The sequence below is a fragment of the Panicum virgatum genome, chromosome 3K (assembly GCF_016808335.1).
Source record: "Panicum virgatum strain AP13 chromosome 3K, P.virgatum_v5, whole genome shotgun sequence".
Taxonomy (NCBI): Eukaryota; Viridiplantae; Streptophyta; class Magnoliopsida; order Poales; family Poaceae; genus Panicum; species Panicum virgatum.
This window is the reverse complement of record NC_053138.1, coordinates 60,745,844-60,889,497: the sequence shown is the minus strand read 5'-3', so window position 1 is coordinate 60,889,497 and position 143,654 is coordinate 60,745,844. Positions and strand designations below refer to the sequence as shown.

At 45.8% G+C, this 143,654-nt stretch overlaps 6 protein-coding genes and 2 long non-coding RNA genes across 12 annotated transcripts; 5 read left to right on the top strand and 3 right to left on the bottom strand.

Moving 5' to 3' along the window:
* Positions 1 to 44,081: 44,081 nt before the first annotated feature.
* LOC120700050 (CBL-interacting protein kinase 4-like) lies at positions 44,082 to 45,739 on the top strand. Its single transcript, XM_039984205.1, has one exon. The coding sequence runs from the start codon at positions 44,212 to 44,214 to the stop codon at positions 45,526 to 45,528; it is 1,317 nt and encodes a 438-aa protein (XP_039840139.1). The 5' UTR covers positions 44,082 to 44,211; the 3' UTR covers positions 45,529 to 45,739.
* A 14,158-nt stretch (positions 45,740 to 59,897) lies between these two features.
* On the bottom strand, positions 59,898 to 60,950 carry LOC120700049 (copper transporter 6-like). Its single transcript, XM_039984204.1, has one exon. The coding sequence runs from the start codon at positions 60,576 to 60,578 to the stop codon at positions 60,069 to 60,071; it is 510 nt and encodes a 169-aa protein (XP_039840138.1). The 5' UTR covers positions 60,579 to 60,950; the 3' UTR covers positions 59,898 to 60,068.
* A 10,184-nt stretch (positions 60,951 to 71,134) lies between these two features.
* LOC120700048 (protein RAFTIN 1A-like) lies at positions 71,135 to 72,509 on the top strand. The gene is made up of 2 exons (XM_039984203.1): positions 71,135 to 71,361; positions 71,462 to 72,509. Exons 1-2 carry the CDS (start codon positions 71,208 to 71,210, stop codon positions 72,229 to 72,231), a joined length of 924 nt encoding a protein of 307 aa, XP_039840137.1. The 5' UTR covers positions 71,135 to 71,207; the 3' UTR covers positions 72,232 to 72,509.
* Positions 72,510 to 80,185: 7,676 nt separating this feature from the next.
* Positions 80,186 to 81,670, top strand: LOC120700047 (BURP domain-containing protein 13-like). The gene is made up of 2 exons (XM_039984202.1): positions 80,186 to 80,394; positions 80,513 to 81,670. Exons 1-2 carry the CDS (start codon positions 80,235 to 80,237, stop codon positions 81,274 to 81,276), a joined length of 924 nt encoding a protein of 307 aa, XP_039840136.1. The 5' UTR covers positions 80,186 to 80,234; the 3' UTR covers positions 81,277 to 81,670.
* A 419-nt stretch (positions 81,671 to 82,089) lies between these two features.
* Positions 82,090 to 86,122, top strand: LOC120700046. 4 transcript variants are annotated; one of them, XR_005685768.1, is made up of 3 exons: positions 82,090 to 82,321; positions 83,728 to 84,990; positions 85,743 to 86,122. It is a non-coding gene; the product is annotated as an uncharacterized LOC120700046 (long non-coding RNA). The 4 variants fall into 4 exon arrangements; XR_005685766.1 differs by having other exon boundaries at positions 82,090 to 82,325; XR_005685767.1 differs by lacking the exon at positions 82,090 to 82,321 and having other exon boundaries at positions 83,346 to 84,390; positions 84,700 to 84,990.
* On the bottom strand, positions 85,421 to 95,133 carry LOC120700045 (light-inducible protein CPRF2-like). Of its 2 annotated transcripts, XM_039984200.1 has the most exons (7): positions 94,895 to 95,133; positions 92,312 to 92,399; positions 91,438 to 91,597; positions 90,975 to 91,050; positions 90,765 to 90,890; positions 89,707 to 89,716; positions 85,421 to 86,011 (listed from the first exon to the last, which is right to left on the bottom strand). In XM_039984200.1, exons 1-7 carry the CDS (start codon positions 95,048 to 95,050, stop codon positions 85,659 to 85,661), a joined length of 969 nt encoding a protein of 322 aa, XP_039840134.1. In that variant the 5' UTR covers positions 95,051 to 95,133; the 3' UTR covers positions 85,421 to 85,658. The 2 variants fall into 2 exon arrangements, 1 of the variants encoding a protein (XP_039840134.1); XR_005685764.1 differs by lacking the exons at positions 85,421 to 86,011; positions 89,707 to 89,716; positions 92,312 to 92,399 and adding an exon at positions 90,043 to 90,354 and having other exon boundaries at positions 94,895 to 95,129.
* Positions 95,134 to 97,340: 2,207 nt separating this feature from the next.
* On the top strand, positions 97,341 to 100,573 carry LOC120700044. The gene is made up of 4 exons (XR_005685763.1): positions 97,341 to 97,556; positions 97,966 to 98,012; positions 98,773 to 98,892; positions 99,510 to 100,573. It is a non-coding gene; the product is annotated as an uncharacterized LOC120700044 (long non-coding RNA).
* On the bottom strand, positions 100,362 to 101,983 carry LOC120700043 (auxin-responsive protein IAA31-like). Its single transcript, XM_039984199.1, has 3 exons — positions 101,525 to 101,983; positions 101,029 to 101,403; positions 100,362 to 100,925 (listed from the first exon to the last, which is right to left on the bottom strand). The coding sequence occupies exons 1-3, from the start codon at positions 101,749 to 101,751 to the stop codon at positions 100,844 to 100,846; spliced, it is 684 nt and encodes a 227-aa protein (XP_039840133.1). The 5' UTR covers positions 101,752 to 101,983; the 3' UTR covers positions 100,362 to 100,843.
* Between the last annotated feature and the right edge of the window lie 41,671 nt (positions 101,984 to 143,654).

Below are 143,654 nucleotides of genomic sequence, written 5' to 3'. Positions count from 1 at the left end.
CCGTGCCGCCCTTTCACTCTCTCCTCACCCTTCTCCTTATCCGCCCCCGGCCCGTTCCCGTTCCCCGCCTCAAACCCTAGCCCCCCCCTCCATTGCCGCGCCGCCCGAGCTCCCGTCGCCGCCGCGATTCGCTGTCTCCGGTGAGCATCGTCTCAATTCGTCGCGTAGGAAGCTTCCTCGCGTCGTCCTCCTCCGATTCCGGCGCTAATCCGGCCTTTTCTCCCTCCCTGCAGAGCCGGCGACGAGCGCCTCCGCCCGCCGCCGCCTCTGTTCGTCGCGCCGCCGGTCCGTCACCGCTCCTGGCCCGCATCACCGCCGGTGAGGCTCGCCTACTCCTCCTCTTCCCCATGCGCGCCGCCCCTGGTCTGCTCCGCCCTGCCTCGCCGCACCGGCTTGCGCACGCCGCGCCGCGCGACGTCGTGGCCGCGCCCACGCCGCGGTCAAGGCCGCAGCCTACCTTGACCCGGCCTGGGGTGGGTCGCTGGCCCGTGGGACCCACCTGTCGGCCTCTGGCTGACGGGTGTGGCCTGATCCGGGTGTACCTAGCGAATTAGCTAGGGTTCCTTTAGGTTTTATTTTCCTGCAAGCTTGCAAAATCCATAGAAAATCATGTATAGCTCCAAAAATTATGAAACTTATTTTGTTGGATTCCTCTAGCTGAGATCTACTTAGGAAAAATATTATTTTGCATGTTACTTTGCTGTATATTGATCTATAGTTTTATCTTGCAAAAGTGAGTTTATTACTTAGTTATTTGTGTGCTGCTTGAAAAATGTCAAACCAAATTTTGTTAGACTCCTTGTGAGGTGTAGTTTTCAGTGGTGCATCTTACTCTTGTGTTTCCTTGCTGTTGGTTAGGGTTTCATTTCGATTTCGTGCTTGCTGTCCAAAAGGTGGTTTAGTATAGAACTTTTTGCTGGAAAGTGATAAAATAGCAAAACCAGTTTTGTTAGCTTTGTGTTGCTGCTTAGTTTCCAAGATAATTTTCTTGGATTTGTTTAGTTTAGTTTGCATTCCTTTTCTGTTTTATTTTGCTTAGAGTAGCTGAAAACGGTTTTATTTATGGTTAATTCTAGGAAAATGTTTTTGCTGCAAAACCAATTTTCTTGAGTTCTTTGCTTTGTTCTCTACATGCTCAAATTGTTTCGTGATTTATGCATGTTGTTAAGATCATTCCTTAATTCTTGCATCGCATTCATGCATTTTAGTGACCGGACCGTCGGAGAGCGAACCCGGGGAACCCGTCGAGTCCGTTGAGCCGGAGCTTGGAGTCCCGTTCGTGGTCGAGCCGGAAGTTAACCCAGGCAAGCAGCTAAGCATTTTCCTTGCACCTATTTAATCTGATTTAGTTAGCTATATCACCGGGTAATGTTGGGTTATTTATAGTATGTATGTATTGCATTCTTATACCTAATTTCCTGCATTATCTTCCTTGAATTGTTAACCATGTCCTTGTCACTAGTTAGTCAGTAATAACATAATCTGACTAGATGCTTAGCCCGGCTTAGAGTACTTCTTTTGCTCACTAGACAGGAATAGTCTGGAAGATCACACTTACTGGTTACCCTTGATCGCACTGGTTTGGTTTAGTGGTATGAGTTTGGTAGTATCGAGATTCGAGCGGAATAGTAGGGCCTCGAGAATGAAGTCACATGGGCATAGTCCGCTTGGATCGATTAAGGACCGAGTTGATGCCATCGGCCTTGAGCACCTTTCCGTGCTACCACATATCCAATATAATGGAACGGATGAGCCAATTACCTTCTTTGACTTGATCATTGATGTGCAGTCCTAGCTACGTGGCTACAGGCTATGCAGAGAGGCTTAGTGTGTCCCCAGGTGGACTTATGTGTAGGAAAGTTTAGAGATGTCCCTGGTGGAACTAAGTCTCTACTCGTAAGCTAGGTGTGAGGTTCAATGATCGAGCCTTGTTGGGAACGGTTGACGTGAGTACCCCCTTGCCCGGCGTGATCGGTTGGGTGAGTCGCATGGTCCTCGCGTCGTGTGGGTAAAGTAGTACACCCTTGCAAGGTTAAATCAATTCGAATTGCCGCGCTCTCGGATATGAGCAAGCTCTTGGTTCGCCGAATTCCTCTTAGAGAGTTTCGGTATTGTTGGTTTTGGAATCATGTCTTGTTAATGATCTATTGTTTAGTATTTTACTCTCTTAATCAACTAAAATTGTTTGGGGTTGGGCAAGATTAATTAATTCTGCTAGGTGGTAGTGTAAAGAGCTCATGCTTATGCAATAATTACTTAACTTAAAGCTTTTCTTTGAGCCTTTGCATGATCCTTGTTTATTTAATCGCGTAAGTCTTGCGGAGTACCTTTTGTACTCAGGGTGCTTTCTAAACCTAGTTGCAGGTGAGCCAGAAGTGGTGTTCGGCCATTTCTACCCCGCTGATCCTAATGCGGGGGAAGAGTAGGCTGTTGCTGCTGTGGTGATGTCCTTGAGCAAGGCATCATCATCTTAAGTAGGTTTTATCGTAGCTGAGCTTCGGGAGAGCATGTATTTTCAGTAAGCTCTAAATCTCTGTTTAATATGACTCGCGTGAGCCCAAGGCTTGTAAAGTGAAGCTTTAAACCCACCTATGTTGAACTTGTAATATTAAGTCTCGAACTCTGGTTTTTATATAACTGCTCTTTGTGGATTGTTGGCTATGTATTCGATTGTATACGGTATGTGCATATGCTGATCCTGGGCGTATGTTGGAGCACATACCGGGACTACCGGATTTGGTATTATTTTGAATGAATGACGTGTCGGTTATTCGTGTCTCTAGATGTGGGATAACACGTGGCTCGCTCTACGGCAAGCACGTGTTAACTCTCATCTGGGTGATAATGACCGGCGGTTCATTTAAAATAGTATCAAATTGGGCGGTTCTCACACCCATCATCGCGAGCGCGAGGGCCGCATGTCGCCGCCAGACGCGAGGACAGGTCCGGCTGCAGCGGATCCATCCGGTGAGAAGCTACATATAAATTCGTGTGTTGTAAATGATTCGTGTTCTTGAATGATTCGTTTCGGGTGTGTTGTGAATTAGATGTTGTACTGTGAATCAAATCGAATTCATGTGTTGTGAATCAGTTGATGAATCAAATAATTGAACTCATGTGATGTGAATCCTTCGGTTGTATCTTGCTCTCGATTTGATTGCATCTCTATGGCGGTTTCAAGAAATGGCGCTCGAGACGAAGCTGCAGCCCTGCAGGCCCTGGCAGGGGCCAAGCGGCGGAACTAGGCCCAGATTTTTTTTATTCTGAAAAATTACATTCATCTCGGTTCAATAGCCGCCGGGACAAAAGACTAATCACATTAGTCCCGGACTGGCAGTCCCGGTTGGAAGACCGGGACTAAAGCCGGTTTCCAACCAGGACCAATGAAAAGTTCTGTAGTAGTGTGGGCCCGAGTCCGGCCGCGGCGACACCGCTGGCGAGCGGATATCTGTACACTCCTTGAGCGCCCGTCGCTGCACCGCGGGTTCAGATCACATACGACACGTATATCTCCCGGCGAGCATTCGGTCGGAGCAACGCCGGCAACAACGGCGAACTCTATCTGCAGGGTTCCGCATGCATGTCTGCGCCTCCCCGTCCGCCACGCGTTGTCATGCGTACCCTGCAGGCGAGATGACGGATATACCTACCAATCAGCTAATAGCTGTGTTCCCCATGGAGACAGTCAGACAGATCGATGAGTTCGTCTACCATGGCCGAGAGCGGCCCATGGAGACAGATCCAAAGTGATGGCCCAGGCAGAGATAGAATCCAAGGGACGCTGTCGTCTGCTCAGATAAAAAACCAGGCAGGAAGCGGCGGGCATTCAGAGAGCAACGCCTTGTGTCAGAACAGAGACCGACCACCGTCAGCATCAGCAGCTCCACTAGCAATGTACTGTACACGCAGCAAGAATTTACCAGGGAGGGGAAAATGAAAAGCTCTATCCGATCGAAGCAGTGGGTGTTCAGTTCCGTTAGAAATGGAACACGGTTCAACAACAGCGGCAGTCCTAAGGAAGGCAATGTGTGTTCGCTGTTTGGCTCCTCCAGCCAGCTAATAGTATTTTTCTCTTATACCGTTCCAGTATCAACTTCCAGTCATCAGCCAGCTAACAGTGTTTTTCTCTCACACTACTCCAGTACCAGCCACCAGCACCAGCACAGCGAGGATGAAAGGTTCAGAACAGTACAGCGCCTGGCAGGACACAGCAACCGGCGGCGCGCTGCAATCGCGGTGACGTGACGCCCCTTCCGCCGCGCACTTCACGAAGACGAAGCCATCGCTCGCCGCCGCCGTCCGCGAGTCCCGCCCTCCGCTCGGCCCAGGAGACGCCTCGCGCTTGAAGCCCACCGAATCCTGACCGCCCGGTAAAGGCCCAACGGTCCAGATGATCCCGACCCCCCGGACGGCAAATGAAACCCCGTCCAGGCCGCCCCGCTCCCGCCGGTTCGCCCGCCACGCTCGATCTCTTGCTGGTGGTGCTCTCGGCGTCGGGCCCGTCGTCCTGGCCGCGCTCGCGCCGTCCACCTCTGTCTGTCTCGCACGCGAGCTCTGGGGTCCGGCTCCGGCGTGGGTCACCCAGGCGTCCACGGAGGAGGCGCGAAACGTGGCGTTGGCGCCGAGGACGGTGTCGCCGCCGATGCTGAGCGCGACGTGGACGTCGCCGCGGCGACTGCGGCCGGGGTGAGGTGGGCCTCATCACAGTAGACGAGGAAGCGGCCGTCGGTGAGAAGCGGCGGCATAGTCGATGGCGAAGGCGAGGATGCAGTGGAAGTCCACGCCCGGGTGCACCGGCACGTCGGCGAACGTCACGTTCTGGCCCTCCGCGCCGATGTACTCCCGGAACAGTGGACGCCGCGCGGTGATCGCCGCCGCCGCGGCGGGGAGGAGCAGCAGGAGGAGGAGAAATGAGAAGAGGCAGGATGCGGCCATGGCGGTGGTGACCGTCGGATCGCGGGGAGCCATGGACGACGACGACGGAGCTCGATCGTTTGGCGCACGTATTAGTAGTAGCTAGGTGCGCGCATCGGTGAGCAGCTGGTGTTAGTGAGAGCGAGCTGTGTGACTGGATCTGACTGGGTCAGATGACTCTTATCGGAGTGAGTGCCGGGACCCAACTCAACCGGCGGCCGGCAACTCCGTGTCTGCAAGCATCGGCGGCGTACCTGGCACTGCCTCCACGACACGATGCGCGCTGACGGCATGGCCTGGATGCATGTGGTCCTCTGGAAACCTAGGCCCTGGCCTGGATGCATGACGGCATATACCAATCAGCTAGCTAGCTTAGCTGTGTTCGCCATGGTCCATGGATGTGGATGAGACGACGAGTCCCTCTAGGTTTTTTTTTTGTTTTTTTTTTAAGAATTGATAAGTTCCTCATATAGCCGAGCAGAGTTCGGAGTCCGAAATCCCTTGACGGGCCATGGAGAAGTCGGGTTCACGAAACCGGGCCTCCGCTCGGCCCAGGAAGCGCTTCAAGCACGCTGCCAAGCCAGCGAGGCCGAATCCTGACCGCCCGGGAAAGATCCAACGGCCGTTGGGACCTCGACCCCGGACGGTAAACCAGATACCGTCCAGGGCGCGGACGGCAAACGAAAGAAGACCTGGGCGCGTCCCGCCGGTTCGGCTGCGCGGCGGCGGCGCCGCGCTCGGCTCCCTGCCGCGCGCCCCCTGATGCCCGCCGTGTGCCTAGCTCTAGCGCCGTCCCCAGCGGCGGGGCCTCGTCGTCTTGGTCCCGCCCGCTCCGTCGCAGCATCTGCCCCGCACGCGATCGAGCTCTGGGTCCACTCCGGCCGCGGCGCCACACCGCCGGCGAGCGGATATCTGTACGATCCTTCAGCGGCCGTCGGTGTACCGCGGGTTCACATCACATATCTTCCGGCGAGCATTCGGAGTATCGGCGGAAAACTACGACCGGCGACCTGCAGGTGCAGGGTTCCGCCTGTCTGCGCCGCGGCGTCGCCTCTCCGCCCGCCCCGCGTTCCAGCTTCTCGATCGCGCCGGCGGTTACGGCGCCTCTCGCCGTGCCCCGGCTGTCCCTTGCCTACCCTACCTCCTAGCGACATGCCGATATCTTCTGCATACTATACAATGCACTCGGTCGTGCTGGCCAGTGGCTCGATCGTCCCGTGATGGCACAGACAGAGAGGGCGGCCCAGGTGACGCTGTCGTCTACTCGTCTGCTCAGATAAAAAACCAGGCAGGAAGCGGCGGGCATTCAGAGCAACGCCTTGCGTCGTCGGAACAGAGATCGACCACCGTCAGCATCAGCAGCTCCACTTGCAAAGTAGCAATGTACACGCAGCAGGCCAGGAATTTGCCGCTGTTGAACATCCGACCTAGAAAGGAACAGAGGGAGGGGAAAAGGAAATTGATCGAAGTTGTGGTCCGAAGTCCGAACCGATCGACGATCTAGTTCTGTTAGAATGGAACACACGAGAACTATGGTTCAGTTCAACCAGCAGGCATAAGGAATTCGAAGATTCAGAAGTCAGAACAGCGCCTGGCAGGACACAGCAACCGGCGGCGTGCTGACGCGACGCAGCCTCCTCCGCCTCGCGCTTCACGAAGCCATCGCTCGCCAGCGGCGGCGGCCGCGGCAGCCATTAGCTCACCGCCGGCGGTGGTGGACAGGCAGAGGAACCGCGCTGGTCTGGTGACCTGCGTGCCATCGTTGGGCCATGGTAATCCCTCGACGGGCCATGGAGAAGTCGGCGGCCTTACAAAACTGGGCCTCGCCTCGGCCCAGGAAACGCTTCACGCTTGAGATCTATATATCTTTCGAAAGATAAAATCTTATACAACTTCCACTTTATCGTAGCGCATGTAGGGTGCAGTGAGAAGTCGGATGGTTCCTTTTGAATTTGAGACTTGGCAAAATTTGGCACATAACATCGTTAAAAGATTGCTTTTGCTAGAAGCCATTATAAAAAGGACTTGGCTAAATTATGGCCGGCTGTAATTTAGCCTTCTGCTACGGCCGGTCTATTTTGGGAAACTCAAAACACAATGTAACCTTTTTTTCCCTTTTTAGCAACATACTAGAGCATCACAAGGATAAAATAGATGACATCAGCACATGCAAAATCAGCCTCAGATTTAAAAAGCTATAATTTTACGATCGAGCATCAAAATTAAAATCCAATTCCACCATTGCGTTGCCCCCATCAAAATGATCAAAACAAAATCCCACTTCAATATGTTTTGATGATATTTTTCTTATATAGTTCCAAAAGAACTTTTTTTGAAAGTTGAAAGCATATCATAACAAACTCCGAGGCAATTTAGAATAAATGTACAAGCAAATAAAACAGATTGACCTGAAGCAAATTAGAATAAATATACAAGCAAATAAAATACATTCACAATAATATTGAATGAACCAAGCTTATCGCCTGGTGAAAAAGTACAAGCTTGACATCTGTACACAAAATTAGACTACCCTAGTTGCTCAACCCTGGATCAAGGGCACAAAAAAACTTGCACACGCTGATCACTCAACAATGTTAGGATGAGAACCAAATCTAATTGTAGAAATCAGAGAGAGATATGAGCAGAGATGTGCCCCTGCCTTCATGTATGTAGCCATCCCGTGGTGCCAGTGGCCCGCAACTCCCATTCATGGTCTCGCTCGCGACGACACGACTAAGTTAAGCATCCTTTTCTAGCTTTGCTTTGCCAGAATCCACACCACTACCTTGAGTATAGACTAGAATCAACACAATCTACAGCAAGAGAAAAGAATGAACGGAAATCGTCAAGATCAATACAAATGTGCAGCTCCTTTCAGAGGCACTTGACCACAACCTATAGGAACCCACAAATATCCGCTACTTGAGAAGGCAAACATCAAGAAATCTACCAAACTCTAATGTAACTAGGTTGTGGCCCAAACATCCAAAAATAGTTCCGAGGAAGCAGTACCTCCAACAGATCCCAGTGTATGTGCTCTGGGGCTATTTACATAAGGCAACTAATTAAAAAATGAATTATGAGGTATTCCAACAAAATTACTTAATGAAGTGTACTGTTATGCCTAGTAGAATAATATTATTTCTTATTGAGAACCATTATTATTGCCTCTATGGAACAATTTTATTGGGAACCAACATTACTGCCTACATAGGACAATGTTATTGCCTAATTTCTCCTATATTATTGCCTAATTTAGAGCCAAGTTATTGTCGAATGAAAAAATGGAATGGAAAGATATTCATTGTTGTTCAATTGTTCTAAACAAATTCAAGATGCAGCAGTGTAAAAAGCTACTTGACAGGTCAAATGAGATGAACAAAAAGCAAATGAGCTAAAACTCATGTTATTGAATAAACTAAACAACTATTCAGTTCACAGGCCGAAAAGCAAGCAAGCCATGATTAAACAATGTAACCAGCAGTTGCATCACTATAGCTTGAAAATGACATCTGGAAGCCTTGCTGATTGCTTAGTTGCTTACTTGCCCAAGCTGATGTCAAAAACAAGAAAGTCATGATTAAACAATGTAACTAGCAGATGGCAAAATCGAATAAATAAGGCAGAGAGATGGATTCACCTTATTGTGCACAGACTTTAGGGCTCTCTAATTCCCACTGCCCTCTGCATCAAAAATATCATAAAACAATTCAAGCCCGCATCCTGTTCCTTCAAACTTTCACACATTTGAGAAAATAAAAATAAAAATTTCAGGGAATGCTTTAGATGTAAAAGAATTCAATTAAGTTGCCTAATGAAATGTATGAATTTGCCTTCTGCTAAAAGTGTTATTGCCTAATGACAGTAAAAATATGCTTTAGATGTTAGAATATTCAATGAAGTTGCCTAATGAAAATGCATGAATTTGCATGAACCTAAGAAGTGTTATTACCTAATTTAGAACCCATCACATGAAAAATGCATGAAGAATGCTAGAGGACAGATTTGTTTTCAGGACATACTGTGTTAGCTGATGTCATATGACCTTGTTGCTACCTCCGTACTCTTGGCATTGCAATTGATATGTGCTTTTTAGAAATAACTACATATTACAAAGATAATAGAGAGTTAATAATAGTGGGACTGAGGAGCTAAATCACAAGGATCAAGTAGAAGCTCCTACAAACTCAGTCCCCCCCAACCCTCATTTCCCTGAACGTGGATACCTGAGTAGCCAATAAAATGGCAAATAAATCTGCACATGTAGAGCCATTGTGTAAATTGACCTTGCATTGTGTATAGTACCGTAAAATCAGCCACAACACAAAAAGTACAAAGTGAACCACACATCATCTAACAATGTGCTAAAATAATTAACAAAATCAGTCTTGTTAGTGTTTTTTTGCAGTAATTTGTTTATCGGAAGTACTAGAATGTACAAGGGAGTAGCAACAAAATTCAGTAAGCTATATGCAGACAGCAAAAAATCTTCATCAATACAAAATTATGATTTAATTTCATTCATCAGCCTAATGTACACTACCTTCCCCCAATCCCCCCACTAACCACAATAGAATGTCGCCGAAGAAAAAATTTCTAGCTACAAAAATCACAGAGCACATGCTGAAAAAATAGGAGGGGATCAATTTGACTCACCTTGTGCACATTATCCTTTAGTAGGGATCCTTCCACTGTCAACAAAGCTCTGTGCATCGGAATCTGCCAACAAAACCACATCAAAAATGGGTCGAAGCCAAAAAAAACCCCAGTCAAAAATCCAAGTCGTAGCAAGAAAAAGGTGGTGTGACTGTGTGAGAGGGTGGGGGACACTCACCTGATTTAGAACCTGTGCTTTTCAACCCCACGAGGCCATGACTTGCTGATGTCTCTACACATAAAAGCTCCCAAATCAGAGGAGATGAGGGCGTCGGCTTGGCCCTCGCCCCGGCATCCGCCGAGAACGAGCCGAAGAGAGAACCGATGGGACGCGGGCGCGGGGCCGGAGTTGCCGAAGAGGTGGTCGTAGGACGGGGTCGATGTAGATCTGCCGGGGTTGCACCATGCGACGGCAGATTCGGCAACGGGGCGGGAGCTGGCACCAGCCATAAGCCTCACCTTGCCCTGCGGCACGCCGCACGCCGAAGTTGCACACCAGGAGGCCCTCGATTCCGTCCATGGCTCCAAGAAGCGGCGCCGGACATCCCCTCCTGGTGGCCTCGCCGGGCCGGCGACGAGTCGTCAGACGGGCGGAGAGAAGGGGGAGGGAGGAGCCCCGACGAGGAGGTGGGAGATCCATGGGGGAGCATCAACGCGCATCTGGCATGGAAGAGGGCAGACATGGAAGGGGGCAGGTGTGGAAGAATGGAGAGGCGCGGGTAGGGTGGAGTCAGGAATGCAGCGGAGTCGTGTGGACGCCAGCGAATATTTGTTGGATGTATAGGCGGCCATTCTAATTGATAAAAATACGGCATTTCGTAGAGAAGTCATTACCTTATAAAAATGTGTCTTTGCTGGAGGACACCGAAAAACTATACCCATTTGCTCACAGACATTGTAGGCACTATTCTATTCAATTTAATTGGAGAGTGATGAAAAATGACAGTGTTACCCTTGTTGACTTATCTCTCCTCTCCTGTTCTCCTGTTCTCCTCTCCCGTGGTTCAGGGACAACCGACGCGCCAGTCCGGCGGCGCCCCTCCCAGTGATTGAAGGTCCTGCACCCAAATCAAGGCCCAACCGACTGAATCGAGGTCTAACACGATCGAATCAGGGTCCCGTGCAGCCAGATTGAGTTTCGGTGCGGCATTGGATCTTCACCACCGCGTGCTACCCACCCGCGGCGAGCAAGCGAGCTTCGGCGGCCACCGGCGAACGAGAAACCACTGCAGGAGCGCCCCACAGCTGCGGCGGGTGCTCCATCGCGCGCTCCACTGACTGCCGGGGGGCGTGAGCCCGAGCTCCATCGCGCGCTCCACCGCCTTCCGCTCAGCCGCGCATGGGACCATCACCGGGCGCGTAGCGAGCTCTTGTAGCAGCTCCGCCCGTGTGACATCCCAGAATTTTAAAATGCTACGCAAGAAAAACTAAATATGATTTCATGCTTAATAAACAAGAAAAACTCAAATTATGTATTTCGTTTGGAAAATAATATATGTGTATGTATGAATAAGCATGTGTATGTATGTGTGTTTGTGTGTATATGAAGTTTTGCACATAAAATGACAGGTCAAATGAACCATAGTATTCGAGGTTTTAAACAATCTTTCAAATTTTAAACAAATATGCTTTGAAAATAATTTCTAAAATATAGCTCAAATGAATTTTTGTCCAAAACCAAAGTTGTAGGTTTTCAAAGGACGAACAACTTTCGTGTTTAAAGTTTTTCGAGTTGATACACAAAAATGGGAGAAAGATTGGAATTTCGAAGCGTATAGGACCTTTTCACACGCACTCAAGTTTTAATTTTTATTTTTCAAACGAAGCCTCAAATGAACTTTTTCCTAAAACGAAAGTTGTAGATCTCGAAATTTTGAGCAAGTTTGGTATTCAAAAGTTTTTCATTTGAGGCCTTGTAGAAGGAGAAAAATTGAGTTTACCGACTAGAGTTTTGAACTTTGCTTTAATTACGAAATTGCCCCACCACCGTCTCCCTTCTCTGTTTCACGTTCACGGCGTTGCCGTCTTGCCGCCGGCACGGCCACGCGCCGCGCCCTCGCCGCTTTCCCCGTCTCTGGTTCTCCCGAAGCCTCTCGGCCTCTCCACGCGGCGCCATCTCCCTGCGCGCACGCCGAGGACGGCCGTCGACGCGCCACAGCGACGAACACGCCGAGCCGTGCCGTGCGCCGCTTCGCAGCTCACCGCGAAACCTTTGCCCTACCCCTCCTCCGCCACAACTCAGCGCCCAGATAGCATCTCCCTCGCCCCGTGCATCTCCCAGGCCTGCCCACCGCCTCTCCCTGTACGCACAGAGGCGCCACCACACCATGGCCGCCGCCTCCACCTAGGCCGCCGCCGAGCCTCCTCCTGCGCCCCTCCCCTCCCCAAACCGACCCTTTAGCGAGCTTCCTCGACCTCCACTGGTCCTCCCAAGCCCAGCCAAGCCGCCTCCCACTCGCCGGAGTGCCGCAGCCGCGGCACAGGGCCGCCGCCGGCCGCCGCCGCCCGCGGACAGCCCGCTACGGGCCACCTCAGCCTCCATCGAGACCATCTACGGGTGCGGCTCGACCTCCTCTCCATTTCCCCCAACCTAGCCCCCACCGCCGGAGCCTCTCCTCGCCGGGAAAATCTGCGCCCTACCTCCTCTGTTCCTCACCCGACCAAGGACCCGCGCTGAGAAGAAACAGAAGTCCAGGGGGCCAGGCGCAAAAACGCCATGAACTCAAAACATCGAACTTTGAAAATACCTAGAAAATCGTAGAGAAATAATAAAAATACAAATCCAAATGTTTTGGAATCCTTGCAACAAGACCTACAACTTTTGTTACATCCACTTTTGCATTTGACCAATAGTTTTATCTCTATATTAAATATTAGTTTTATACACCTTTGTACTTATCTCAAGTTCTACTCACTATATTTATCTGATTTTTGGACAGTGTGTTACACCCTAGATGGATAGTTTACTGTAAAAATTTGAGGACATTTTGACAAATCTAGCTATAGGTTTCATTAGATCTTGGTTTATGCTTGTGTTAAATAGAATTAAATACCCAGGGTTCTATACTAGTTCTGTTGAGCTGTAATTTTTAAAACAGCCTTACCTTTGTTTATAGATACTATAGAAAAAGTTTGGGAATTTTTAGTAAGTTATAACTAGTCGTTTTGATTTATTCATGAATAAACTTTGTAAATCAAAAGCCCTAGTTTCTTTTATTAGAAAAATCTCATGTTTTTATTAGAGCTTGATTTTCAGTACATGAACATTCTTGTAAAATTTTAGCCATTGAAACTTAGTAGTTTGGTCTGAATAAATTGAACTTGGTCTATGTTACTATAACTTGATTTACTTTGGATGCCTTTTATAGCGCTTGTTTAAATCTGAAAAATATACAGTAGGCTCATCATGAGATCACCAACACTTAGTGAAGAATCCCTTATCTTTACTTGCATGTTTTGACATGTACCTTTTATCTTTATTTAATTAGTGTCTGTTGAAACACTTGCGTTATATGACTTAGCCAGATTCTAGGAAGCCACCCCACGTTGTTTTTATGAACTAAATTGCATCAAGTTACTACTCTATAAATGACTGCCCAGTAAGTAGGAAATGAAATAAGTGTTTTCTTGACTTAAGTTTTATGTGGACTAAACTTTATCGTGAAGAAAAAAATAATAACATTTACATTGTTGAGCAACTCGAAACTGTGCATTCATACATATGCATTGTCGCATTTCATTTAGGTACGATAGAAGAACCGCGTGAATGACGTGATATCGGAGACGAGCCGGAAGACGATGAATGGTGGACACGTCTAGAAGATGGACGGATGGATCCCGATGTGCACGACCGAAGGAAGATGTTCGCCAAGCGAGTTTTCTCTAACTAACACTGACCTAGTGTTATTTCCAGGCAAGCCCCGGAGCATGTCCTTCTATTTTGAATTATGCAACTTATTATTGTTCCTATCTACTTGTGCATTTAAGTTACAGGATTTGACTGAAACCTTAGTTGCATGATCCTAGGTACCGATGCTTGAACACTAGTATGTGTAGGTCGCTAGTTAGCTATGCTAATGGTTCGGTAGAAGTCGAGTGATTTCCGGTCACTCACGAGAAATTATAGGAATTGGTTGTTTACTACTTGCTACCACTATAAGGTCTACGGGCGGGGTCGTGATACTCTGGATGCCCCGTCTGTTTAGTGAAAAGTGATAAGGCCGCAGTGTGTGGTAGTGGTGGTTAAGCGTTTGAACGTACTAATCACATGCCGAGAATATGGTAATCGGTAAGCTTAAGTACTGGATTGAACCGCAGCCGGAATATACTCCCCACCGTCTTGAACTCGTTCACATCTAGCTAATGGCGAGTACAGAGTCGTCGTACTGCTGTACTTGAGGGCGGTGGGCCTGTTCCGTGAAGCGGGAATTGATGGGAAAAGTTGCACGTGTGACTCTGTGAGTATCCACGTGACGTGTGTTTAGGTCTGCCTGGCCAGGTTAACAAATCCGATTCGAATCGTCCGTTTCTAACCGGTTATTGAGACTGCTTAACCCTTCTGCTACATAGAGAAAGAAGTGAAAGATGATGATGATGAATATGGTTGATTGGATGATAAAAGATAATTATTTTCACCATGTATGCTATTGGATAGATGCTAACCTAGAATGGTTAATTGAACTAGAACCTGAAAGCTAAAATATGAAATTAAGGATCTACTCTTTATTGCTTTTCGGCAAACAAACCCCTCAAGCCAAAAGCCTTGCATGTATAGATAAAGAGCTAAGTATACTCTTCGTCGGGTAAGCCTTGCTGAGTATTAGTATACTCAGCCTTGCTTGTGGCTTTGTTTTTCAGGTGGTGCATCGGAGGTTACGGTTGACGTCATGTACGGGCTTCATCATGACGTCTGGTTTCGACGCTAGATTATCGTTCGTTTTTCGTCAAACTTGAACTCTATTATACCCTTATAAATTCAAACTCGGCTTGTAATAATAACTCAGTTTCATTCTCTGTACAGTAAAAATTGCGGAATGTTGTATTCTCTGAACTGCTTTGTTGATCCTGTTTTATGTGGTTTAATCGGGATATTACCCGACAGCACTGCCGGATTACTCCGTTTTAAGTGCGTGTTAACCCTGAATGTCGTTTTGATGATGTTTAGCGCACTTAAGCCGGATTAATTTAGGCGGGGCTGCCACAGCTGGTATCAGAGCTGCAAAGCATACTTCCGAGAGTGTGACAAACCTTAAAAACCGGTTTTCTTAAAACTTGATCACAAAAATCGCAATTGCAAATGCGTTGGTCCGTTAAGGATTGTGCATAGTTCGTAAAGCCCTAGGGGAAATTATGGGAGTTTTGCTAGGTGGCTATCTACTTATGGTTTAGTTATATCTGACTTCCAGCACTTTATATTTTTTTTGTCAAACCTTATTTTTGTGCACAATCAATCTTTAAATTCTGTAACGACGCACCTACGCTAAGGTAAGAAGGTAAGGATCCTCAGTCAGCTGAGAGAGTCTGACCTTCCTGTCGGTGATGCGAGCCGAACGCTGCCCTCAAGCAGTGGCTTACTTGAGGTGCTGCAAATATACCAACTATCGATTGACTATATTGGGAGTAAAGTATACTCAGTCAGCTGAGGGAGTCTGACCTTCGACGCTGTGCTCAACAGAACGCTACCTCAGTCGATTATATTGGGAGTAAAGAAACTCGTGAATACGCTACCTCAGTGGTGTATGTTAACGTTGGCCATATGGCGGAAATTGTATGGATGCCGTTTCTATAGTGAACGGTAATGTATGGGTGAATATGTGGGCAACTGCATATGCGTTACCCATGTGGCGTAGGACACATGGGGGCCGTTCGTGAGTGCTGGCACGAAGGGTCCAGTCGTAAATATTTATATATATTTATGTTGTTCATTTCCTGCAGATACGCTAACCCCGATTTCGATAGGTTAAGAACGAATAGAATTCGGCTAAATATATATAGGGAGAGACGTAAATTTGTGCCATACCACCGGCGCTAACCCCGTAAGTCCAAAGCTATTTGGCAGTTGTTTTGTTTTGTGAGGACGTATAGGACGTGCATGTATCATATCATATCATGTTTGATTTGAAAATTGGTTAATGGCAAACAATGTTATGTTTCTTATCAAATTTTCTTGTGTGGTTCCTGCTTGTTAACTCACCAAAACTTTCTAACATGCCATGGGTTAATAATATCAATTTAGGTGCCTATCTGTGATCTGCACTAGAAAATGAAATGTCTTTATGCATGAGCATCTTTCCATATCCATGCATTTAACCATCCCACAATAGCAATTTAGTATCATTGTTAGATCATGTGCATTTTGGTAAAGAGAAAAATAGACTAGCTGTTTATAAGCATTTCTGATCTCCTATTCTATCCTCCGTATCTAGATGCGATATCCTTGATTTTGTAATTATTTTCTTTGGGTCCATGAGCGACAAACTAAGGTGCCACGATACAACCAAGGACCTCGTGTATCTATCTATTTTGTTTTGGTGCATGTGGGCTTGTACTTGGACGGTCATCTGGTACCATGACAACCAGTACACCTCTGCTTGTGCTGAACAATGGAGGTTGCACGATTTTGTCATTGGCGGAGCGTTGGTATCTTTGATTTATGGGAACGAGACCCTACTGCATTGATCTTCACACCTCTATTCCACCTCCGCATTGCATCCTCATGAGAGCTCCAAGTTTTGTATGTGATCCATTTTGTTATCCTATATCAATTCTAATGTACCACTTCATCGGAATCTCGGGACGAGATTCTTTTTAAGGGGAGTAGGCTGTGACATCCCAGAATTTTAAAATGCTACGCAAGAAAAACTAAATATGATTTCATGCTTAATAAACAAGAAAAACTCAAATTATGTATTTCGTTTGGAAAATAATATATGTGTATGTATGAATAAGCATGTGTATGTATGTGTGTTTGTGTGTATATGAAGTTTTGCACATAAAATGACAGGTCAAATGAATCATAGTATTCGAGGTTTTAAACAATCTTTCAAATTTTAAACAAATATGCTTTGAAAATAATTTCTAAAATATAGCTCAAATGAATTTTTGTACAAAACCAAAGTTGTAGGTTTTCAAAGGACGAACAACTTTCATGTTTAAAGTTTTTCGAGTTGATACACAAAAATGGGAGAAAGATTGGAATTTCGAAGCGTATAGGACCTTTTCACACGCACTCAAATTTTAATTTTTATTTTTCAAAGGAAGCCTCAAATGAACTTTTTCCTAAAACGAAAGTTGTAGATCTAGAAATTTTGAGCAAGTTTGGTATTCAAAAGTTTTTCATTTGAGGCCTTGTAGAAGGAGAAAAATTGAGTTTACCGACTAGAGTTTTGAACTTTGCTTTAATTACGAAATTGCCCCACCACCGTCTCCCTTCTCTGTTTCACGTTCACGGCGTTGCCGTCTTGCCGCCGGCACGGCCACGCGCCGCGCCCTCGCCGCTTTCCCCGTCTCTGGTTCTCCCGAAGCCTCTCGGCCTCTCCACGCGGCGCCATCTCCCTGCGCGCACGCCGAGGACGGCCGTCGACGCGCCACAGCGACGAACACGCCGAGCCGTGCCGTGCGCCGCTTCGCAGCTCACCGCGAAACCTTTGCCCTACCCCTCCTCCGCCACAACTCAGCGCCCAGATAGCATCTCCCTCGCCCCGTGCATCTCCCAGGCCTGCCCACCGCCTCTCCCTGTACGCACAGAGGCGCCACCACACCATGGCCGCCGCCTCCACCTAGGCCGCCGCCGAGCCTCCTCCTGCGCCCCTCCCCTCCCCAAACCGACCCTTTAGCGAGCTTCCTCGACCTCCACTGGTCCTCCCAAGCCCAGCCAAGCCGCCTCCCACTCGCCGGAGTGCCGCAGCCGCGGCACAGGGCCGCCGCCGGCCGCCCGCGGACAGCCCGCTACGGGCCACCTCAGCCTCCATCGAGACCATCTACGGGTGCGGCTCGACCTCCTCTCCATTTCCCCCAACCTAGCCCCCACCGCCGGAGCCTCTCCTCGCCGGGAAAATCTGCGCCCTACCTCCTCTGTTCCTCACCCGACCAAGGACCCGCGCTGAGAAGAAACAGAAGTCCAGGGGGCCAGGCGCAAAAACGCCATGAACTCAAAACATCGAACTTTGAAAATACCTAGAAAATCGTAGAGAAATAATAAAAATACAAATCCAAATGTTTTGGAATCCTTGCAACAAGACCTACAACTTTTGTTACATCCACTTTTGCATTTGACCAATAGTTTTATCTCTATATTAAATATTAGTTTTATACACCTTTGTACTTATCTCAAGTTCTACTCACTATATTTATCTGATTTTTGGACAGTGTGCTACACCCTAGATGGATAGTTTACTGTAAAAATTTGAGGACATTTTGACAAATCTAGCTATAGGTTTCATTAGATCTTGGTTTATGCTTGTGTTAAATAGAATTAAATACCCAGGGTTCTATACTAGTTCTGTTGAGCTGTAATTTTTAAAACAGCCTTACCTTTGTTTATAGATACTATAGAAAAAGTTTGGGAATTTTTAGTAAGTTATAACTAGTCGTTTTGATTTATTCATGAATAAACTTTGTAAATCAAAAGCCCTAGTTTCTTTTATTAGAAAAATCTCATGTTTTTATTAGAGCTTGATTTTCAGTACATGAACATTCTTGTAAAATTTTAGCCATTGAAACTTAGTAGTTTGGTCTGAATAAATTGAACTTGGTCTATGTTACTATAACTTGATTTACTTTGGATGCCTTTTATAACGCTTGTTTAAATCTGAAAAATATACAGTAGGCTCATCATGAGATCGCCAACACTTAGTGAAGAATCCCTTATCTTTACTTGCATGTTTTGACATGTACCTTTTATCTTTATTTAATTAGTGTCTGTTGAAACACTTGCGTTATATGACTTAGCCAGATTCTAGGAAGCCACCCCACGTTGTTTTTATGAACTAAATTGCATCAAGTTACTACTCTATAAATGACTGCCCAGTAAGTAGGAAATGAAATAAGTGTTTTCTTGACTTAAGTTTTATGTGGACTAAACTTTATCGTGAAGAAAAAAATAATAACATTTACATTGTTGAGCAACTCGAAACTGTGCATTCATACATATGCATTGTCGCATTTCATTTAGGTACGATAGAAGAACCGCGTGAATGACGTGATATCGGAGACGAGCCGGAAGACGATGAATGGTGGACACGTCTAGAAGATGGACGGATGGATCCCGATGTGCACGACCGAAGGAAGATGTTCGCCAAGCGAGTTTATTCATCATGACGTCTGGTTTCGACGCTAGACTATCGTTTGTTTTTCGTCAAACTTGAACTCTATTATACCCTTATAAATTCAAACTCGGCTTGTAATAATAACTCAGTTTCATTCTCTGTACAGTAAAAATTGCGGAATGTTGTATTCTCTGAACTGCTTTGTTGATCCTGTTTTATGTGGTTTAATCGGGATATTACCCGACAGCACTGCCGGATTACTCCGTTTTAAGTGCGTGTTAACCCTGAATGTCGTTTTGATGATGTTTAGCACACTTAAGTCGGATTAATTTAGGCGGAGCTGCCACAGCCCGGCCGCCAGCCGCACATGTGACCGCCGGCGAGCTCCTCCACGCTTGTGCCGCGTGCGTTGGTTCGGCTGGAGATGGAAACGCCCGAGAGGATAAGGCAGCAAGGGCAATATTGTCATTTTGCGTCACTCTCCTAATTGAATTGAATAGATTAGTGCCTTCAGTGTCCGTGAGCAAATGGATCTGATTTTTAGGTGTCCTCCAGCAAAGACACGGTTTTTTAATGGCTTGTAGCAAAACCAAGGTTTTAACGATGTCCCGAGGCAAATTTTGCCTTGAGACTTTGATTTTAATTTTCTTTCAAACTGTAAGTGCATTTTAGATTCCGTTTGAACCACAATGTTATTTGGAATTTTTGCAACAGAACAAGATCCAATATGAATATATTTTGACTTCTTGAATATTTTTCGAAAATTCAACATTCAGATTATAACACTTCAACATTTTAAATGTGCATGTTCAATATTGTAGATATACTGCATCAATATTTCCATGTGAAATGTTGAAATAGTTCATTATAATTGTTGAACTAGGTTTTGATTCATGTTGACTGTAGTGACTTAAAATGTTGACTATACCAGTTTAATATTTTAGACATGCTAGGTCTTAAACATTTAAGAAAAAACTATGAATCATGGTCGCATATACTAGGAAAAAAAGCAAACAAAGTTTACCTGCCGCCAGCCAATCCTCCTGCCATCATGTCTGTTACTTTTTTTTAGTAGACCTGTTCATTGCTGTGCTGCATGCGTGTGTCGGTGTGTGTTATGGCTGCATGCTTGTAATGGGCCGTTGCGGTGCACGTGGGATGTAACAAGTCATTTGTGGGCTTTAAAGACATATCTCTTAACCATTTTCCGGAAGGAGTATAGGAACCCCCGCTTGAAGCCCCACAAGGGCGAATCCTGACCGCCCAGACAAGATCCAACGGTCCAGATGATCCCGACCCCGGACGGTAAATGAAATACTGTCCAGGGTGGACGGCAAATGGAACCCCGTCCAGGCCCGCCCCGGCCCCGCGACGCGTCCCCGGGGTCTGCCTAGTTTACGGTCGACCGTAGGAATGGGTTCCCTACGGTCGATCTCCCGACCGCCGTTTTGTTCTTTTTTTAGTAATTTCTTTTTTGTCGTTTTCTGATAAAAAAATAGAATAAGGGAATTTTGGGAGATAGAAAAAAATTAATGGAAAATTTGGAGAGATAGAAAAAAATTTGAAGAAAAATTTTAGGAGATAGAAAAATTGACGAGAAAAAATGAAAGAGAAAGTTTTACGAAATAAATTAAAAAAATTGAAGAGAAAAATTTTTACATTCAAAATAAAAAAGCTCAGCTAAAAAATTGTAAAAAAATTTTGAACCAAAAAATAAATAAATAAAAAAAAACTACCGGGAGCGCCGCCACCCGAGGGGCTCGCCGCCGGGGAGCGCGCTGCGGAGCCGCGGCGGAACTCCGCGCCGCCAGGGGCGAGCGCCCTGGGAGCGCGCGGCGGAGCTCCCCGCGACGCGACGCGCTGCCTCCGCCATGTCACGCTGCCTAGCTCCTCCGCTCCATCTCGCCGCGCCGCCGCAACCCCGCCCAGTCGCACCGCAGCACCGCCCAGCCAAGCCGCTCCGCCGCCGCAGCCCCGCCCAGCTGCTGCCTCCACTAGCTCGCCCAGCAGAGCCCGCCGTCGTTCCCCCGGGAGCTCCCCGTCGATGTGCGCTGCATCTCCAGAGGAACAGAGGGGAAAGAAGACCCAGGGAAAGAGGAAGGAGAAAAGGGATTGGGAAAAAGGAAAAGTCAAAAGGGGAGTAGGGGGCAGCAGCCTGTGGAACGGTGAGGGAGTGGATCGACCGTAAGTTTGGAAACTTACGGTTACCTGTAGATTCATAATTGGGGCCATGGTTTTAAATAGCCGGCTATAGCGGGCTGTAGCCTTTCTAGAGGACTCCCGCTACGCTATTTGTATTTGTGCTGTTATGGCAGCTATGGTCGCTAAATTGCACTATAGCTGCGCTAAATGACGTAGCTTTAGCGCCGCTATAGCCTTATCTTTAGCTCAGTGCTACTGTTCTGGTATTTTGGATAATTTAATATTTGATTATATGAATTTTATTGTATTGTCAACTTAAGTAATGTTCCGTAGCTCTAGAAATATAGTTATGTTTATGAAATTCACTACTTACTATGTTTTTGTGCATCTATTACTTGTATTTTTTATGGTTTAGTAGTAAACCGCTATTTAGCATATTTCGCTATAGTCTCCACTATAGCCTCGGGAAAAAAATACGCTGCTATTTACCCGAGCCCGCTATTTTAAACGATGATTGTGATTGGGGGCGTCGCCGTCGGTTCGCCCGCGCCGCCGCGCTCGGCGTTCCTGCAGCGCGCCGGCGATGCACCCGATCTCGCAGTTGCAGCGCGTGCATCTCGAGCTGGCGGTGCTCCCGGCGGCGGGGCCTCGTCGTCCTGCCCGCGCTCGCGCAGCCACCTCTGTCTGTCTCGCACGTACGCGAGCTCCGGGCCCGGGTCCGGCCGCGGCGAGCCGGCCGGCGACACCGCCGGCGCGCAGATATCTGCGCGCTCCTTCAGCGGCCGTCGGTGCACCACGACTTGAGATCACATACGGCGCGTACATCGCCCAGCGAGCAGCGGGCGTTCGGAGCAACGCCAACACGCCGGCCGGCCTTGCGGCAAGCAGCTAGCGACCGGGGCGACCTGCGGAGTCGTGCGTGCACGCGCCGCGGCGACGTCTCTGTCTGTATCCCCCGTACGTCCCGTCCGCCGCGGGCTCCAGCTTCGCGCCGCCGCCGGAGGAGACGGCGCCCCTCTCGCCGTGCCCCGGCTGTACCCTGTCTACCCCACCTCTCCTTCCTAGCTAGATCGTTCTTCATTCGTACCAGTGGCTTTGTCCTCGTCTCGGCAGTGCACGGCCTGCTGATTGGCAGCATAGAGCCCACAGATCACAGGCGACAGATACTGCCATTCCAGAGCTTCAGCCGGGAATTGAAGGACGAACATGCATGCCCCACTAGCAATGTACACGCACGCGGCAAGAATTTGCCGCTGGTTGAACATCCGACAGGAACAGAGGGGGAAAGATCCGAACGAAGCAGTGTGTGTGTCCAGCAATGGAGCAAATCGACCGACGATCCAGTTCTGTTGGAATGGAACACGGTTCAACCAGCAGCAGCCCTAAGGAGGTCAAAGAGATTCAGAACAGCGCCTGGCAGGCAGGACACACCAACCGTTGGCGTGCTGCATCGCGCCGACACGACCCCCCCTCCGCCGCGCGCTTCACGAAGACATCGCTCGCCGGCGGCGGCGGGCAGGCGGAGCCGCCGCGCCGGTCCGCGAATCCCTCGACGGGCCATGGAGAACTCTGGGCTTACAAAACCGGCCCTCCGCTCGGCCCAGGAGACGCGTTTCGCGCGCTTGAAGCCCACCGAATCCTGACCGCCCGGTAAAGATCCAACGGTCCAGATGATCCCGACCCCCCGGACGGTGAATGAAATACCGTCCAGGGGGACGGCAGATGAAACCCCCCGTCCAGGCCGCGCCGAGCTCGGCGTTCCTGCCGCGCGCCGGCCGTGCACCTGATCTCTTGCTGGTGGTGCTCTCGGCGGCGCGGCCCCGTCGTCCTGGCCGCGCTCGCGCCGTCCACCACTGTTCGCGGGCGAGCTCTGGGTCCGGCTCCGGCCGCGGCGACACCGCCGGCACGCAGATGACGGCGGGCTCCAGCTTCGCGCCGGCGCCCCTCTCGCCGTGCCCCGGCCTGCACCCTGCCTATTCTACCTTCGAGGGAGCTAGATGGTCTTCACATCAGTGGCTTTGTCCTCCGCGCCGATGTACTCCCGGAACAGCGGCCGCCGTCGCCGCGGCGGGGTGGAGCGGCAGCAGCAGGAGGAGGAGGAACGGGAAGAGGCAGGATGCGGCCATGGCGCCAGTGACCTTCGGAACGCGGGGAGCCATGGGCGACGACGACGGAGCTCGATCGGTTGGCGCACGTATTAGTAGTAGAGTAGTAGCTAGGTAGGTGCGCGCATTGGTGAGCAGCTGGTGTTGGTGCGAGCGAGCTGTGCGACCGGACCTGACCGGGTCAGATGACTCGCATCGGAGTGAGTGTGGGGAGGCTGCCGGCGACCCAACTCAACCGGCGGCCGGCAGCTGCGTGTCTGCACGCGTCGGCGCCGTACCTGCACGACGCAGCGCGTGCTGACGGCATGGCCTGGATGCATGTGGTGGCGAGATGGCGGATGTACCAATCAGCTAGTAGCTGTGCTGTGCTCCACATGGATCGGGAAAAACCAAAAAAAGAGGATCGAAGCAGCGTGTGCGTGTCCAGCAGCCGTGGTTCGACTCGAGTCGATCGATCGTTGGGCCGGACGAAATCGCTTGACGGGCCATGGACGAAACCGGGCCTCCGCTCGGCCCAGGAAAGCGAGGCCGAATCCTGACCGCCCGGGTAAGATCCAACGGTCGTTGGGACCTCGACCCCGGACGGTAAACCAGATGCCGTCCAGGGCGGACGGGAAATCAAACCCCGACCACCCCGGACGCTCGGCTCCCTGCCGCGCGCCGCGCACCTGATGCCCCACCGTGTGTCTCGTCCTAGTGCCGCTCCCAGCGGCCGGGCCTTGTCGTCCTGGCCCTGCCCGCTCCAGCGCATCTGCCTGGCACGCGATCGAGCGGTCTGGGAGTCTGGGTCCGGCCGCGGCGACACCGCCGGCGAGCGGATACCTGTACGCTCCTCCAGCGCCCGTCGGTGCACCGCGGGTTCAGATCACATATCTCCCGGCGAGCATTAGGAGCAACGCCGGCAAACTACGGCCGGCGACCTGTGCAGGGTTCCGCATGTCTGCGCCGCGGCGGCGGCGGCGCCTCTCCGTCCGCCACGCGTTCCAGTCCAGCTTCTAGACAGCGCCGGCGGGTTACGGCGCCTGTCGCCGTGCCCCGGCTTGTCCCTTGCCTACCCTACCTCCGAGCGAGACGCCGAGATCTTCTGCATACAATGCACGCGATCGTGCCGGCCAGTGGCTCGATCGATCGTCCTCGTCGGGTAGCACGCGCCGCGGCACTGTACCCGTCATCTGCCGCGTGCCCAGTCATACCCTGTAGGCGAGACGACGGATATACCAATCAGCTAGTTGCTGTGTTCCCCATGGAGACAGTCAGACAGATCGATGAGTTTCTCTACCATGGCCGAGAGCATAGTCCAAAGTCATGGCCCAGGCAGAGAGAGAGAGAGGGCGGGGCCCACCCGCCCAGGGGGCGCTGTCGTCTGCTCAGACCACCGCGAGGGGCGGACGGCAAATGAAACCCCGACCACCCCGAACCGGAGGGCTCCGCGGCGTGTTCCGCCGGTCCGCCGCGCGCCGGCCGTGCACCTGATGTCCGCCGCCGTGTACATCTCGTGCTGCGGGTGCTCCCGGCGGCGGGGCCTCGTGGCCTCTTCGTCGTGTCACATCTGTCTGCTGCCTCGCACGCGAGCTCTGGGTCCGGCCGCGGTGACACCGCCCTCCGCCGGCGCGCAGACATCTGTGGGCTCCATCAGCGGCCGTCGGTGTACGAAGCATATCGCCCAGCGAGCAGCGGCCGTTTCGGAGCGACACCGGCCTTGCGGCAAACAGCGGCATGTAGGCGCCGCGGCGACAGTTTCTGTCTCTCCGTCCGCGTCCGCCACGGGCTCCAGCAGCTTCGCGCCGCCGCCACTCGCCGTGCCCCGGCTGGACCCTGCCTACCCTACCTCCGAGCTAGATCGTCTTCACACCAGTGGCTTTGTCCTCGTCGGCACTTGCAGTGCAAACTACGCTCCAACATCGGCCGCAGGCCGCACGCTGCCGACGGCCGAGGCCCGAAGCCTGCTGATAGTGATTGGCAATCTAGCAAATAGTGCCCAGAGATCACAGGCGACGGATACTGCCACACACTGGCACAGTCTCCTGATAACCTGATTGGCAACAACTTAATCAACAGAGCCACTGACCAACATGCACACACTGTTTGTCCTTATTCTGCACATCAGCTAGATATATAACTACTTTTCAAAGGACAAGAGGTACGAGTTTCTTCACTTCACTGTACCAGTTTCAATCTGACCCCAATGCTGAAAACAAGCAGCAGCCTGTGATCTTTGCTGCAGGCCAATCACCATTCACCAACAGCCACACAAAAAGTTAAACCAGGCTTAGCTCCCAACCCAGCTTGCTAGACCCTGCATCGAAGACGATGCTCACCAGGTCAATACATACATACATACATACATACATACATACATACATACATACATACATACATACATGCACACATACATACCCTGGTCGCTGCTACCGAAAATCTATCATTGCCGTCGCCGTCGCTGTCGCCAGGCATCGCTCTGAAACGACAGAGACCGGGGATTCGTCCTGGAAATAAAAAGCCGTCGACAGCGAACCGAGATCTAATCCTGGATCCTCCCGTTCACGGCGGCCGATCGGTCGCTGCATACATCGCCATGACGGACAGGTTGAGTTGAGCACATCCAGCAGCTGGATTATTGTCGTCCGTTGGCGTTTCCTGCAATTCTGCTTGAGCTTCAGAGTTGAGATGCGATGCCTTCCCCGGCGCGCATGTTTCCACTTGCTGACAGCAACGTACCTGTAAACCAAGCTGAGCGTGTTAGCATGCGTCACATGAGATCTCTTGGAGATCATTTCATCTCACGCGCGTCGTCACTAGCTCTAGCTGTGCTAATCTTGCTGCGAGTGTGAGTTGACGAACAGAGTGTCTGTCTGTACTCTCTAGCCTGTCAGGTGTCACTGATGAAGGAGTTCCATTAAAAAAAAGTGTTAGTGACAAATGCAGGAGAAGCCATTATTACCAAAGAGTTTAGGCTATTAAGTGCGATGCTTCCGTCTTGAGAGTCACTATCGAAGACCTTGAATTTGCTTTGAATTTCGGGTCGGAGGAAGGATAGATGTCCACCATATCTCACCATTTGTTTTCACCAGTATTTGATGAGAATACAGAATAACAACACAGCATTCCTGTGTTCTGCTGGCCTATAGCTTCAGATTCTAAACCTGCAAATTTACCTAAACTTTTGCCAAACTAACATATCGCCAGCAATAATCAAGCCAACTGATGATGATAAAAAAAAACTCGGCCGGATGGGGAAAGACCGCCCCACCGGTATTAAGCTAAGAAGAAGCCTCTGCTTCCCCGACCGAAAAAATCTCCGAACCCTAGCCCCGCCCTGACACAGGAACCGTAACCCCTGGGAATTGCCTGGGCTATACACGGTCCTCAGGCTGACCTGGGCCGGCTCTTAACCAGTGCTTTGGTACACGGGACCGGCGAGAGGATTTTTTTAACCACAGCCTGAAATTCGCTCCCATAGGGATTCGAACTCAGGACATGTGGAGTGCCACTCGAGTGTCTTAACCGCTAGGCTAAACACCCTTTGGCCCAACTGATGATGATCGATGAGCGGCATTATACTTCGAACAGCAAGCGCACCTTCTTCAATCAGGACCACTTGCCCTAATATACTTTGGAAGGACAACTACAGGTGACCTGCACCCATAATAACCAAATTCTCTGTGACGGCAACCTGAAATAGTTTACCTGTTGGTGAGGTGAGTTGGGGCCTGGCTCTCTTGTTCTTCAGCCAAAGAAAATCCCAACTCCTCGCAGCCAGTGGCCTCTCAGGAATCAAAATCTCTTGTAGTGGCATCTGCGGGCCCACACCGAGTGTCACGCCGGGCCCACGCCCCAGAAACATGTGGACAGCGTTGGCTGGTCGGGAGGGTGGTGGGCCCACCAATCACAAGGCATGAAAGTTGACAGCACCAAGGTTTTGTTCTTGTCTCAGGGGTTGCTGAGAATTGAAGTGCTGCCAATGGGCAAACATGTGGAGGGGGAAATCTCAAGGATTCCACACTGATTTCACTGGATTAAGAAAAGAAGATCTGTATCTTTTTTTTTGTTTTCGAATTTTAAATAAAGGTAGGGAAACGAGTATTCGATTGTGCCGAATAAAGTTTCTGACCTCAGGATCCATGACTGAAAAGAGGAGCAAGACACAATATATGAAATTGACACATTTGGTGGCGATTTTAGTCTTGATTGAAAGCTAAGTCAATGTTGAGAAATTGACAATAGATTGCTGATATTTTCAGTCGCACACTTCCACTGGCTTCAAAGTAGGGGGAATCACAAAGTGTAGATTTCTCAAAACTGGATAGTGAGAGAAAATAGCAAATACCTAAATATAGAAAACGTGGGTTTTAAAGAAAAGTATCAAAATTAAGGAAAACTTTTTTTGCTACCAAAAACGGCATTCTTCAATATGAAATTCGTAATTTTGCACTTCTACTTCTTCTATTTGACACTTTCTGTCGCCGAAGCTAGAAGTGTAAATTTTTTATGCTAGAATGATGAGTAGATCATTCCTTTGGAGCAAAAAAGAAATCATTTCCCATTTCAAGGTTGAGAATTATGAATGTCTTTGGTAGAATATGTGGAACTATGATCCTACGAAACAAGAGAAATATCTCAAAAATACGTTAATACTATGGTAGTGATTGAGTACTATGACATTTGAACAAGTGGTCTAGAAACATACTATACCAGACTTTTGACGACCACTCTATTGTTTGTTACGTGATTTCCCTTTCAAAATCAGGAGCGCAAAAAAAAGGATGCCATGAACCTGAAATGGAAAAAAATCAACCTTTTTCTCTGTTATAGGGAGATAAATGTCTTAGCTATTAACTCAAATACCCTATTTATCAAGAAACAAACATATCAAAACATTTAGCATTTTTCAGTGTTTGTTCAGAATTTCATAACTATGATCTGGTTTCACTCTTTTGAGTATCAATCTAAGGTCATCCAATAGAATTTGACAACTTCAAGCGTTAATATAATTCCAAAAAAGAAATATTGTGTCAAAACTTCGTGTATATATATACCTCACCTTATTTTAGAAGGGTGAAGTGCATCTAGGCCGATAGATGTAATGGTAAGTTTCGGTGATTAATGACAACCGTATGCGACTAACGTATGTTTTGAAGGAAAAATTAGTGATTGAGTTAGTCCCATATGAAATGTGAAAAGAGACCCCTCAATTCGGAACAATCATGCGAGCCAAGGACTCAATTTCAAAGATTAAGGACCTTTCTAGTCTCAAGTGTCACAAGGAGATGAAGGACACTTGATTTAGATAGGGTTTATAGTTTTTAGTTCTTGACCGTACTATTAAGAGGGGTTCATGAGTTAGTAGCTTGATCAAACTTGAGTTGGCCTTAGAAATCTTGCACACACGCTCAAAAACAGCTCAAGATAGTCAATAGAAGTTAACACAACACTTGGAAGAAGAAACAATCGAAGTAACATTGAAATCCAAGCCAATTCAGCTAAAAACCAGGAAAAACAGCAGCACCGGTTGAACCGGTGCCCTAGCGTCGGAGCATCCGATGCTTGCCGGAAGGACCGATGCCCTGTCGGTCTATCTTCTCTGGATAAAGGCTGAAATCAAGTATAGCACCGGTTGAACCGACGGTCAGAAAAGTAAGCACCGGTGCAATGAAAGTTCTTTGTTCCAGAGAGCATGTTTTGGTGGATTTCAACTTCTCTTCAGCACCGGTTGAACCGACGCTTCGGAATCAAAGCACCGGTGCATTGAGCGTCCTATGTTCCAGAGAGCTTGTTTGGATTGATCAGTAAAACTCTTCAGCACCGGTTGAACCGACGCACCTACGGAGCATGCACCGGTGCATTGAAGCAAGCCTGGACACTGTGTCAGGACCCCAACGGCTACAATTTGGACACAGAGAGACCGGTTGAACCGACGCCCCAAAACTGACTCCCATCGGTTCTTCCGGTGCTCACGGTTTTTCTGCAGTGGACTTCCAACGGCTATGTAACCACTTCCACTCTATAAAAGGGCACCCCATGGCTCATTTCAGTCGCCTTTGACACCCTGAATACTTGAGGCCACCCTTGAGAAGAAGAGAAAGTGCTTTGAGCAAACAAGAGAAGATCTAGCATTTAGTTTGTGCTTCAACCTTGAAGAATCCATCCTTTGCAAGTGTAGCAAGTGTGCTTGAGCTAGGGCCAACTGAGTGTAGGTCAAGTGAAGGCTTAGGAGCTTGTTACTCTTGGTGTTTGACGGCACCTAGCCGGTCTTGGTGATCGGGAGGTTCTTGGTGAGCTCTTGGTGTTTGTGGGAGCCCCAAGACAAGAAGATTGTATACGGTGTGAAGCTCGCCGTTCCGGAGATGGAGAAAGAGCATTCTTAGTGATCACTTGCTTCTTGGTGGAGCAAGGGAGCTACACCCTTGTGTGGGTGCTCCAACGTGGATTAGGGGGGAGCGTCAACTCCTCGATACCACGGGAAAAAATCCGGTTGTCTCGTGTTCTTTACTTTTACTTCAAGCATTTAAATCCTTTTGTTACTTTTCTTGCTTGTAGTTTGACTAGGACAACTTGCTTGGTAGAGTGAGCTTTATCTTAGGATTTGATCTTGCTAGTGTGCATCCATCTAGGCAATATGATCATGATAGTGTGTTTACCTACCTAAGGACCCTTTGCTAGCGTGCTCTAGTAATTAGGTTTCGAATTTATAGATTGGGCAATACTAGTTTAGGTTAAGGACTTATTAGAAATTCGAAAAAGTCCCAATTCAACCCCCCCTTCTTGGGCCACGATCCTTTCAATTGGTATCAGAGCTAGGGCTCTATTTGTAGGCTTCAAATCCTAGAGTATGGCCGGGGGAAGTGGTGGTCCACCCAAGCTCGATGGGAGAAACTATGCTTATTGGAAAGCTCGCATGGCGGGTTACCTTGAGGCTATAAATCCCATCGCTTGGGCGGTCACGGAGAAACCTATTGTTGGTCCGTGGAATGAGGATCAAGTCAAATATGGTGCTAGAGCGAAGAATGCTTTATTTGATGCTCTTAGTGAGGAGATCTTTGCTCGTGTTCATAGCAAGAAGACCTCTCATGAAATTTGGGAAGCACTTGAAGCTATCTATGTTGGTTCTAAAAAGCTTCATGAAGAAAAATATCAAGTGCTTAAGGAAAAACTTAATGAATTCAAAATGCTTCCAAATGAGTTGGTTGAACAAATGTTTGCTCGGTTAAATGTGCTTATTGAAGACATTAATGCTCTTGAAATTTCTCCTTTGTCTAACAGTGACATCATACGGAAGATCCTACATTGTCTACACAAGCCCAAGTACAACATCGTCACCTCATTGCTCTATGAGAAGGATCTTGAAACGCTTGAAGTGAGTGATGTTGTTGGGAAGATTCGGTCTCATGAGATGTTCCTCTTGGGAGAAGTTGATCCACCGCAAGACAAGAGAGATCTTGCACTCAAAGCTAAGGGTGATCACAAGTCCAAGAAAAAGAACAAGTGCAAAGTTCCATCACCAAGCTCAAGCGAAGATGAAGCTAATGAAGATTCAAGTGATGAAGATGGTGATGTTGAGCTAGCACTTCTCATGAGAAAGACCTCCAAGATGATGTCAAGGTTGAACAAGAGAGGGTACAACTATGACCCTAAGAAAAACAAGTTTCGTACCCGGAAGAGCAAAGACAATGTCAAGAAAGTTTGTTACAATTGTGGCAAATATGGTCATCTCTCATATGATTGTCCGGAGCCTTCAAAGCTCAACAAGAAACAAGAAGATGGTGACAATCAATACAAGACTTCAAAGAAAAATCATGAGAAGAAGGACCACAAGAAGAAAGGGTCTTTCACAAGAAAAGAGAAGGTCAAGGCTTTCCTTGGAGAATGGATCACGGATGGTGAATCCTCAAATGATGACTCAAGTGATGAAGAATCAAATAAAAAGATTGTGGGGATTGCCATGCATAATGATGAAGATGATGGTGATGAGGCACCTCTACCTCCACCACCCATGTGTTTCATGGCAAGAGGTAACTCCAAGGTAAGTGATAATGATGACTCCTCTAGTGATGAAAGTGAACATTGCTTATCTCCTATTGAAGTGCAAAACATCCTAGAAGAGTACCAACAAGTAATCAAGAAGTACAAATCAAAATGTAAAGTTCTTGAAAATGAATATGCCAAGCTTAAGACCTCAAATAATGAGTTAATTGTTAGGCACAATGAGATAATAGAAACTCATGATACAAGCATTGTTCCTAGCAAACAACTTAGAGAGGAGCATGACAAGCTACTTGTTAAGCATGATGAATTAAATGTTAAATATGAGGAAGTAGTTGTGCTTAACAAGTCACTTACTTCATGCAACAAAAAGCTTAAGCTTGATTATGCTAATTTAAATATGAAGTATCAAGAACTTGACCTTGCCTTTGATGCTTTGGATGAAGAACTAAAAGAAACTCAAACAAAAGTCATCAAAGTCAATATAGCTACTTCTTGTGATGATCTTGTGAAGTTGCCTCACCCTACTACTTGTCATCATGCTTCTCCTTCTTGTTCAAAGACTAACCATGATAGGGAGAAACAACTTGAGGAAGAACTTGAAAGCATGAGCAAATGCATATTCAATGTGACAAGAGGAGAATACTTGCATAAAGAAATTCTCTTCCACAATGCAAGGCACTATGGGACAAATGGACTTGGATCATTTCCCAACCCTCCGGAAAATTGTCCCAAGTCGCCGGAGCTCATGGCATGTTTCAACAAGGAAGTTGGCTCTTATTGTCAACATTGTCAAGTCACCGGGCATCACCAAGGGAGTGTCCAATTCCTACATGTCCACCTCCTACCTTGGCCTCCTAATTACAAGTCTCAATTCAATGAAAATCATTTCTTGTTAAGCAAACTTAAAAGTGGCAAGGTTAAGGCAAAGTTTATTGGCACTCAAATTAAGGGAAAGCTACCACGCCAACTATGGGTTCCTAAAGCTTTAGTAACTCATGTCAAAGGACCCAAACTTGCATGGTTCCCAAACCTCAAAAGTGATTCACTTGTGTGTAGGTGAACTACAAGAGCCGGTGGCAAGCATTGGGTGCTTGATAGCGGATGTACACAACACATGACCGGCTATGTAAAGATGTTCACCTCACTAGATGAAGATGTGGGCGATTATGAACATGTCACCTTTGTGGACAACTCAAAAGGAAAAGTGGTAGGTTGGGGTAAGGGTAGCCATAACGCAAGGATCTCTCTATCTCTAATGTGTTGCTTGTTGAGTCGGTTAGTTTCAATTTGTTATCTATTGCTCAACTTTGTTGATTTAGGACTAAATATGCACCTTTAGTGATAGTGAGGTTGTAGTGACAAGCAAGGAGGACAAGAGCTTAATATTCAAAGGATTTCGACATGGTAACAGCTACCTTGTTGACTTCTCATCTAATGATGCAAGCTTGGCAACATGTCTCTTCTCCAAAAACTCCATGGGTTGGCTTTGGCATCGCCGCATTGCTCATATTGGCATGAGTCAACTCAAGAAGGCCTTCAAACGAGGTATGGTGGTTGGTATTAAAGATGTTACATTTGACAAAAACAAATTGTGTAGTGCTTGTCAAGCCGGGAAGCAATTTGCATCATCACATCCCATGAAAGCTTATTTGTCAACATCAAGAAGCTTGGAGCTACTACACCATGGATCTCTTTGGGCCAACCCCTACAAAAAGTCTTGGCGGTAATCTCTATTGTCTTGTAATGTTGATGATTATTCTAGATATACTTGGACTTTCTTTTTAGAGGACAAAAACAAGACTATGGGGATCTTCAAGATTTTTGTCAAGCAAGCTCAAAATGAATTTGAGTCAAGTGTTGTGAAGGTCCGGAGTGACAATGGCACGGAGTTTAGAAACACTCAAGTAGAAGAGCTTTGCAACGACTTGGGGATCAAACATGAGTTTTCATCAACATACACACACCCAACAAATGGAGTGGTGGAGAGGAAGAACAAGACGTTGATCACTCTTGCAAGAGCAATGTTGGATGACTATGGCATCTCACAAAGATTTTGGGGCGGAAGCCATCAACACCGCATGCCATGCGTCCAACCGAGTTTATCTTCACCGCTTCTTGGGAAAGACACCCTATGAGCTTCTCATTGGGAGGAAGCCCAACATCTCCTACTTCCGGGTGTTTGGTTGCAAGTGCTACATCTTCAAGAAAAGGAAGCACCTAGGCAAGTTTGAAAGTAGATGTGATGTTGGCTTTCTTATTGGTTATTCATCAAACTCCAAAGCATATCGAGTATTCAATAGTGCTACAAGCAAAATTGAAGAAACTTGTGATGTGGAGTTTGATGAGACTAATGGCTCCCAAGGGGAAGTTTTCTCTTGTGATGATGTAGGTGATGAACCACTTCGAAAAGTCATGAAGAACATCGCTATTGGGCAAGTCAAGCCAAAGGAGGAAGTAGAAGAGCTACAAGCCTCATCCACTCAAGTGGAAGTCACTTCCAAGGATGACTCAAAGGATGAAGACAAGTCTACATCATCACATCACCATGATGAGTCATCCGATGAAGAAGATGATGCCTCACCTCCTTTCCAAGATGCCCAAGATGAACAAGTGGTTGAAGAACAACTTCCATTTGATGACATGCACATCACAAGTGAACAAGTCCAAGCTCAAGATCAAGATGATGAATCACTAGAAGAATCAACGTCTCAAGCACAAGAGAGGCATACAAGAACTTCAAGGAATCATCCCATTGACTTGGTCATGGGTAACCCCTCTAGTGGAGTAAGAACTCGTAGACGTCAATATGCCTCTTTTTGTGAACATTACTCGTTTGTTTCTTGCCTGGAACCCACAAATATAGATGAAGCTCTTGAGGACCCGGATTGGGTGATGGCCATGCAAGAAGAGCTCAACAACTTCACCCGCAATGAAGTTTGGGTTCTTGAAGAACGTCCTCAAGACAAGAATATCATTGGTACTAAGTGGGTCTTCCGCAACAAACAAGATGAGCATGGTGTAGTGATTCGCAACAAGGCAAGACTTGTGGCAAGGGTTTTGCACAAGTTGAAGGGTTGGACTTTGGTGAAACTTTTGCCCCCGTTGCAAGACTTGAAGCCATTCGTATCCTTTTAGCGTACGCTTCACATCATAACATGAAACTCTTTCAAATGGATGTGAAGAGTGCGTTCTTAAATGGCTTGATTAATGAGTTGGTATTTGTTGAACAACCTCCCGGGTTTGAGGACCCTAGATATCCTAATCATGTTTATAGGTTGCACAAGGCGCTCTACGGGCTCAAGCAAGCGCCAAGGGCTTGGTATGAACGCCTTCGTGACTTCCTCATCAACAAGGGCTTCAAGATCGAGAGGGTGGATACAACTCTATTCACAAAAATCATCAATGAAGAGCTATTTGTATGTCAAATTTATGTTGATGATATCATTTTTGGTTCAACTAACCCCACTCTTTGCAAAGATTTTGGAGAAATAATGGCTAGGGAATTTGAGATGTCCATGATCGGTGAGCTCAATTTCTTCCTTGGGTTTCAAATCAAGCAATTGAAGGAAGGGACATTCATCCATCAAGAAAAGTATACAAAGGATATTCTCAAGAAATTCAAGATGGATGATTGCAAGCCGATCAAGACTCCAATGCCAACTAATGGACATCTTGACTTGGATGAGGGAGGTAAATCGGTTGACCAAACTCTCTATCGTTCTATGATTGGGTCACTTCTTTACCTAACCGCATCTAGGCCCGATATCATGTTTAGCGTATGCATGTGTGCCCGCTTTCAAGCTAATCCTAAGGAATCACACATTAGTGCCGTTAAGAGGATCCTTAGATATCTCAAGCATACGCCGAGCATAGGCTTGTGGTACCCCAAAGGCGCTAGTTTACACTTTTGGGATACTCGGATTCGGACTTTGCCGGATGCCGTGTGGATCGCAAGAGTACATCCGGTGGGTGCCACTTGCTAGGGCGTTCTTTAGTCTCATGGTCGTCAAAGAAACAAAATTCCGTGGCCTTGTCAACCGCGGAGGCGGAATATATTGCCGCCGGGGCTTGTTGTGCTCAAATCCTCTACTTGAAGCAAAGCCTCTTGGACTATGGTGTAGTATTAGATAGGATCCCGCTCCTTTGTGATAACGAGAGTGCCGTTAAAATTGCTAATAACCCGGTTCAACATTCTCGCACCAAGCACATAGATATTCGCCATCACTTTCTAAGAGATCATGTGGCAAGGAATGATATACTACTTTGTGGTGTTCGTTCCGAAGATCAATTGGCGGATATCTTCACCAAACCTCTAGATGAGAGCACCTTTTGTAGGTTGCGAAGTGAGCTTAACGTTTTAGATGCTTCTAACGTCATATAATTGCCTTGTCATATAGATGCATTTCATATGTACATGTGCTAGGAGCTTGTCTAACCTTGTCAAGATAGTGATGAACATGGGTCTTGCATGAGCCGGTGGTCTTGGTTTCGCTCATGGCATGAAGAATGGTTCATCATGAAGAAGCTTGACGAGGGTTTAAACTTGACAAGATAGTTTCAAATTTTGCAATGCATGTGCTTGTCATATAGAATGCATCCATGTTTAATTTCTCGCTTTGCATTGGCTTTGCATCACGTTAGTAGCATCACAAGGGAGCAAATCACCTTCGAGAAAGATATTCATGCGAAATATGATATATCATCTCCACAAGAGTGATAAGATCAATATTGTGCTTTCATGCCTATTGAGTCACGTCCTATCGAACTTAAAGTTTCAATCTCTAAGTTCATAGGCAAAGTGGCTCATACATTTGGTTTTTGAGTTTAAACCTCGCTTGGATCTTAATTTGCCTAAGTTTATATAAAAGCTTGCGAGCACTTAGTATGAGTGTTTGAGGGGTGAGGTTGTCTCTCGAAAATGGTCCAAATTGAGTGTTTAAGGCCTTGGTTTTGATAATTTGGATCAAAAGTAGAGTTTGTAGTTCAGCAGAAATCTTCCTTAACCACCGGTTCAACCGACGCCTGGTTTTTTCTCTGCATCGGTTCAACCGGTGCTTAAAGTCTTCGTGGCTCGGTTTCTGCATCGCCTCTGGAACAACCTCCGACCATTACACCGATGGCCACCGGTGCTTCCGATGGTTGGCGGATGAACCGACGCCTAAGCATCGGTTCAACCGGTGCTACTGCGTGGAGTAAATGGCCCTTGCATAGCCTCTGGACCTTACTCCTGCAGATGCACCGACGCCCGTCGGATGTTCCGGTTGCCTCAGTGGCGGATCTTCCGGTGCCCCTTCTGACCACGTTTCAATCTCGTCCAGATCCGGTCAATTTTACACCGGTGGATACACCGATGCCTTTTTACCGAACCATCGGACCTTCCGGTGCTTTAGGGTTGGCGGGCCCGCACGTCCTGTTTCTCTTAACCGTTCCGCGGGCCCCGCGAGTCAGTCTCACGCGCACCTCCCTTCTTCCTCGCGAACCGCCGCCCGTGCCCTCGCTCCGCCGCCACGCGCCCACTCGCCGCCGCTGCTCCACACGCTCCGCCCCTGCGCCACCGCACGCGCCTAGCTCCTCCTCGCCCGCGCCTCGCCCGCGCCTCGCCCGCTCCGCGCCTACGCCGCCTGCTTCACGCCCTCGCCGCGCCTGTGCACCTGCGCCGCCCGCACCGCGCGCCGCCGCCTCCCACGTGCAGCGCCGCCGCTTCGCAGCACCTCCTCACGCGCGTTCCTCTGCTCCTTTGCCCTACTCGAGCCGCAGCAAGGGCTCTGTCCCACTCCCTACACCCCTTGATCAGGCGCACTCAAGGTGCTCGAGGAATTGCCTCTTAAGTTTTTTTTTCTTCGATTTCTTCCCTGATTTGCAAGGGTATGACCTTTACATCCTGTAGCAAAGTGAAATTTCCTTTGTATATCATCCTTTGCACATGTGTTTACATTTATCATTCCCTTGATCACACACATAAGAATCTTGTCACCTATCTTTGCACATGCTCACATAGTTAAATCCTTTAGCATGTCATCGATATCAAGGCTGCTATCCACTATATTTCATGTCATAGGCTCAAATCAAAACTTTGTTTTGACTCTCTATGTCAGATGGCTGGTGATAAGAAGGGCAAGAGCAAGATGGTTGTGCAGAAAAAGAAGAAGCGCACCCGTGAGGACCGCGAGCGAGAGCAGGCCGAGGCAGTGGCAGATACAGCTGACAGGCAGGGCTCACTCAGGATCAGAGAGCCTCAGGCTCAGGGGGAGCCACAGCAGCAGTTACGTCGCTCAGGACGTACTCAGACGGCTCAGGCCACACCTGAGTCCCGCTCACGTCCACGGACTCGAGGTGGTGGCACACAGAGGGGAGCAGGTCATGCACCGCAGCAGCACACCATCAGTCAGACTCAGTCAGGAGGTCAGGACAGTGGTGAGGAGCTGCCCGAGGTTGAGTTGTTCGATCTCAGGGGTATTCCAGGACCTAGGGTCAAGAGATTGCGTTATGTGACCCCAGAGCAGTGGTTTCCCGAGCAGAGGGATGTCGGAGTTGATCGTCGTTTTTACACTCTGCTTCAGGAGTCTTTTTACCACACCTACTGCCAGTTGGACATCAAGATTAGTGAGCACAAGATGCTCCACTGGGTAGCTATGCGTGTAGCAGCAGGTGGGACTCCAGTGCTTCCTCTCTTTGAGAGATATGTTGGATTGCCTGCTCTACTCAGTGAGAGGTCCAGGTATATTCGAGAGTGGGTTCGAGTCTTCTACGCCACTCTGTTTATTGAGGAGGACCGGCAGTTTATAGACTTCATGTTCCAGGAGAGGCACTATCGTTTGACCCGAGCACGACTGGCTACCTTTCTAGGAGTTCAGATTGCCGAGGAGCCACACTTCATTCACTATCAGACCTATGGCAGCACGGTACCTCCTCGACGTCCTCATGAGTCTCACGTTCCATCTGACGAGGAGATCAGTGTTCTCTTCCAGCAGCCCTTCCTGCCTGGCACACCGAGGACTCCGGACAGGCTGACTCACGTGGCACACTCTGTTCACCTAGCTTTGAGGAAGAGTCTGTTGTTCCGGATTGGATACAACGAGGGGATTACAGCTCTGCAGCAGTGGCTCTTATTGTATATCATGACAGGACGAGATTTTGACCTCGTAGACTTCTTTATCTGCGAGCTTGAGGATGTGATTCTGGATGGGATGACAGTTCACCGTCGCCATCCATTTGCTCATTGGATCTGCTGGATTCTGGCTCAGCTAAGTCAGAATGAGCACATGGATGAGCTGGAGCACTCGAGGACACACTTCAGTTTTTACTCACCTGCTACTCCTCGAGACGGTCGTCGTGGCTCGAGGAGGACAGCGCCGAGCTCAGCGGGTTCTTGATGAGCGTGTCTTGGCTGAGGGCCGAATTGCAGACGATCCGACAGCAGCCGAGGACGCTTCACTAGCAGCAGCAGAGGCCCAGCTCCCACACTACCTAATCACAGACTCGGAGGACTCGGAGGATGACGAGGATTTCATTCCTACTGTTACCGTCCCTCGAGGAGCTCATGATGATGAGGCAGGATCCTCTGGTGCAGCACGAGCCCCTGCTCCTCCAGTCACCACTGCTCAGGTCACTCAGCCCGATGCACTTGCTGCCATTCTTACTCGGCTTTCAGACCAGCAGGACAGATTTGCTGCAGCTCAGCTGAGCATGCAGGCCGAGCAGGCTCGTCAGCAGGAGGCCCAGACACTTGTACTTGAGGGCATTCGGCAGCAGCAGGAGGCCATGAGGCTACAGCTACAGCAGCAGTCCCAGATACAGCAGCAGATGTTCACATTCTTCTCGGGATGCTTCGGTCAGCTGTATCGTCACACTGGACTACCTGAGCCTCAGCTCCCTACACCCCAGCAGCTCCAGTTTGACCCTACTGCTCCTGCTCCTCCTGTTGGCGGATTTGTGCAGACACCCTTATCATCTTTCCCGTTGTCACCATTTCTTCAGACCGGGTTGTTTGCCAGTCCTGTACCTACTGCTGCTCCGGCCCCTGCTCCACAGCCTAGTGTTTGGACTGCCGAGCAGCGTGCAGAATTTCATAGACAGCAGCAGATCTTACACCAGCTCCAGCACCCTTCGGCTCAGTCACTCACGTTCGAGTCACCTACACAGCCTGAGGTGCTCCGTCCGTCTGTCGTGTGCGTCACTCAGCCAGACCTGACTCCCGTCACGTCTGCTCCTCCGACGGACTCCACGATCGTCGCCGCGCCAGCTTCTACCGCTGCTCCAGCTACTTCTGCTGCTCCGACGTCTCCGGTCGCGCAGAAGTCCTCTTCGGTCGACGACGACTGGACAGACGACGACGCCGACGACTCCGCCGCTCAGTATTCCACCGGACCCAGCAAGAAGACTCCGCCTTCTCCAGCTCAGGATTAGATCGCCTTTCTTTTTGGTGCTTTGTTGCCAAAGGGGGAGATAGACAGGGGAGTAGAGATAGGGGGAGCTTGGTGGTTTGTGGCGTGTTTGGATCTTCATGGATTTTGTGTATGGACATGTTATTTGGATATTGTGTATGCTCTGTGTTGACATGTCCCTACATGTGCTTTTTTTTAGTAATGCATGCTTGTTTATCGCTTTCAATTTCTTATCTTGTGTATCTCTACTATTGTGTTGTCATCAATCACCAAAAAGGGGGAGATTGAAGTGCATCTAGGCCGATAGATGTAATGGTAAGTTTCGGTGATTAATGACAACCGTATGCGACTAACGTATGTTTTGAAGGAAAAATTAGTGATTGAGTTAGTCCCATATGAAATGTGAAAAGAGACCCCTCAATTCGGAACAATCATGCGAGCCAAGGACTCAATTTCAAAGATTAAGGACCTTTCTAGTCTCAAGTGTCACAAGGAGATGAAGGACACTTGATTTAGATAGGGTTTATAGTTTTTAGTTCTTGACCGTACTATTAAGAGGGGTTCATGAGTTAGTAGCTTGATCAAACTTGAGTTGGCCTTAGAAATCTTGCACACACGCTCAAAAACAGCTCAAGATAGTCAATAGAAGTTAACACAACACTTGGAAGAAGAAACAATCGAAGTAACATTGAAATCCAAGCCAATTCAGCTAAAAACCAGGAAAAACAGCAACACCGGTTGAACCGGTGCCCTAGCGTCGGAGCATCCGATGCTTGCCGGAAGGACCGATGCCCTGTCGGTCTATCTTCTCTGGATAAAGGCTGAAATCAAGTATAGCACCGGTTGAACCGACGGTCAGAAAAGTAAGCACCGGTGCAATGAAAGTTCTTTGTTCCAGAGAGCATGTTTTGGTGGATTTCAACTTCTCTTCAGCACCGGTTGAACCGACGCTTCGGAATCAAAGCACCGGTGCATTGAGCGTCCTATGTTCCAGAGAGCTTGTTTGGATTGATCAGTAAAACTCTTCAGCACCGGTTGAACCGACGCACCTACGGAGCATGCACCGGTGCATTGAAGCAAGCCTGGACACTGTGTCAGGACCCCAACGGCTACAATTTGGACACAGAGAGACCGGTTGAACCGACGCCCCAAAACTGACTCCCATCGGTTCTTCCGGTGCTCACGGTTTTTCTGCAGTGGACTTCCAACGGCTATGTAACCACTTCCACTCTATAAAAGGGCACCCCATGGCTCATTTCAGTCGCCTTTGACACCCTGAATACTTGAGGCCACCCTTGAGAAGAAGAGAAAGTGCTTTGAGCAAACAAGAGAAGATCTAGCATTTAGTTTGTGCTTCAACCTTGAAGAATCCATCCTTTGCAAGTGTAGCAAGTGTGCTTGAGCTAGGGCCAACTGAGTGTAGGTCAAGTGAAGGCTTAGGAGCTTGTTACTCTTGGTGTTTGACGGCACCTAGCCGGTCTTGGTGATCGGGAGGTTCTTGGTGAGCTCTTGGTGTTTGTGGGAGCCCCAAGACAAGAAGATTGTATACGGTGTGAAGCTCGCCGTTCCGGAGATGGAGAAAGAGCATTCTTAGTGATCACTTGCTTCTTGGTGGAGCAAGGGAGCTACACCCTTGTGTGGGTGCTCCAACGTGGATTAGGGGGGAGCGTCAACTCCTCGATACCACGGGAAAAAATCCGGTTGTCTCGTGTTCTTTACTTTTACTTCAAGCATTTAAATCCTTTTGTTACTTTTCTTGCTTGTAGTTTGACTAGGACAACTTGCTTGGTAGAGTGAGCTTTATCTTAGAATTTGATCTTGCTAGTGTGCATCCATCTAGGCAATATGATCATGATAGTGTGTTTACCTACCTAAGGACCCTTTGCTAGCGTGCTCTAGTAATTAGGTTTCGAATTTATAGATTGGGCAATACTAGTTTAGGTTAAGGACTTATTAGAAATTCGAAAAAGTCCCAATTCAACCCCCCCTTCTTGGGCCACGATCCTTTCAAAGGGCACAACACATGCTAGGTGATCAAACTGAGAAAGCCACCAGTGCAGAGATACCTCCACTGAGAACGCAACAAAATTTAATCATAGTTTTGCCCAAACTTTGATACGAGCCAATCAACACTCGAATACTTTACTTGCCATGCCAATCAAGCTCATAAACTATAACTGTTGAACGAGGCACTCCGCATCCATTGGTCAAAAACAAGCATTTGGTAGATGCCTTCCCTGAAAATATCTCATCTACTTTGGCACCAATCAACTTTCTCTTCCATACAGTTGACAACAACAAGACGTACGTGGCCGCTTATGACTAATGCTGTCAAAAGCATGGGTCCTAGCTAATGTCTGGAACTAAGGGCAGATCATGCAAAGGAGTTAGATCCAGATGTATACCTTCAATTCTACATGCTAGAGACAAGAGCAGTGTGTACCTATTATTCATACTGTTTATTACGGACATGTGGCGATTGGGAAATAATAAGTGCATTATTATAATCTCAGCTTTGTACTCTGATCTTATCCTTAAGATCTGGAGCATGCAACTCTAGATAGCTAAAAGTGTAATGGTAGTGATTGTACTTGGAGATATGAGAATGCTAGTGGCCATCGATCTTATCTAGTTCTGCATTAAAATTTATGTCCATATGTTATTTCATTGTAGAGTGGTCTATTAGCTCGTAAAATTTGGACATGTGTAAAGTTTAAAGCGAGGAGGTAATAGTGCTTTAGTCCTAGTTTAACTAGAACCTTTTTTATTAGTTTAATTGAAGTTGCAGATATGCCAACCTCTAGCATTCTTATTCAATGGATATATAATTCCTCTTCTAGATGTGCTATTGACTACAGTATTGTTAACACTCCTCCCGTGATGGAAGAGAAAGCAAGTGCCCCAAATAAGCTTGCCAAAATGGATGCTGCCAATGAGAGGATAGCAAGTATTTCCTAGTTCAATTTTTCTTTAGGAAAACAAAATGATGCAATGCTAGGTTGATAAACTAGAGCTATAAATGATAACGACCTTAAGACATGACCAACTTGACATGACCACCCAAATCTTTGGAGATGTTCTAACCAACTGCCGTGAAGATGTATGGCACCAAAAATTGCAATCTCATGAAAATCTATGAGATTGTTTTTTTCCCAATTATTGGGAATTGATGGAATGTTTAAGTGAGGAACTCTTGGCTTAGTATGATCGAGTTTATGAACTTGAGAAGGCCTAAAATAATCCAAGTCTGGGTCAAATCTGTAACCTAGTTAATTGGACTGATCACCATACGAGATTGTCACCGACTAGTGCTACAAAAAAAAATCAAAGATAAATGAAAGGGCAGGGACAACACCATGCGTTCCCCACTATAGGTGGACAACCTAGAGAAGAATCAAACCAGTAAAAAATTAGAAAACTTTTGTGTATATAAGGGTGGTACTACCACCATGTAGGTTTATTATACCATCATGGATGGCAAGAATCATCTAAACTTTTATTTTCATTTTTTTTTCGCAATTCCACATCATGTAGTTTTGTCCATACCAATTATTACAAAATAAAAATCTTGCAAATACTATGTTGCACAAATATTTATTAACAAAAAAGTATTAGTCAAGTAGTGCATTCAGACCGAGCCAATGTCTAAAGTGTCACTTATTTGTGAGTGGAGGGGATATTTAAGCCGGAGTATTTTTTTTTTAAGAAAGACAAGGCAATGTAATCCGTTGATATCTTTCTCTTTACTTTTAGGCAAAGGTGTGCTATGACACAAATAACTTCCTCTCAGCATACCAGCCTTGGAATATGTTTGCCTTTTGAAGGGCCAGCACCAGCTGGTAGCATGGCCTCCGAGAATCAGGGGCCAGCAGCTCTATGCCGACACCACTATGAGAGCTAAGTGCCCCCTCACCAAAGCCATGAATTCAAGATGAAATCTTTTTTTTTTGAAAGAAACTACGGCAATCCTGGGGTTGCCTGAACTTTATTAATTCTGAGACAGATAATTACAAATATTACATGTAGATTCAGAGAAAGCAGAGAACCAGAAGAGACAGGAGCGAAACAACCAGGCCTATATTACATTGGGAAAAAAATTACTCCATACTAGTAACTTCGCCTTATCAGAAGAGGAGGAGCATCGATTTGACCACAGGATCAAGATGAAATCTAGAAGCGTCTAATCGCAACATGTACACCGAAGAAATTTACCTTTACTTGAACAGCATATCTTAATACATTTCATACATGACCCTTCCCAAAGAGCGTGTGTGGTTGGTTTTGATAGTTATCCTTAATCAAATATAGAGAATTCATGATAAATCACCTAAGTGTGTGCGTATATCTAAGAGTATAGTAAAAGCTATGTATCTAGATTTATCAAAATGACCTACAATCGGAACAGAGGGACTAAATGTCAAAACATAAGTGAGCTTGTGCGTGTATTCCTTGGTGTGTGCAGTTCAAAACTAATCACAAAAACTCCTGCCCAATTGCCGACTTGGTTGGGATCGATCTCTAAAGCAACCCTCTCTTCCATGTGAACCCAAATACTAATTAACCATGGTTAACCATACCCAAGTTATCGATTTATAGCAAACAAAGGGGAAAAAAAAAGGCAAATTGCATAGCCAACTCATCACCCATACAAAAAGGGCACCAAATCAACAGCTTCACCTAATGCCGTCGCCGTACTCATAGCCGTAGCACCAAGCGGTGCGCCAACCTTGCGGTGCTCTTGCCTCGCTGTTGCTGTCGCCCATGGACGCCATGGACAGCAAGAGCAAGGGGAGCAAGAAGCAAGGCAAGAGCCTGCTCGGCAAGTACGAGCTGGGCCGCCTGCTGGGGCGCGGCACGTTCGCCAAGGTCTACCTCGCGCGCCCGGTCGCCGGCGGCGAGCCCGTGGCGGTGAAGGTGCTCGACAAGGCCGAGGTCATGGGCACGGCGGGCATGGCGCCGTGCGTGCTCCGCGAGGTGACCGCCATGCGCCGGCTGCGCCATCCCAACGTGCTCCGCCTCCACGAGGTGCTCGCCACGCGCGCCAGTATCTACCTCGTCATGGAGCTCGCGCCGGGCGGGGACCTGCACTCCAGGCTCGCCGCGTTCCCGCGGCGCCGCCTGCCCGAGCACGCGGCGCGCCGCGTGTTCGTGCAGCTCGTCGCCGCGCTCTCCTACTGCCACGCGCGCGGCGTCGCGCACCGCGACGTCAAGCCGCAGAACGTCCTCTTCGACGGCGACGGCAACCTCAAGGTCTCCGACTTCGGCCTCTCCGCGCTCCCCGACTCGCTCCGCGACGACGGCCGCCTCCACACCGCCTGCGGCACCCCGGCCTACGCGGCGCCCGAGGTGCTCCGACGCAAGGCCTACGACGGCGCCAAGGCCGACGCGTGGTCCTGCGGCGTCATCCTCTTCGTCCTCCTCGCCGGGCACCTCCCCTTCGACGACTCGAACATCGCCGACATGTGCCGGAAGGCGCACCGCCGGGAGTACGAGTTCCCGGAGTGGGTGTCGCAGCCGGCGCGCCGCCTGGTGAATCGCCTGCTCGACCCGAACCCGGCCACCCGCGTCGCCGTCGAGGCGCTGGTGACGCACCCGTGGTTCAAGCGCTCGCTCAGCGTCGACTCGCAGCTCGGCGGGCTGCTCCATGGCCAGCCGGAGCGCGCGCTAGCGTTCCAGGCGCCGGCGGCGAACGCCTTCGACATCATCTCCATGTCACCGGGGCTCAACCTGTCCGGCTTGTTCGACAAGAGGAACCGAGAGAAGAGGTTCATGACGACGGCGTCGCCGGAGCAGACGCTGGAGCAGCTCGGGCGCGCCGGCGGGAAGCTCGGGTACGTCGTGGTAGGGAAGAAAGGACTCGAGTGCCTGCCGCTAGGGGGCCTGTCAGGCTCAGGCCTGGCCGCGATGACAGTTGAGATGTCCGAGGTGGCACCGCCGCTGATGCTCGTCGAGCTGCGGCTCGAGATGGCCGACGGCGACGGCGACGGCGACGGCGACGGCAAAACGTTCGGGTGGGAGGAGCTGAGGCATGAGCTAGGAGATGTAGTTAGGGCTTGGCATAGCTGCGAAGATTTCTGACAAGACCAGAAGGCTGCTTGTAAATCACAATAAATTCTTTTTTGTTCTTTTGCAGCCTGGAGGACTGAAGGTGTGTATGTATAATATGTTAGTGTGGTTAGTTAATATTTGCTGCTTAGAATTATATATGGTGCAGTAGAAATGTTTGTTTTTCTTATGTATGTGGAGATATATGAGCAAAATGTTATATTTGTTGCAGTATTACCCTAAACGTTTAAATGGACTAAATGGTCACCTACCGTTTAGCTATTTATTTGGACTAAATAGCCATTTAAACGAACTAAATGATCATTAAACGAGATAAATGGCTGATTAAACGGACATGGTAAGCCATGTGTAGCGTGTACACGGCGTGTACATGGGCAAAACGGTTGTGTACGCAAACAATGATTTGTAGTGAATAGATACTATTTGGAAATTATGGCACACCTTAAAGATGTTGTAATGAAAAATTTGGAATCTCAGCACAAATGATCGGACAAAAGGAAATTAAATTCTAACGTCTCCATTTTAGAAAAATAACTTGTATCAACTATCTTTCGAACAAAAGCATCGGCGATGATTTGTTCTAAGAAAAAAATAGTGTTCACATGTCTGTAAACATTAGACAGCAGAACAAAATAGTGCTAATTATCCTCACATTTTGCAAGCTTATTTAATTTCCAGTATGTATGGCAAAATTACTCTCCCCTCTTTATATAGGATTCTGCATGTATGGCATATGATGAGCATGCCATACTTTTCCCCTTTTATTCGATCCTTCATGAATTTCCAGTCTCATATATAGATGCACACTGCCTTTCATGAACTTCTTATTTTGTTTTGTCGCTGATGTTTTTCGTTGTTCACTTAAATTGCTTTTCTCAACACCCAAAATAAAGAAAACGAGTACTAAACGATATTAAATTAGCCCATGCATGTTTGAAGATAAAAAACATGCTGTTTCAAGCTTCTCTCCGAACTTGGATTAGAAGCTACACCACAACAAGAGTGATTTGCGGAATGCTATATGTATACTTTCTCTTTGGGAAGTTATGATTTCCAAATTGGATGTCTTCATCAGTGGAAGGACACATTAAGCATTAAAGTTTTATGTTAAGAAGAGATTAAGATTATCATATATATGCTTGGTAGGTTTGATCATGCTGTGTCCCATTATCCCATACACGTAAAAAGCATTAAAGATCAAGCTCATCGTTGGTCATCTAGACTCTATTACTACCATTCCTTCTTTTTTTTTTCCTATTGAAAATTAATACAACGTTTTCTGTTGAACAAGGAGACAAGCTGCAGCCAGTTCCATAGCAGTACGAGTATCTGCCAGTAGAACTTCCATCCTCATGTCACTGCTACAGAAATGGTTTTTAGGGGCGGGTAAAATTATATTTGTAGGGGCGGATGCGATACCCGCCCCTGCTTCTCGCAGCTAAAAATACTATTTGCATGGGCGGGTAACACGCCCGTCCCCTGAAAATCCATTTCCAGGGGCGGGTTATGCTCTCACCCGCCCCTAGAAATCCATTTTCAGGGGTGGGGGAATAGATTTCTAAAGGCTGGCTAGGGGGTGACCCATCCCTAGAAATGGTTTTCCAGGGACGGCTTAGGGGGTGACCCGCCCTGGAATGGTTTTTCAGGAACGGGTTAGGGCATGATCCGCCCCTGGAAAGATCCAGCCCGTCAAAAAATTCACAATTTAAATTTGAATTTTTTGAATTTGTTTTCCGCTATTTTTAAAATTTTGGATTCCCGCCAATTTTGATCTATCATGCTAGTTCGCGATCGAATATCATAGTGACCGACATGAAATATGTTTCATAAATATAAATAGTCACACATACAAAATTTAATCATATGAAAAAATTCCGTACCCAAGGTACTAAATAGAACATATATATATATATATATATATATATATATATATATATATATATATATATATATATATATATATATATATATATATATATATATACTCTCACCATCATTATAGCACTATACGTATGTCCACATACTCATTTATCACTTTGAGTATGTTCATATACTCTATGTATGGTCACATACCCAACGCACATACCATCATACAAGGTCTAGTATGATCACATAATCCACATACATACTATTCATTCGACCAGATACGTCCTATATCATGAGATACACATGTGGGAGTAGCTACAAGCAAGTGTAGAAAGTAGTTTTTCTACACACACACACAGAGTATCATTGGAGTACATCATTAAAGTGGACATTGAATACATGTTTTTCCCTATTCCCTACGAACGCTACTAGAGGCGGCACGGTGCTCTTGATTCTCCCACTCATGAAGACCAACGTATATAGGGTCCATTACTAATTCATATGCATTGTGAAAAAAATTGCCCCTTACATTGATCGCTTGATGCATAATGAAACGGCATAAATCGGCAACTACGTTTAAAAGTTTTTGCTCGTGGAGTTGCGTCTGGTGCCTTCCCAGCCGAATCTGCAATTAATGAATCCACAAAAAAATTAAGTGTTAGTTAGAGGCAAAAAATAATATACATGTAAGCATCTAACCCTAATAAAGATTAGCCCCTTCCACGTTCGGGATCAGTAGTATATCTCCCGAGCACCCTCATGTGCTAGACATGTAGTACCCACAGTACACGGAACCATAAGGTTGCTTGTGGCACGAAAAATTTGTGCGTATAGTCATTTCTTTTGGTCTCTCGGGGGGATGGGCTCCTCCTCTGGCAACATAGTGCTCGTAAGCCCTGTTTCAAAAAAGAAAGAAATGGGAAGGTAATTTATATATGTATACTTTTGTGGAAAAATTAGCATGATGTACATTTGGTGGAAAAGAAATTCGCTCACAATTTGAGGATGAATACGAATTCTTTGTATTTACTCTATGGCCAATCCAAGGAGTCCAATACGAGGACTTTTCCACGCTTTGGCTGTAGTAGGAAAACAATCCAGTGACCTCTACAAAAAATATATATATGATTTTTAAGCATGGATCGGAGCAATTGTTTATTATAACAAATGATTGAAATTAGACTTACTTGATGCTAAATGGTGCAACTATGGAATTCATATCTTGCCATTGTAGCATCATAACCGCTATGTAGGCCGCAACTCTCTTCATGGCCTCTTTGTGAAATTCTCTTCGTCTCTCTTATTTCTCCTTGCGCGTTTTATACTCTTTTAGCACGTCATCGTCATCCTTCCACCAACTTGGCCCGGCGTGCCTAGCCTCACAAATAGCTAGAGGGTCAAGGTACCAGATCTTAGAATTTACAACCTCTGCATCATTTGTTTGCATCATGTAGAATACAATGTATGACAATTAACGGCCTGTTCAGATGGCTAAAATTGGCTGGGCTGGATTGGCTGGCTGGAGCCGCTAGTGAAGGCAGCTAGCGAGCTGGTTGCATCATCCAGCCAGCTGGTTGCAGCCCAGCCGAACGGAGCCTAATTATTTATGCATATATAGTACTATAGGGCATAATATACAAGATATATGGGCGTCACCCGTCCCTACAAATATTATTTTTTTCTGATAATGCTTTTCTAGGGGCAAGTCTGTTTCTACAGTAGTTCCGCTCCCTTTGTAGGAGCGGGTTAACTTTTGACCCGCCCCTAGAAAAAAAATAGGGACGTTCCTGCAAATCGTTTTGTAGTATTGTGTATCGGTCATAAGAGTCCATGCCATTTTGAAGAAATTGTAATCTGAATTGTTTGGCTTGATACTTGTTGCAAAATGCTATTCTGCTACATAAAACAATGTTAAAAAATTTAGGTGCATGAAGAAATAACTAAACTGTTTTTATGTGTTAGTGTGTACGATCGCCAGCGTGTTGGAAGGGCCAGGCACCACAATTAGCCGTGGAGAGCTTGGGATGTCTTGTAGGCTCCAGGTGAACAATGGTGATCTATAGAGATTGAAAAGCAAATGATAACCTTCACCTCGTATGGATGTATCATAATTAGTACCTACTTTCTCCCCCAGCATTGTGTTGTCCAAACTCCAAACATAAGCAGCTTGATGAATTATCCTCAAATTTTGCAACCACATCCGATTTGTTTTCCTCTAATTTCTCATTATACAGATTGTACCCTACTGGTCGCGTAAGGTTGCATAAGGATTCAAAACTAGATATAGAGATGCAGAATTATGGTTAATCAAAGCTTCTACTTCTCAACGGGGCTCATACCCAAGTGATGGTCAATCCATTATTTCCCCCTTCTCGTACATTTCCTGAATCCTTCATGACTTTCACAAAGCTATGCACCTCCTTTCATGCAGTCCTCATTTATCTTTTTGTTCCTTGTAATTTCTGTCTGTTGGCTGAAATTGCAGACAGAAGTAGCATTTTTGACACACACACACACACACACACACACACACACACACACACACACACACACACACACACAGTGACGCACAATATATCAAATTAAAAATAATAAGGAAAATTGTCTTGAATTGGACCATGGAGAATACAAAGTGCAATGAAACTATGCTCTTTTTATTGTCTCACACCATCTTCTCTCAGCTTGAATTTGAAGTTACAACTGATCATTACATCAGCACCATCACTTGAAAAAAGGTGTAACTACTTACTTTCAGGGAGAGTCCCAATTAAACAAATGTTATAGCTTAATCAAGCTGGATCCCATTCACAATAAAAAGCAGATATCAAAATCATTGTTGATCCCCTGAAACTTAACTACTACACACATTTCTTTTCAGCAAGCAGACAAGCTGCAGTCACAGTCACAGTGGTACGAGTATCTGTTGGTAGTATACAATTGCCATCCTCATCAACCAATCAGAAGAGTTCCATCCACAACATGAGCACACTATACGGTGACCTGTTTGGCTCACTTGTGCTTGATTGCAGTCTTGCAGCATGATGGCACAAAAAAGGATGTTCAAACTTCAGCCTCAGATCCATCTATTCAGGGCCTATGTCTGGTTCAGATTTTAACAGAGCACAGAAAATGCCTATGAATTATTATGTAGCAAAAGTTTTACTTCCTTTTCAAGAGTAAAGTGTGTAATTGTGTTCTGGTATTTTCTCTTGTTCCTTGATGAGTATTAATGGAAAAAAAAGTGAAGAAACACAAAGGGTTCCTTTCAACGGCAGAAGGCATCTTCTTCCAGCCAAGTAGACTTCCAGTTGAATGCTAAGCTGCAGCCTGGAGGATATGCTACCCTGAATAAAGTGTGAGAGGGAGGCTTGTGTTCATGGCAACAGTCCGTTGCAAGGGTGTAAGCTGGGTAACTGAAAGCTACATTCATAATAATATAGTACTCCTCTGAAGGTGACCATACATGTCAGTAGCATCAAGTTGTAATCAAGCGAGCATGGCTGCTAGTTATGCTTTGAGTGCTTACAATCGTTTGGACACAATTGATTCAAATAACTGACGCAGAGAATATTACAATAACAAAATGCTGTAATGCAATAAAAGGACTAGATTTCAGCTAATAATCGGTAACAAGAGCTGCTTAATTTACAACCGTGAATCTTAGTTTTGGACAGGCATTGAAAATTACAGGCCCTCTTCAAGCAGACCTTCAGCATACAAACCTTACAAGAGTGTGATAATCTCTCAAAGCCAAGGTAAGTTGCTGTCACTAATTCTCAGTGATCGCTGATGAAGGGAAGTAGTCATGTCATAATGAAGGAAATGTCCCCTAAATTCAACTTATTGAGCTTCGCCACTCACTGAATTTCTGCGCCTCGAAGGAGCAGTGGCTAGTTCCAAACTATGTATCTTGAACTAGCAATCATAGAATGAACAAATTGGTATAGACAAGGCAGGTAGCTTAGAAATTCAGCTCACCCAATTGGTTTGGTACACCGACGCATGAACTAAGTCTAAGTTTGTTATTATCTAAGTTAATCCATACATCGTAAAACGGTGAAAATGAAATCAGTATGACTAAGCCAGTTAGGCTATGAGAAGAGAAAAGCAGGACTCACGTATGACAAAGATCAGAACAATGTGCCCAAATTGCAAGAACGCAAAGTTTCAATCAGCTTGCGTAAAAGAAAGGATTTTGAATAAGTAGCTGCATGCATAGGAACCTCGTAGACATATCAACTAAGACTTGTGTCTATCAAAGCATTAGAAAACAAAAACAGTCACATGATTACCCTAAACATATCTGAAAGGGAAAAAAAATTCTATAGATATCGACTAGGATTTGCGCTTATTAAACATCACATTGTAGTGAAGAAAATTAATACAATCAGTCCTAGAATAATCCAAAACACGGTGTCCTCTCCTTTATCACTTCACCTAAACTTGCCTATCAGCTCCTCACTTCTCCTTGGAAGCATAGAAGAATAAGTTATCCCCCGGATGCTCCAACAAGTGCAAGAACAACATGTCATATTCACTAGCAGTTGCTCACATCACAATTACTTATCGTAGATTCTGTGCTTGCTGACTAGCAGCATAAGGAGCTGAAGGTTACTTACTCTGCAGGAGATTAAGAAGAAAACGTTGTAACCAATCATGCAATGATGCAGAGAAATGTTCCCCTGTATTCAACAGATCTGTATGAATTTTCTGCATTTTATGTCTTGTTGGGTGTGTACCATGTACGTGTGCATAACTGATTATTCTGTTCAAGGTTGGCTAGTTTAAACTGTAGGTACGATTTGAGTGGTGTGCATGTCTTGTGGGGTTTTCAACATATTCTTGGGGCTCTGTCAGGTCATTTAAACTGTAGGTACGATTTGAGTGGTGTGTACATGTGCATAACTGATTGCATATTGTGTTCAAGGTTGGCTAGTTTTCTTGTTGCAAACTTGCAATAATCCATTATAAATACAATTTATCCCTTCATCGAAAAAGGACAAATGCTGTACTCATTCAATAAAAATATTTAGTGTAATACAACTGTTTCACCATGCCATATGAAGTGGCGCATTCGACATGGACAAGATGAAGAATTTTTTTTAACAGAATAGTTGTTTTATGGTACCCTCTGGATTCAACAGATAAATTTAACTTACGCTTTCTAAAACGATCAGATGTTAGTGAAATCACATATTATTATGAAAAACTTCACTATTCAAAAAAATATTGAAAGACTTCGCCATTACTGAACTACTAGAAACTAACATCAATCAATTAAGTTCTCGAGGGAGTCCGTTCCCAGCCTGACAGATACGATAGCTGAACGAAGTCAGAGGGAGACCTGTGTTTGTAGCAATGTTTTAAATAGCCGGCTAAGGCATTTAGCGATCTATGTCTAAAAACAAGCTATAGCTGGCTATAACGGGCTATAGCGGCAGCTAAGAGCTAAGTTGTACAATAAAAAATCTTAGCTAAATCTCTCTCAAACAGATATAGCGGGAGATAGCGGAAGCTATAGCTGGAGATTTAAAACCTTGGTTTGTAGCAACCGTTGGTTTCAGTGGTGTAGGCCAGTAACCGACCTGTCAGTTGAGATCATTGTACACCATGAAGGTGACTCACTGAATTTCTGTATCTTGCATAGTGCATGAGCTGTTACTTTCAATACCTAGCCCAGAAATTCAGCTCATCTCCCAATTGGTTCAATACACCAGTGCTTGCTTTTTCTCTGAACTGAGTTGGCCGTTCAAAGTTCCAACCCCAGTGATCTGTAAAGTGGTGAAAGGGAAACCAGCAGCTGACTTAGATTGAATTGGAGTGAAAGGGTGGTACAAGAGCCCTTGTTTTTGTTGACACTAATTTGCGCCAACACACTCAAATGTGCTAGAACGCGCGTTGATCGTCGACACGATCTTCACCAACGGGCTCCCTGCGCACAGACCGGTCAGACCGGTTATGGCGACCGGTCAGACCGGTTCTACAGAGAACGCCGCGAAGACCTAAAACCTCGAGCTCGGGAGGGACCCCGTCGGAGCTCGTGGATCTAGGGTTGCTCTGAGGTCGGCAGGCCACTCAGAATGCCATCGAACGCCGTGGAGACGAGCGAAGAACAGCAGATGAGATTGGAAAAGTTAGGGTTTGGAGGAAAAAGTAAAGGATAAATGTGTGAATCGATTGGGATTACCCTCAATCGGCCGTGGCCCTTCATATACATAGGGCGGGGAGGTCTGTACTCGTTAGGAGTTGGAACTCTATTAAATCCCGTGTCAAAATATAACTCATAACTCGGACTGGGCGTTTCAGACCGGTCTCTGGACCGGTCTGACTGCTCTGGACCGGTCTGACCGGGGTGCAGGTCTTCCGGGAGGCATAACTCCCTCATCCGGACTCCGAATTAGACGTTCTATATATGTATTTCGATCATCTCGACGAGATCTACGCAATGGTGTAGTCCAATTTGCAATTTGACAAACTTGTCTAGACCGGTCTGACCGGTTCAAGGGAGAGGTCTGACCGGTCCTGCCCAGATTGTCCAGAAAACCTTCATCGTGCCAATTTTGAGTGTCAACAGTTTTGTGTATGAGAAACTTTGGATATTTTCACCTTGGATTTGTAGTGATGGGTTGTCCATCACCTGAATTTCGAGCAAAGTTTCAGAGTGTCTCTTTCAGTGTGCAGAGCAGCAGTTCCTAACATTGACCCCATCCTTGTATTTCATTTCTGGTTTCCATCTGCCTGTGATCTCTCTGGTCTGGTTGCAAGATGCATGTCGTAGATTTTCATCGTCTCCTCTGCCGCTTGCTGTCTGTCTCCATGAATGTTTATTCCTCGTCTGAAAGACTGAAACACTCATCGTTCTGCAGCGTAGCCGAAGCCAACTGATAAGACAAAGCTCTGCTTATTCCAATCTTGGTCCTCCATGCTCTTTGTACCTGCGCGGCACAGTGGTGCTGAGACATCCATGGTGGACGCCGCCGCCGCCGCCGCCATATCCTGCCTTCGTCTCCTCGGTTGGTTGCGGGGGTTCTTGGACGGCGGAAGAAAATCTCGGACGGCAAGCGGAGGTTGGACATGGAGTGGATGCGCTGTCCGAGATCAGATGTCTGTGGAGTGTGGACTCCTCGTGGATGGGTGGCCAGAGCCGCCATGGCCGCCAAGACGAGGTCGCGCTTCGGGTTCGCTTCTTTTTCCGGAACCCCCTGAAAGGCTGAAAATTTTAATGTACTCCTATTTCGGATCGCAATCTAAATATTATAGAAAACCCTCTAACAGTGTACTAATTATATTTCACTTAACCTCCTAATTTGGACCGCGATTAATAACCGCGACCCGATATTTTACATACAGCCCCCTATCATTTGCAGAGTAGTCCCCCTTGTGCAATTGCACCTTTCTTCCCCGTCGCTTCCGGCTCCGGCAACGGCCACTTCGTCGCCGGCAAGGCAAATGCAGGACCGTCCAGCTCTCCCCTCCAACTTCCCGTACCGGATCTCTCCTACCACGCCGTAACCCCTCCTACTTCGTCAGTTCGTCGTCGAGGACGGTCACCGCCTTGAATGAGAAAATTGTATATTTGGGACTCCAAACATTGCGCTTTGCAGTTCTGCCATTCCAAACATCGACTTCGTAAAAAACGGGACTCCAAACATTATGCACTTGATTATACTGCCATTTGGGTTGTATTCCCTCTCTTCTTTTTTTCTTTTCATGTATTTGGTAGGGTGAAATGTTCTTTTTGCCCATCTATAATTGCATGGGATTTGGACTGAGATCGGACGGAGAAGTTTTGCCGCCGTACATCTATTCGCCATCGCTACTGAGATCTCATCGCTACGGGCTGCTCGTTCGACCGCCGCATACTGCCCCACCACCGGCCGCCGCTGACCGCCGGCATCCTGCCCTTGACACACGCGCGCCATGGCCGCGCCTGCCGTGCCCGTGGGCGGCGGCGCTTTGGCCGCGGCCGCCATGGCCGAGGTCAGCGGTGATCTGGCCGCGGCCGGCATGGCCAAGGGCCACGGCGCTCGGCCCGTGCCCGCCATGCACGATACGCAGCTTGCCTGCTAGGGGCAGCGCCGGTCATCCTAGTGGCCTGCTACACGCCCACGGTAGCAGCAGCCGCCTGCCTGCCTGCTTACCGGGGCGGCGGCGCCCACGCCAGCGGCAACAGGGTGCCTGCCTGCCTGCCAGAGGCGGCGGCGGGTCAAGCAGCCAGCCTGCTGCCTGCTAGGCAGGGGCCGGCGGTAGTGCTTGCCCCGGCGATGGCGGCGGCGGCCGACTGTGCCCGTGAAAGCTCGGCTTCTAAATCTATGTAGAAGTGAGGAAGGCCAAAAGGGATAATTCACCCTACCAAATACATGAAAATAAAAAAGAAAAAAGGAAAAATACCCCAAATGGCAATATAATCAAATGCCTAATGTTTGGAGTCTCGTTTTTATGAAGCCAATGTTTGGAATAGCAAAACTGTGAAACGCAATGCTTGGAGTCCTAAATATACATTTTCTCGCCTTGAATCGGCGAGCCGGAGCTGTTGGGAGGAGCTTCTCTGTCTCCGTCGCGGAGCTCACGTAGGCGCCGGATCCGTGCCCATGGCTGCCGCTCGTGTTCCCTCTCGAGGAGGAAAGATGCAATCTTCGGAGCTGTGAACCCATCATCATCGGTGTCAGCTCATGCTGTACTTTTCGGTGTGCAGATTTGGTCTATTCCGAATCCATGGCTCCTGCTAAGTGCTAACAACATTGGAGGGCTGGAGACGGCAGTGACATCAGGACAGCCACATTTTCTGCTACGCGATCAACCGGAAGAATGGGACGCATACGTGTGCGAGTGCGACGACAACCGGAAAAATGTGCAAGAAAATCGGTCGATTCTGCTATGCGTGTATCTTTTGGTCTGACAACGATCCACATGGCAATCGGTCGATTCTGAACTCTGCAGTGCAGCAAAGGCTTCAAAGTATCACTGTTACAAGCAGACTATCATGACACTCATCTACAGATAAGATTCATGACCAATGTGGGCACACCACCAAGGTTGTGTGATATAGTAGAAAGGATTGTGAATCATTAGCTACAAGCACGTCCAAAAAATAAAATAAAAAATCATGGCCGTATCAGCCGGGATCTGTGCTTATCAAGCATTCAAGTGCCGTGGAGAAAGGAGCACAGACAGTCCTAGAAGGCCAGAACAATACAAGACACGGTGTCCTCTGATTTATATTTCTTCGACTAAACTAGCCTATCTGCTTGACCATCCTCCATTCCTCCTCATCATTTTACATCGGAAGCACAGAAGGAGAAACATTATCCGACCCCCCAGAGATGCTCCAGAAAGGTCAGCATCAACTTATCACACTCACAAAGGAACTGCTTGCTGAATTCGTTGCAGCAAGTTAGCTACAGCACTGAAGATTACACCGCAGGACAGAGCATGGGTGGGGAGCGGTAGGATCCAGGGATGTGCAGTTAAGCAATTCTAGCTTGTGACCACCAAATCAGCGATGCAAATGCTCCTCCTAAATCCTTCTTGGAATCTGAAAAATCTGTATATTGCGGTTTGGTTTCACAAACATACAATTTTTATGAACTGGGATGCAGGGAAAGATCAAGTATCTTGAGAGTTCAGACAAAAGAAACGTGAGAGCCTGTTTGTACTGCAGAAATTTCATGAGAAATGGTCCCATGAGTATGAAAGTTTTCTACTCTCCGAACAGGCCTGGTATTTTTTTGAGGCTTTGTCAGGTGATTTAATCTGGAGGTACGATTTGAGTGGTGTGCTTGTCTGGTGGGGTGTGCACGTGCATAACTGATTGCATATTCTAGGTCGTCTAGTTTTCTTGTTGCAAATTTGCAATAATTCCATCTACTGGAGAACATTATTACTTGGCTTTTGATACAGTCAGTAATGATAATTTTGCCTCACCATTCAAAAAAAAAAATAGTTTTGCCTCTGCGATTTGGCAAAACATGGCTCCTCAGAAATGTAAATTCTTCCTTTGGTTACTCCATAGACAACGTCTAAGTTCAAATGCTCGCCTACACCACTGCAACATGCGTCCTACTAGTCAATGTCCTTTTTGTCTTGATGATGAAGCAGGTAGACCAGAAATTCAGCTCATCTCCCCGTTCAAAGTTCCAACCCCAGTGATCTGTAAAGTGGTGAAAGGGAAATCAGCAGTTCACTTAGATTGAATTGTAGTGAAAGGGTGGCACAAGAAGTCAAGAACCCCATTTTAGTGCATGTTTGAGAAACTATGTGAGTTTTCACCTTGGATTTGTAGTGATGGGTTGCCCATAACCTGAATTTTGAGCAAGTTTCAGAGTCACTTGCAATGTGCAGAGAGCAGAGCAGCATTTCTCCACATTGACCCCATCCTTGCCGTATTCATTTTTGGTTTCCATCTGCCTGTGATCTCTTCTGTCCGGTTGCAAGAAAAGATAGATGGCCGTGATGCATGTCGTAGATTTCCATCGTCTTCTCTGCCGCTTGCTGTTTGTCTCACGAATGTTAATTCCTTGTCTGAAACTCTTTCTGCAGCGTAGCTAACTGATAAGACGCCGTAGGAATGTAGGATTGGTGAAAGAATTGTTGCAGCTAGCGAAACAAAGCTCTGATTATACCAATATTGATCCTCCCTGCTATTTGTAGCTGCGCGGCACAGCGGCGCCGAGACATCCATGGCCGCCGGCGCCGGCGCCATTTCCTGCCTTCGTCTTCTCGGTTAGTTGCCGGGGTTCCGGGATGGCGGAAGGAAATCTCAGGCCGGCAAGCGGAGGTTGGACATGGAGTGGGTGCTCCGTCCGAGATCAGATTCGTGTGGGCTCCAAGCCTTCCCGTGGATGGATTGCCAGAGCCGGCGAGCCGCCGTGGTCGCCAAGGTGAGGTCGGCGCTTCAGGTTCGCTTCTTTTCCAGGAACCCCCTGAAACGAGGAAAATTTTCATAAAGCTCCCCATTTTTTATCGCGATTAATATTTACACAAAACCCCTAACTGTAAATATCATATGTCAGTTAAACTTCTAATTTGAATCGCGATTAATAATCACAATCCGATATTTTATATTATATAAAGCTCCTATTATTTGCATAATAGTCCCCCTTGTGCAACTTCTCCTTTCTTCCCCGTCGCTTCCGGCACCGGCACCGGCACCCGCGGCTTCGTCGCTAGCAAATGCAGGTGCTCTCCCCTCCAACTCTCGGTACCGGATCCCTCCCACCACGCAGCACCCCCTACTTCATGAGCTCGTCGTCGAGGACGGTCACCGCCTTGAATCGGCGAACCGGGAGCTGCTCGAAGGCAGGGGGGCTAACTTTGCAAAAAAAAAAATAATCCCCCTCTTCTTTGCACCAAATATAATTAGGTAAGTAATTTTACAGCAAATTTAATATCTAATAGCTCACGTTGCACTTGCAATTAAAGTTCAGCAAATACATCAAGAGGTAACAACTACAAAGAAGCAAGAAGTAACGTTCTAAGAGTCTGTTTGGCATAGCTTCCTCACCGGTTTCACCATTGTCAAAGTGCAATTTTCAAAATGGTTTCATTATAGGGGCCATCAATAAGCCGTAAAATGGCTTTTCCTACACGACTGAAGCAAAAAATTATAGCCTCTGCGGCTACGGTGATCATAAACGATTGATGCTATTTTACCAAATGTTTTTTTTAAATAGCTTCAGCTTCAACTTCATAAAAAATCGCAGCTTGAGCTATTTTAATAGGAGCTACAGATTGAAGAAGGCCTCGGGGACGGGGTGCTGAAGAGTCGCGGAGGGCGATTCCAGTCGTGCCGCGTGCGGAGCCAGCGATGCCACCACGCGCTCGCGCCGTCGCCGTCATGGCTATCGGCTCGCCTTCGCTTGGTCTTCCACGCCGCCCCCCCCCCCCCCCCCCCCCCATGTTCTCTGTCTCCGTCGCAGAGCTCGGGTAGGTGCCGATTCTGTGCCCATGGCCACCGCTCGTGTTCCCTCTCGAGGAGGAACGATGCAATGCAATCTTCGGAGCTGTGGAGCCACCATCATCGGTGTCAGCTCATGCTGCACTTTTCTGTGTGCAGATTTGGTCCACTCTGAATCCATGGCGCCTGCCAACATCGGAGGGCTGGTAAACGGCAGTGGTTTCATGATTTCATCAGGACAGCCGCATTTGCAGTCGGTCGCGATTCTGAACTCTGCAGTGCAGCAAAGGCTTCTAAGTTTCACTCTTACCAGCAGAGAGTACCATGACACTACTCATCTATAGATAAGATTCAATTCATGGACCAGTGGGGGCACACCACCAAAGGTTGTGTGATATAGAAAGGATTGTGAATCAGTAGCTACAAGCATGTCCAAAATATATATGTAAAATAAGTCACAGCCGTATCAGCCGGGATTTGTGCTTACCAAGCATCACAGTGCCGGGAAGAAAGGAGCACGGTGTCCTCCCCTTTATATTATATCACTTCAACTAAACTAGCCGATCTGCTTGACCATCCTCCCTTCCTACCTCCTCACTTTTCGTCGGAAGCGTAGAAGAAAAAAAATATCATCATCATCATCTCCATACAGATTCTCCAATATTAAGACAAAATTCCGACCTCAAGTTTTTATTTTTTTCTTCAAATATATCACACACAGAGGAAAAGGACATGGATTCATTATTATCTACCAAAGAAAAAGACATTTCTTATTGATTTGCACCGTAATCTAGGCCTTGGCGGCGTCATCCCCGGGAGGGCCGAGGTCGCGGCCACGGCCACGGGCGCCACCGCCGGCCCCGGCTCCATGTCCAGGCTCCAGCTCCGCCGACGCCCTGGTGGCCCAGCTACGGGTGAGGAGGAAGCCGAGCGCGTGGCCGGCCACGGCGGCCAGGAGCACGCCGCCGTTGAACGACATGACGGCCAGCATCAGCAGGTAGGCCGCGCCCATCCGCGCCGCGTGGACCGCCGTCAGCAGCACCGCGGGGGCAAGGGCGCTGCCGCGGCGGCGGTGGGCGACGTAGGCGGACACCGCGTGGAGCGCCTCGGCGAGCGCGGCGAGGGCGAGCACGAAGAGGAGGCAGAGGAGGTATGACCCGAGGCCGCGCGCGCCGGGCCAGCCCGGGAACAGCACCACCGCGCGGTCGCCCCAGAACAGGGACGACATCGCCTGCACGGAAGCCGACTCTGACGCCGCGTGCCGGTCGCCGCGGGGTGGCGGTACTGTCGGCGGCGCCATCTCGATCGCCAGCGGTCCCTTCTTCTCTTCGCTGCTGGATCTTATTAGCTTAGGATCATAGGATGAGTTGGGTGGGGTGGCTAGCTAAGCTAAGCTAAGCCGTGGACATGGATGGCTCTTTGTCACTCTCAGTCTCAGTCTCAAGCTCAGCAGGGGAGCTAGGGAGGTTTCTCGGAAGCTTCTTCGTCCTCGGCTCGCTCTCCTCTGCTGCCGCCGGCCGGTCTCATTTTCCTCTGCAATTGCCAATTGGTATTCGGGTGGGAGTCAACGACGCGAAAGCCGCGGCCGGCACGGCCATTGGCCAGAGACCACCTGCTCCACAGGCAGTCCTCACGCACCCACCACGCCAGCTGTCTCTGGGCCTGCTGGGCTGCTGGTTGCTCGGAGTCGGAGCTGACACCGAAGGAAAAACTTTTTTTGCCCTTCCTTTTTATCTCATCATCAGAAGGAAAAAATTTAAAAGTATTCTCCACCAACGTCTGATTCAATTTACTTTTCTAACTATTTCAGTTGATCCAATTTACTTCTTAACAAAATTTGTTCTTTTTTTAATTTCTATTGGTACGAGGTTTTTTTCCACTGTACTGTGCATGCTTTGTACTGTCTTTTATCACCTCACAAAGTTTAAAATTAAAACTCAACTTATTATATCTGGAGAAATAAGAATAACAAATCTTGTTAGGGGGTAAACTGGACTGACTGACACTGCCGGAAAATGGAGCATTCGTCGCTGGCGTTAGTACCGACTAATGCATGCAATTAGTACCGATCTAAAGGAACAGTGCTCCGGGGAGCCATTTAGTACCGATTGAGAACACCAACCAGTACTAAAACAGTTGAGTCACATGTGTTGTGTAAGTGAGGTCGTAAAAAAGCTACGCACGAGGTGAGACGTCTCGGATTCGAATCCTAGGTTGCACAGAATATTTTTTAACCTTGCACATACCCTTTAGTCTCAGTTATTGGACCCGGGACCTTTAGTCCCGGACTCCTAATCCCGATTCGAAAACCGGGATTAGTTGGAGTTGTGGCCCGGGACTGAAGGCCCGTTCTGTACCAGTGGTACTTGGTACACTGGCTACGCCCGCACTCCTTTTTTTCCCGCAGAGAAATCCCCATGTGTGATCTTTTCTCCCCAAACAGAGTTTTCACCTTGGATTTGTACTGATGGGTTGTCCATAACCTGGTCTTAGAGCAAAGTTTCAGAGTGTCATTTGCAATATGCAGAGAGCAGAGCAGCATTTCTCCACATTGACCCCATGCTTGTCGTATTTCATTTCTGGTTCCCATCTGCCTGTGATCTCTCCGGTCTGGTTGAAAGAACATGGCCGTGATGCATGTCATATATTTCTATCGTCTTCTCTGCTGCCGTCGTGAATGCTAATTTCTTGTCTGAAACTGTCATCTTTCTGCAGCGTAGCCAACTGATAAGACGCCGTAGGATTGGCGAAAGAATAATCCAACTGTAGCGGCTGATTCGCATGTTGGATTATTCTCAGACGAACCATAGAAGAAACATTATCCGATCCCCCAGAGATGTTCCAAAAAGTGCAGCACCAACTCGTCACATTCACAAAGGAACAGCTTCGCACATCACCATGTCTGTGCTTGCTGAATTCTTAGCACCAAGTTAGCTACAGCCTGAAGACTGCACCGCAGGACAGAGGGCGGGGGATGTGCGGTTCATCAGCTTTAACTAGTGACCCAATCAATGATGCAGATTCTCCTCCTGAATTCTTTTCGGTTTGCTTTTACAAACTTATTACAATTAATGGTCTGGATGTCAGGGAAAGAGCAAGTGTCTAGAGAGTTCAGACAAAAGAAATGTGAGAGCCTGTTTGTAATGCAGAAATTTCTTGAGAAATGGTCACATGAGTATGAAAATATTCTACTCTCCAAACAGGCCTGATAATTGAGCCGCTAGGATGACAAGGGATTACCCAAAGCTGTTAACCGGGTTTCTGTCCTGTAAAACAACACTAGCTAACCTTCGGAGGTAAATTGCCTCGCTTTGAAAATAAAATCCCAAAAGGCCCAGCTTTCAAACATGTCCAGGCCCAGCTTTTAAATAAGCATTTATTTTTTTGCTAAAAGTGGAATTTAAAAATATTAAAATAAAAAAGTTCGGAAACTGAACGGCACAACACCACCCACAAGAGAGGCTGAACACAACTATTAAAGGGCTTGGCCCCGCAGCCCAGCAGAGCTCTTCGGACCTATAAGATCGAATCACAACTTTGAACGTACTTGAATTTTGTTGCTCCTGCAGACCTATAAGCGGAATTCCTAACGAACACTCGAGTAATTTTTGTTTTGCTTCGTCAGTCGGTTTTCTTTCTGTCCGTTGCATGCTTGTATGTGGCCAGCCACGCCAGCAGCCTTGCCGCGAGCTGGCTTTGCTGCCAGGCTGTAGTGCTACTGGCCTGCAAGCGATCGTGGGCTCCTAGCCTGACCGAGAAGGCCGAGTGCGACCGGCCCAGTCAGCTAGCTGCTGGTTTTACCGATATAAAATTTTCAGGTTTGTCTATCAGTGTGCATATGGCTGTTGCGGGCGATACAAATACAAATCAGTGTTTTTTTAAGACCAGCGGGTTAGTTTGATCTGGATATGATAAAATGATCCAAACACTGTGTGCGCCTAGTTTGTTTTGGTAAACTCATGAAGTTCCATTTTTATTGTATTGTGTTTTTATCTGCCCTTTGATATTCGAACTAGCATGTGTGTTCAGTGCTATTTCTCTCTTTTCTTCTCTTTGTTCACTTGTAGCATTATTGTTACCCGGCCGGTGAGTGGGCAGGCAAAATCTCATAGTGACGCCGATATTTCTGTGATAGTCAAAATACTAATTATTCTTTGGTTTTCACGGAGTGCAATCACTGTCATTCAATATCAAATAGTGGAACAATTTGTAATGTTTTGGAAATCTAAGATATGTTTGTTAAATAAAACAACTAAATGATGTTATAGTCACTCTAAGAAAATCTATTCAGTGCCAATCTCAAAAAAAAAATCTATTCAGTGCCACTTCAATCAAGTCGCTCCTTGTCGCCTCTACTTCATGGCATTTAGGAATTCCATAAATGTACATTTTTTTGACTTGTTCTATTGTAAAATACTTGTGTCGGATGTAATGGAATCTGTTTTTAATTTATTTTTTATGTATTGGTATTTTTTGGTATGATCAAATTAATGAAAGAATTTGTTTTGTTTTGTAGGTCCAAGGTATGTGTGAGGTGAAATGCATTGTTTAATGTTCCATGAATTTATTGTATTGTTAAGATCAGATTGTAGGTTATCTTTTTGTTGCCCTCAGATCAAATCATAATATGTTCTTGTAATATTAATCTTTTCTTGTAGTATATTTTCGTTAAAGAGTCTGCTTATCTTTTGGTTTTGGTTAACGTGGGGATCTAATTTTTATTTAGGTGATTATGTTGCTAGTTTTAGTTAATATTAGTTGTTTATGTTCTACACATGCTCGTATACACACATGCATACTCACCTCTACTAATACACTCACGTCCTTATGATCATCTCTGAGAGATTGAGTTGGAAGACTTTAAGATTAACAAAGTCATCGTAGGCACCTCACTATCGAGCACCACCTTTGCTATCAAGGAGCCTATCACCTACCACCAAAATAATAGATCCATTAATCCATGGACTGATTTATGGTAATGTGAGCAGTCGAGACGAGTCGAGGACTCGACTGGTGGGGTAGGTTCCAAGAGCAAAGGTTGGTTCCCATGTCCATATATTTTAACATGATTCTTTTCAGCTTTTAAATATTTTTAAAATTTGTATCATGTTTATATCATGGTCTTTTCTAATCTTTTGATAAAAATTCTTCTTATCTGTACATGATAGGTCTACTGTATGTGTATGGGTAGGTCTTTTTTTAGTGATTTGTAACCCAATTTTCAGCCGATTCCCACCCCATGGGCCAGTTGGCAAATTCGAGTGTTTTCAATCTAACCGTCACTCAGTTGTTTGAAAACTACCATTGCTACATGGCCTCATTCTATTGGCTTAAAAAATTGAGTGATGGCACTACGTTTACTCGGCTGATAAGTAGTCACTCATAATAAGAACCATCTTCTTCCAAAAACTCAGACATCTGACAGTTTTGACGGATACAATATGATGGTTGCCGTCAAGGCACCAGTCATTAGTATGTGCAGACATGTGCGAAGTGTAGATGGCGTACAAAAAATTGATACCACCTCCCGTCATTTAAACGATGTTTCAGATAAACGAAACTAACAGATTGGGAATGTTTGGAACATCCTATTTACTTGACGGGAGGTAGTAGTAGATAAGGAATGTAAGATAAGCAACACATCAACTTCAATTATGAATGGTGAACTGACCGTAGATCGGTCAGAACAACATGCTCATCCAAACGCTACCTTACCTTTAGTACTCAAGTCTAATTAAAACCTATTAATCTAACATGACAATTAAATGATATAATTACCATCCCTAATTATGAGGTATCTGATCCTTTGTGTTAAAATATATCTGGTATCTGTTCCTCCGAACTTATCTAACCAATTTTGTCCAGTACTTTTATTTTCTATTACCTTTATGACACCTAGATAAACTATGATATTACAAAGCCACTTTTTTTCAAACAAGTGACATATGATTCTCGTATTAAAAATATATCTGTAGTGTTAGATTCGTACCAATAACATATCTATGGTGTTAGGTTCGTGCTGAGTGTGTTGTGTTACATACGTGCCTACATCATTGTTGTGATTGTAAAAGAACTGGAATATTAATCGCATTCTTCGCACATTAGGAGACAGTGTGCTTTATTCTTATATTTTTGCCTAAGTGGGTGGTATATTGCAATTTCCTTTGTCAATCAAATTTTTATATTTCAATTTTGGATGTAGAAACTACATAAACTTGAGAACACCTCAAGATCACACAACATAAGAACATGATGTTATATGTGTGTATGCTTATTCTCCTTCAATTCAAATTAAAATTTGTATGGAATAGCCCATTCAGAGAAAAAGCGTGGTCTATAAACTAAGCGTTAGATCAGTTGGTCATGTTCCCCATGATGAAAGTTGTCTCCCCAGGTCCAAGCCTCCAACTCATACCATGTTTCGACAAAAAAGAAAGAGAAGAGGAAGTATATAGTATATAGTATATATAAACCGGACTGAAAATGGACAGTCCATGCAGTGTACTACTACTACGGTTATTGAGAGCAACTCTAACAAACTACTCCAGTACATAGTCAAGACAAACACACTAATTTGAGCGATCGCCTTACCACCGAAAGCGACATCTCAACCTCTCGAATTACCTCAACCCTAGATGATGCCCACAATGATTATTCATCGCGATGAGTTGTCTCCCAATAACCCGTGTGTGTGTGTGTATATATATATATATATTCTACATCCTAGGTGTAGAATAGGATTCTACACCCAACCAATCCAACAACAAACCAGCAAACCCACCGACCGATACCCCCACCCCCTCCGACCCGCCCCCACATGTCCAGCTTCTTCGTTCGCGAGCACGAGCCGAGAGCGGCGAGTGCGAGGCCTCCCCAGATCGGCGGCGCGCGGGGCCATTGGGAGCTGTGGCGCGCCGACCGCACAGGAAGGAGCGACAGCGCGGGCCCGCACGGGGAGCAGCGGCGTGGCATACGACGCCGGGAGCGCACGGCGCGGCCTTGCTGGGAGCTGCGGCGGGCGGCTTGGGCGGTGAGCTGTGTGGGGGAAGCCTGCACTGGGAGCGGCGGCGCGATCTCGCAGTCTGCGGGGAGTGGCCAAGGACCAGCAGATGCGCGGCAAGAGCAGAGAGGCCGTAGAGGCTAGCGAGCAGGCGGGGAGCGGCAGCAGCACGGCCTTTGGCCGTGGGTGCGTGGGGAGGTAGCCGCACGGAACGGCGGAGGAGCAGGCGGTAACCGGGAGATGGTCCCGCGGGAGCTGGCCATGGCCGCGGGAGGCGCTTGCGCATTCGAAGATCTTAGTTGCGCAGGCCCCAGCGGGTCGCCGTGCGTTCTGCGCATGTCCCCGCTGCTGTGTAGGCGGCGGCGCAACCCGCTCGAGCGGAGCAACGACCCCTGCAGGCTAGCTGTTCCATGGCGAGTAGATTGGGGGTTAAAAAATTACTGAACCTTCCACTATGATTTGAAAAAACTACTGAAGAATGTGGCGTTCTCATAAACTACTAAACTACTGAAATTAAAAGGAAACGTAAGTTGCTGGACTACTGAAAAGCATGTGTGTAGTACCTAGTTGTGCAAAAAGATTGGGCGCGGCCTGCTCAGGCAGGGAGCGTCGGGCGGCGAGTACACCATGCATGGAGCCGTGGAGGTGTAGTGTGGTGAGAAGATTGGGCATGCTTGGAGATGTACTGCATCGAGCAGATTCGAAAAAAATTACTGAACCTTCCTTTGGAATTTGAAAAATAATGAAGCACTTGGACTTCTTCTCTCATTAATTAAGCTACTCCTCCTCCTCCTTTCACAACTTATCTCTGTGTGTTTTGAGGTGATTGAATTTAGTAATTTATAAGGGATTTTAGTTTTCTTCTTAACCATCAATTTCAGTATCTGGCTCTTCGATGGTTCAGTAGTTTAGTAATCTAGTATTTACTCTGGATTTGCTGTATGAATTTGTTAAAGGAATTATTGGACGAGCATTACAATATCTACATGTGCTAGTGGAAGTCCTGAACCACAAAAAAAAAGAGAGGGGGAGCTGCTCCTAAATAACTGGATCTCTGTGTTATTGAACCCAAACGAGTGTAATAAAAATAATTATTGGTGAAAGTCTTGAATTACCCAAAAATATGAGAAAAATAACTGAATGCGCATAGAAAATACTGAATAATGGATCTCTGAATTACTGAATGGTGTGTTACTGGAAAAAATAATTCACCAAAAATATGAGAAACTACTGAAAAAAGTACATAATACTAAATAGCTACTTCTTTGGATTACTGAATCCAAGTAAAAAAAGTCTTCGGAAAAGGCATGAAGCATCTTTCTTTTCTCTTAGAACCCTCTCCGTTGTCAAGTTTAGTACTATCACTGTCGTATGTGTGAGACAATAAATCGGAAAAAGAGTGCCATGCCCACATGAACCTGCCACCGGTAAAACTCTAAAAAAGATCATTGAGAAAACACAGAGTGAGACATGCAGGATATTGAATTACTGGGTTACTGTTTTAACGAGAATAACTTAAATGCCACCTAGTACTACTGGATTACTGATAATTACTGGGTATTGAGGGATTACTGGTACTGGATTACTAGATACCTACCGCAAGCGAGGGTGGTAGGATGAACCCATATCCGAATTGGTGTGTAGTTCTTTCTCATCAAGCATCAATAATAAAAAAAATTCTAAGCTATTTACAAACCTAAAAATTACTGAATTTAAGATATACATAGGTACTGAATATTAGATCTCTAGAATACTGAATCCAAGACATACATAGAAATTGCTGGATGTGTACTACTAAAATACTGGGTTGCTGCTTTACTTAGAAACACATGTACTATACTACTACTGAAATAATATAGTACCGAGCTTAAAATAAAAATGAAAAAAGAACAATTGTGCTTGAAATAAAAAATTACTGAACCAAAAAATGCTAATAGAAGTACTCGACTAACTACTCAGTTCAGATCATCCAATACTCAGTAATAAAAAAAACCTAGACCAGACAACTAAACTTAAAGTCCTATCAAAACTACTAGCCTAAAAACTCATATAGTTAGGTAGTCTAGTATTTTGTTATTTGATCAAGTAGTTCACTAATGACTAGTTACTGAACTAATAGATTACATACTCGGTTCAGGTCACCATTGCTCAGAAAAAAAATACTGGTCTAACTACTAAACCTAACAAATTACTGATACTACTAGCCTAACTACTCAATTTAGAACATCAACATTTAGTAATTGCTGATAAAATGGTGTTGAGAATATTACTGAGCCAAAGAGAAAAAGCCAAGGTACTACTGATCTAACAAAAAAAAATTACTCATACTAGAAGCTAATAGAACTACTATACTAACTCATGTGATTGAGTTTCAGTAGTTTATAGCATGGTTTTTGGTTTTGTTCTTAGCCGTCGAGATCAGTATCTGGCTCTAGAAGGTTCAGTAATTAGACTATTCAAACTATGTTGAGTAGTTTCAGTAGTTTTCTTACTGATCGAGCTCTATTTAATCTCATGAGGTTCTGTAGTGAAATGTTTAGTAATGACTACTGAACTACTATACTAACTCAGCATCATATGTTCAGTAATGACTGGAATTTACTATGCTAGATGCTAACCCAACTACTGTAGTACTACTGAAAATAACATAGTGCTGAGCCTAAACTAAGCAATAAAAAATTTGTGCTTGCAGTAACAAATTACTGAATTGAAAACTGCTTACAGAACTACTGAAAAGGATGCTGAACTACCTAATGAACTACTGAAAAGGATGCTGAAACTGGAAGCTCTCATAAACTACTGAAACTAAAGCAAACATAAGTTACTAAACTACTGAAAAGGATGCATGATCAAATGCAATGGAGGATAGGAGATGCGCTTTGTCGATAAAAAAAGTGGAGCTATGCATTGTGAAAACGGACGCTCACCAAAAAATGTCAAACCTGCCAATGAGCCGTGAAGCAGGAGCATGCACCGCCTCAACTCCCCTGCTCAGGGAGCTCGAGCTGCGCACCCTCCCGGTCAGGCAGAAGTGCTCCCCCGCTGGGGGCGCCCAAGCCATCGCGGCTGCTGCGCAAGGGCCCGGCACGAGAAAGGGAGAGTCAACCCCGCAGCTGCTGCTCGAGGCCTCTGCGAGTGCCGCGCAAGGGCGCGGGCGGATGTGGGTGGGACTGCATGCGTGATACGCCCGGTGGCCACCGGTCACAGTCGGCATTCCACCGCTAGCGCCGCACCCGGCTGCTCGAGGATGCCAGCGAGCCGCCTCCGCGCCCCTCTCCTCGATGCCGCTGCATGGGTGGCGCAGGTCGGCCCTACAGCCTCCGCCGCTCGCTCGCGCGGCTAGGCTCGCCACGCCACGCTTCGCCGTCGCCGCCGGGGATTCGCGTTCCTGATTTGTGATTTGGGATCAGGATCAGGGTGTGGGTGCGGGGGGGGGGGGGGGGATATCTGGCGCAGGGTGGGTCAAGGTTGATGGGTCGAGTGGTTTTGGTGCGGGTCTCGGGCGCATAGACTGGGTTGGCTGGTCGGTTGGGTTCTAGGTGTAGAATGCTATTCTACACCTAGGGTGTAGATTAGCACATAGGTATATATATATATATATATATATATATATATATATATATATATATTGACTTTTTTTTGAATGGTCACCGGAGGGGAGAGCATCTCTACCTGAATTGTATTAAAAAAGTGTGGCAGACCACAGATCAAAGGCCTTATTTTTAGGGAAAATAAGACAAAACCCACATTGCTCGGTTAATTTGGAAAAATCGGGCTAAAACCTGAACAACCACCTAGCTAAACTAGGTCTAAATCAATTCCAAAGCCCAAGCACATGGGCAAATTTGTGGCATAACCACGAATAGAAAAATACGCACACCCTAGTATAAGGGTGGAAATGTGGCACAACCACGAATAGCAACAAAGCCATTGCCGGCCTTAGGAAGCTAGGGTAGTCGCTTGCGCCGTCTTCCGACGATGTACCGTACCGGGATAACTCACGGTCCGCTGCAAGCCAAGTCGTCTCACGAAGTCGTAGTTGCAAGCACCGTCCATTGACGCTGCCCTACGCCGCACTGACAGTTGCCAAGCAATGTCAGCCGTCGTGATTCGCTGCAAGCAGCTAGCCGACAATGACGAGACAACCCCTGGCCGCCAACTAGCCGCCAATGTCATAAGCTGAGTTGGGTCTCAAGCAGCGACGCCTCCAAGGAGGGGGACGACGCCGGTGGCTCGTCCAAAGCATGGATAGGGTTTTCACCCAAAGAACCTAGTGCAGTAGGGACTGGGCTCCAAGATGATGCCTCAAAGAGTGGGACAACGCCCTAGGACGCCGCTGCCATCAGCACCAGTAAGGTCGCCGGGCTTTCGCCCTGAGCATCCCACTCCCAAGCCTGCACATGCTCAGACCAGCAAGTTGGTGGAGACTGCGAGCTGACCTTGACGCCGACCGCCATGAGCCACGGGCGCAGCAGAGGTGAACGCTCCCGCGTGGTGTGTGTGTGTGGGGGGGGGGGAGCCACCGCCGCTGCACCGCGAAGACCGGCCCCGGGGGCGCCGGATCCGGCCTCCGGGACACCTGATGCGTAGCTCCGGCCGCCGCCGCCAAAACCTGACGCAGGCGCGTCGTTGACCGGGGGCAAAAAAAAATGAGGATATATATATTGATCACAGAAGAAAAAAAGTATACTAAGTGAGCTAATAAATGTTGTCGTAATTATTTCTTGAAATAATCTTACAAGGATAAACAAGAATAACCATCTTCAACCAGCGCAGATTGGAGAATATATAGAAGAGTATCACATGAGCATGCCTTTGTCTTGTGGAGCCACTTACTCAGAGGAACAGCAAGGGTTATTTATACCAGACCATCCGGAGCCAACAACCACGCAATCAGAGCATAGAGCAAGCTAAGAGCAATACCAAAGCATGGATCCATCAACGCTCCTTCTGATTATGGTGGTCGCCGGCGCCGGCGCGGTGCACGGCCACCCTGCCACCGACACTCCGGCGGCACAGTTCTGGGAGCAGGCCCTCCCGGGCACGACGATGCCAGAGGCCATTGCAGATCTTGTCAAGAAAGGTTTTGTACTCGTTCGAACTTAATTTGTCGACGTGTTCTGACAAGGACATGAAAAAAAAATTCCCCTGATTATTGGTTTGTCTTCATCCTGATCCTGAAGGCATTGAGCACTCGCCGCTCGTGGAGCACTACTCTGCACTCCCCAGTATCAGTGTATGCACACTCTTCAGCTCCGTTTGCAATCCACGGACGGTCGCCGAGACCGGCATCTTCTTCCACGAGGCACAGCTGCTGCCGGGCAGCGCCATGACGCTCTCCTTCCCGGCGGAGGCCGAGGCGGCGATCCTCCCCCACGACGTCGCCGGGAAGGTCCCCTTCGGGAGCCTCCGCGACGTCCTCAACACCTTCGACATCCCGGCCGGCTCCGACGAGGCCGCGCAGGTGAGGGACACCCTGCGCAGGTGCCAGGAGCCACCCGTCGCCGGCGAGGTCAAGGCCTGCGCCACGTCCCTGGAGAGCACCGTGCGGAGCGCCATGGGCATGCTCGGCACCTTGAACGAGCAGGGCGTGTGGGCGGCCACGTCGGCGCTCCCCCGCGGCGGCCTGCCGCGTCAGACCTACGTGGTTCGGGCGGTCACCGCGCTGGATGGCGACCGCTACGTGTCCTGCCACAGGGTGCCGTTCCCCTACGCCGTCTACCAGTGCCACGCCGCGGGGAACGGGTACAGAGCCTATGTGGTCTCGCTCAGCGGCCTCCGTGGCGGCCCGGCGGCTTCCATGCTGGCGTTCTGCCACGTCGACACCTCCAGCTGGAACCCGGCTCACCCGGCCTTCGAGGTGCTCAACACCCACCCCGGTGGCATGCCGGTGTGCCACTTCATGCCCTACGGCGACCTGGCGTTCGTCAAGAAGGCTGGAAGAGCCTATTAGCTCACTACATGCGCAATCTAAGCATTAATATCGACATGATCTTTGCTCACACCACACACTAATCAATTATATATTGAATAATGACGGTGCTAGAAGAACTAGCAATGGTGTGTGGTTCATAATGAAGTGTAACCGGCACTCGGCAAAGCGGCTGAATCCGGTAGTGCCTCTAGGTTTGTTTGGATGTTAAATGGTGCAAGTATCGGTGTGCATGTAAAGCCTCTAGATCGACTATGGAAATAAATTTGTGCAGTCAATGATTGCATTTTATACAAATACTAGCAAATATGCTCGTGCGTCGCAGCAAGAGGAAAAATAAATCCTTACATACCTCTTGTCCGACAAACATGGTGTAAACTCATATGATTACTTGATATATATGGTTCCCGTCATTTATTTTTAAATAAAATTCAAAATTTGTGTGCAAATGAGCAGGCTTATTTATTTTAGCTAAACACAAAAGCAAAGGCAAAACAGAATCCAAAGTTGTCACGATCAGGATTCTTAGTACTAGCATCTCTCTCTGAGTTAGATTGTAAGATCGCATCATAGAATTATAACTTGTGTAGACATTTCATTTCCTTAAGAAATATATTCCGTACTATTTTCCCTTTTCATATTATACTTTTAGTTGGTGAGCCAAATTCCGTGTCAATACACCAGCGGATTCTGGTCAATGGTAAAACGTCGATAATGTATATGGTTGGTTCTGCAAAAAGGTTGATAAATATTAGGTTTCCTATGCCCAACCAAAAAGGGGTGTTCATTCATTCATGACTCACATAGCAGTACAGGAATCAGAAGCCAATAAACACTAATAACGTTTTTTCTTAAGGCTAACTAGCAACAAATTAAATTAAAGAACCTAACTATATGAAAAAGGATCGATTTTACAACTTTGTGGGAATTTCCTTCTTTTTCTAACACTTCAGTGGTTGCTCCAGAAAATCCATGATGGCCTTCCAGCCACCTTGCATGGGTTGCATATAGTCCCAGTAGAAGAAATCCTCCAGGTTGGGGTACACCCTTAGAGTAGAGGAAGCAGCACAGCACGGCATGCACTTGCCCTCGAACTCTGCAAGCACCAAAATTTATTAATTATATTATAGGAGATTTAATTTAATTTAGATGCAGTATGGTCATGTATCAGAGTTGGTTTAATTAGCACAAGGACAAGCTGAACATGGAGTCAAGGTCTAGCACAAGGACATGCACCTTCGATGTTGCTCACCGTGTAGTTGCTCCTCCAGTTCCGAAACGGCTGGCAGCCAGTTGGGGCAATGAGTTCCCAGGCACCTTGTACGCATCACCCAGCTATTGTAGCCACTCCATACCATCAGGAATCTCATTGGTCACCTTCCCAATCGAGGCCATCATCTATTCCATGTGTTTCGTAGTTGTAGATGATGTAAATGCAACCGAGCAATGGAAACTATATATGTTAACATCGTAGAGCAATTGATCATATCAGTGGTGATGATATCGACTATAGATCGATCCATTGAAATCACAATATAATTTGTACTCACATCGATGGTGACTCCCTGGTCGTCGTAGTGGAGGCGCTTGCATAGTCGTGGCTGCTTGAGAAGGTGATGAGTGTTACCAAGTCCTCCAAGTTCCTTGACCATTCTTGCTAAATCGGTCAATCTGCCTGACGAGCGAAGCCGGCTCATCCTGAAACACCATGTAAGCATCGACTATGATTTTTTGGTAAAAAAATAGAGTTCATTTCACTACTACAGATCGGGCCATTTGTCCCGGTTCCAAAGGGCTATTTGTCCCGGTTTTGGAACCGGGACAAGGCCGCCGGGACAAAAGCGCTGGAGGCTTTTGTCCCGGGTGGTAGAACCGGGACAAAATGTCCCTCGCGCTAAAAAATATTTGCGCCCTGCGGGATTGGAACCCAAGACCTATTGCCTAGCGCATGGCTTCCTTGCCAACTCAACTAAGTAGTACATGTGACTCAGTAAAGAATAACTCCCTTTTGAACTATCACGTGGAGGGGCCTTTTGTCCGGGTTAGTAACACCAACCGGGACAAAAGGGTCCTTTTGTCCCGGTTGGTACCACCAACCGGGATAAAAGGGGTTGGACCTTTTGTCCCGGGTGGAGCCACCAACCGGGACAAAAGGGGGGCCTTTTGTCCGGGTTGGTGGCTCCACCCGGGACAAAAGGCCCATGTCCCCCCGCTGGCCCGGCTAGCCTTTGGACCCGGGACAAAAGCCACCTTTTGTCCCGGGCCCAAAGGTAACCGGGATAAATGACCTGGAACAAAGGCCTATTCTGTAGTAGTGTTTCTTTGTAACCACCAGGGGAAAAATCATATTATGGCAGCATATATATGGTTCAAGGATTGAGATTAAATGAGTATACAATAATTAGTACCTTTATATTCCTCTGGTTCTCCAGGTTCCAAAAGCAACCTGATGGGTTAATTATTCTCACATTTGACAAGCTCATTTGATTTATTTTCCTCCAGTTTCTCACTGTGACATTGTATAGACCCATGGCACAAGTGTTCAGTACCACAGCGACAAAAAACTACATATCATGGATATGAGGCTTTTACTTGAATCGGACAAAGTTATACTCCGCTCCTCCTTAAATGACAGTGCGGTGCTCCCGCAAGCTTTTCAAAAAAAAAAAGTTATACTCCTCTTTATATATGATTCCAAACTCATGTGGAACATATGATGGGCATGCCCTTTTTCCCCTTCTCATGCATTTTATTCGTTCCTTTATGGATTTTCATTATCTGTTAGAGCTACAGACAAGCTTTCATGCACTTCCCGTTTATTTTGTTGGCGGTGGTTTCCACTCATTTGAATTGCATTTCTCAACACATCCAAATTAGTCCATGTATGTATTAGTACCATGCTTTTCTAATCTACTCTCTAGGCTTGCATTGGATTAGAAGTCACAACTAATTACTACAGGGGCAACCGTACCACTACACAAGAGTGATTTGCAAAATGCTGCATCTATACTTTCTTTCTAGAACTTTAGGATTTTCAATTTGGGTGTCTTCATCAGTGGAAAGTACAAAGTGAGCTCAACTTTATTTTAAGAGATTATCAAGAGTTCAAGACAAATGTTTGAGGTTTAATCAAACTATCTCCCATGCAGCGAAAAAATCATTAGAGGCCAAGCTGATCATCTAGACTCTATTATCACTACTATTCTTTCTGTGCTCCTTTTTGAAAATTACAAAAAAAAGGTATGGTTTCTGTTGATCAATAAGACAAGCAGCCCCTGGCACAGCAGTATATATATGACTTTATGACTATCTCTGCTGGTACAACTGACATCCTCGTGTATCAGTCAGAAGATGAAGGAATTATGAAGTTAGCCTTCGATCACTTGTGGTTGCAAGATGCTATTCCGCTAGATAAAGCAATACACGTTCAGGCTTCATGTGCCTGAAATCATTCAATACGTATTGTATCGACATGGTGATCTTTGTTCATACCACACACTATACACAAGTATGCATGGCCTCGTGTGCTCAAAGGTGGCGTCTATTATATTGAATAATGAAGGTGCTAGAGCCTAGAACTAGCAATGGTGTGTGGTTCAGATAAAGGGCCTCTAGATTTGTTTGGATCTTAAGTGGTGCAAGTAATGGTGCATGGGAGCTCTTATATACTATACATGTTGCTAGTGCCTCTAGTAGCTTACTTGGTTAGATGGCTCCATTAGCATTACTAAGGTCCTGGGTTCGACTCATGGTTGGAGTCAATTTATCAGGCTGAGGTTAAAAAAATACCGCTCCCTGGCCAAAGAAGCCAGGGTTCCGAGTTTTTTTTTTCTTTTTGGCCGGGAAGCCGAAGCCGCTTCCTCTTAATGAAAAACGGCGGGGCCATCATACTCCCACCAGTCGAGTTTTTTTTTGAATCTTCTGTTATTGTTGTGGCCTACCACCAAACGTATAGTACCTTGTTTGGAAACATGTTCAATAAACTACTCCCTCCATTCACTTTTGATAGCTATATTTCAAACTCAAATAATATTCGTAAATGAGAGCTATATTTGCTATTGGCATGAGCTAAAGCAATAAATAGCACTAGTAACGAGTAATTTCCAGTTAAAGCATTGGAGGACCAACAAAAGAGAATGGAGGGAGTATATATTTGCTATTGGCATGAGCTAAAGCAATAAATAGCTATATTTGCTATTGGCATGAGCTATCTTTTGTGTTGCATTTATTATATGATAAGTAAGATTATTTTCCTTGATTATTGTGTCAAGGTGAAATATAACTATTAAAAGTGAATGGAGGGAGTATATATTATGACCCTTAGCTTGAATGTACAAACAGCTAATGACTCAAATTCTGCCATGCATGTCAACCCCGGCGGATTCCCTTCAATAGTGAAACATCAATAACATGCATATATGGTCTGTTCGGTGACAAATTGAGAAATATTAGGTTTTCTATGTACACAAATAGCGCGAATCCATTTGGTAACTAGAGTAACATCAATAACGAATCCATTTGGTAACTAGAGTAACCACCACACGTAACTAGAGTAACATCAATAACGAATCCATTTGGTAACTAGAGTAACCACCATACTAAATGGGGTGTTCATTTATTCATGTGCCTCGCATATAGAGTACAGGAAGCAGAAGCCAAAGCTTAAGAAGAACCTAACAACTATTTTGCTTAAGACTAACAATAATAAATTAAAGGACCTAACTATATGAAAAAGGATCGATCTCATGTAGAAGTTTGTGAGCATTTCAAGAATTCATTTCTTTTTCTAACACGTCGTGCAAGGTAAAAGCACCAAAGTGCTAATAGGGTCTCTAATGAACAGTAAGATTCTTATGAGAAGATTTATTTATTTTTCTAACACAACTAGTATAAATAAATTAAATAAAACATGAGTTAGTGTAACCATACCAATAAAAATGTGATCTGACGGATCAGGTGACTTCAACCATACCAATAAAAAGGTGAGGTTTGACTGAATTGGAAAACAAGAGAAAATCTGATCAATGTTGTGTCAAGAGGAATGCAAATTTGGAGGCCTTTTTCTAGGCCTTATTGGCTTAATTACAATGCTCCGGGCTGAAAAAAAAAGAATTAATGGGCTGGGCTGGAGTATAGTACACTTTAACACGAAATTTCTGTGGGCCTAACTACTGATCGAATATATATGCATGTTCCATTTTTTCAGATGATGAAAGAATGCGTGTTCTATTCAAGCTAAGCATATATATATATATCAGACGTCGCATATATGACGTTAGCAGTCGTTCGATGGCAGACGTTCATCACGTATCAAAAGAAAGAGAAATAAACAATCGTGGCTTCATCTCTGCAACTAGAATGGATGTGAGGGCTTGGCTGGTGGGAGGTCAGTGTTCCATTGTCCCTTTCAAATCACTTTCTTATGGTTTCAAATTTGGATGCACAAATTACTTTAGTGTTTGCAAGATGGACATCTCTATGACAGCAACATTTGTCGCGCAGCCTGGACGGCCGGCCGGGCCTTGCATGTACTGTCTTTTACGTGTCTTATCTGCTAGTATATGATAGCTAGTAAGCATTCCACTAGCCTTTTTAAGTTATGATGACGTACGATGTAGCTAGATTCCATTTACCACATAGCCATAGCCATAAGAGCTAGGTTTATTGCAAGTATACATAACAAAGGTTCAACCGATACGATTTTAATCGCATTCTGTTTGGAGAGAACGTAGGAAGATGCACATTTAGCACCACAAACTATCTGATTATGTTACGTGAAATCTAAATTACCATTTTTAAGTTATGAAGCAAAAGTATTATATTGATGTGGAGCTTAAATGTGGCTCCAAATTTTAGTTTAATTTTTTGCTCAACTCTTCTATTTTGAAATTTTCTCCATAATTTTATTTCAAAATTTTATGTCCGATTTTTTCTGATGCTTCCTCAATTTTTTATTTTCTGATTTTTACAAATTTTGGCATATGAGTTTCATTTTTCTACAAAACTTTTATACAGATATTTGGTAATTGAACGTAATTATACAAGTAAATTTATTATGATTTTTTGGGTGTATATGTTTTGTATATAATTTTATATTTAAAAATTATATAATTTTAATTTAGCTTAAAGAACTATGATTTGGACTTCATGTGATACGATTAGCAAGTTTAAGGATATGAATGTGCATTTTGAAAATTTGGGGACTTTGATGACACTACGAGTCAAGTTTGAGGACTAATGGTGTATTTTACTCATAACAATTAATCTACGTCCTTCCACTACTACAATACATCTCTTTGATCCTACACATTTGTCCTAGCCGCCTTTAGGCCCGGGACTGATGAAAAAACTTCAGTCCTGGGTCCAGGGTCCTTTTATGTATGTATGTATGTATGTATGTATGTATGTATGTATGTATGTATGTATGTATGTATATATATATATGTGTGTGTGTATATATATATAGGGAGAGAGAGAGAGAGATCTATTTATATAATATACTAGAACAATGCGCGGCGCTGCCGCCCAAAAGTGGCCCTCCTTTTTATTTGTTGTTGTATTATTAAATATTTAATATATTTATAACAAAATTTGTGACAATCTAAATGTTAGGAATGTGTATTAACATTTAGTAGGCAATGTAGTGTGCAATATTTATTAAAAAGAAAGGTATAATGTATGCCTCTATTTTATCATTATAAGAGCTGAATGTTTTAGTTGTCTGTGTGTAATTGACTTATTGTTCGTGGTGGATGGCTTATCTCGGCTTCCGACATGTGGGAGGAAAAAGTTAAAAATATACTATTAGATTAGATATATTTATTGTCATATCATACTTTGCTCTTGATTGATCACGATCCGTCCATTTAGTTGTGAGTTAATTGAAAAGAAATTGTCGTTTCAGTCAGTGTACTTCAATCCATTTTATTCTCCACAGCCTCGCTCATAGGTTCATGCTGTAGAAATAGAGTTGATTAGTTGTTGTGGGTTCCATGGCTGGAATACTTATGGCCTTCATCGTCGTGTCATGGCTGTGTGAGTTTGCGTGTGTGGATCTGCATGTTATGGTGCCTTTTATGCATCCTAACTTTAAAGTTGACACGATTTTTATGCATGCTAACTTTAAAGTTGACATGATTTTATGCACATTTTATTTTTTTGGTAAGGACAGAATTGACATTGCTTAGATTTAATACTTTTATAGGATACCTCTTATCCAACAAAAGCTAATTCATTTTTTCCTATTTTTCTACATTTTTGTTTGCATTTTACAATATGCCAGAATGAACTTATAATTTCATGATAGGTACATGGGTTTTCTGAAAAGTTGCGTGAGAGAGGCTGGTGGATAGCGGTCATATTTTAACAAAGTTCGGGGGGTTTTATTAAAACTTTCCTGTGAGAGAGGCCGGTGGATGCTGGGTCATATTTCGATGAAGTCTAGGGGGTTTTATGAAACAATTTCTAAGAGAGGTCTTTGGATGGCGGGTTGATTTCCATGAAGTCCAGGGAGTCTTTTGCAAAATAGCCAGATCTCTAGTAGACGATCTCTACCATTCGCGCGTGATCTGACGGCTGTTGTTTTTTTGACTGATGTGGATGCTGTCCCTAGCCACGAGCGCGACCAGATTTCAGTCCTTAAAAGATTTGTCCATACCATTTTCCATATATATATATAAATTCACAAATATGTGAATTCCTACAAATATGGAAAATATTAAGTATAAATATTATACAAGCGAATATCTCTCTATCCATATACAAAACAATTCCAATATAAACTCAGCTTGAATTCTAATATAAACTCAGCTTGATCCAATGTATATACTTGATCCAAGTATAGTGATGTCGCCCTATTTAAAAGAAATATGAAATGAGGCCGGAAATATAGGAACATGTGACATTGGCGTCTATTGTATCGTGGGGCCACTTGCTCGGAGCAACATCAAAAGGCTATATATACCAGCCAGTCGGAGCCAACAACCAAGCAATCAGAGCTTCCTTTCTTCTCACCCTCAAGAAGCATGCATCCATCCGCGCTCCTTATGATCCTGGTGGTCGCCGGCGCCGCCGCCGGCGCGGTGCACGGCCACCCTGCAGCTATGACTCCGGCGGCACAGTTCTGGCAGCAGGCCCTCCCCGGCACGACGATGCCAGCGGCCATTGCAGATCTTGTCCAGCAAGGTACGGTATTCTGATGTACCTAGCTAATTTAGTTTCCACTTAATTAAGCGGCGTACATGCATGGAAAAAGCTAAGTTTACCAGATCATTAGTACTGATGATTTGTATATATCCTGAAGGCATCGATCACTCGCCGCTTGTGAAGCACTACGCTGCACAGCAGCCCGGTATCAGTCCATGCCTACTCTTCAACTCCGTTTGTGATCCGCGGATGGTCGCGGAGACGGGCATCTTCTTCCACGAGGCGCAGCTGCGTCCGGGCAGCGCCATGACGCTCTCCCTCCCGGCAGAGGTCGAGTCCGCAATCCTCCCCCGCGACGTCGCCGGGAAGGTCCCCTTCGGAAACCTAGCAGACGTGCTCGCCGCCTTCAGCATCCCGGCGGGCTCCGCCGAGGCCGCCCAGGTGAGGGACACCCTGAGCAGGTGCCAGGAGCCACCCGTCGCCGGCGAGGTCAAGGCCTGCGCCACGTCCCTGGAGGGCACCGTGCGGAGCGCCATGGGCATGCTTGGGAGCCCCAGCCAGGGCGTGTGGGCGGCCACGTCGACGCTCCCCCGCGGCGGCCTGCCGCGCCAGCCGTACGCCGTCGAGGCGGTCACCCCGCTCGCCGGCAGCCGCTACGTGTCCTGCCACAGGGTGCCGTTCCCGTACGCCGTCTACCAGTGTCACGCAAGGATAGGATACAGAGCCTACGTGGCGTCGCTTAGGGGCCTCGGCGGTGGCCCGGCGGCTTCCATGCTGGCGTTCTGCCACGTCGACACCTCCAGCTGGAACCCGGCTCACCCGGCCTTTGGGATCCTCAACACTCGCCCGGGTGGAAGCCCAGTGTGCCACTTCATGCCGTATGGGGATCTGGCGTTCGTTAACAAGGCTGACAAAGCCTAGCTAGTATCCATATTCCATAATCATCGCTATCAAGTACAATGGACATCGATCTCTTGTTCTCTCGCGCTTTAATTGGGGTATCAGCATGCATGGCCTTTGTTCTTACGCTATACCAAGCAATATGCATGTGCAATAATCTAGGTGGCCTAGCTTTGTATTATTATTAAATAATAAGGGTGCCAATATATATACTAGCAATGGTTGTGGTCCATGTATGTATTAATTAGCTAGGCCTCAAGGTTTAATTTGTATGGATCTCGAGTGTGTGTTGCAATTATTGGGGGTGCACAACAAATATGTCGGTAGTGGCTATAAACGTTTGTATCTTGTGTTATGTTGTGGGCTCGTGGCCTAGTAGCGCCAAGGCTATTAATTGTATCGTATTTGCCAACAACTCTGTTCTGCTGGTGGAATCAGTCGAAATTAACCGGCTTTTCCAGCTTATTCTCTCACACAGAACACTATTGAATCAGTCAAAATCAACCGGCTTTTCCACCTGAGTGAACATATTCCAACCGCTATTAGTGCCGCTATAGCTAGCCCGTTATTTTCTACTGCAATGGTCAAAGCGGTAGCTCCGCAAAGCCACCACTCTAGTTTAATTCATACGATTTTGGACACCTGCTCTTGAATGGTTTTACGTCTATGGATAAATTATGGAAGCACCATGTTTTATTTTTTCGAAACTCCAACGTAGGTTTTTTTAGTGAATTTTTACTGTTTTCAATATTTTACCTATTTTCATCAGAGATGCAGATGCAGCCAAGTATATAGCCCTCTGTTTCTATTCCTAAAAAATGTGGTAGAAAAGAAACCGTGAAAGGAACGTCGGCACAGGCAGCAGCCGCTGCGGTAACCAAACTCTGCATCCGCCACGATTTTGCGAGAGTGAGACGCGACCTGAGCACATCACCTGCAACTCCCTCCCGAACTAGCCATCAATGTCAGCTTGGCCCTTAACGCGCCCGCGTACTCCGGCAGCCGGCTCGACGCGGCGGCGGCACAACCTGGACTCCTCCGGCAGCCGGCTAGCAACGGGAAGAAGGTAGGTGAGTCTCACCTCTATCGTCTGCCTAGCCTTAGCTCCGCCGTCTCATTCTAATGTCTGAACCCCTACCTAGTTCGCTCGCGACAGGACGGTGCTCGGTTCGCCTGGCACCTGTTCGACGAAATGCTTCTTCAGCTGTCCGCTGACACATATTGCTACAAGCCTACAATACGAGCCTTAGACTCTACTACTACTCAGCATTATGTGCCATCTTCTGACTAGGATAGCTTTTAATGCATCAATCAGACCAACCGGGAGGAAGACAATCCTGTTCCCCGGTTCCTGACTTCCTGTCGTAATGTTGCTGCGAAGAGCAGGTTCACTTAGAGCAAGTACAATAACGGGCGTATAGCCGGATGTGCTCTGATTTGTCAGACGAAAAGGATGAGAGAGAGGGTCGGTAGTCGCTGGGTTTGGCGCCTGGCGCTTGGACCTGCCACAGCCTGCTTTCATCCCGCAGAGTCTCTCTGTACTGAGGGAAGATCAGCTGCTGTGAATAAATAAAGAACTAGGAGAGAGAAATTGGTTACTGTTCTAGCTTGGCTTAACGACAAGCTTTATTGGGCTTGCTCTTACAAGAATCAGACTCGCAGAGTGAACCAGAACCAGATTTGCAGAGTGAACGAGAACCAGACTTGCAGAGATAATCAGCCTTAAACAGATAATAAATGAGCCAACTCAGCCCAGGACAAGAAACAGATAGGAAATTGTTCAGATTCCTGCAACTACTAGAGTTTTCATCCGGAGACAAAAGGCAAGTCATAACATGTACTCTGTCTTTTTAGAAATAAGTAAAATGCTTTAAAATAAGAAGAGGAACTTTTAACGTCAACAGAGGAACAATTTCTCACATAATAATTTTTTTCTTAATATAATGATGCGCAGTTCTCCTATGTATTTCAAGAAAAAATTTATCACATAATAACATTTGGTTAGTAATGGGTGTCTTCTATTGCTATCTCATCTCAACTCTTTTGTGTCCACTGAAGAGAATCAACATGTTATACAGCAGAGAGCTACATTTGCTTCATAGTATAAAATGCTTTCGTACCAAATTCAATAGAAGAGGTATTCTTAGTCATCCTCTGTGCACTGCCTGTATAAGCCTAGCTTAGACTCAACTTCCAAAAATTGCCAGGCTTGCATAAATTGTTTATTAATTAATTGCCTTCAAGGCTGTGTACAAACTATAGCACATTTCTCATCCAGATACATGGTCTCTATAAATTACATTACCTACAAAACTTATCTTGCTAGAGCATTACTAGGACCCCACCACAGAGCAATCTCTTTGCAAATATAACGTGTTACTTCACATTAAGGTCGTTACCCAGAGCTTCAGGATCTGACATTATTGATGCAGTCCCAAAATGTATTGAATCTCCATGTATCCTCTTCTGCAGATTCTCGAAAGTAGCCACCACACTGGCATCCATGTCCCAGCTCACAGGAACTGCTGGCCCGGCTTGATCTGGTCATCTTGGAGTGACACCCTGGAGAAAATGTTGCGTGCTCTCTTCAATTTGGAGAGCAGCGCTGATCAAGTCCATGTAATCCTGCGCTGTCTTTCTCTTCAAGGTTGCCATAGTTAAAGATGGGGGCATTGTTAGGTTGCATGCAGGTTCAGTTTAGCATGCTCTGGACGAGGGGGGTGGCGCATGTCGCCACGGAGCATGCCTTTAGATCCGCCTGGACGCCTATCTCCCGGCATGTCATCCTGGCATCCTGTCCCCGGCCCGGCGGCTACACGAGGCAGCGAAGGCACACCCACCTTCCAGCGGCAGCTGCTGGTGGGGTCAGAAGATGAGAGTCTCGCCTGCCTGTCGCGTCCCGTAGCCCTTGCCATTTGTCGTTAAGTTGTTCTCAACTTGTGCTATTTTGTACACAGGTACCGATTATTGCTTCAGATTAGAAGCACACTTGCAGAGCGACTCAGAAGCAGATGTGCAGAGTCAAGCAGAACAAGACCTGAGCGAATCAGAACGCGACTTGCAGAGAGAACCAGATTTGTAGAGCAAATCAGGTTGATCGAAAGAAACCATATATGAACCAAGTCAGCCCAGTAGGTAAGCAAAATGTTCCGATCCCTGGAACTACTAAAGATTTCAGCCGAGACTAAGGCAACTCGCAATGCATACTCTGTTTCCTCAGTCTCTTCTTATCTCGCTTCATAAAGGCCATTCACAGTCCTTTCTGTTTCCTTTGAGGCATGTTCTGTATTATAAATTTGACTTGACACGCTCTAAAGAGTAAAGAAGGGAACAAGTCAATAGCTCAGTGAATGAAAACTCTGGTCAATTGCCTTCTTATTTATTTCGTTCTCTCCATAAGCATTCTAGACAGAATATGTGACTGTCAAAATATGTATGTTTCAGGCGTGAGGAATGAGATGGATGATGATGAACTGGCTTCTCCGTGTGTTGCTTCCATTTGGACTGACAGTATTAGTATTACCAAGTTAGAGTTGTAATAGGCTGCCTCGCTGAAACAGTTTATGCCAATCATCGACACAGTTATGTGACGCATATGCTTATCTGCCTGATGGATTCTTGAAGACTGGGAATACTATACATGAACCTGTCCGTTCCCAGGACAAGAAGCACAAATCCAAGAATTTCAGTGTTGCATCACTTGATTCCGGCAGCTGTTAAACACTTCATCTCAGGGTAAGTCAAATAATGCAGTCCTTTTCAGTGTTTTCTTTGAGCACTTACGAAGATTTAACTGCCAGTTGTGTAACCTACAATCTATGAGATCCAGTAAAGGGTCAAGCTATCCCATTCTGAGCACAGCGGTGAAGTTAGAAAAATAAATCATATTCACACAAAGATACTGTGCAAATTCATTAAGATCTTGTGCATTTCTGTGGTGACTGTGCCTTGCCATGGACCTAAAGTGATTCATGGTCTGAAGAAAAGTTTTCTTGCTCGTTACACATAGGAACAATTTCACAAATCATGTCTTTTTATAATCATGCACATCAATAACTACAGTTTCAACCGTTTGATGTCTATATATATATATATATATATATATATATATATATATATATATATATGTTACATAGCAAAGAGAGATAGGAAAACAAGCTTCATATTGATGTTAACACAATTCTAAAGAAGTTGTTCATGTCTTTTCTTATATCAATAAGGCTAAGAAGTGCAGAGTCAGACGTTTCAGTCTTAAGCACAGATTATTTACCTTCAAGATAGTGTACAAATCACAGTATAGATCTCACCCAGATATGGGTGCTACAAGTTCCATACCACAAAAAATTTAGCGCGCTAGAGCATTACAACTCTGCTCATCATAGAGCTTATCTTTATAAATCACGTTACCCATTGGCAAGAGCTTCAGGGTCTGAGAATGTTGATGCAGTCTCAGAATGTATTGAATCTCTATGGATCCTCTTCTGCAGGTCCTCCAAGCTAGCAACACGTTGCAGAGAATCCGGCTTGGTGCCCATCTCCCGTCTGGTCAGAAGAATTGCTGCATTTGGGTGGTCAAGCTTGATCGGATCGCTTTGAAGGGGCGCCTGAAGAAAATGTTCCATGCTATCTTCAATGGCGACAGAAGCAGAACCCGCATCGGATGGATATGAAGTCAAGCGCATGCTGCTTGCTGTCTTGTCACATTTGGTGGATAACAGAAGGGTTGTTCCCGTTAGTCTCCTGACAGCTTCCTCAGCTATGTTGTAAGGATGACCGGGGTGTCCGACCCTAGAGGGAGAGGGAGTGAATAGGGTCGCTAATCGCTTTCTATCCTAGGGCTCAATCTATTTGCATGAGATAAACCTAACACGTTCTACACATGCTAGTTATGACTAAAGTTTATCTATGCTACTCTCTACTTACCTCTAAAAGACTTGCAACCTATAGCCAATCCTAATCAAACTAACTAGGAAAGCAAAAACATGCAAGATAGAATAAATGCGGAAACATAATACGGTAAGTAAAGAGATAAGGGAGAGAATATGCAAACTCCCGTAAAGACACCAAGACACGATTTAACGTGGTTCGGTTAGGACACCAAGTCTCTCCCTACGTCCACGTCCACTTGTCCAACAAGAACAAGTGTGATGCCGAGTTTCTTCGCTTGATCACCGTCTTGCGCTCGCCACTAAGGCTTCCGGCAAGCAAAGGCTAAGTGGCGCCAAGTCACCAAGACAAGGCCACCGCCACCGTCTCTCTCGAAGCGACACCAACGGCACCATCTTCACTATCGGAGCTTCTCACCAAGAGAGGTCTCCTTCCCCGCACAAAGTGTTGTTGCCTCTCCACACCAAGTCGGAGGATCACACGACGAGTACACGGTTGCTTGCCGCAGCAAGACTTTGCTCAAGGGAGCTCTCGCAAGAACTAATCCCTATACAAGTGCACAAAGCACTCTCTCAAAACTTCTCACAAACTAGATATGACACTAAGCATTGCTAGGATGGTTGGAGATGTTAGTTTGCTTGGGCAACACTTCCTTCAACTTTTCTGGCGTCCAACCATGTGCAGCAACCGGCCTTGGGGGTATGTATAGCCCACACACCCCAAAAGAGCCGTTGGGGAAAGGCTGACAAAATTCCTTAACGCCGGTTAAACCGACGCTCCATTTTTGTCATCACCGGTTCAACCGGTGAATGCTATTTCCCAGCAACTAACCGTTACTGCTCCAACGGCTACTTGATCAATTGCACCGACGCTCTTGAATTCATCGTCGGTTTAACCGGTGAGTGCAAGTTCAGAAACCCCCCGAAAAATGGAGTCTCTGGACAACTGCACCAACGCAATTTACCGGTGTATCATCGGTTCAACCGATGTATGCATTTTCCTTGGTCTTCTTCTGCCCTTGCACCGACGTATTGTCTTCAGGCATCGTCGGTTCAACTGACGCTAAACCTTAGCCTCAGCTTCTGGGTCCATTGCACCAACGCCATCATTCTTCCCATCGTCGGTTCATCCGGTGCACTCTTCTGACTGAGTCTTCTCTGAACTCATTGCACCGGTGTATGTAATTTGCCTCATGTCGGTTTAACCGGTGAGTGCAAATTACATCTGTCTTGGTTCTTTCGACCTGATTTCTTCGGGGTTTAGTATCTTTTCATCCCTTGGACCTATAAGCCTAATAATGATCATCTTAACACATATATTAGTCTAAGTGTTGTGTGTGTCATCAATCGCCAAAACATTATATTGAAATATGGCATGAGAGGCTATTTTCGCTATAATCTCCCACTTTTTGGTGATTGATGACAACACAATCAAAGCAAGCAAGATGAATTGCAAGATACCAATTTGAAAAGTTAGAAACTACTTAGCTTGCTCGGATAACATTTCAATGCTCATTTTAAAAGCTACTGGCATTTGATTAGTCCATAGGACGAAGTACTTCCGGCTTGATAGTAATTGTGAAACAATGGCTTGTGGCCAACGTAAGACAATTGTGTGGTTTGAACCATATAAGCAATGAAAATTTTGTACCTTAGTCCATAGGATCATCAAATTACACTTCTCCCCCACATTGACTAGGTACCTCCCCCTATCACCATGCATCCTTTTGCATTGCATTTTCCATCCCTCCCCCTTGCTAATGGCATCATTTACTCCAAACTATTTGCTTGCTTTTAGGGTACATTTCTCCTCCTTTGTCATCAAATATCTAAAAGCTTCATAACCACTAGCAACAAGGAGCATTAGTAGCAAAAGAAATTTACTAGTGATAGAGTGTTATACCCACTAAATTTGACATATCTCCATTTGTTTGAACAAGCTCCCCTTTTTCAAAGCTTGTGGCACCTCCTATCTTGACACCAATTGTGATGCCAATTGTGATTTGTAGGGGTAGTGTTCAAAAGAAATTTGAACTCATGGAGATAGCTCTAGGTGACTACAACAAATAGCACTTGTAAAGCATATTAGTCACACAAACATAAGTTATAGAGTTAGCTCCCCTTAAATGTGTGCATTAGTGTTTGAATCACTTTAAACAAATGTATGCACTTGTAATTCACATAATGGGGATTTAACTTTATAACTTATTAATCATAGCACCATAAGCAAGCAATTGATATCAAAAACATTTTTACTACGAATATGAGAAATATCAAATTGCAAGATATGCTATGAAAGACATATGCCATGTGAGAGAATCAATTAAGCTCATGTAGGTTACAACAAGATATGAATAAGACATGGATAACCTACCATGTGAAATTTCTAGGAAGGCATATCAAATGAAAGATACCAATAGTAAAGATAAGATCATGCAATCCTAGAGAGGCATTGAGCTACAATGATACATGAAGGATATCATTCTATACTCATGGGCAATGATTTGATTGATGACTTGGTTGGGTGTAAACTTGACCAAGTCTCTCTCGAAGCGTCCCCAACGATACCGTCTTCACTATCGGAGCTTCTCACCAAGAGGGGTCTCCTTCCCCGCACAAAGTGTCGTTGCCTCTCCACACCAAGTCGGAGGGTCACACGACGAGTACACGGTTGCTTGCCGCAGCAAGACTTTGCTCAAGGGAGCTCTCACAAGAACTAATCCCTATACAAGTGCACAAAGCACTCTCTCAAAGCTTCTCACAAGCTAGATATGACACTAAGATTTGCTAGGATGGTTGGAGATGTTAGTTTGCTTGGGCAACACTTCCTTCAACTTTTCTAGCGTCCAACCATATGCAGCAACCGGACTTGGAGGGTATATATAGCCCACGCACCCCAAAAGAGCCGTTGGGAAAGGCTGACAAAATTCTTTAACGCCGGTTAAACCGACGCTCCATTTTTTCATCACCGGTTCAACCGGGGAATGCTATTTCCCAGCAACTAGCCGTTACTACTCCAACAGCTACTTGACCAATTGCACCGACGCTCTTGAATTCATCGTCGGTTTAACCGGTGAGTGCAAGTTCAGAAACCCCGGAAAAATGGAGTCTCTGGACAACTACACCGACACAATTTACCGGTGTATCATCGGTTCAACCGATGTATGCATTTTCCTTGGTCTTCTTCTGCCGTTGCACTGACGTATTGTCTTCAGACATCGTCGGTCCAACCGACGCTAAACCCTAGCATAAGCTTCTGGGTCCATTGCACCGACGCCATCATTCTTCCCATCGTCGGTTCATCCGGTGCACTCTGCTGACTGAGTCCTCTCTGAACTCATTGCACCGGTGTATGTAATTTGCCTCACGTCGGTTTAACCGGTGAGTGCAAATTACCTTTGTCTTGGTTCTTTTGACCTGATTTCTTCGGGGTTTAGTATCTTTTCATCTCTTGGACAAGCCTGATAATGATCATCTTAACACATATATTAGTCCAAGTGTTGTGTGTGTCATCAATCGCCAAAACATTATATTGAAATATGGCATGAGAGGCCATTTTCGCTACATATGTTCACCTGAAAACAATACTTTGTTAAAGAAATAAATTACGAGGATATGGAACCAGTTATGTCCATGTCTACAGCCTCTGGGTAGGGGAATATAAAGGCAGTTGTGGCTAACTTTTATTTCAGTGTTTTGTGTACTATGCTTATTAATAAATGTAAAGTTCCAGAGAAAATAAGCATAAATGTAAAAGGGATAGCAGTATAAGTTTGTAAAGACATCGTTCGAGAAAATAAGTTTGCAAAGACATGTTTTTTTAATATATGATGGTGTGCAGATTTGTTAAATTAGCAGATTTTTGTGAAGACCTTTGTTCTGTGAAACATGATTGGAACAGTTATAGTATAAGCCCAGTTTGCAGTTACTGTCTGAATATGTTAAAATCCTTAAACATGAACATTTAATTCAAAAATGCCTTTACTCACGATACAATAATACAGAGTTGTACATATACTCACACACAAGCATTATCAAATGTTTGTATGGTAGTATCCTGTTTGGACTTCTCATGTGCGGTATTGATATTCTCAAGAGATAGAACAGCCCTTCCACATGGGCAACACCACAGGTTTAATGGGACACACACTTGGAGCATTGGAACATGGAATGGCACTTTTAATATTTTGTTTCATTTTACAACGCCTCACACCTGTAATAGAACACTGTTATTCTTAAAAATAAAATTAATAGAAGAAAAAAATATCTTAAAAAAACTGCAACAGGAAAAAAAAGGAAAAAATATTTTATTCTCATATGTAGAAAGGAAAATAGAAAAATGTGCTGCAATTTTTTGCTGCAGTAAGAAATCACCATGGATGAAAACTGAACTTTACATGTTATCTAAAACAAGTATGGTAAAATTTCATATTACTTTTTCTGCGCCTTTTGGCCATACAAAGAAATGTAAACATTGATATAGTCTCTATGCAGAGCATAGTACAAATAGCTACAACTAATGCTCCCTATGGAAACATTAGTATAATAATATGAAAACTGATGCGGTTAAAAGCTTACAGCAAACAACAGATAAAATGTGTGATGGAGTTTAGATAAACGAACCTTTCTCCTCATAGTCTCAACATCAACCGTAAGATTTCTATTGTCAAGGGTCGCATCCTTGTATTTCTGAGTCATATCAGCCAGGCGCTTTAGCAAAGATGCATTCTCAGATGTTAACTTGGAAACCTAGAGAATTATGTAGTAATTAGCATCATTATGTTCACTTCAGTTGGAGATTAACTTGGGCATTCATCTGTCACGATTTGAAACCTGTGATTCAAGATCAGTCAGGTGCGCTTGCTTCCTCTTTCTTGATTGCCTAGCTGATTCCCGATTTGACAGCATTCTGATCACAACATTAAATTTAACTGAGTTAGATGGTGTGTTAAGCTTCCGACATACATACATACTAGATTTCATGTAGAAACAAGGTAATGGCAAGAGACATGGGATTCCTGGATCTGGTTGCTTTGAACTGCATCACTAACTTATCTAGGAATATAGGTGTTAATTTTGGTAGTAAAGTAATTTATAAAGTTTTTTTGTGGGTATGGACAATTGAACAGAGCTTGATGTGATTGGATCGTTCCTGCCTTCAAAGGCAATAAATGGTAAAGGAAGTGAATGGGAAAACTGAAGTATGTTGCCTTCTAACAAGGTAAATCGATCTCACACTCACAAGGTCAATATATTCTCCTCAAGTTAACTCATGTAATGCAACGATTTATGTTACCTCCTCATCTTCTTTGTATTGGCAGGGTCAGTATTCTCCTCAAGATCGCCATCATCATCTGATTGTTCCTTTGATGTACCATTGTTAGCTGGATTTCCTCGAAAATCCTCATGGTCTATGATATTTGAGTTTATAACTAGGGTTGCCCCATCTCCATCATCTGTGTGTGGAATTAAAGAAAGCAAAAGATGACAGTAAAAATATGTAAAACACAATGGTGGTTGATGGTTCGAATGTTGCAAAAGGGCCTGTATGCTTTCCAAACCACACATGCAGCATATCTGCACACTGCCAGAATGCAAATTGGAGCCAACAGAGTTGCATGCCCAGCGCAACTCACTAACAGAGTTGATGTCAGTGTTCAGTATAAATGAAGCAGATCAGGCTATTCATGTCTCAACATATATGACCTCACCAACATTACTCATAGTTTAAGAAGATTTCTCCAGAATAATTAATGGAACACCATATGGACATCAACCAGTCACGAAGCTAATCCCTATTCTACTGAAACTGCTGGTGAGACCAGATCTTCTATGTGTAATTATCACAGAAGACTATAGTCGCTAGCGGATGGTTCAGCAGTACTTGAAGCAAAACTGAGAATCGAAATTACTGGGACAACTGAAATTTGGTATGTAATAATGTTCTATTGGATTGTTCAACTGGGTGAATGTGAGTTGAGAATTGAGAATGAGATTTGACTTCTAACACACTTTAGCATTAGGCCTCATGCCAGACCACATCTCGTCAACCTAAGGCTCTACTGCCTTCGAAATCTTCCTGCCAGGCACTTTAGGCATAAACATTTTGCCCAAGTTGCTTGATAGACTGATTCACTGACACGTATGTAACTGTGAAAGGTCATAAATACCATCGAAGGAAGCTTGAGAAATCAATTGTGAAGTGTCTGAAGCTTGTGAGTTGGGGTAGCCCAACGAAGATTCTTGTGATTTAGCTTCCTGAAATGGACTTACATAAACATCACAGCAACAAAGGGGCAAGGGGCTGGGTGCAGCCAGTACACGAGGTTTCTGTCGCTGTTAAGCTCTGGAAAGCCACTAGTACTGCACATCCTTACCCACATAGTAAGGGAAAACAATTATACATAGCTTGCAGTTTTGCACAACCATTGGTTGCAAGGTTCAATATTAAAGGGGTTCCAAGGCTATCCTTTCAATATATATTACCAAAATGCAAAGTAAACGTGCCATCTGTGCGCGAGATTGAGGATCACAGAAAAAGGCATGCATGATGTTCTTTTACAATATATGTACAAATAAAAGTGGATACTTTGTGGGTGGGGGGGGGGGGTAACCACTCAACTAGTTTGTGATACTAATTACTGAATAGCTAACTCAAGAAAATCAATGTAAAAATTCATTTTCATATAACATATAATGTTTCCTATCGCTTTCAGCGGGAAAAAACAACAACAACAAGAACAACAACATAGCCTTTTTTCCCAAGCAAGTTGGGGTAGGCTAGAGATGAAACCCGAAAGAAATAAGTTCAAGGTTCAGGCACATTGATAGCTAGTCTCCAAACGCTCCTATCCAAAGCTATCTCTTTAGAGATATTCCAATCCTTAAGGTCTCTCTTAACCGACTCATCCCATGTCAGTTTAGGTCTACCTCTACCCCTCTTTACATTATCGACCCGCTCAAGAACCCCATTACACACCGGCACCTCAGGAGGCTTTCGTTGGACATGTCCAAACCATCTCAGCCGATGCTGGGTAAGTTTCTCCTCAATTGGTGCCACCCCGACCCTATCCCGAATAACTTCGTTCCGGACTCTATCCCTCCTTGTGTGCCCGCAAAACCACCACAACATCCGCATCTCTGCTACACTCAGTTGCTGGACATGTCGCCTTTTTGTAGGCCAACATTCCGCACCGTATAACATCGCCGGACGAATTGCTGTCCTATAGAATTTGCCTTTTAGCTTTTGTGGCACCCTCTTATCACAAAGGACCCAGTTGGTTAGCCACTCCGGCGGCACCCCTCAGGTCCTGAGTTCGACTCCTTGTGGGAGCGAATTTCAGGCTAAGGGTAAAAAAATCCTCTCACTGGCCCCGTGTGCCAAAGCACTGGTTGTGAGACGGCCCAGGTCAGCCTGAGGACCCTTACATGGCCCAGGCGTAGTTCCCAGGGGTTACGTCTCCCAGTGTCAGGGCGGGACCAGGGTTCGGGGATTTTCTCGGTCGGGGAAGCCAAGACTTCTTCTTAAGCTAATACCGGTGGGGCGGTCTTTCCCCGCCCGGCCGAGTTTTAGAAGCTTACCGCCATTTCAACCAGCCAGCTAAAATTCTATGCCTAACATCTTCATCAATGTCGACATCCTTTTGTAGCACTGATCCTAAATACCGAAAAGTATCCTTCTGGACCACCACTTGCCCATCTAGACTAACGTCTCCCCCTTCATGTCTAGTCGCGCTGAAATCGCACATCATGTACTCGGTCTTGGTCCTACTAAGTCTGAACCCTTTCGACTCTAACGTGTGTCTCCACAGCTCTAACTTCCTATTAACCCCTGCCCTACTCTCGTCAACTAGCACCACATCATCAGCAAAGAACATACACCAAGGGATCTCACATTGTATATCCCTTGTAACCTCATCCATCACTAAAGCAAATAATAAGGGCTCAATGCTGACCCTTGGTGTAGGCCTATGTTAATAGGAAAGTCAGTGGTGTTGCCATCACATGTCCGGACAAACGTCGTCGCATTCCAAAGCCTGATTGTGCTTCTCCTCAGCCGGGAAAAGAAACAAAGAAGATATACTCTTTCAAAAAAATCTAAAAAGAAACCAAAGGAAAAGATCCTATCAGGTGTCCGACACATCAGGCTCATTCAATCATTTGTGGTCAATGACTCTCCACCAGAATATCCCAACGCTGTGTATGTAGAGAGTCCAAGACATCCTCCCTCCTCACATTCCACATAGACCAAATCAGTAATCCTACATGTCAGTGTCACCACTACAAGACTCCCTCGATTACCTTAGGATCAGATCAGAAAGTAATATGTGATACAGTTTCCATGTAAAGTGGCAGCGTTTGCATTTCAGCGTTGCACAGTACTACTATGACAATGGCAGTAATCCGATCTTGGTCAGATTATTCATCACAAGCCATAACCCATAAGAGAAATGGACATGCACAGTGCGGTGTCTTCCTCTGTTTCTCATAGACAGGGGATTTTTTTTTATACCAACCAAGTTAAGATCTTTTTCAAGTCCTCAAATGAAGCAACCGACTTTTTTTCCTTTATCAGATTTCCCCAAAAGTAAAATTTACAATAAAATTTCTATCCCTGAAACGGAGCCACGGAAGGGTAGAACTTGCAAACTCTACCCGAGTGGCTCCAAATCAATCTACAGACGAAATTGGAACACCAAAGACACAAGCAGAGGATCGAAGGGAGCTGATCTTTGACGGAGGAGAAACCGTACCATGGATTTGGCGACGGCGGCGCAGTACAGGTCGAGCCTCCTCTTGAGCACCGCCGCGTACGCGCCGGGGTCGCGGCCGTCTCCACCGCAGCTAACCTCCACCACGTCGTCGTCGGCAGCGGCAGCGGCAGCGGCGCCGGCGCCGGCGCCCGCCATGCTTGGAGGAAAGTCGCTTTCTTTCTCGCTCCTCGTACTCGGTGAGAAGGGGAGGATGGGAGCTGGGAGCAACCTGAGCAATGTTGGAAACGGATGGGGGCGAGTTTATACCGGCAGCGGTGATGGGGGCCTTTTCCGGAAATGCCCTTTGGTTTTGTTTCTCATTTTGCAAGTGGGTTAAATAAAATGCAAGTAGTGTGTCTTATGTTCTGATGATTAGGCGACCGAGTTGCAAATTGTGGAATTTTGGGTTGCAAGCCTGGAAGATTGCTCTGCTGCAAGTGCAAAGTTTTGCCTAATAAATTGGTAAAGATAGTTGCATACGTCTAGATTCAACAGCTTGGCCTCAAAAACTATAACCTTTTTCTTTTGATGTGAAAGCACTAGCAACGTGGCTTAGTACTTGGTAAATTCCGACTCTTGAAATTTAAAGAGTATAGAAGCAGGGATACTGACAATGTTTCGATGAACCATCTTATTTCAATCAATCTTAGACTAAAACCAGAGACTTACATAACTTTATACATACAGTTCGAAGACGAAATTTCCAAAATTTCACCTACAAATGTTTAGGCTCATCCCCTTTTCAGAACCACACAAGCAAATGGACGCTCCAAAGTCTCTTCACCTAAAAAAAGGTCCCTTTTACCAGTCCAGCAAACAAGGTGTCCCTGTCCCTGTCATCAGTTTCCTTCACTTCATTCTCCATGTAGCGTAATTGGACTGGACAAAAAATCAGCCCCCCAACTTGCAAACCAAGTGGCCGGCGGATCGCACCCACTGGGCTGGGCCCGCGGGGCAGGGGCGTTTCGGTCCACGAAATGTGGATTTTTTTTTGGGCGGGCCCGCCGTATCTTTCTCTTGGCCAGGATGTGTTTAGTTCGCGAAAAAGTTGATGTACCACATTTTGATTTTATTTAGTAACTATTATTTAATCATGGAGTAATTAGTCTCAAAAGATTTGTCTCGTCATTTACAATCAAACTGTGCAATTAGTTATATTTTTTAATTATATTTAATATTTCATACATGTATCGTAAAATTCGATGTAATGTGCGTCAGTGAAAAATTTTAGAAACATTTCGCGGAACTAAACACAGCCCAGGAGGCCTGCCAAGTCATCAAGCAGCAGGCGCTGTAGGAAAAAAAATAGTGGTCGGATTTGGCCCCGGGAGTGCTGATATTTTCGTGGACACATCGGCCGTCCCTATCCGCTATCAAAAATCACAAGTGTCCTTGCCGTTGTGGTCGGGTTCATTCATCTGCTTCTGCTCTGGCCTTGCCGTCGTGCCATTTGTCCTTGGAGTTTCTGTGATGCCGATTCCTCGACCAGCTAAGGTTAGGTTTAGGGTTATCAGGAATCCTAGATTCTACTTGCTAGTGGTGTGGCTCTTGTGGATGACTGTCAAAATCGCCTCGCCAATAGCGCTGCGTGCGGGCAAGACCTCAAGAACGATTGTAATCCCTTAAACAGTTAAACGAATCAATAAAGCTCTCTTTTACCTGAAAAAAAAATCACCTCGCCAGTAGCCGATGCTTGGTGTGGGTCGACCATCGGCGTCGGTGGATTTGGAGAGGTGGTGATTAGTCCTCTGACAGTCGAAACATAATATGTGATGATGATATTTTCAATCATATGGCAATCCAGTCTCTAATGTTGATGTAGATTTATAGGGAAGCGATTCCTCTGCAGTTGAGTCTATGACGTGTGAGCCTCAGTCCACGCGTCAATGACCAGAACCAACTGCAGGGAAGACCCCTTTGATTTATAGGTTGGCATGTATGAATGTGTAGGTAAAAAAAATGCTTTTAAGTAATTTGGCTTGTTTGGATTGTTTATATAAGAAAAAAAATCCATAAGAAACATGGAGGAGGGGACGAAACGTCCCCACTTGAATACGGTCAATTCTAAACTCTATAATTTTGCGAAAGGGTGCGAATATTTTAAAATTTAACGGCGTTGTGCTTTCAGTGGTGGGCGATATTCCCGTCAATAGCGAGGGGCCTGTGGTGATTTTGTCAATCTCGAAAATTTGTTGGCTCAGGCTTAGTCTTCGAAGATGCTCATAGAGAACATCTGTGGTGACTTTGGAAAAAAAAACTCTATACTTGCAAATGTTACTAGGTTATGATAATCTACAAAACCTAAGAATCAATATTTAAATGAACATGTTGAACGCTCCACGACGCCGGGAAGGCAAACCCGTCGGCCTCAAACCAAAGCAGGCCAGGAAAGAAAAGGCCGAGTTCTCACTCGTGCACTGGGCCAAGACGAACCCAAAATCTGAGAGGCCCACCTGGCTTCCAAGCCCACTCCGCCGCCCCCGCCGCCGCGTCCTCCTCCAATCCTCCCTCTCGTCGACGGCGCCGGCGCCCTCGACCTCGCCTCAGCCGCCGCCACGGCTCCACCAACTCCGCGTCTTTGCTCCTGCCGCCCGCGACCTCGGCGGGATGCGAGTAGCTGCTCGTTCCGTGCGCGCTGGAGATCCACTGCACTGCACCGCCGGTACGCACGCACGTGATCGCTCGCTCCGATTGTATTCCCCGGCGCCGCTGTCCCCGGGTTTCGAATTTTTGCCGCGATCTTGTTGCTTTTATTCAGCCTGTTGCATGTACCATATCCAAGTGTGAGCTTGTGCTGTATGATCCTGGTAGATAAGTTTCGAATTATGGTGCTCGGTTACCACAACTGATGCGCTTAGATTGAGCGAATGCGTGGTTATAACACAGTTTTTAACCAGTTCTCAGAATGCCATTGATCGAATCCATGGAGGGGGGAAATTGGTAGTTACTGTAGGTTACGTTAAGCATGTTCAGTGATGGAAAATTTTATGATTTTTTTTCCATGCCTTACCTGTTTCATTCAGTTGGTCTCTTTGGGTTAATAATATCCATGCCTTTCACTTCATTCGCAGATTCGGATGTTCTGAACTGGAGGAATCCCAGCAGTACCGTCTAAATGGTTAGGCCCATCACAAATTGAGGCACGCGTTAAAACTACGGTTGCCACAAATTTCTTGCCTTTTTCATGGATGGTCAATACTGCATGCCTTTTGGATGGTGGCCAAACTGGCCTGCACTCTGTCTTGCACATATATAGCTCTTGAGATATTATTGACTCGCTAGCCCGAAATAGCCTGTCGAAACAATGGTTGTGCTGTCTGTGTTGTTTGGCTGGTCATATGATTTTGGCGTCGCAGCAAAGTCTAGTTGGTCATAAACTGATTTGTTCATGACAAAAATTGGTAGAGTTTGGCACATCTATGCTGTTCGACATTATATCATACTATTGCTATGACAGTGGCTATGTATCAAAGAGCTCTTCAAGTAAACCACTTTACGTCAAAATCATAATGAATTGGTGCTGTTTATTTTTATGGAACATCATAGAGATCTTCTTGCAGTGCTAGTTTTCAGTTTTGTGGCCGTGTTCCTGTCTTCCCAATTCCCATATGTAGCTCGGTCATGCCTTACAAAGTAGATTTTACTCTTGTACAAGTACAGTATATGCTATTATGTCGACATTAGCAGTTGGCATGTGGAGTTATGTGCGAATTAGTCGTCCTGCAGAAAAAAGAAATGAGCACAGTGCCTTTTTTCCCCCTAATTTACATGTGTGCAGTTCAATAACTGAAGATTAGCAGTTGACCCTTTTTTATCAATGCAGACACCCACAAATTTTAAATTGCTTCTTGATATATCTATCAATTCCGTGTGGCCAGGTTATTCTGGTATATGAGCCGTCACCACAGAGAGTTTCAGTTGTTTAGACAGAGCGTTTCACACTGAACCGAAGAAAGAGCCAGGAGATGGTGACGCTGATCAACCTTGTGCTCAAAACAGTATGTATTCCTTCTTCTTCTCAAGTCCATTTTTCGTAACATTATTTGCTTAAATATGCTTGCATTCTAGATCATCCCTTCTGTTCTCCTAAAATAATTCCTCCTGCATGGAGGGGCTTGACCTCTAAACTGCACAGATGTGTCAAGGCAGGGGTGATTTCTGAAAAGTGTTACCCATTTCTAGTTAACACCTTGACATCACAGGCCCAGGATCTGTTTTGTGTTGTTTAGCCTGATCTCATGATAGAATCAATTAGAATGATAGAAAACGCACACGAAGACTAACTAACAAAGATGTTGGGTAGACTATACTACTTCAAGATGGCTGCAAATCTGAACTTTCTTAGTCTTGAGCAGAAGTTTCATGGTCAGTTCAGGCTCATCAGAGCCTTCCATGCATCTCCAGTCAGCAAGTCGCCCAACACATATCCTATTCGTCGCAATTAACCAGCAACACCACACAAACAGAGGAGCCTCTCGCATCAACCAGTCAAGCCAAGCCAAGCCAGCCTGTTCTTGCGCGCACACCCTATCCCTGAAGCACAATGAATGCACTAGCACCCAGCTCTGGTTGGACCTAACAGAAGACTGACGCCAATCATGCAACCGCATTGCAGGGAAACGCGAAGGAAGAAATCTGCAGTAGACAGGGACCCTGCATCTCTCCATTCATTTCGCGGGTGCTGCTCCGTCCTCGCAACCACATGGGGCCCTCCCTTGGAGCCTTGATCTCCAGGCGCTATGCTCTCCAGTGGCCGGGCCGGCCAGCCCGGCGAGCCGCCGGCCACGGCGTCCCGGGAGATAAGGCAAGCTAGGCGTGAACGCCATGGAGCTGGAACGCCTCGGATGCCATCTCGTCTGGCCTTGGCCGCAATCCTCGCGCTCATGTGCGCCACATGTACGCTGTCGGCGAGGCCATGGACAGCCGCATGTTACCGCGGAAATCTGAATGGATGGGCGCGGCAAGTGTGCGAGTGCGAGGGCAAGCGCCCCAGATTCAGCTCGCTCGCCAGAGCAGGGCTTTCTGTTGGAGCCTTGACCGGCCAGCTCTGGCTGTGCCGGCCAACTTGGTAGCTTGGTTGCCACTTGACAGGGGCCAAGTGGAATGGAATGGTGAAGCAAGATTGGGCTGCATCTTGTGCCCATCCTTGGCAATCTTCGGAGCACATGTTCTCAATGGGGTGCCAGCTGAAGAGGAACAAGTGTGTTTGTGTTGTTGCATGAATTTTTGTTCTCTCTTTTAGCAAAGATTCTTAGTACAGGGGTTAACTTTGTGGTGGAGATTGGAGGAGAAAAACTCCATGTCCTTGAAAGGGCTAGTGGATTTGTTGATGCAAGAAGGATTAGTGGATGGAACTGAATCTGTCAACTGATGAATTCGTGGATCCAATGCCTTTTGAGAGTGAGCTGATGAACTGAACCTTTGTGTGCCCCTTGCATTCCGCAACCAAAGGATTGATGTTCTTGCGTTGCACAAACAAAAGGAGATATATGGATAGATAAAACTCATCAGAGGGGAAAACAACCCTGTTTCCCCCTCCTGCACTTACAGAAGAAACCAAGCACTGATAGATAAAACTTGAAAGTGATCTTTGGCTTTGTACAAACACACATGGAGATGTCAACTCGAATCTCCACTCCTTTTGTGTTGCTAACACCTAGCAGTAGCAGTAAAAAAAAAGAGAGAAAAATGGAAACAAAGTGACCACACATCCACGCATGCATGCACTTTGATGCACAAAGCTGTCTCTCCTTGCAAGCTTGACTCACTCCTCTTCCCTCGACCTTGCAATTGCATGCTTTGCCTTTGTCTTGTCTCCATGTTGTGTCGAAGATCGAGTCGAGTCAGACAAGGGGAGATGGTGAAAACATGTCCATGCCTTGGAGACTCCAAGCAGCCCAAAAGAACAAAAGAATCTGCTCGTGCACAAGACATGCAAATCCTGCAACCTCAGTTGTTCTTCACTGAGCCCAGGCCTCTGGCTTCAGACCCCTTCATGATCCTCAACCTCTTGCAGGTGCTGATGAACATGCTGCAGAGACGACAGAAAAGGAGGCAAACATTCATGAGACTCTATTATTCAGACATCTCTGAATTGAATGGAGAAGAAATTAATGGTTTGGTGGAGCACTTACTCGAAGGGGACGTCGCCGACGAGCATGAGGTCGCCGTCCTTGTCCTCGTAGGTGACGGCGAAGTCGGAGGGGTTCACGGCCGCCGGCGCGTCAGCGCCGCCGGAGAAGCAGAGGAACATGGCCTCCAGGGCCTCCCTGAGCTCGCGGTAGCCCTTGTACATCTTGAGGTCGACCTTCCTCAGGTAGGGGGCCCCGTCCATGCTCACCTTGACGAACATCGCCGCGTTGGCGTTGCCACCGGCGGCGACAGGGGCCGGGGCCGGGGCCTTCTCCTCCGGCGGCGCCGCCGGCTTGCTCTTGGCGGCGCTGCTGCTGGACTGCTGGAAGCAGCTCTTCCTGTAGGACCTCACCGGCGGCCACCCCACCACCTGAGCCCTGCACGGCGAGACGATAAGTCCAAGGCACGTTAGAACTTAGAATACTGCCAGCCCTGTTGCGTTGGAGGAGGAGGAGGAGAAGAAGAAGAAGCCATGTGTGGTGAATCAGAATCACTTACTTGGCGGCCGGCGGCGCGGTCTTGGCTGCCTCCTCGGCGCCGGCGGTGTTCCCGTCGCGCTTCTTGCCCCGGGGCGTGGACGGCGGCGTCGGCAGCGCCGCGGCGGCCGGCGCCGTCTCTAGCTCGGTGCCCGGCAGGCCGAGCCTCAGCTCGGTCGCCTTGAGGCAGCGGTCAACGTCGTCGGCCACGTAGCTCGCTGCGGCGGCGGCGGCGGCGGCGACCTCCATCTCCTCCTCCGATCCTCCTCGACCGTAAATTAATCTCTCGCCGGCCAGCCCTCCTCCGATCCAAGAAGACGAGTTGGTGACGAAAACTACTATCTCTAGCTAGCTCGAGATTAACGAGTCGAAGCTGTGCTGCGCGATGAGAGCTTGTGTGTGTGCGCGTGGTGCCGTGGTGTGAGCGAGGAAGCTTTATAGAGGAGAGGAGAGGAGAGGCCATGGCCGCCGGGGCGTGTGGGCGTGCCATGACATCGCTGGATGATGATGGGTCGCACGGGCAGGGGGCTTCGATCGCGCACACGTACGTGCCAGAGGCCACACACACATGTGTGTGTGTGTAGCGCGTACAAACTGCTGGGGTGGTTGCGAGGCAGGGTGCAGCCGTGGGCGCGCTGCCGGGCCGACCCGCGACAGCCCGGGCCGACCCATCCCCGCCACCACAGATTCGCCGGGTCACGGGTCTGGTCTGGATCTCCCTCCCATGCGCAACCAGCAACACGTCCCATCCATCCATCATCCACCGTGTACCAATACGTGCTACTACCACTACTACAAAAACAGTCATTTGTCCCGGTTCCATATGGCCATTTGTTCCGGTTTTGGAACCGGGATTCGGCCGCCGGGACAAAAGCGCTGGAGGCTTTTGTCCCGGGTGGTAGAACCGGGACAAAATGTCCCTCGCGCTAAAAAATATTTGCACCCTGCGGGATTGGAACCCAAGACCTATTGCCTAGCACATGGCTTCCTTGCCAACTCAACTAAGTAGTACATGTGACTCAGTAAAGAATAACTCTCTTTTGAACTATCACGTGGAGGGGCCTTTTGTCCGGGTTGGTAACACCAACCGGGACAAAAGGGTCCTTTTGTCCCGGTTGGTACCACCAACCGGGATAAAAGGGTCACCCTTTTGTCCGGGTTGGTGTTACCAACCGGGATAAAAGGGGTTGGACCTTTTGTCCCGGGTGGAGCCACCAACCGGGACAAAAGGGGGGCCTTTTGTCCGGGTTGGTGGCTCCACCCGGGACAAAAGGCATCTGTCCCCCCGTTGGCCCGGCTAGCCTTTGGACCCGGGACAAAAGCCACCTTTTGTCCCGGGCCCAAAGGTAACCGGGATAAATGACTTGGAACAAAGGCCTATTCTGTAGTAGTGTACCGGGTTAGCGGGTGTGCGCTGGCTCTGCATCATTGTCAGGACCCGATCCAATAAGCTCGCTTGAAGCCAGTGGCACGGCAGTGAAGCTTGTTCACCCAATTCAGGTCTCCAGTTCATCTTTTTTTTTTTTGAAACAGAAAAGTCTTTAGTTCATCAGTTGCAAACCAAAATTTGGATGTCATTGAGCTAGTGGTGGTAGAAGCTAAGGACGGACCATAGAGTCCGGTCGCAGACGGGTGCGGGCCGTACCGAGGATGGCTCGCGCGGCACCCATACCCGGATTCATGGGCTACAATGAAGGACGATTATTGACAATGGCACTAACAAAAAAATTAGGAACCAAATCAAATTGAGCAAGGTGTGCCGTTGCCATGATTAGGATGCATGCTATCATGAGAGATCTCGGGGGAGCATCTTTTGGCGCATACAATACTGCCCTGTCCCTCCTCCCCCTCCTGCCATCGCCCAATAATAAGATATATATGCATAGGAACAATGTAACATGGAGTGTGTGTATGCATGCTCACACTTGCCTATCGTAATTTTTTTTCTCTCCTCTCTCTCAGCTCTCATCTCATGAACCATCATCTCCATCTATCCCTCCACTACGCCCTGCTCCTCCTTTCTTGAGCCTTGCTTCTTTTGGTTGGCCGCGGGCCCCCGGGCGCGGGCCTAGTGGGTGGGGGGCTTTGTTTAATTAGCCCAGAACCTGCCTGGCGAAAGCATCGTTAAGCGGTTAACGATGCTTTTTATTTCTTTGGAAACTGTTCCGAAAGGATTGTTAATTTCACAAGCTGATAGTGCTGTTCCTTTAGGCTTTAGCAGCTAACCACCAAATTATAAAGTTCTCCCCCCCCCCCCCTCTCTCTTTGGCGGGAGCAAGATGGTCCCCTCTTTGGGTAAACTATGCTTTAGTCTGGTGATGGGATATCATACGGTGGTCCAGACCCAGAAAACTCTGGAAATATTGTCTGCTTTTGATAGTTTATTGTTCACCTTTGGTTCAGACTGGACCAATTAAGCTCGTTTCATTAACATTTCATCTGCGCAATTCAAATGCATTATATTTCAGAATAATAAGTTTAGATAGTGTACAGTCTTCTGCGCCTTTTTTTTAAAAAAAAAACTGACTTCGATCTAGTTGTTAGATTATGTGCATTGAACTGGGGTTTCTTTCTACCCTAGCAAAAAATTGGATTCCTGCCCACAACACATGCATGATCAACAACTGCACCGAAATTTCGATCATGTATTGTCCATTTGACTATCGCGATCGAGATACCCGGTGTTCCTGCAACCTCCTACACCGGCGAGCTAGAATAATAGTAGTGCTCCAGCAAAGAATCTTTTGGGTCGAATTCGCGGCGAAAAACGGGCGCGCCGGTGCCTGATTCTTTCTCTGAAACCAAACGCACTAGCTACTTGTAGTTGTAAGTAGGTTTATTTGATCGAGCTCCTGCCTGTTGCCTGCCCCAGACGTACGCCAAAAGGTATCCGATCAGTATAATGCAAGTACCGGCCATGTCGCCCACTGATCGATCATGAAGCTTCTTGGATTCCGGAATGGAGCTTGTTTCATGCATTGGTTATTTGGTTTAGAGAGAGAGAGAGAGAGAGAGAGAGAGAGAGAGAGAGAGAGAGAGAGAAAGAGAGAGAGAGAGAGATGCATAGAACATATGATGATGCTTAGCCTGTTGATTATTATTAGCAGTGCCGGTTAAGTACAGTGGATTGGGGTTTTAAAATGGCCCCGGAATCTTTTTGATCGGGCTTTGAGGCGGGGAATTAGGGGCGGTGGCAGCATGTTTGACTGTTTGCTGCCCGCTGCATGCTCGCTTGACCTACTACCTGATGCGCACACACACAAATGGGTTGCATGATCAGCTGCACCGACTAAATGCTGCAAAGCCTCATTAGGAAATCCCCCGTTCATGTACTGGTGTCTCGCTCCCTGCATGTACTTGGCCAATTAGTTTTTTCGCCACGGTCCGGTTTGCTCTGATTTGGCCGGGGAGATGGATGCCTTGTGTTGCAACAACCACCTACACATGTATCCGGGGCCTGCATGCATGGATGATGGGTGCATGGATTATCGTCGCATTTGCTCATATTTTAGTAGCATGTGTAGTACTTCTATTAGTAGCAAATTTCGTAGTGATGGACGGTGAGATCAGACCTTAGCTTGTCAGTAGCACTGATGACCATTTCGTGGTTGATCGGTAGCTAGAACTAGAACGACGTGTATACTTTTTTTTTTCATCCCCAATGCAACTAGCTAGCTACTAGCAGCTGCTGCTGCCCACTGTTTCTCTCTTCAGATCCGGTTGGCTAGCTAGGTATGCGTGTATGTTAAGCCATGCGCATGTATAAGCGCGCACATGTTACGTTCATGCACTGGCCAGCTGCCTATACAAATCAAAGCTAGCTGCTGATTTAGTAAACTAAACTACTTCCTCTAAACGGAAATATAATAAGTTCATCAAGGTCTTCTGTCATCCCAGGTCAAACGCTTTTATCTTTGACTGTAGGCGTCTAAACTTTTATATAATTGGAACCACGAGATTGGCATTAATATATAATTACTAGATCGATCACCATATAATAAAATATTTCCACAATATGTGACTCTTTTGCCTTTGAGACTATATATTCTTACAGTTACTAGCATAATGTCATTGCGTTGCTATAGATACGGGTAATATAACAGACCTACATAATACCACCAACTTTGGCCGGTAAAATGACATGTTGAGTAAGATCATCATGCCAGTTACTCTGTTCGCTGTGCTGTGGCTGGTGGCTGGTGGCTGGTGCTGATTTGTTGTGAGAGAAAAATACTGTTGACTGGCTGGTGACTGGTGGCTGGTGCTGGATTGGTGTGAGAGAAAAACACGATTGGCTGGTTGTGGTGAACAGAATGAATATTATATGTTGTAAGTGAAGAAAGATAAGTTTCCCAGATTAATTGGTAGTAACCCAAAAATATGCATGGCACTGGATGCATGGTAAGGCAGACTCTGGACCATCCAGTGAGTGGGCACGCCCGGCGGTGAACACGCATGCAGCGGCTTGAAAGGTACTACACGACCGGATTGATGGACGATGATCCATGCCAGCCCACACTGTGCTGCCTGACGGCCAGGACGAAGCATTGACGACGATCCAATCCGATCCGAACCGAACGACAGGTGAGGATGGGCGTCCATCGACCCGTGGCATTGCGTTATACGTGCAACGTACAAACGACGACGCACGGGACCGTCTGATCCACACATGATGCATCCTCGTCGTCTATTCATCATCATCGACGACGGAGACAGACATGGAAAAGTGTGCGTGCGTGATGATCTTTCTCCGTTACAAATTGTAGGCCGCTCGCTCGTTATAATTAAATTGGACAGTAGTACAGTGTAGTAGGGAAAGTGAGACTTCGTAAGATCAATCTCAGTAGAAGTGAAGCCAATTCCCACCCTCCACTCTTCCCTCTCCCTCCCTTTCCCCTTGCTACAGTTGAGAGAGGCGAGTGAGAGGGCGAGCGTCCCCGCCGGCGGAGCCGGCGGTCTCTCCCGCCTCCGATGGCCCCCGGGGCGTCGTGAGGTGGCGGAGACCGTCGGCCTCTTGCCGGCTGGTGGTGGGGTAGGCAGTAGTCTAGGTCCTAGGGTTTCTAGGGTTTCGTTTCCGGCGTCGAAGTCGAGGCGGTGGCGGCGGCGCCAAGGAATAATGTCCTCCCGAGTTCTTCCCCGTCTCAATGGTGCTCCGCTCCGGCGCCGTCGACGAGCGCATGGAGGAGGGGTTCCCAGCGTGGATCCTGTACAGGAGTCCGCGGCCGGCGGCTCGTCGGCTGGTGAGTCCGCTGGCATTTTGCTCGATGGATCCAGGGCAAGCTGTGGGTTTTGTGGAGGTTGGGTGGCCGGATCGGGCTCGGCTTCACCTCGGCGGCGGCGGTCGTCGATGGCGAGCGCGGATCCGAGAGTTGCAGAGGTCGGGGCGTGTCCCCGGTCGATGGGCTACAGCCGACGGCGACTTCTGCTGCGACTCCTTCAAAAGCCAGGGTGCGATGGGGCCTCGGCAGCTCACGGTGAAGATCGGCTTCTTCCTCGACGGCGATAGCTGGCGACGACGAGGTCGGCGGCAGGGGTTTCACGAAGGTTCCAGGGGCTTCTTTGCAATTTCTCTTTTGGTTAGGGTCCTTTGTGAAGTTTGGCTGTATCAGCTTCCTCTGTATCCTCTACGTACGTCTGTATGCGTACGAGTACTTGTATGTTTTCCTTATCTAAGAATACAGATACGTATTATCAAAAAAAAAATCTCAGTAGAAGTGTTATGAGGGAGTCATGGACATTAAATTTGCTAACATATACTAATAATACGAGGAGAGAGAAGAGGAGAGTGTCATGAAATGTGAGAAGAGGGTCATCACCATGATACTTCATTGGTACGGGTTTTAAGATTCCAGTCTAGATAACTGTGTTGATGACATTCCCATTGAGATTGGCCTAAGAATATATTGTAGTAGCTATATAGCCAGCTACTCGTCGTACATATCATCAGGTAGCTGCAGTGGATCATCAGTGCAGCTAGCTATAGCTATTGCTGTCGCGCGTGCACGCGTCCACGTCGTGCAAAGAAGGTTTTACGGTATAGTACGTACCTGTCGATGTGGACGGAGTGCCGGACTCCTGTTACCAGCTAGCTAGCTATAGCAAAGCTTGGCGTCAGTGTCAGTGCGCACGATTGCACGTAAGCGTCGCAATTAAATGAGAATTAAAGGCAGGCGCGGCAGTAGCTAGCTAGCTACTAGCTCGACCTAGTTACTACTACATCAGAGACGTACGTTGATCGAGCGAGCAAGCGTGTGCACGTACGACTGCACGGAGACCTCGACGTCTCAGGAAGACTGGAAGCACACAAGAAGATTAGCATGACCCGTGTGTAGCCCGTGCAATGGTGGCATGAATAATTGATGCACAAAACATATTATAGCGACACGTTATTTATCTTTCGATAGATTTAGTTTGTCGGTAAAAAATCTCCCGGATATATGATGCAATATTACGTCGTTGCAGCCTAATTAAGGGGAGAGAAAAATATATTGACAGTGAAATAAAAGTTTTCAAGTAAAGAAAATAAATGTTATTAAAAACTCAGGGGTGTGGCGGGCAAGGGCAGAGAGGAATAATATATACTCATTCTGTTTCAAATTTAAGGTCATTTTGACAAATTTAGATGCATAATTTTTTACCATGTGTCTACGCAAAATGTTTACCAAAATGACTTACAAAAGCTATGTATGTAGATTTGTTAAAACGACCTACAATTTGTATGGGGGGAGTTTATGCTAGTTCCAAGTGGACAAAACAAAGTGTTTAGATTTTTCTTATGAATTTTTTAATGACAAGAGATTGAATCTAGGGGTTTTTTTGACAGTGAAATAAAATTTTTCAAGTAGAGAAAATAAATGTTTTTAAAAACTCGGGGGTGTGGCGGACAAGGGGTAGAGAGGAATAATATATACTCCCTCTATTCCATTGTTTTGGAAAATTTAAATGCATAATTTTTACCATGTATATATCTACACACAATGTTTACCAAAATGAATTGCAAAAGCTATGTATGTAGATTTGTTAAAGTGATCTACAATTTGTATAGGAGGGAGTAGATGCTAGTTCCAGGTAGACAAAACAAAGTCTTTAGATCTTTTAATTTTTTTATGAATTTTATTATTATAAGGGATTGAATCTAGGGGGATTTTTTTTCAAAATCTCTCTCACTGGAGTGGCCAGGATTCGGAGGATTATCTCGACCGGGAAACCTGTTGCTTCCTCTTAATAACACTAGAAACTGGGGCGCACCGTTGGTGCGCCAGTTTGAGCTGGTCCAGTGGATGCCGTGTGATAGTATTAGCGCAAGCTATGTTTTGCAAATATAAAAGGCTATGTAACTATTGGAAACTATCTGGGAACGACTTGATTTTTAACTTTTTTTGTATTGTATGAAACTTTGAATATTATTTTGGGTATCGAAATATTTTTTTGTGGTGAAAGAAGGGATAAGATAGTTTATTAGGGAGGGCAGAGCATAATTAGTCTGATACTTAATGTATTTGCGAAAACATGTTGCGATTAGTAGAGGTGTCATTTTTTTAGGAAGTAGTGGTTATATTTAAATATGATGCGTTATTATGGAGGTAGCATGAAAAGCCATAGAAGAATGATGATCAAATTGTACGTATAGTGTTGCTATTGTAGTCTGTATCCCGCGTTGTAGTACGGTAGTTGATGTGGATTTTAGTTCATGCATGTAGTTGTTGTGTACAGGCAAATGTATAATTTTTTTTAAAGCAATGTAGTTAAGTTGAATCCACTGTTCCATTATTTTCGCATAGATATCATGCTCTGCAGCCTGCTGTTGCAGTTGGTATGATTTGAGCATTCAATTGTCGTGACGTTAATATTTAAGTACTATAATATTTTGGGTATCGAAATGGAGGTATGACATTTGTTGCTGTATTTATTATGGTGAAAGAAAGGGTAAAATAATTTATTACATAGGGTGGTGGCGTGGAGCACAATTAGTCGGATATTTAATATAGTTTGTGAAATCATGTGATAATTAATAGATGTGATGTTTTTAAAAAAGTTGTAGATATATTAAAATATATCACGTTATTGTGGAGATTGCATGAGGAACCGTCAGAAACGGTAGTACAATATTTTTTTAACAAAATAATATGTTCTGTTAAATCGATTATGGAAATAATTGTGGTGAAAGAAGGGTTAGATAATTTATTAAGGAGGTTGGAGCACAATTAGTCGTGTACTTAATGTATTTGCGAAATTATATTGCAATTAGTAGCGCATTTTTTTATAAGAGAGCGGTGGTTGTACTAAATATGACATGTTATTATGGAGGTAGCATGAGAAGCTATAGAAGAATGATGATACGATATTATATTTTTAGTAAATTAAAATGTTATGTTAAACGAATTATGAAAATGCTTTGAATTTTAAAAACTTTGCTATACAGTGAAGTTGTAGATTTTGAATTTTTAGGCAATTTTTGTATTGATCACTTTTTATTTAAAGATATTTTGGTGTCAAAGTTATAGGTGCAACGGGTCACATGTAAATGTTTGTTTAAATGAATTGCGAAAGCCAAATTATATTGCAATTAGTAGCACATTTTTTTAATAAGAGAGCGGTGGTTGTACTAAATATGATATGTTATTATGGAGGTAGCATGAGAAGCTATAGAAGAATGGTGATACGATATTATATTTTTAGTAAATTAAAATGTTATGTTAAATAAATTATGAAAATGCTTTGAATTTAAAAAACTTTGCTATACAATGAAGTTGTAGATTTTGAATTTTTAGTCAACTTTTGTATTGATCACTTTTTATTTAAAGATATTTTGGTGTCAAAATTATAGGTGCAACGGGTCGCATGTAAATGTTTGTTTAAATGAATTGCGAAAGTATTTTGAATTTTAAAATTTGCTCTATAATGAAGTTGTAGTTTTTGAATTTTTGATTAAATTTTATGTTAAGCAACTTTTGATTCCAACACGTTTTGGTGTTTAAATTGTACGTATAATATTGGTCGTGTGGAAGTAATGGATGAAACGAGTTGTGGTTTGATTCAATTAAAATCTGAGGGTTCTTTCGAAAAAAACCTGAGAGAGAATAAGGACGGCGGGTTGATTTTATGAAAACTTAAGGTTTTATTTGCAAATTTCCTTCAACCAGCACTGTTGGACTGTGGGTTGATTTCTAGAAAAGCTGAGGGATTTTTTGCAAAATTTTCTGAGAGAGGAACTTGGACCGCGGATTGATTTCTCTTAAGTTAGAGGGTTTTTTTGCAAAATGACCAGAAGAAGCACGATCTGAGCCGTCCACCCGGCCGATCCGACGGCCGGGAACGGCCGGCGACGTGGCCTGCTTCCCTGGCCTCGGAATTGGCCAGGATTCGGTGCAACGGGGCGCATGTAAATGTTTGTTTAAATGAATTGCGAAAGTATTTTGAATTTTAAAATTTACTCTATAATGAAGTTGTAGTTTTTAAATTTTTTATTAAATTTTATGTGGAGCAACTTTTGATTCCAACATGTTTTGGTGTTTAAATTGTACGTATAATGTTGCTCGTGTGGAAGTAATGGATGAAACAGGTTGTGGTTTGATTTAATTAAAATCTGAGGGTTTTTTTGAAAAAAAAACTTGAGAGAGGATAAGGACGGCGGGTTGATTTTATGAAAACTTAAGGTTTTATTTACAAATTTTCTTCAACTAGCACTGTTGGACTGTGGGTTGATTTCGAGAAAAGCTGAGGACTTTTTTGTAAAATTTTCTGAGAGAGGAACTTGGACCGCGAGTTGATTTCTCTTAAGTTCGAGGGTTTTTTTTGCAAAATAACCAGAAGAAGCACGATCTGAGCCGTCCACCCGGCCAATCTGACGGCCGGGAACGGCCGGCAATGTGGCCTGCTTCGCTGGGCTCGGAATTGGCCAGGATTCGTAAGGAGAGATTCGGTGGAGCCATCATAACAACCCCCCCCCCCCACCGGGTTGAGAGTTTCACAGGAAGAAAGAGGTAATAGATTGTATTAGCAAAAAAAATGTACTAGAATAGATTTCAGTCATGAACCTTTTATCAAGTAATTAAATTAAACAGATAATCCCAAAACACTAGACTAGCAAATGCCTAACATTTGAGTAAGATTTTGAAGAATGCTCGTGGGTATATCATGCTGCATTTCGTGTGGAGTCAGCTAAGCTCTCGGCCAGCTAGGCTCAGGCACGTGCGGAGGATGTACACGTGGCGGCCATTCTCGCCGCACGCGTGGATGCATGTGAAAGTGCCCACGCGCACGAGGATTCATATGATGCATGCGTGCGCGGTTTACAGTCGTGTCTGGTGCGTGGTCCGTGCAGGTGCAGGTGCAGCGAACCTCTCCCTACATCCTCCTGCTGCGTGCATGCATATGCGTGCACACGATGCAATCGCAATCGATGGGTGGATGTGATCGATCTGATCTCCGTGTCTATTTGCCGTGGCGCGGGGTGGCACACGGATTATTCAAACCGCCACCTAAACAAATTCAAAGAAGCTGGCCGGTCGGGGACACGGTTCGTGGCACCTGGCCAGGAGATACGTGTGTACGTACTGCATCCGTACGTGAGGCCCGGCCGGCCGTACCCTAGCACTGATAGATGATGGAGTGTGAATTATACGTACGGGTGCGTGTACCGGCACGTACTGCAGGCAGCCAGCGTGCGTGCTCGGACTAGTTAGTGCAGGGTGGTGCAGCTCCAAGCCACGTACGTACGATGTATACGACTCACTCTGCTGCGTGCAAATTGAAATTCGCTTGTGCGTCAAATACCGTCAAAGAAATAGCAGATAGTACCGTCACGAGTAGGGTTGTAGAGAAATTAAAATTGCATGTTCGTTACCTGACAGAAATATTTTCTCTGATGGGATTTGCCTAGAGGGCGATTCAAAGGAAAATTAAGACGACCCTTCGTGTTGAAAAAAAAAGGAACAATCGAGAATCGTTGTCCTGTAGGCCCTACTCGACAGGCAAATCTCTCACTTCCCCATAAGTGTTTTGAATTAATGTACCCTTGATGATAGTAAATTATTGATAGATAAATGATGAACATACCGATAGAAAAATGAGTTGCTCCTGCCGGTAAGAGCCAACATGTTTTTCATTTTCTCTCTAAGATACTAGCTTTCAGCGTGACTAATTAATATTGTATTTTGCAGTAATCGAATTGCAAAGAAACATGCAGGCTCAAATATAACACAGTATATATGGTTCACATCACTAGCATATAGGTTCAGCTAGATTGCAAATCAACAAGATAAGGACCATATACTGGTCATTGCCTTGTTAATCTATCGCCACACCAACTAACTAATCAGATTTGAACCCCTTCTTGGAGGTTCCTCCTTTTGCTCCTATTTCGGCGATGAGCGAGAAAAAAAACAGATACTCCTTCCATCGTAAATAGTCATTTTGGTTTTTCTAGGTGTATAATTTTTATTATGCATCTAGATATATCATGTCTAAATGCATAACAAAATCTATATATCAGGAAAAGTCAAAACGACTGATAATTTAGGATAGAGGGAGTACTAAAGATGCATTGCGATTGTAGGATCCACATCCAGTTGGACTATCCATTGACTGAAAATTTTGTAAATTCAGGCGCTACATAGATAGCATCACCCATATGTACACATTGAGAATTTCGAATAAGGCTTTGATGACAGTTTTAATCCTAGCTACAAGATCCATGTTTGAATTACAGGTATGTCCACTGCCTTACAGTCCCCCCCCCCCCCCCACCCCCCACCCGCGCTCTTTCGGTTGTTCCCCTTCTTTCCGTACAATAGTAGCTATTGACTCCCATGACATTGCAAATTAATCTTGTGGAGTTGCATTGCCGACCGGCCATATCAAGAACCAGAGACATGGGAGGCAACAAGTGGCAGCATCAGCATGTGCAGGGCTGGTTCTAGAAACATGATGGGGGCATGCACTTCATGGGCTGTCAGAGCAAACCCATGCCATGCCATGCATCGCCAGCTCGGACCGATCGACCGGTCGTTCTCATGCATAGCGGAGGTCAGCGGCGGAGACACGCCGGAGCTTCGCTGACACGGAAGCAGCATGCTGGCCGTACGTCGGTACGTGACAGGTGCATGAACGAGTCCGTCCTCAGGGACGACGACGCTGGCTTACTTCTTCAACCTCTCGACCGCCATTTTCTTCCATGGTCCCCAATCGCTAGTTCTCACTGTTCTCAACTTCTGATCACTGCTCGAATCCTGATTCTGCCATTGGCATATGCATGCATCCACGCATGGGCCATGGATTGTTGTTTGTTGGCCGTAATTATATTGATGCGTGCATGCTGTTGACTAATGATGGGTATTGTTCCCTCTGTTGTTCAAAATGTAGGTCGTTTTGATAAATCTAGATGCATAGCTTTTGTTATTATTATGCACTTAGATATACGTTGTGTCTAGATATATATATATATAGCAAAAATTATGTACCTACAATTTAAAACGGAGGAAGTAGTAGTGTAGTGTATTTCGTGCTCCTCCCTCCCTCGACACTCTCTCCATGCTTGTAGCCAAGACCCAAGAAATGCAAATCCAATTGCCACGGTGTTTCTTCAACCTCCGGCATGTTTTCTTGACCTCGCTCGCGTCGTTCCTCTGGGGCAACGAGCTTCAAGCACTCTGGCCTTCTTCCTCCATATGGCAGGCAGTGGCGGATGCAGAACATGATCGAAAGGAGGGGGGCTGATCTCTTGTTCCACTATCTCTCCATTTTTTTTTCTTTCTTCCACCTCTTCTTCTCCCTCACCCTCCCCATATTTCCATTGATGCACTAGCAGTAGGGGGTGGAGCCCCAGCCCCCCTTTGGATCCGCCCTGATGGCAGGGAGCTCAACGGAAAAACGATGCCTCGCCTTCCTAATATAAGTCGTCTCCACCGTCAAAATATAAATCCAACATACCATAACCTCAAAACCCTAAATCTCAACCACCGCCACAAGTGCCTCGATGACGACGCCACGTCGCTTATCATCAGTTATTACCGAAATAGGGCAGTTAATTTTTAAAATATATCTAGAAAAATACAACCAACTATATGTAGGGTCGAGATGACGGACTAGAGGGGGGGTGAATAGTCCTTTCTAAAACTAATTGCGCCGGCTAACCGAAACTTATGCGGAACTGAAACTATTCGCTTAGCCAAGACTTCACCCCTCTAACTATGACTCTAAGGCACCTCCAAAAAGAACCTACACAAAGCAAATGGAGTGCCAAGCTAGTAAGAGCTCTCCTAACAAATCTAATGCCAAGTCATACAAGCCTAAGCACTAGTACTTCACAAATCGGGGGAGCTCCTACACAATTCTAATGAGCAAAAGCACAAAGCCAAACCTAAGCTCACTAGATACTCAAGGACAAGGATACACAATCCAAATCCAAGAGCTCAACTTGCTTAGCTACACAATCTAAGCAAGAGCAACTAATTAAGCTACACAAGCTAACTAGTTACACTAGGATCTCTACTTCTAGCTACACAAGCAAGAAGATGATTAGCAAGCTACACATGCTAACTAATCACTAGAGAGCAACTACACAAGCACAAGATATAGATGAATGTAAATACAAGGCTTGTGATTTGGAGAATGCAAACCACCGAGAAGAGTAGACAAGATTGACACGGTGATTTTTATCCCGAGGCTCACTTGGTTGCCACCAAGCTAATCCCCGTTGAGACAAGCTCCAAAGTTGCCGCCGATCCTCTTGCTAGTGGTGACTCTCAAGTCACACTCTCCCACGTGGAGTGCTCACACCGAGCTCTAGCACACGATCCGGCCGGACCACTTGTTGCTCTTCACGTCTCACTCAACTAGAGTTGCTCTTCGCGGCTCCCGCGGGGTGAGCACAATACCCCTCACAATCTCTTCTCCGGAGCAACGCATAATCTTCTTGCGGGCTTCAACGGAGCCTCTTGCCACCAAGCCGTCTAGTAGGTGGCAACTTCCAAGAGTAACAAGCACACCGGCTTGCAACACGATCACCTAGTGCCACTCGATGCAATCTCTCAAAGCATTCGCACTAGAATCGCTCTCTCACTCGATCGGATGATTACTATCAAGTTAGAGTGAGTAGAGGGCTCTCAAGCACTCTCACACATGGACACCAAGTCCCCAAGGTGCTCAGCCACCTCAAATGGCCGGCCACACCCTCTATTTATAGAGGGAGGCCCCAAACTAGCCGTTACACTCAAATCCCGTGAAAACAGAGTTTTCGCGGACTGTCCGACTCACAGAAACCGGACCGTCCGCCATTCAAAACCAACGGCTAGAACTGCAATGATTATGTGTCAGAGTCGACCGTTAGAGCCCCGGGCGGACTGTCCGCACCCCTGGGGCGGACCGTCCGCGGTTCAAAACTTCGAACCAACCGATTCGCAAATGTCTCTGACTAAATCTGGAAGTGACCGGCGGACTGTCCGCTCCCCAGGGGCGGACCGTCCGCCGTTCAAAAGGTCAGCACACACAGAAACCGCAGTGTTTCTGTCTCAGAATTTTCAGTAGGAGGCGGACCGTCCGCCCCCATGGACCGGACCGTCCGCAGTACAATTTGGACACCCAAGACAGAATTACCAAGTTTCTGCGCCCGTTTCAGCTTTTAAAGGCGGACCTGTAACACCCCGGGTGTTTACACAGTAATTAAATAGGTGTCTGCACAATAATTGTGTTTGTTGCTATGCATCTTGTGCTTGAAATGCGTAAAAAGGATCTTTTTGTAATTATGAAAGGTTATATGTGTAATTATGATTCTATGCAAGGTCCTTTTTGCAGTTGTGTTGAATGGGTTGTGTAATTATAGTTTTAGTGGAGGGTGTTTGTGCAAAATTTCAGTGCATTTAATGCATGGTAGTCATTTTGCTTGTAAGTCTACATTTGAAGTGATTTTGCTTTGAAAAAGACAAATTTCCTAGAATTCAAAATCCCTTCAATGATTTTAATTTTAGCTCTTGAGTCTTTGGTCAAATAAATTTTTGCACAACATCAAAGTTGTAGATCTTGAAAAGTTGAACAACTTTCATGTTGGGCACTTTTTCATTTGAGCTTTGGTTTAAAAGTTATCGCTGTTTTACAGTGGGGTCCCTGGAACTTTTGGTAATTGCAAAACGACCCTTTTCTTCCACCTCAACCCCCTGCTCTGCTTCTCACCGCCGGCCACCGACAGCGCCGCCGTGGAGCGCCTTCCCGGCTTTCCCGGCCATTACTTCGCCGTGCGCTGGCTCCCACGCGTCGCCGGCGAGCTCCTCCCCCTCCTATTGCCTCGCGCTGGAGCCCCCACCCCTCGCCACGCACCCCCGCCGCGCCCAGAACCTCCCCGGCGGCCGCCGACGCCGCCGTGGAGAGCCCAAACCAGAGGCCCAGCTCTCGATCTTTCGCGCGCCTGAGCACTACAAGAACCCCAGGATTCGATTTCACTCGCTCCTTTGCTCTCTCCTCGCTCCCACGCTGCAGAACACCATCGCCGCCCCGCTTGAACCCCGGCGAGCTCCACCCCACCGCGGAGCCGCCAACCCAGACCCGCTCCACCCCTACATCCCCCACCATTAGCACCGCCTCGACCTCGCGCAGCTCCTAGGCCATTTCCCCTCACCCGAACACCACCGGAGCCACCCCGCCGCCGTGCTCCGAGCCCACAAGCCGCCGCTCGCCGTCGACACCCCCTCTCCGACCGCCCTAGCCTCGATTCCAAGCACCCAGAGGTGCGCCTTGAACCCGTGAGGCTCACGCACCCCTCCACCCTCGCCGCCGGTGAGCCCCTCGCCGGGAAACCGCCGGTCAAACCTCGCCTCCCCCTCTGACCCGACCCGAGGACCTCGGTTTTGAATTTGAGAAAGCTCAGGGGGTTGTCTGCGATGTCAGTGACTCAGAGGAATAGTGCTCTAAGGACTTGTTTGAAATAGTTTGCTGTGATCTTTGAAATTCAATATCAATTTGTAGAAAATTCGTAAAATAGCAAATCTTGATGTTTTGGAATCCTCTTGAAGAGCTCTATGCAGTAGAACCATAATATGTTAGTCTTTAGTTGCAAACTTTTGCTGTATAAATGGTTTTGTGTTAATAGGTATATAAATACTTGTTCTTTAATCTTTTTCTTATCTGATGCTTAAAAGCTTGTATTGCTCTGAAATTTTTGTGGTAGTTGAATCATGTTACACTTGTTTTTCTATAAAAATTTCATGATCAGTTCTTTGGTGTAGCTATTTATTTGATTTAATCCTTGTTTAGTAGACTTTAATTATGGTAAATAGTTTCTATTCATAATAAATCATGAAGTTATTTCTGCTTGTTCTTTTTGAGTTGCTTAGCTTGTCCAGGAAGTTTAAGCTTCAGTTCATGGCTAGAACAGGAGTTAAAATTGAATCTTGTTAAACTGGTGTCTGTTTTGTTTAATTTATCTGAATTAATTCCGTGTATATAAAATCATGAAAAATTCACAGTAGCTAGATCATCCCTGTGTAGATCTCATGTTAAATTTTGAGCTTCTGATCTTCTTTAGTTTGACCTGTGTAATTCTTGCTTGTTCTAGATGTTATCTGAGTAAATGATTTATTGTGTTTAAATGGTTAAATGTCTTGGCATGATTTTTACAGGGTAGATTACTTTGTTCATGTTCTGTTTAGTGTAATTTTGGTAGATTTTATTACTATTTGTACTCTGAGTTGTTGTTTTATTTACAAACCATGATTTACTCGTATAGGAAATCACCACCACTCATTTTATGAAGTTAGTTAACTTCTTTTGTGCTGTTGATCATGATGCCTTGTGTAGTTAAATTTGTTATTTAACTACTCTATAAACGATTGCCCATGTTTGTTTATAATGTTGTTCTTGCATTGCATATAGACACGACTGTCTTATCGGACGGGACGTACGAGCTGATCCCGGAATCTGACGGAGGTGATCTCGAAGCTCAAGTAAACACTGCGGAACTAACTGGAGCCCCGAACCAAAGTTCGGAAGAGCCTAGCGCTGAAATAGTTAGCAACTACCGAGAAGGCAAGCCCCGGACATAACCTATACTTCAAATTAATATCATGTACTGTATTATTTTACTTGTGCATTTACAGTTCATAGGAGTTGAATTGAAACCCTAGATGCATGATCCTAGGAACCTATGTACTGAATACTAGACCTGAGTCCGAATAATTGCTAAGCTTATAGGACCGGTAAAAGTCGAGTGATTGCCTGTCACTCGCGAGCTTTATAGGAATTTCCTGTTTACTTTCTGTTATCAATATAAGGACTACGGACGGGGTTGTGTTCGATATCATGACCTTATGTGATACCCCGTCTGTGTTGATGAACTTGCTAAGGTCGCGGTGTGTGGTAGTGCTGGTTAAGTTTTTGAAAGTACTAGTCACATGCCGTAAATATGGTACGCGGCAAGCCTAGTAGCCGATTGGACCGGGGAGTGGATATACCTGACACTCTCTCTTAGAGATAGGTTTTATTTTATGTTGCGCAACACCACGACTTCTAGGGACAAGGGTGGACCGAGCACGGGTGGACCTTGGAGCCCTGTAGTCGGGGAGAGTGTTCCTATCCACAAGCCGGAAAGAAAGGTCAACGGTTGTTTGGGAATGACCCGACGGTATTCCAGACGTGTGTGCTAGGTTACCCTTGCAAGGTTGAATTTCGATTCAGAATCGTCCGCCTCTCACGATGAAATGAGACTGCTTGATCTCTTTGCCACACAGAGTAATAAGAGCAACAATATTCTTATTAATCTTGATGTTTGCTTAGAAGTTCCACCATGTTTGGTTAGTAGATGCTTACATAGAATGGTTAATCAACTAGAATCTTGAAGCTAAAACTTGAAAGTAAGGACCTACTCTTTATTGCTTTTCAGCAAAGGAAAAACCAGAGCCTTACAAAGCCTTGCATAGTCTAGCTAAGGTGGGCTTCTTATACCCGTTGTCGGTCAAGTCTTGCTGAGTATTAGAATACTCAGCCTTGCTGTTGAAACCCTTTTTCAGGTATGACTTTTGAGGATCAGATCGCTAGCTTGACCTATCCTTGCTCGTTGCCTCCTGGCTGGTCCGTAGAGTGGGATACGTCTTCGGCTGGCAATGACTATGACGAGTGATACCATGCCTGGGCTAGCCTGGTATCCTTTTTGCGACGTGTTGTAGCCGTTGTGTTTTATCTTCCGCTGTTTTAAACTCTGATTCTACACTTATGTTTTGTATAACTGTTTTACTTAAGTTGGTGTTGTAATAATCTTTTGAACTGGTTTGTAATCTTTAATATGCCTGTGTTGTAAAATTGTGGTTGTAATATCTCTGGACTCGCCTTCGTGCGGGGTATGCTTGTTCGATCCGAGAATCGGTGGTTGTATCGGGACGTTACCAGACAGACCAAAAATTGTTCCGTTTGAAGTGCGTTTAAGCTAATGTTGCCTTTATGGTGATGGTTTACGCACTTGAGCCGGGATAATTTAGGCGGTTCTGCCACAGCTGGCATCAGAGCTACAAGCATATACCAGAGGTGTTGGAACCTTAAAAATCGCTTTCCATATAAAATTGGAACCATAAAGAATTTCGGAAAACTACGTTGGATTCGTTAAGAGTTGTGTTTAGAACGTAAAGTCCTAGGGAATTTATGGGAATTACTAGGTGGTTATTTTTTGTATGGTTTATGTTATCTGACTTCCATCACTTTATATTTTGTCAAACCATACTCACAAGCAACTCTTAATTCTTGTAACGACGCACCTACGTGAGGTAAGATGGTAAGGATCCTCAGTCAGCTGAGGGAGTCTGACCTTCCCATCGGTGATGCGAGCCGAACGCTGCCCTCAAGCAGTGGCTTACTTGAGGTGCTTCCAATATATCGACTATTAGTTGACTATATTGGAAGTAAAGTGTGCTCAGTCAGCTGAGGGAGTCTGACCTTCCCGTCGGCGATGCGAACCGAACGCTGTGCTCAAGCAGTGGCCTACTTGAGCTGCTGCCAATATACCGACCTCGGTCGACTATATTGGGAGTAAAGAAATTTGTGAATACGCCTCTGAGTAGCGTATGCTAACGTTGGCCATACGGCGGAAATTGTATGGCTGCCGCTTCTATAGTGAGCGGTAATGTTTGGGAACGCTTTCATGAGTGCTGGCATGAAAGGTTCATTGGGGTTATATATTTATGTTCTGTCAATCTTATGCAGGTACGCTAACCACGATTCGATAAGATAAGAACGGTTAGAATGTATCGACTAGCTATATAGGGAGAGCCGTATTTATGTATGCCACCGTGCTAACCACGTAAGCCCAACGATAGTTGGCAATTGTTTATCTTGTGAGGAACGAACAGGACGTGCATGCATATCTAGTTGATGTTTGATTTGTTCCTAGTACTTGAAGTTGCTACATGAGCTTGTTAAGGAATTTCTAGTATGAATCCTTATAAGATAAGGGTTAGTGTGCTTAAAACATGAGTGAGTGAAACTCTGATATTAGTAGCATGCTTGTAAAATGCTTAGGTTTCCTTAGATGAAAAATATGGTTTCGAGTCATGCCTTCCACCTAAGCCCCATCTTGTTGTTATAAGGATCTTTTCATTCCTTAGAATCTCAAATGATGAACCAGTACCGATTGTGGTTTATTATTCTTTGAGTTTGGAATCATATCATCTTGTGAATTAGAATCACATTTGTTTTACCGCAGTCTTCTTAAAGCTTTATTTGAGAAGTCTTGAGATAATTGTATTACTCACATTTGAATCCTTTTTGATTCAGATGGCGACTTGTTCCCAGATCTTTTGGGATGAGGAGGGAAATGCTCATACCGATTGTCTGTACTGGGAGGGTTTTCCGAGGATTCTTTGGGATTCACTTCGTATCTTCCACTACCCAGATCCACCCCAGTACACGGGACGCCAGTTTTCGGAGGATGGAATTAAGAAGAACAGAGTTAAGATGATCATTCCTCAGCACCCCACCTTGGAGTGGCCACCAATTGAGATTGAGGTGATTGGGTATCGTCTTGTGGATGCGTTTGAGAAAGCAGCTCTCAACGCTATCACCACTTTTTGTGAGCACCATCCCGAGGAGGTAGCAGCATATCCTATTGGTTTGTTTCCAGCAGTCAGTGCTGGCAATGCAGAGTGGCTGTTCAGGGTCGCACACTTTGGGCACTTGATTGGTGATGTAGCGGATGAGACTATCGAGGCAGTAGTCAGATATATGAATGCCCAATCTCACTACCAGATACTTCAGCAGCGACACATGGACCAGGTGATAGACTTGGCCCAGAGTTTTCAGCGAGGCCTTCGTTTGAAGGATATTCAGATTGAGGGACTTCAGGATGCCGTTGCTGGGAGGGACACTGCTATTGCACAGTTTGAGCATCAGGCTATGGAGTATGGTGCTGAGATAGAGCAGCGCAACACAGTTATCGGTTTTCTTCAGGCGCAGGTGAATGAGCTGCAAGCAGATTGGGCTGATGCTTTAGCACATGTTGGTATGCTCCAGGAGCAACTAGATGCCCCAGCTGAGCCGGCAGCAGCAGAGGAGGACCCAGAGGAGATTGAGGGAGTATCTGACTTAGATTCAGAGCACGCACTTGCTGAGCCTAACCCTCAGCCGGACGACTCTTCTTCCGGTAGTGCCTCTTCTGTGGGCAACCTCGACGACTTCTAGGCGACTTAGACTTGTCCTAGATAGTTGTGTTCTCTTGTTGTAGCATATGTATATAGGGAAGATGTTATTGTAAAATAGCCTTAGGAAGGAGTACCACTTGCTGTATTATATGTGGTAAGGTTAAGCGATGTTAGGTTGTAAGAACAAGGCTGCTTTGGATGTAATATAAGTAGCGACTACCAGTTTGGAAATCATAATCTTTCTACTTAGCAAATCTCTTTATTTGTGCATCTTCACGCCGTTTGATGAATACAAGAGGTTGCAAATTTTTGTGGCATATGTGCTCATCAAATGTTAGCATGTTGAATCTGTGAGACTAAATTTTAGTCCAACCCCTTCTATGATCTCTGTTGTTTAGCAACATAGTACATAGCGATGAAGAGCGAATTGATAGATTATTTTCTTTACTCTTTGCTCTCAGCATTGAGTCTCTATACGATGAAGCATGAAGCTATCTAGCCGCTGACCAGTTTTGAATTTTTGCGGGTTGCACATTTATGTGTTGTGCACATTGTGCTACACCGCATCTAGTTACATTTTTGCTGATTTTGTTTTATCCAAATGTATGATCATTATACGTACCATTGATTTTGGAAGCGAGAAATATGTATCTAATGGATGTCTTCCATGATTACAGATGGTTGGTCATACACGCGGAACTCCTGATGGCTTCGGTTGTGAAAATGGCAGTGGATCTCAGCAACCACCGCCACCCCCGTCGAATCTGGCCGAGTTAATGGCCATGCAAACAGAGCTGCTTCGCCAGCTAGTCCATGGGCAACAAAATCAGCCACGCCAACAGTATGGAGGAAGGGAGGCACAACCAGCGGGTTACCAAGAATTCTTTGGTACCCAACCTCCACTTTTCAGCAAAGCTGATGACCCATTGGATGCCGATGCTTGGCTTCGTACAATCAATTCCAAGTTTGCTTTGTTAGCGGTACCATGTATTGATGCGAACAAGGCCCCCTTTGCCGCCCAACAGCTTCGCGGTCCTGCACGTATATGGTGGGATAATTATTGTGAAATGCAGCCTGCTGAACATATCATATCTTGGGAGGAATTCAGAACTGCATTCAGATCACATCATATTCCGGAAGGACTAATTGAAAGAAAGTTGAATGAATTCTTGGCTCTAGATCAGGGAACCCGCACTGTTCTTCAATATGCACAGACCTTCAATCATCTGTGCCAATATGCGGGCCATCATGCTGATACTGATGCCAAGAAACGTGATCGTTTCCGTCGTGGCCTCAATACTAAGCTCAAAGAACGTTTAAACTTGGTTCAGCCCAATACCTATAATGAGCTGGTTAATATGGCCATTACACAGGAAGATTGTATTGCTGCACATCGTGCTGAGAAAAAGCGGAAGGCACCAACGGGACCCTCGAGTGCCCAGCCACCGAGGTATCGCCTGGTGCAGAATACTCCACCTAGGCCTCCACAAAGAAATGCCCCAGTGGGTAGGTTTGTCTTTAGGCCGCCTCAGCAACAAGGAGGATTCAGACCTCCAGTGCCTCAGCAACAGCAACAGCAGCAGTTTAGCCCAAGGTCGAATGCACCACAGTTCAATAGTGGGAATAGTAATAATCGATGTTTCAACTGCGGCAGTGCTTCTCATTTTGCCAAGAATTGTCCACAACCCAGAAGGAATAATCCAGGGCAAAACTCTAATCAGAACAACAACAACAACAACAACAACAACAACAACAACAACAACAACAACAAGGGCAAGGGCAAGAGGCAAATGGTGCAAGTCCGGCAAGGGCGAGCTAATTTCACTACTCTTGCAGACCTTCCAGCAGGAGCACCAGTTATGACGGGTACTTTCTCTATCCACAATAAACCCACAGTCATATTATTTGATTCTGGTGCAACGCATAGTTTTATAAGTGCCAAATTTGGAGCCAGATTAGGATTGGATTTTTGTCATACTAAGGGATCTTTTATGATAACAACCCCTGGTGGGAGGATAGCTTCCAATCAAATCACTACACATGTACCCCTTAAGTTGGGTAGTAAAGTGATAAAGACAGATTTGATTTTGTTGAATTTAGAAGGCATGGATGTTATTTTGGGCATGGATTGGATGACTAAACATAAAGTACTGTTAGATATCTCTTCCCGAGCTATCGAGATAGATTCACCACATCAAGGAGCCACCATACTCTATCTGCCGCAACGAGAGTGCATTAACTCTTGTGCTTATGCCACAAAAGAAATTAAACTTGAAGATATCCCTATCGTGTGGGAGTATGCGGATGTATTTCCAGAGGATTTACCTGGAATGCCTCCTGATAGGGACATCGAGTTTGTTATCGAACTTCAACCCGGTACCGCCCCTATTTCTAAGAGGTCGTACCGAATGCCTCCAAATGAATTAGCAGAATTGAAAGTCCAACTCCAAGACCTTCTTGACAAAGGTTTTATACGTCCAAGTTCTTCACCCTGGGGATGTCCAGCCCTGTTTGTGAAGAAGAAAGACAATAGTTTGAGGCTATGTGTTGATTATCGACCACTCAATGCGGTCACTATTAAAAACAAGTATCCTCTTCCCCGCATTGATATTCTGTTTGATCAGTTAGCTGGAGCTAAGGTTTTCTCTAAGATTGATCTTCGTTCTGGCTACCATCAAATAAAGATCAAGCCTTGTGATATTCCAAAGACTGCTTTCTCTACCAGATATGGACTATATGAATATCTGGTTATGTCTTTTGGCCTTACCAACGCCCCAGCATATTTCATGTACTTGATGAATTCAGTCTTCATGCCGGAGCTGGATAAATTCGTCGTGGTTTTCATTGACGATATCTTGATCTACTCCAAGAATGAAGAAGATCATGCTGAACACTTGTGTATCGTTCTCCAACGATTACGAGATCATCATCTTTATGCCAAATTCTCCAAGTGTGAATTTTGGTTGGACAGTGTGAAATTCTTAGGTCACACTATCTCCAGTGATGGTATATCTGTTGATCCAACTAAAGTACAAGAAGTGATGGATTGGGAATCTCCTATTTCAGTTCATCAAATTCGCAGTTTCCTTGGTTTAGCTGGATATTATCGTCGATTCATTACTGATTTCTCCAGAATAGCCAAGCCTATGACGGAGTTATTGAAGAAGGGAGTGAAGTTTGTTTGGAATGATAAGTGTGAAGAAGCGTTCCAAACTCTCAAAGCAAGATTAACTACCGCTCCAGTATTGTCTACACCGGACAGTACTAAACCTTTTGATGTCTATTGTGATGCGTCGGGTACGGGACTTGGTTGTGTGCTTATGCAGGACAACCGGGTTATCTCTTATGCATCAAGAGCTCTCCGGGATCATGAGAAGAATTATCCAACCCATGATCTAGAGTTAGCAGCTGTTATTCACGCTCTTAAGATGTGGAGACATCATCTTATGGGAACTCACTGTAATATTTACACTGACCATAAGAGCCTCAAATATATCTTTACTCAAGCTGATCTCAACATGAGGCAGAGACGCTGGCTAGAGTTGATAAAGGATTATGATCTAGAAGTGCACTATCATCCAGGAAAGGCTAATGTGGTTGCGGATGCACTCAGCCGCAAGTCACAATGCCATTGTCTATCTGTAGAACCATTCAATAAAACTCTATGCCAGGAAATGATGAAGCTAAACCTAGAAATGGTACCTCAAGGAAGTTTGAACCATATATCCCTTGAGCCTACACTTCATGATAGCATCATCATGGGACAATTACATGATGAGGGTATCAAGGTCATCAAGGAAAAGTTATCACAGGGGGAAGCAAAGTATAAATGTTTCAGAGTGGATCATAGGGGAGTTCTATGGTTTGAATCCCGACTGGTGGTACCTAAGGATCATCAGCTTAGAAAGCAAATCCTTGATGAAGCACATCTTTCGAAATTTTCGATTCATCCCGGTGGTACCAAGATGTACCATGATCTCAAACAAAATTTCTGGTGGACTCGAATGAAAAGAGAGATCGCCAGATATGTTTCTGAGTGTGATGTCTGTCAAAGAGTTAAAGCTAGTCACTTGAAAATAGCTGGTACTCTCCAACCTTTATCTATTCCATCCTGGAAATGGGAGGACATCAGTATGGATTTTATCGTTGGTTTACCCACTACTCCTCATAAGCATGATTCTGTTTGGGTAATCGTTGATAGACTCACCAAGACCGCTCATTTTATTCCTGTACACACCACTTATCCTGCCAAGAGGTACGCAGAGATTTATCTCGATCAGATTGTTCGTTTACATGGAATTCCAAAGACGATTATTTCTGATCGCGGGCCTCAGTTTATAGCACGTTTCTGGGAGCAAATGCAGGAATCCCTTGGAACAAAATTGATTCGTAGTTCAGCTTATCATCCACAAACAGATGGGCAAACTGAACGAATCAATCAAATCCTTGAAGACATGTTGAGGGCATGTGTTATTCAATATGGCAAGAATTGGGTTAAATGCCTAGCACTGGCAGAGTTTTCATACAATAATAGCTATCAATCCAGCTTGCAAATGGCACCATTTGAAGCATTATACGGTCGAAGGTGTCGAACTCCTTTGAATTGGTCACAAGCTGGAGAACGCAAAATTTTTGGGCCAGATTTAGTTTCGGAGGCAGAGGAGCAAGTCAGAATTATCCAGGTTAATCTTAAAGCAGCTCAATCAAGACAGAAAAGTTATGCAGACAAAAGGAGAGATCCTTTACAATTCGAGGTAGGAGACTTTGTATATTTGCGAGTATCTCCTACTAAAGGTGTTCAACGCTTTGGCTTAAAAGGGAAATTAGCACCCCGATACATCGGACCATTTGAAATTATCGAAACTTGTGGACCCGTTGCCTACCGACTCCGTCTTTCCTCTCAATTGGCCGCCGTTCATGATGTCTTCCATGTCTCACAACTTAGGAAGTGCACCAGGGTACCTACTGAAATCCTTGAACCACAGGATATCGAGATTGAATCCGATCTATCTTATACGGAGTATCCAATCAAGATTCTTGACACAAAAGAAAGAAGTACTAGAAGGGAGAAAGTTAAAATGTACAAAATCCAGTGGAATCAGCATACTGTAGAAGAAGCTACTTGGGAAACTGAAAATTTTCTCCAAAGAAACTTTCCCGACTTTCTTAGAACCAGTCCAGGTACCAAGTCGTTGCACCCTTTTCTTACTATAATCTCGGGACGAGATTCCTGTTAGGGGGGAAGGCTGTAACACCCCGGGTGTTTACACAGTAATTAAATAGGTGTCTGCACAATAATTGTGTTTGTTGCTATGCATCTTGTGCTTGAAATGCGTAAAAAGGATCTTTTTGTAATTATGAAAGGTTATATGTGTAATTATGATTCTATGCAAGGTCCTTTTTGCAGTTGTGTTGAATGGGTTGTGTAATTATAGTTTTAGTGGAGGGTGTTTGTGCAAAATTTCAGTGCATTTAATGCATGGTAGTCATTTTGCTTGTAAGTCTACATTTGAAGTGATTTTGCTTTGAAAAAGACAAATTTCCTAGAATTCAAAATCCCTTCAATGATTTTAATTTTAGCTCTTGAGTCTTTGGTCAAATAAATTTTTGCACAACATCAAAGTTGTAGATCTTGAAAAGTTGAACAACTTTCATGTTGGGCACTTTTTCATTTGAGCTTTGGTTTAAAAGTTATCGCTGTTTTACAGTGGGGTCCCTGGAACTTTTGGTAATTGCAAAACGACCCTTTTCTTCCACCTCAACCCCCTGCTCTGCTTCTCGCCGCCGGCCACCGACAGCGCCGCCGTGGAGCGCCTTCCCGGCTTTCCCGGCCATTACTTCGCCGTGCGTTGGCTCCCACGCGTCGCCGGCGAGCTCCTCCCCCTCCTATTGCCTCGCGCTGGAGCCCCCACCCCTCGCCACGCACCCCCGCCGCGCCCAGAACCTCCCCGGCGGCCGCCGACGCCGCCGTGGAGAGCCCAAACCAGAGGCCCAGCTCTCGATCTTTCGCGCGCCTGAGCACTACAAGAACCCCAGGATTCGATTTCACTCGCTCCTTTGCTCTCTCCTCGCTCCCACGCTGCAGAACACCATCGCCGCCCCGCTTGAACCCCGGCGAGCTCCACCCCACCGCGGAGCCGCCAACCCAGACCCGCTCCACCCCTACATCCCCCACCATTAGCACCGCCTCGACCTCGCGCAGCTCCTAGGCCATTTCCCCTCACCCGAACACCACCGGAGCCACCCCGCCGCCGTGCTCCGAGCCCGCAAGCCGCCGCTCGCCGTCGACACCCCCTCTCCGACCGCCCTAGCCTCGATTCCAAGCACCCAGAGGTGCGCCTTGAACCCGTGAGGCTCACGCACCCCTCCACCCTCGCCGCCGGTGAGCCCCTCGCCGGGAAACCGCCGGTCAAACCTCGCCTCCCCCTCTGACCCGACCCGAGGACCTCGGTTTTGAATTTGAGAAAGCTCAGGGGGTTGTCTGCGATGTCAGTGACTCAGAGGAATAGTGCTCTAAGGACTTGTTTGAAATAGTTTGCTGTGATCTTTGAAATTCAATATCAATTTGTAGAAAATTCGTAAAATAGCAAATCTTGATGTTTTGGAATCCTCTTGAAGAGCTCTATGCAGTAGAACCATAATATGTTAGTCTTTAGTTGCAAACTTTTGCTGTATAAATGGTTTTGTGTTAATAGGTATATAAATACTTGTTCTTTAATCTTTTTCTTATCTGATGCTTAAAAGCTTGTATTGCTCTGAAATTTTTGTGGTAGTTGAATCATGTTACACTTGTTTTTCTATAAAAATTTCATGATCAGTTCTTTGGTGTAGCTATTTATTTGATTTAATCCTTGTTTAGTAGACTTTAATTATGGTAAATAGTTTCTATTCATAATAAATCATGAAGTTATTTCTGCTTGTTCTTTTTGAGTTGCTTAGCTTGTCCAGGAAGTTTAAGCTTCAGTTCATGGCTAGAACAGGAGTTAAAATTGAATCTTGTTAAACTGGTGTCTGTTTTGTTTAATTTATCTGAATTAATTCCGTGTATATAAAATCATGAAAAATTCACAGTAGCTAGATCATCCCTGTGTAGATCTCATGTTAAATTTTGAGCTTCTTATCTTCTTTAGTTTGACCTGTGTAATTCTTGCTTGTTCTAGATGTTATCTGAGTAAATGATTTATTGTGTTTAAATGGTTAAATGTCTTGGCATGATTTTTACAGGGTAGATTACTTTGTTCATGTTCTGTTTAGTGTAATTTTGGTAGATTTTATTACTATTTGTACTCTGAGTTGTTGTTTTATTTACAAACCATGATTTACTCGTATAGGAAATCACCACCACTCATTTTATGAAGTTAGTTAACTTCTTTTGTGCTGTTGATCATGATGCCTTGTGTAGTTAAATTTGTTATTTAACTACTCTATAAACGATTGCCCATGTTTGTTTATAATGTTGTTCTTGCATTGCATATAGACACGACTGTCTTATCGGACGGGACGTACGAGCTGATCCCGGAATCTGACGGAGGTGATCTCGAAGCTCAAGTAAACACTGCGGAACTAACTGGAGCCCCGAACCAAAGTTCGGAAGAGCCTAGCGCTGAAATAGTTAGCAACTACCGAGAAGGCAAGCCCCGGACATAACCTATACTTCAAATTAATATCATGTACTGTATTATTTTACTTGTGCATTTACAGTTCATAGGAGTTGAATTGAAACCCTAGATGCATGATCCTAGGAACCTATGTACTGAATACTAGACCTGAGTCCGAATAATTGCTAAGCTTATAGGACCGGTAAAAGTCGAGTGATTGCCTGTCACTCGCGAGCTTTATAGGAATTTCCTGTTTACTTTCTGTTATCAATATAAGGACTACGGACGGGGTTGTGTTCGATATCATGACCTTATGTGATACCCCGTCTGTGTTGATGAACTTGCTAAGGTCGCGGTGTGTGGTAGTGCTGGTTAAGTTTTTGAAAGTACTAGTCACATGCCGTAAATATGGTACGCGGCAAGCCTAGTAGCCGATTGGACCGGGGAGTGGATATACCTGACACTCTCTCTTAGAGATAGGTTTTATTTTATGTTGCGCAACACCACGACTTCTAGGGACAAGGGTGGACCGAGCACGGGTGGACCTTGGAGCCCTGTAGTCGGGGAGAGTGTTCCTATCCACAAGCCGGAAAGAAAGGTCAACGGTTGTTTGGGAATGACCCGACGGTATTCCAGACGTGTGTGCTAGGTTACCCTTGCAAGGTTGAATTTCGATTCAGAATCGTCCGCCTCTCACGATGAAATGAGACTGCTTGATCTCTTTGCCACACAGAGTAATAAGAGCAACAATATTCTTATTAATCTTGATGTTTGCTTAGAAGTTCCACCATGTTTGGTTAGTAGATGCTTACATAGAATGGTTAATCAACTAGAATCTTGAAGCTAAAACTTGAAAGTAAGGACCTACTCTTTATTGCTTTTCAGCAAAGGAAAAACCAGAGCCTTACAAAGCCTTGCATAGTCTAGCTAAGGTGGGCTTCTTATACCCGTTGTCGGTCAAGTCTTGCTGAGTATTAGAATACTCAGCCTTGCTGTTGAAACCCTTTTTCAGGTATGACTTTTGAGGATCAGATCGCTAGCTTGACCTATCCTTGCTCGTTGCCTCCTGGCTGGTCCGTAGAGTGGGATACGTCTTCGGCTGGCAATGACTATGACGAGTGATACCATGCCTGGGCTAGCCTGGTATCCTTTTTGCGACGTGTTGTAGCCGTCGTGTTTTATCTTCCGCTGTTTTAAACTCTGATTCTACACTTATGTTTTGTATAACTGTTTTACTTAAGTTGGTGTTGTAATAATCTTTTGAACTGGTTTGTAATCTTTAATATGCCTGTGTTGTAAAATTGTGGTTGTAATATCTCTGGACTCGCCTTCGTGCGGGGTATGCTTGTTCGATCCGAGAATCGGTGGTTGTATCGGGACGTTACCAGACAGACCAAAAATTGTTCCGTTTGAAGTGCGTTTAAGCTAATGTTGCCTTTATGGTGATGGTTTACGCACTTGAGCCGGGATAATTTAGGCGGTTCTGCCACAGAACCGTCCGCCCCCATGGACCGGACGGGCCGCTGTTCATTTTGGACCACCAACAGAGCCAAAAACAGTTCTGTTCGAGCTCATCCGAGATAACGGCGGACCGTCCACCCCCAAGGAGCGGACCGTCCGCAGGTCTATTTCCAGCAGAAATGTATCTCGGTAAAACGGCCATAACTCTTAGCTCCAATGTCCAAATTTGGTGATCTTGGACTCTATGGAAAGCTTATTCAGAGGGCTACACATCCCAACTGAATATTTGATCCAAAACACAATGGATCAAAACAGTATTTCACTCCAAGAGCCAACCTATTCTCCGAAGAACACCGAAAAGCCTTTCTTGTTTCCCCAAGGTGATAAACATCAACTCCAACTCTTTCTCCTTTGCAAATGTGCCAACACCACCACGTGAACAACACCATGTGCATGTGTGTTAGCATTTCACAATCATTTTCAAAGAACTTTCACTTGATCTCACCACGCCACTCGATCCTAGCAACATCGCAATGTTAGATCGCTCAAGTGGCACTAGATGACCGATATGCAAACAAGTTTGCCCCTCTTGATAGTACGGCCATCTATCCTAAATCCGGTCATGTACTTCTCTACACAACCTTTGACTGGTGAAATGAAATGCCCTACAAGTCATACATTTGTCTTGCGCATTCCATTTCATCTTCCCAAATGTTGATGCCACACAAGCACCAAACTCCATCAAGCCTTTTGATCATCATTATGAGTCAACACTTGGCTTGATCTTTCTTAAATGATATGATCCACTCCATATCATCACATAACCTCTTTGGTCCATCGATCTTGACCTTGCTCGCTCTTCACCGTTGCCTCGGTCCATCGGCGCCAAATCTTGCCCAAGCTTCACCGTCTCGCGGTTCCTCGCTTCAAAGCCTTGACTTGCCCTTCTCCATTGCAACCGGTCCATCAAGCCAAGCCTTGTATTGATCTTCTCCACTTTGGTCACATAACTCCATGTCATGTCTCATATGCAATGAGCTTCTCGATCACTATATGAGCATAGCATCAACCCTTAGCCATTTCTCCTCCATGGCACATGTTGCTCAAACTAGTGTCTTTGTGTGGGCTAATCTCCTGTGTATCTCAACATAAACACTTATTAGTCCATTTAAGTTGTCACTCAATTATCAAAACCAAACAAGGGCCTTTCACTATATATATAGTAGCTAGGTTTTGGGCTTAAACTAACCCGTGTGCGTGGAAGAATTACAGACTTATTGCATAAGAAAATTTATGCAACTAAGGTATTTACAATAGTGTAGGTCCATGAGAGCTGTTATCTCTCGGCTTACGTAGACATGCAATTACTCTAATCTAGTAGCTGTAGGTGACAGCGTCCAGAACATGTTCTATGGGTGTCTGCAATGATAATAGTTAGTACTAACTATGTAGTATGCTGATGTGGAGGTGAGAGATAAAAAAAAGTCTATTTTATACTATTGGACCCACACGCTCCTCTCATATGTTCTTAGACTACGTGAAATAGATCAGTTATTTGCTCGTCGCTAGTGATTACTCTCTCTCCTACTTTTTTATTTGCCACATCAGATCTAGCTAGCTAAATAGCTAACCATTGTAGACACCCTATGCATAAAATTCTTCTCGCATAATATAAGGTTTGCTGGCAAGTGCATGCCGAATTTATCATTAAATCCCAACACACTAACAGTTCACATGATATGTGACACATCAACAATCGATATATATACGTGTATATATTGTGTACTCGTATATGGGGAATGAAAATATATGTATTGACAAAAATAAAAAAATCAAATGCGTTATTAATTAGGGTTGTAGTTGGGGAAGCTATAGCTTAGCTAGCAGCCAGGCCAGTAGCTCCTCCCGTCGGATGACTACTGGGGTCGTGGAGTATGGTGCACGACACGGGAGCTCCACTGTAGCACATTCATGTGAGAGCAGCCAAGCCGAGCTAGCTGCTGCTCACGCACCTTGTTTATTGTTTTCCCTTTTCAATTTTCTTCCCTAAACCTTGTTAATTTATTTATTGTTTTTCCTTTTCCATTTTTTTCTCTAATATATATATAAAGATAATAAATGTACACATACGTAAGCATGCGGCGAGGTGATGATAGATCCGATCGATCCTGAGTTCAGCAAAATCATCACCATAAAATGCCTTGTTGTCAATTGCCACTAGAACAATAATTAACTAAAAATGTGCAAACACCTGCGTAACTCAGAGCTTAAACCCGAAATCCCGAATAGACAGGTTTCACCGCAAGGAATGAATCTAACCAAGTGAGCTACTTCCTCTGTTCCAAATTATAGGTCGTTTGATATTTTTGACACCAAGTTTGACCACTCGTCTTAAATTTGTTCAAACGTAGTCAAATTTATTTAATTCATTTTTTACAAAGAAAGTCACAACAAAGAAAGTGATATTTTGTACAAATTTTTAAATAAAACGAGTGGCCAAAATTGAGGTTAAAAAAATTAAACGATCTATAATTTATAATTTAGAACAGGAGTACAGTGTACCGCGCATACACACACATCCTCTTTGCATGTTAGCATGCATGTATCATGTATGGATGCATGGGCCAGCATAGTGGTGACTGGTGAATAATAAACATTGTGCGAGTGCAACGTGTGTGTCCTGTTACCGTACGGTCTACGTACGTGGTTAAGGTACCATCACGTCTTGTACACCTTACTAGTCCAACATATACTCTCTCTGTTTTTTTCCTTTTTTTGGCGAAGTAACGAGAATAGTCAATCTTGCATATATATATATATATATATATATATATATATATATATATATATATATAAGCCATCTCTTTCAATCTCGTTGATTAGTTAGTTAGTCATCAATCACCTATAATCTAGCTAGCTAACACGTACATGACGGACTATGTAATTAGCAGCGAAATAAAGGCGTGTCACGTCACATCAGGCTCACACGTGTGATGTCCTCGATGATCTCATGCGTGCATGTGCAGTGCATGGTCCACGTACGCATCCTTCATTACGATCGAGCTTGGGGTTGCGCGGCCATGGCGGAGAAGGAAAGCTAGCTGGAGCGCCGGAGCTCTGCTCTGCTGAGGACGACGACGACGGGGGACACGCCGGCAGGCTCACATGCCCGCCGTCCGTGGGGCCCACGTTCGTTTATTGAGAGGTCAAGTTGACAAGTACCTTGACCTCATATATTGTGATGAGTGATTGTCGTGATGACTTAGAGGTTTTGGCGTGTTAGCTTGATTTTGGCTTGTGTTTGTGTCAGGCTAACCGCTGTGTGTGTTTTGTTTATGTTCTTGTGTTTCCTTCTTGAGTGCCTGTGTGGAGCGTTAGGTGTTGACGGGTGGTCAACACGTGGAGTGGACTAACCGTGGTGTAGTCGCGACTCTGTGGAGATTGTGCCGTGCGCTTGGTCTTTGGATTGCAGGTACACGGGCGTCGAGTGTCGACGGGGAGCTGCCGTGGAGGTGCTGTGGCCGATGGACCGTGCGGTGGACGGCGGTGAAGGGAAGCCGGGACCGGAGCTCGGACCGGGCGGCAGCTGTGGCGTCCACTCCTGGATCGAGGGCGCAAGCGGCGACGGAAGGCGGGTTTCTTGGTTTGCGCCACAAAACCAAGGAGGCGGACGGCGGTTGAAGACGCCAAGTCGTGGAGGCACGGGCGTCGGTCTCGGGACTGACGGAGGCGACGGGCGTCGACGGCGTTTAGCGCCTCGCTGCGGGCGAGGAGGTGACGGGCGTCGGGCGGCGTCTAGGGCCGTCAGAAGGCCGAGGCGGGAACGGCGTCTAGGGCCACGGCGTGGAGGCGGGAATCTTCCCGCGCGTGAGGTTTTGGCGGTTTTCTCAAAACCGGCCACCTACCCGGGTTTCGCGGACCCTCCAAAACCGCGGACTGGATCTTCATCAAGACGGCGGCATCGTGGAGAAGACTTCGTTCCGAAGAAAGAATCTCGGCCGTCGGATGAGATCGTGTACAGGGGGTGCTGCAGGCCAACCGGTCTGACCGGTCCCTGACACTGGTCTGACCGGTCCCGCGGGTATAAATACCCCTTCACTTGTGTTAGGTTAATTGCGGCTTTTAGAACTTGTCTGTGAATTCTCTGTTTCCCCAGGCCGCCGCCCCTGCGTCTCCCTCCCTCTGTTCCTCTTGTTTGAGTTGATTTTGTCCATGGATTGTTGAAATCTTGTAAGGGATTTTATTGGGAAAGGAGGCCCTATCCTCCTCGTGCCCTCTGGGCGGTTGTAGCGAAAATGGCCTCTCATGCCATATTTCAATATAATGTTTTGGTGATTGATATAGACAACACAACACTTGGACTAATGTGAGTGTTAAGATGATCATTCTCAGACTTTTAGGTTCAAGTGATGACAAAGAGAAGATAGGCATAGCTAGGCCCGAAGGGCCGCCCCTACGGGGGTTCCGCCGGTGTAATTGTCCAGAAGCTGGAAACCTCTTCGGTCCAAAGGACAAGAATCGAAGAGACTGTGAAGAAATTCAATACACCGGTTGAACCGATGTTAAGGAAAAGACACACGCCGGTGTAATTGTCCAGAAGCTGGAAACTGAAGATACACTCACCGGATTAACCGACGTTGAAGAAAATGCATACATCGGTGCATTACCAAACGAAGACCGATGAAAATACATACACCGGTTGAACCGACGATGCATCGGTCAATTGCATCGGTTCAGTTGTCCAGAGAGGTGGTTTTTGGAGGAACGTGAAGAAGTTACAATCACCGATTAAACCGATGCTAATTTTACATACACCGGTTGATTGCATCGGTTAAACCGGCGATACACCGGTTATTTGATAACGGCTAGTTTTTCAAGTAGCAGTTTACATACACCGGTTGAACCGATGATGGCTTTTGGAGGTACGTCGGATTAACCGGCGTTAAGTGTTTTTCTGGCAGCTTTTCTCCAACGGCTATATTTGCTTGGGCTGCCTATATATACCCCCAAGGCCGGGTCATTTGAGTGTGCTGGAGTTCAAGAAAGTATACAAGAGCTAAAGATCATCTCCAACCACCATAGAGCTTCATTGTACATCATATAGGCTTAAGCACACTTGTGAGAGTGCTTAGTGCTTGTTGAGGCTTAGTTCTTGAGAGAACTAGCTTGAGAGAAAGCCTTGCTGCGGCAAGCACCTTATGTACTCGTCGTGTGACCCTCCGACTTGGTGTGGAGTGGCAACGACACTTTATGCGGGGAAGGAGGCCCCTACTTGGTGTTAAAGCTCCAAGATAGTGAAGACGGTGCCGTGGTGACGCTTTGAGATAGACGGTGGCGGTGACCTCGTCTTTGTGACTTGGCGTCACTTAGCCTTTGCTTGTCGGGAGCCTTGGAGGCGTGGCAAGACGGTGATCAAGCGAAGAGACTCGGCATCACACTTGTTCGTGTTGGACAAGTGGCCGTGGACGTAGCGAGAGACTTTGGTGTCCTAACCGAACCACGTTAAATCGTGTGTCTTGGTGTCTTCACGGGAGTTTGCATATCCTCTCCCTTACCGCTTTGCTGATGTTGCTTGTCAGACCTCTTGTGCTTCAGATTCTTTGCATGATGTTGATGCCTCTTCTGGTGTTATTTCTTGCACATCGTGTTTTGATTTGAAAGCTGAGGTTATGGCTTTGGAGATATTGCGCGATGATATGAGCGCTGAGTTGGTTGCGCACAAGGATATGAGTGCCAACCTTGAGAAGGAAGTTGACCTCTTGCGTACCACTTATGCTGAGTGCATCGAAAAGGAAATGGAGAACTTGAGAAATGCTCCATGTGGTACTTGTGATCGTCTCAAATATCAAAATGAGATTTTGGTCACAACATGCAAGGGTCTTTGTGCTCAGTTCCTTGGTTCTCACACTTCTCTCCACTCTGATGCTGGTTTTTCTTCCCCCTTGCCACCAGAGTTAGATTCTCATGTTGAGAGTGAATCCATGGACAAGAGCACTTGTGGTGTGGCTAAGGATAGCTCTTCCATAGCTAGTCCTAAGCCGTGTGTTGAGTCGGGTGATGTCCAAGGGAATTCACATGGCAATGGTGCTACTTCCATATTCGGGACTCAGATTCCCAAACCAAAATTCAAGTGCACTTTTTGCAAGAATGATGGACATACATTCGATTTCTGCTTCCGCCGTGTCAAACATGAGCGAAGAGTTCGAGCTAAGGCTTTTAGGAAGTCTCGTGGCTTTTCCCATGGCACGAGCATTCCTAGTGCGGGCACTAAGTTTCAGGCTAGTGCTCCTTGCGCTAAGTCCCAAGGGATCTCTCACTTATCTGAGAATGGTGTGCCTCCTTCTAGGCCTTTGTACCATTGCACTTTTTGTGAGAGAGATGGGCATCTAGATAGCTTTTGCTATAGGCGTGCCAAATGCATCCGCTGTGCTCGGGTTTCTAGGCCGTTGGATGTTCATTGCCCTTCTCATGGCATGAACACTTGTGAGCCTTCTGAGAAGCAGTGTGCTAGCTCTAGTGAGGTAAGCCAGGGTACATGTGTGGGTGAGTCTCAAAAGACCTTGGATGGTCATTGTCTCTTTTCCAGTGGTGATTCTCGTTTTCCTCGAGTTTCTCCTGTGAGACATAACTCCAAGGATGTTTCAAAAACTATTTTGAACCCGCATTTGCATCATGCTAATCCTCGCATTATTATCCATGCTTCTCGTGATCATGTGGCCAAGTCTTGGGTTCCCAAGTACATACTTGCTAACCCTTCGGGATCCAAGACTCGGGCTTCTTCTTCCTCTCTTTTGTAGGTGAGAGGACGCGGATGGAGAACATGTGCTCCACAAATCTTGATCTTTTGCAAGGAAGATCAATACAAGATGGTTCTCCATGCCGGTTGAAGACCCTATGGATCTTTGTATCATTTGTATATTCATGAGCTTTTACTCCCTTGTTCTTTGTGTTTCCCTGTTTGATACCTTTTCAGGTTAGTTGTACTTGCTAGGTTTTGCCTTGTTTGTGGTTTAGCCACTTTTTATGTTAGCTTGTGTGATCCTCTAGTTTTGCTTACTAGTTGTATCTTTGCTACTTGTGATAGGCTAGTCGTGTTTGTGTTTGTGTGTGAATCACATGAACCTCATACCATGCTTTGTTGTCTTGTCTCTTCAATTGGCTTCAGGTTTGTGCATTGATATGTTTTTCATGTGATATCATTTTCCTTGAAGGCTTTGTTTAGCTTTTGCCTATGTTCCTAAGTTTGCTTGCTTCAGTTTTATCTTTGTCTAGTCTTGCTACTTTGCTTCATGCGTTGAGTGCCTTAAGATTGTTCTAGGGGTATCTTTTGTCTTGGTATCTACCTAGATTTTCGATTGGTATCTCTATGTTTGTGTAGCCTGACTAACGCCTAACCATATGCTTGAGCTTGTTTTCTCTTGGTACTTGGCTTCTTCTTGTTGGTGTCTAGCTTTGTCTTGTGCTAGGTCGTAGTCTGTTGAGGGGGAGCTCTACCCCAAGTTGATGACCGTGATCCGGAGTTACTGCGCCGGCTGCAGGCTCTGGCCCCCTTCTGCTTCGACTACCTCGGCTCAGGAGGACGATCCAGTACCACTACTTCCACTTCGATCGTTCACCTCTTCAAGAACTTGTTCGAGCAGAAGGTGGACCTGCTGAGGACGCAGGGGTGGTGACCTCGAGCTTGCTATGCTCTAGGTCCAGCGGGATCTTCATCGAGGTATGTAAGTGTTTGACTTGTACGATTTCTTCCCAGGATAGACTTGTGGTTTTCTGATTGTTACCTTTTCATGGTACTCAGTTGGATCCATTTTGGTCTAGTCCTGTGTGTCTTTGAGCCTATATATTTGCTGAGTGCTTCATTTGCTTAGCTTTTGGCTTGTCTTTTCCTTTCTCTTAGTTTTAGCTTGGTTAGTTGCATTGTGCATATGCATTGTACATATTTGCATTTTGCATTGCTTCACTGCACTGGCATTCTTGTATACACTGTTATGATCTTCTAGTGCTTGCTAGTGTAGTTTCTTAGACTTGATCATGTATAGCTTGCTCCACAGTATATGTCATATCATGTGAGTTAAGCTTTTTGATTTGAAAATCTGAAAACATGGTCACCCTGTCTTGGCTACTAGCATGATAGTATGTATTGATGTGCTTTGCTATCTCATTCATGCTAGTGTGGCTTGTATTCTTTGACATGAGCTAAAATTGTTAAATTTGTTCAAAATACGTCTGAAATGAAATGAAAAGATCCAGGTGGGATTGCTTATCGCACTGATCGAGCTTTCGGGGCGGCTCACATAGCACTAGTGAGAACCCGGGCAAGGCTGTGCATGACTGAAGCGAGTGCCTTAAGGTTCTGACTGCCTTTGGCATAGGCTTGGCCTCGTTGCTAAGTAAAGCATGACAAGCTTTTAACCCCTGGCAAAATCACTTGCTTGATAAGTTTTGATATGCAAAATTAATTCGTGATAAAATATAATGGCTGTTTTGGATCACCTTGTATGAGTTTGCCTAGCACTGCTTTCTTTCTCCTAGTTGCTGTTGCTAGATCATGGGTGATGCTTTTATTTTTTGCTGAACTGAACTTGCTAGCTCTAGACTTGATTGATATATCCTGTTGAGCTAGATTCAGTTCCTGTTTATGAAGCACACATGCCTGTCACTCGATGATTATATCTTTGTATGCCTGAATATTTCGCGTACACCCTCTGCACAGCATTCATTGCATAGCATGCTTTGAGGGGGAGTAGGCATTCAGGTTGAGCATTTATCCAGGGGGAGTTGGCAGTTTGAGTGCTGCACTCATGGGGAGTTGTGCATATTGTGAGAAGTTAAGCATTTTGGGGGAGTTTGAGTTTTTGCATGCTCTCGCATTGGTTGTGTTGAGCCTTTGCCTCTTTCTGGAGGAACCGGTGCTTTGCCATTGCATGACTGTGTTGAGCCCTGCCTCTTTCTTGAGGGGTCATGCTTTGTTGATCGGTTGCGTAGAGCCGTTGCCCATGTCTTTGGGGACCGATTTTTGGCTTTGATTTGTCTCATTCCATGTGATCCTTCTTGACTTTTCTTTGACTTTTGATCATTTGGATGAGATTTTCGAGTTTTTGCACTTCAAACCATTTCTTTGTGCTTGATTTGTGTCAAGTCACTCATCAAGGGGGAGAAATGTTCCAAACCATGTCAATAAATACCTTGGTTTGCTTGGTGATGAGTGATTGACAACGCTTGTCGAAATTGGTTTGAGTGTTTTGCTTCTTGGGTCTTTCGAAGATGTCCTTTGACTCCTTCGCGGTGTTGAGCTGTGATCCTTTTCTTTTGGAGCCAAGCAGTTTTTTGTGGACTCTTCTAGATTCTTGCTCATGTCGAGTGGCCTTGTTCTTGGCTTTTATCTGGCTTTTGGGCACTCGCTTGGGTTGTTCTCGCTTTCATGTCATCTTTTCGACAATGCACTCATCAAGGGGGAGATTGAGAGGTCAAGTTGACAAGTACCTTGACCTCATATATTGTGATGAGTGATTGTCGTGATGACTTGGAGGTTTTGGCGTGTTAACTTGATTTTGGCTTGTGTTTGTGTCAGGCTAACCGCTGTGTGTGCGTTTTGTTTATGTTCTTGTGTTTCCTTCTTGAGTGCCTGTGTGGAGCGTTAGGTGTTGATGGGTGGTCAACACGTGGAGTGGACTAACCGTGGTGTAGTCGCGACTCTGAGGAGATTGCGCCGTGCGCTTGGTCTTTGGATTGCAGGTACACGGGCGTCGAGTGTCGACGGGGAGCTGCCGTGGAGGTGCTGTGGCCGATGGACCGTGCGGTGGACGGCGGTGAAGGGCAGCCGGGACCGGAGCTCGGACCGGGCGGCAGCTGTGGTGTCCACTCCTGGATCGAGGGCGCAAGCGGCGACGGAAGGCGGGTTTCATGGTTTGCGCCACAAAACCAAGGAGGCGGACGGCGGTTGAAGACGCCAAGTCGTGGAGGCACGGGCGTCGGTCTCGGGACTGACGGAGGCGACGGGCGTCGACGGCGTCTAGGGCCTCGCTGCGGGCGAGGAGGTGACGGGCGGCGGGCGGCGTCTAGGGCCGTCAGAAGGCCGAGGCGGGAACGGCATCTAGGGCCACGGCGTGGAGGCGGGAATCTTCCCGCGCGTGAGGTTTTGGCGGTTTTTTCAAAACCGGCCACCTACCCGGGTTTCGCAGACCCTCCAAAACCGCGGACTGGATCTTCATCAAGACGGCGGCATCGTGGAGAAGACTTCGTTCCGAAGAAAGAACCTCGGCCGTCGGATGAGATCGTGTACAGGGGGTGCTGCAGGCCAACCGGTCTGACCGGTCCCTGGCACAGGTCTGACCGGTCTAACCAACCGGTCTGACCGGTCCCGCGGGTATAAATACCCCTTCACTTGTGTTAGGTTAATTGCGGATTTTAGAACTTGTCTGTGAATTCTCTGTTTCCCCAGGCCGCCGCCCCTGCGTCTCCCTCCCTCTGTTCCTCTTGTTTGAGTTGATTTTGTCCATGGATTGTTGAAATCTTGTAAGGGATTTGATTGGGAAAGGAGGCCCTATCCTCCTCGTGCCCTCTGATTGGTTTGAATCAATCCATCTCCTCGTTTTGTGTCTTGTTTGATGAAATTTCGATTTCGTTTTTGGTGCACTTGATTGTGAGGAGTCCACGAGTTCTTTACTGTGATTCCCATGCCTCTACTTGGTTCTTGAACCCTCTAGAATCACTAGCTCGTTCGAATTCGATTTCTTGGAGACTAGAGAAAACCCCACCCCCTTTGATCTCATCCCGAAATTCTCGTGCTATGGATATCTTTAGGGTGAGATTACTTGGGGATGCGCTCTTGGGGTAGGAACGAAGCTATCCTCCAAGTTTCATCCAATTTGGACGTGATTTGCTCTTGATTCACGTTTTGGAACTGAATTTTCGGGGTTTCTGGACGCCACCGGTCAGACCGGTTGGCAAGACCGGTCAGACCGGTCTGTCTGTTTTTGAACTTCTTGACCGGTCAGACCGGTCCTCTATACCGGTCAGACCGGTCTGTGCCTGAGCAGATTCGATTTGAGAAGTTCTCTCGATTTTGCTTCCGCTTTGCGACTCAGGTCTTTTGCTTCGAGATAGCTTGTTCATAGCTATTCTCGCTGACCTAGATTTGAGGGTTTGCGGTGGTATTGGGATATAGGCCGACGGTTTGAATTTCGGAAGAAATTTTGATCGGCTCCCATTCAACCCCCCTCTGGTCGCCGGTTTCGGTCCCACATTTATCAAAGGAAAAATTACCACATTAATAGGAGGAGGGAAAACCGCGGTACAATATTCATAAAATGAAGCGTCCATGCTCATAAAACATGTCAACAAGTGTGAAGCATTCTCGAGGATTAATTGCATATCCATGTTTATAAAAGAATTGGCCGCAAGCTATCACAATGTGATAGAGAGGCCGGTTTCCCCTTATTTTAAAAAAATGTTTATAAAAGAATTGTTCGATCATTTTTCTTGGTGTAATAATAGTTGTTTATTTTTTTTGCGAAGGGGCATGTAGTCTAGTGATTACAAGAGCCTTGGTAGCATTTGAGATCCTGAATTCGATTCCCCATGTGAGCGAATATTCTGAATTTTAACGGCATTATGCATTCAGTGGTAGGCGACATTCCTTTGACTTCGTCAATCTCGAGGATTTGCCGGCTCAATCTTCGAAGATACTCATAAGGGTAGGGTGTGAGTGTACATGCGTTGTGAGTGTCTAGGTTGTACTGTGTAATCTAAAAAAAGTGTTCATTTTTCTCCGGGAGGCGGCTACTCTATTTTACAGTATTTTGAATGTTCTTTAAAATCAAGTGACTTGCTTGATATTTCGGTGCAAAAAAATAAAGAAGATGCAAGAACCGGGAAAAGTGGACCCCCACCGGGGTAAGTGTGGATCCCACCGCATGGTCATTTTCGTGCGTGTGGCCTCCAGCTGGGTGACTGGACTGGGGGTCGGAACCCCCCTCCTCTTTTCATGTCTTCTCGCGGCTGCATGCCCCCGGATCGCAATGATAAATATGGACCAAATTGCACACATCCCTCTCACCACCAATTACCCAACTATTTAGTGCACCAGTGCTGTGAAGAAAGTAAATAGTGAAGTGACTGAGAAAAAAAACTAAAATTTTCCAACTTGAAAATTATGGACGCATGTGGCGATATTTTTCCTCGTTTAAAAAAAATAAAATGATGCCTAGGGATGCAAGAGACGTGTCTTGGTGTATTATGCCAAACTGTTTTCTTTTTGTAAATTGCCAATTTTTTTAGTGACTTAATGCCACAGCTAAAAAATCTGTGATGTGCCTGGGTAAGCATAGGCCACAGCTGATTGGTTGGTGTGCCTGGATAATAAAGCTCAAAGTGTAGATATATGCCTAGGAGCTAGGAAGATATCAGATAGTGTAGCCTCAAAGTGGGTGCACAATGTTTTATGTCTAAAGCAACAATAATCCCCTTTTGTGTGTACGTT

Bases quoted from the DNA above. Each gene is read 5' to 3' on its own strand.
- LOC120700045 (XM_039984200.1), bottom strand. From the start codon at position 95,050: ATGGCGGGCGCCGGCGCCGGCGCCGCTGCCGCTGCCGCTGCCGACGAC. The intron at 91,051-91,437 runs GTAACATAAATC...TGTTGTGATCAG, and splicing joins AATACAAAGAAGATGAGGAG to AATGCTGTCAAATCGGGAAT. The intron at 90,891-90,974 runs GTTTCAAATCGT...ATAATTCTCTAG, and splicing joins TGACTGATCTTGAATCACAG to GTTTCCAAGTTAACATCTGA.
- LOC120700043 (XM_039984199.1), bottom strand. From the start codon at position 101,751: ATGGAGGTCGCCGCCGCCGCCGCCGCCGCAGCGAGCTACGTGGCCGAC. The intron at 101,404-101,524 runs GTAAGTGATTCT...CTCGCCGTGCAG, and splicing joins ACCGCGCCGCCGGCCGCCAA to GGCTCAGGTGGTGGGGTGGC. The intron at 100,926-101,028 runs GTAAGTGCTCCA...TCGTCTCTGCAG, and splicing joins GTCGGCGACGTCCCCTTCGA to CATGTTCATCAGCACCTGCA.
- LOC120700050 (XM_039984205.1), top strand. From the start codon at position 44,212: ATGGACGCCATGGACAGCAAGAGCAAGGGGAGCAAGAAGCAAGGCAAG.
- LOC120700049 (XM_039984204.1), bottom strand. From the start codon at position 60,578: ATGGCGCCGCCGACAGTACCGCCACCCCGCGGCGACCGGCACGCGGCG.
- LOC120700048 (XM_039984203.1), top strand. From the start codon at position 71,208: ATGGATCCATCAACGCTCCTTCTGATTATGGTGGTCGCCGGCGCCGGC. The intron at 71,362-71,461 runs GTTTTGTACTCG...CTGATCCTGAAG, and splicing joins TGCAGATCTTGTCAAGAAAG to GCATTGAGCACTCGCCGCTC.
- LOC120700047 (XM_039984202.1), top strand. From the start codon at position 80,235: ATGCATCCATCCGCGCTCCTTATGATCCTGGTGGTCGCCGGCGCCGCC. The intron at 80,395-80,512 runs GTACGGTATTCT...TATATCCTGAAG, and splicing joins TGCAGATCTTGTCCAGCAAG to GCATCGATCACTCGCCGCTT.